The sequence below is a fragment of the Hemicordylus capensis genome, chromosome 2 (assembly GCF_027244095.1).
Source record: "Hemicordylus capensis ecotype Gifberg chromosome 2, rHemCap1.1.pri, whole genome shotgun sequence".
Taxonomy (NCBI): Eukaryota; Metazoa; Chordata; class Lepidosauria; order Squamata; family Cordylidae; genus Hemicordylus; species Hemicordylus capensis.
Genome location: NC_069658.1, coordinates 76,845,001 through 76,953,252, shown reverse-complemented (window position 1 = coordinate 76,953,252; position 108,252 = coordinate 76,845,001). Strand labels below are relative to the sequence as shown.

Genomic DNA, 108,252 nt, shown 5'->3' with positions numbered 1-108,252 from the left:
TTAGCCAGCTTTTTAAACCCTTTCTTCACTTCCCGCTGGACACCCCTCCTTTTATGCTTTCTTCGACTAGCAGCCTTACGGAGGGACGATGATTCCCTCCCTTTTCCCTCCCACCGAGGGGTAAAGAGTACAAGTACGAGCCCTAGAGCCGGAGGAAACGCTCTGACCCCGCCCCAGCGTTTCCTCCGCTTCTCCTTTCTTATCCGGCGGACATGCTGTTTTGGACCATTGCGTCCGCTGCTGCTGCTGCTGCTGCTGCTTCTTCTTCTTCTTCCGCAGGAGAACTAGAAGGTCGTCCGGCACGAAGATCTTCTCGGTCCAACTGGATATCATGAATCTTCTTAGCAGGCTGACCTGGTAAGTACCGCTTCTTGAGAAGAGGAGGGGGAAGAGGAGAAGCGACTTGATTCAACCCAGAAGTCAGTAGTACTCAGCCCCGCTACCCATCTGGCCTGCTGGGTGGAGCCAAGTCCCACCCAAGGAAATCCAAGAGAAGTCTCGGGGCGGCAGACCCTTCTCCCCAAACCTGCGCGTCAATAGCTTTTGATGATGGCAAATTCCACAGGATGCGCAAGTGTTTGCTATCGGGAAACCAAACAGGAGCCAGGCCAGCAGCTAGAGACTAACAGCTTGTGCCGCAAGACCCCCGATTGTTTATTGCATTTATATCTGCCTTTCGTCCAAGCAGGGTGACCTGTAAGAATTTCTCCCTTCTCCATTTTATCTTCGCAACAATCCTGTGAAGTTGCTTAGGTGCAAATGTAAGACCTAGGCCAAAGTCAGTTTGTGAGCTCACTGGCTGAGTAGGATTGTGAACCCAGTAGGTTCCCACAGCCCTAGTCCCATGGTCTACATCACTCTGGACCAAAACTGTATTAGTTTTTAAAGGACTATATGCCTCCTTTTTGCCATTTTCATTTCCCTCCCTAACCTATCATAAGTTAACAAGGACCTATTGAAGTTGTAAATGTAAAGTTGTGCCCTGTGATGTTTACTCTGGCAACCTCTTGCTCCCTAGGCAAGTTACCTCCCTGCTGTGCCATTACGTGGCTTGTAGGTAGTTGTGTGTCCTCAAGTCGGAGTTGACTCCTGGCGACCACAGAGCCTTGTGGTTTTCTTTGGTAGAATACAGGAGCGGTTTACCATTGCCATCTCCCATGCAGTATGAGATCTCCCTATATCGCTGCTGCCCGATATAGGTGCTTCGTTAGCAGGGATTCATTATACCAGCTAAAAGACTGTAATACAGTAATGCAAATTGACCAAAGCATTGCAAGATTGAAAAGGCAAACATTTTCTAATGTTAACATTTTCTAATTAACCCCCAGCTAACTGGGCAAAAAGGCCCCTTTTTAAAATGTGGTGATTCTCTTTATTTAGCATCCATCCCCAGCACAGTATCTCCAGTGACTGTTGGTGGTGTCTATCTTATGTTTCTTTTTTCTTTTTAGATTGTGAGCCCTTTGGGGGGCAGGGATCCATTTTTTAATTTATTATTTCTCTAGGTAAACCACTTGGGAAACCTTTGTTGAAAAGTGGTATATAAATGTTGTTGTTGTTCTTATAGTAGCCCTGCTTTCCACTTGCCAGGTGAGGAGGTAAAAGGCAATATCAATCTACAAAGAACATGAATGAGTTCCAGGCTGCAAAGGACAACTCTGGTTTCACCATTGCCTGACTCTAATGCAAGACTTTTCTTTTCTTTCTTTTTAACATGTGATTATATGTTTTTCTTACTAATTTGCATGGTTTTGTTTCAGTGTGACTGTAGTAGATTCATTCTTGTTCACTAGTCTGAGAGGTATATACATCCTAAAAATAGTGTTCTTAGTCACATAGATTTGTGATGTCTGATCTCCTTCCAATTTGTCACACATGACAAGAAACAGTAGATGTCAACCTCGGTAGCAGCAGGTAGCTTACTCTCACAGCTGTTATATTTGGAAGAAGGCATATAACCGTAGGATATATCGGGCACAAAAGCATGCATTTGGCATAGAAGTAACTTGTTTTGGTTTCTTCTCCATGTTCTTGCCTCAAATATCCAGCCTTAGGGAGAATTATGTGTAATTCAGAGGGCTGCATATTGTATATTTGAACCCAAATAAAAACAAACTATAATTTTGTTAGGCCAGTGTGGCTGGAACAATTTGTAGCTTCAGGTGGAGAGGGCTAGAGATGCTTCCTGAGGAAATGAATTCCAGAGCTTGGCGGCCAAGTCTGTGAAGGTTCTCTCCATGTTCCCACCCACTTCAGCTCCAATAGTGGTGGGACACAGAGCAGGGCTTTTCCTGAGGATCTTAGTGAGTTGCTTTACAGAATCAACAAGCACGTTTTGTTTAAACTGGGTAGGCAACTTGAAGCCCCCCCGCTCCCCAGTCCATGTCCCCCTTTCCTTTCCATTCCCTTCCCAGCTCTGGTGTGGATTTGTGGTGTTTAAAACCTGGTTAGATAAAACAGCAGCTCTGCAGCTCATCTGAACCAGAGCTATTGTTTAATGGTTTAACCAGGATATGAAACTAAGATTAACCAAATATCTGCTGTAATCAGGAACTTAACCCCCCAGTTCCCATTGACTCAAGGTTTTATTATCTGAGGTTTCCGTATTCGTGCCTATAGGCAAGAATGGAAGCCCCGTGAATAAGAAGGGCCACCCGTACTCTGGCATACAAGATCAGGGACAGCCCCTAGGATCAGGGAGTTGATCCGTCATAAATATGACACCTGCCCCTGTGGAGCTGAAGCATGCCATGCATCTGGACTGCAGGGATCAGAACTTGGGGAACTTCCCTCCCTTTCCAGTTTCTAAAATTGGAGCTTTCTGGGAATAAATGATGGTGTGATGATGGCGGCAGGCAGTGGCAGCTCCACTTTTCACCACTTGAAGCAAGGTGCAAAGTGCCACCCTGCCAGCACCACCGCTTGGGCTGGAGCCTGCTGACGCTGCCCCTCTTCTCCCCCTTGCCGGCCTTCCAGAGTGTGCTCCAGAGTGCCTTGCCCGCTGGTGTTTTGCCTGCCTGCTGCATCCAGTTTCTGCTAGTCCCTTTTCCGCTTCTGCTACTCCCTATCAGCACCGTTGTTCTGTCACGTGAGAAATTCTTCTCCCTCTCGCATAGCACTAGAACCAGGGGTTATCCCATGAAACTGGTTGCCAAGAAATTTAGGACTGATAAAAGGAAGGACCTTTTTCATACAATGCATAATAAAACAATGGAATTCTCTGCCACAGCATATGGGACAGCCAACAGCCTGGGTGGCTTTAAGAGGGGTTTAGCTAAATTCATGGAGTACAGGTCTATCAATGGCTACTACTTTGAAGGCTATAGGCCCCCTCCAGCCTCAGAGGCAAGATGCCTCTTCATACCAGTTGCAGGGGAGCAAGAGCAGGTCAGAGAGGGCATGCCCTCAGCTCTTGCCTGTGGGTTTCCCAGAGGCATCTGGTGGGCCACTGTTCGAAACAGAATGCTGGTCTAGATGGGCCTTGGGCCTGATCCAGCAGGGCTGTGCTTATGGGCCTGCTCCCTCATCTGCCCATTATTTGCTTTTCCCCAGCACCGCGCTTGAAGGCAGCGGACAGGTGTGGTGCTGGGTTCAGCAAGCAAGGGATGAGCAGGAGGGCCCCTCCCTGCTGCTGGAGCTGTAATGGCAGCAGTGCCATCAGCAGAGGGCCTGGCAGGTGAAGCCAAAGTGTGCCTGCCCTGAGATAAGGACATGAGCAAGAGAAAAAAAGAGGGGATGGGGCAGTGCCAGAGGCTGAGGCCAAGGCCAGCAGAGCATGTTTTGGGAGGGAAGGAAGGTGAGAGAAAGAAAGAAGAGGGGCATCATTGGTGGCCTCCAACTGGGGGGTGGGGCCAGCAAGGCTAAAGAGTTGGGAAGAGGGGTGGTACAGGGGTGGGGGCCCATGCTCACTGCCTGGTGGTGGCGGAGGCCTTTGCCTCATTTTGCTATGAGAGGTGCCCCTTGTGGAAGGGACTGCTTATTTCTGAGAGGCAGGGTTCATGCCTGCCTGTGCACTCTGACCTGTTAGCCCAGCCTCTGAATCCCAGTGGTGTGTGAGTGAACTAAACGCTGAAGGGGAAAACCCGGTTAAACTCTGATGGGGAATTCCAGTTTGCTTAGACTCAGATATGCACACCAAACAGGATCTAGAGTAGTGCTGCACCAGCATAATGCTGTTTGGCTAGTGTGAAGCTGTTGCTTAAGGATCTTGCGTGAGAAAGTCACCTCTGTCCCGGATTCATTCTTGCCCTAGCAGAAGACGCACTCCCCCAGGTACAATCAAGCTTCTGAACGCAGCCCTGATCTACATTTGCTGTGTAATCCTGGTTAGCTTGTCTGGTTCCTGATCCCTGGCTGTGATTCTTTCTCGCTCTTGGTTCACTCCGGCCCCTTGATTCCCAGTTGCCTGCCCGACTCTCCTATCCTGCCTCAGACTCTGCACCACTCCAGGAAGCTACACATGTCTCAGTGCTGACAGGGCACTAACTGATTATTGCATGACACATTGCATCTTGTCCTGGAAAAGATTTTCCACTAGTGGTTGTGCAGCATTGCAGGGTAGTGCAAAACACGCAGAGGCATGTAATTTCTCACATTTTGGAAGCACTACACTAACCTGGATCCTCCTGTTCTCTTTATTGGTGTACATGTTCTAGAGTTGGGCCTTGACACAGAAAAACAGTTCTGCGATTGACTAGTTCTGGGTCAACCTTGACTCAGATTGAAGTCTTTGATTAGAGTGGTGTGGTTTAAAAAGTCCTCTGTACACTGATAAAACACACATGGTGTGCCTGTGCCATAAGGTGGTGCTGTTCCCACAAATATAAAACAGCCGAATGCGGTAGCTGGGATTGAACTGGTTTTTAATCACTACTGCAGCATCTTCATTGGTTGCCACTTTGCTTCTAGGCCAGATTCAAAGTGCTGGTTTGGGCAGGTGTCTGCCAGCCCATATGAAGCAGCCAGAGTCCTTCACTCCTCCTTATAGGCCCCACTCTTGGCTCCACAACTGATACAGATCTGGTTGGCAATGACTAGGACAGGGCCTTCTCAATAGTGGCCCCTTGTCGTTAGAAACAGTCTTCTGAGGGAGCATTCCAATCACCCCCTGCCCCCGTTGATGAGATTTGTTTTTTAAAAGGAGTTTGAAAACTCTCCTGTGATGAATCTGGTGGTTTTTTTTTTAGTTTAACCAGTTTTAGTTTCTGTATTATTTCTCTTGGATTTTTGCTGCTGTTTGTTTTATCTGTGCTTGTTTTAGTTTTTCTTTTTGTTGTGGAAGTAAGATGCATCGAGAAACATTGTGCTGGAGGGGCGGAGTAGAAATGTTTTGTATAAATAAACCAGCTCTTTATTGGGAAATGTAGCATCTTCATTAGATATCTTCTTTACAAAAGCAAAGCTTGTGTCAAAGCACTGGTTTTACCATTGACTCAGCAGCATGATTTGCAAGGGTGTTTCTGCAAACACTCACCAGATTCTAAAGGGTTACAGTGGTGTTCCACATGTGCACTTGAGCTGGGGATCCCCAACCTTGCATCCACAAATATTGTTGGACTACAAATTCCATCATCCCCACTCACAATGGTCATTGTTACTGAGGATGATGGGAGTTGTATTCCAACAACACCTGGGTACCCAAGGTTGCCCTAGAGCATTTTCAACCCCTCTTTCCTTCAAAGGTCCTCTGTGCCCTTCCAACAACCACCGAGGCTGGAGGTCAGAGAACTTCCCAGAGTGATCTATGATCAGGGATGACTCCAAGGGGTAGCGAATGCTCCCCCTACCAAATATTTCCCACTCCCCCCATCCACCAGACTCCAACTTTGCAGCAGTGTCAGAAAATACAGGCATACTATATTAAATAGCTTGAATTTAATTATTTTAAAAGACCTCAATTGTTTAAATAATCCTCACACGCCTCTGCCCCAGAACAAGCAGCAGAAGCCAGTGCAGCCAGGTAGATGGGAGACTTTTCCAGCCTTCCCAGAGCCAGGCACACCCCTTAGCTTCCTTCCTGGCCAGGAACTGGGCTGGGTAAAACCTTGTACTCACGAGAGTGCAGGGTCATCAGATTTCAGCTGACCTAGCACTGACCATTCTCCCCATCCCAGCCTTTTCTGCCACATTGTCTTAGACCGGAAGAGAAAACTAGACTGGAAGGTTAGTATTTTCTAAGAGGAATCTGGCCCATTTTCTGAATAAGTTTGATGATGTCATGCAAGGTTCACTAATAAGGTAACTAAACTAACAATCCAGGGGCGTTGCAAGGTTGGAGTGGGCCCAGAGACGAGATTTTAAAATGCTCCCCCCCGCCCCCGCACTGAAGCTCAGCTCATGAAGTAAAGAAATCTTAAATAAGGCTGATGCAAGTCATTTAATGGTACTAGAGAAAGACATGCTGTTCTGGTAGCTCCAGGTCTTAACATTCACATCAGTTTCGGAGGATAAAAACAACTGAAGGAAGCCTGGGCGGGTGCGTGGCTGGGGAAGTAAGTCATGTGACTTACCTCTGGGGGGCCCCCCAAGGCAGTGGGCCCCCAAACAACTGTCTCCACTTGCCCTATTATAGTTACGCCCCTGTAACAATCTTCATCACCTTATCTCTGTAGTGTTTTAAGAGTCGCCTGGTTTGTGATACAACATGGCTTTTCACTTGTGCATGTGGCTCTTTGGATCCTGGCTTGGGTCTGGTGTATATTATCGTAATTTCAAAAATGAAGTGACATTCTAATGTTTTGTATTCAACACTGAGGGTACTTCTATAGGGTGCATATTTTGGGGAGCCAGTGTGTTCACACCTATCAGGTTTTCAGCCCATCCACACCACTGACACAGAGAGAAGGGCTCCTCAGCCTGGGCTACTGTACAGTCTGAAAGGACGACTTTTTGTTGCATTTTGGGAGGCTCCCTGATGGATTTGTGTGGCAGGAACTTGCAATGCAGCTGTACTAACCTTTTGCTCAAGGATTTGAAAATACTGCCTGACATATTGCACAAAGTTGTGTGTGTGTTGTAATGTTGCGAGTGCTCTTGCACAAGCACAAAAATTGCACAAACTGAGTTGTGCCATGGTATGACCACTGGAAATAATGGTTGTACCATCATGCAACTGTGTTTGCATAACTTTTAGGCTACTTTCATGTAGCCTAAAACACCCAGCATTCTCTGTGTGTGTCCGTGAATGTGTCCCCACCCACCCACCCCATCAACTTTGCAACACCTGGACCAATATGAACCAAATCGGGTAGAGTTGTAGGGACACATATGGACACCTCAGTGGCATAGTGTGGTGATGTCATCCACCCTGATCCAAGATGGAAGACACGTAAATGTTTGAAGTGCAACTGGGCTAATTTGTGGACCATCTAGCCCAGGGATTCTCAATGTTGGGTCCCCAGATGTTATTGGACTTCAACTCCCATAATCTCCAGCCCCAGTGGCCTTTGGTTGGGAATTAAGGGAATTGAAGTCCAATAACATCTGGGGACCCAACATTGAGAATCCCTGATCTAAGCATTTTGAACCAAATTCGGTACAGTTCTAGTCAATGACACATAGGGACACCTCAATGGTGTGGTTTGTAATTATGTCATCCACCCCGATCCAAATGGCAGATGTGTGGACATTTGAGGCATAAGAGGTCTAATTTTTGGACTGCCCAACTGATCTGAACCAAATTTAGTCCAGTTGTAGGGACAGTGAAAGGAAAGTAGGCAGATTAGTTCTTATTAGAACAACTTGCTGTGCTTGTGCAAGAGCACTCTTATGCAACAGCATGAATGCAGCATTACAAGGCACATGTACCTGTGCCCAGTATGTGTCACATGATGAGTATTTCAGTAATGTTTGCTGAAGAGAACATCCTCCACCTGAAATGAAGAATTAATGATTTGTTTTCTTTCACAGGTCTTGTGCTGGAGTATTTAGAAAAATCTAGACAAAGTCTCAAACAGAGATATTTCCAGGTCAGTGACATGACAGTTTCCAGTAGCAATTTGTGTAGAACACAGATTCTTCCATCATTTTGAGAAATTAGGAGATATGTCATCTATGCCCTTGTCATGGCCAGATCACTTCCTTCTGAGGTTTAGAGTTTCAGTGGCTATACCACTCTGCGAGATTCGGGGGCTTATAAAAATGGTCCACCCTGGGAGACTGATGGACTCCAATGGATTCCTGAGGGCTCTGGGGGATTTTCCAGCTGGTATGGCAGGCACATCTATTGACGCTCTAGTTGCTTTCTGGAATGGAGAGATGGCTCAGGTGGTTGACATGATTGCTCCCAAGTGCCCTCTCCTGCAAATTAGAATCCGTGCAGTGCTTTGGTATACACCTTAGCTGAGGGCAATGAAGCAAGCTGGGAGAAGGCTGGAACATAAGTGGAGGAAAACTTGGAATGAGTCTGAGTGAACACAAGTTAGAGCTCACTATTGAGCCTGTTCTGTGGAGTGATGAAACAGAAGAAACGCCCCCCCCCCCCCGTCTACCATTGCATCCTCCCAATGCTGTCCAGTGGGGGTTTTCTGGCAGGGGCAGGGCCTCTTGAAATCTGACCCCAAGCAAGATGTATTAGAACCCTCAGTGGCATGCTGTGATGTAGTTGCACAGAGTTCTGAGGGTAAAGTTGCTCATATTCACCATGAGTTGGATTCTGCAGTTGATCCTGTGTCATTGGGAGAGGTGTCCAGTATTGCTGAAGGAATTTCAAATATTGGTGCCTGAAGATGTGGACAGATGTGGACAGCAGGGGCGTAACAAGGCTGGAGTGGGCCCAGAGACAAAATTTTAAAATGGGCCCCTCGCTGATACAAACACACACGCTTCACAATATATAGTCATGTGACTTGCCTCTGGGGGGCTCCTCGAGGCGTGGGGGCCCCCAGGCAGCTGCCTCCCCTTGCCTAATAGTAGTTACGCCCCTGGTGGACAGGGTGTTCAGTCGAGTTCGGCCAACCACATGCATGTTTGATACTTGCCCTTCATGGCTGATTAATTCTAGAAGGGGGGGTGGATTTTTACCTGGCTCCAGCAGGTTCTGAATGCCCCACTGAGAGAGGGAATGGCCCCAACTCCACTGAAGGAAGCTATTATTAGAGCACTCCTAAAGAAACCCAGTCTGGACCCAGAGGATGTAAACAACTGTAGGCCTTTGGGCAAAGTGCTTGAGCATGTTGTTGCTGACCAGCTTCAGACACTCTTGGAGGAAATGGATTATCTTAATCCATTTCAGTCAGGCTTTAGGCCTGGCTTTGGAACAGAAACTGTTTTGGTTGCCCTGTGGGATGACCTGTGCAGAGAGAGACTCGGGAGAGTGCAACCCTGTTAATTATCTTGAATTTCTTAGCTGCTCTCGATACTATTGATCATGGTATCCTTTGGGATAGGCTGGCTGAATTGAGTGTGGGAGGCATTACTTGGAGGCGGTTCCTCTCCTACATCAAGGCCCATTTCCAAAAGGTGCTGCTGGGGGATTACTGCTCAACCCCTTGTCAGTTGTGCTTTGGGGTTCTGCAGTGTTCCATTCTTTCCCCTATGCTGTATAACACATAAATGAAATTGCTGGGAGAGGTCACCTGGAGATTTGGCCTGAGGTGTCATCAGTATGCGGATGGCACTCAGTTGTATCTCTCATTTTCATCAGATGCAGGTGAGGTGGTGATTGTCCTAAATCAGTGCCTGGATGCTGTAATAGACTGGATTAAAAAAAAAAAAAATCCTCCCCCTTTAAATTTATAATGAGATTATAGTATATAAACATGATTAAGGATAATAATAATACATGTGAATATAACTGGGGAGAAAAAGAAAAATCCTTTAAACATAGTGTAAACATCATAAGATACAACCAATACAGGAGAAAAAAGGGAAAAGAAAAATGAAGGGCGGGGATTAAAGTTCAACCAGATTGCTGAAAATTCCTCTTCTTTACCTTGCCAACAAAAAAAGACCAGTTCAAATGCTGACAGGGAACACATATCAGTAAGCTAAAGTTACAATTCAGGAGTGAAGTTGTCCTGCCACTGTTGTATTATAATCCTTTTGGCATATTGCTGGTCTACGGCCAGAATAAAGTTTTACTTACTTATTTCCTTTTGGCAACATCCCATGCATGAAGAATCCACAATTTTTGATATAGTGCTAGATTCTACATTCTGGGGATGTACCCCAACAAAATGTGAACATACTGAACAGGCAGTGATAACTTATGAACATCAAGCCAAAATGGTGCAATAACTGGACAGGACCAAACCATATGCATAAGTGTACGGTCATACAGATTGGACCTCCAACATCTAGCAGTCTGCAGCCATACCTTATTAAACATTCTCCGAGGTGTCCAATAAACATGGAACAAATGTTTCTGCTGTATTAACCATATTTTAAGATCTAAAGAGGCACCTTTCATTGCCTTCAAAGCAACTGTCCATTGATTTAATAAGACAGGGTATTCAAGGTCATTATTCCAAAGATCTCGGATATAATTGATATCAATCTTATCAGTATCTTTAAGATTCTGATAGAGCAAGGTTACAAGCTTAGGTGTGTCCAATAGATGTTCCAAGTCTAATAATAAAAATGGAGTTTCAGAAGCTGTGATCTCATGCAGACCAAATAGCTGTGATTTTTTAAAATTTATTTAACGTATTTGTATACCACCCAAAATGCAAGTCTCTGGGAGGCTTACGACAAAACAATAAAAACAAGTAAAAAGGTTAAAACATTACAACAATTTAAAACAACATTAAAACTATTAAAAACCATCAAACTATTAAAACAGTATCTAATTAAAAGCCTGGGTGAACAAATGTGTCTTGACTGCCTTTTTAAAAGTTGTAAGAGATCAGGAGGATCTTATTTAAGCAGGGAGAGCATTCCAAAGCCTCAGGGCAGCAATGAAGAAGGTCCATCCCCGAGTAACCACCAGACAAGTCAGTGGCAACTGCAGACAAATGTCTCCTGATGTTCTCAATGGGTGGTGTGGTTGATAGCAAAGAAGACGTTCTCTTAAATACCCAGGGCTCAACCTGTTTAGGGCTTTATAGGTTATAACCAAGATCTTGTATTTTGCCCAGAAACTTATCAGCAACCAGTGTAGATCTTTTAAGATAGGAGTGATATGGTGTCTCCAAGATGACCCAGAGACCAACCTGCTGCTGCATTCTGGAACAACTGCAGTTTCTGGACTACGTACAAAGGCAGCCCCACATAGAGCTCATTGCACTAGTCAAGTCTGGAGGTAACCAGCAGATGTATTACTGTTCTGAGGTCATTTATCTCAAGAAATGGGCGCAGCTGGCATATTAGTGATAGTAAATGCTTTAGCTGAATAAGCTGTCAGTTAGCATTTGAGGGTATATCAGACTCAGCTCTCAAAGTGTCAAAAGATTTAAAAACAGCTTCAGAAATTATTAATTCATCTAATGTAATAATGTTGTGGGAGGTCCAGTTAGCCCTATAAAAAGGTTTATGAGCAATCTTCAAACAGGGATTCACTCACAACATGAGCTTTTCATGCTGGAAAGGATCAAAACGATGTCTAGAACCCAAGATTCTCCATATATGCCTGCGGCATTAACTGCAAGTAATGATCCAGATCCATGAACAAATGATGAGCTGAGCAACTGCCAAGGTTTCAATGGTTAAGGTCAAATAACAACTCTCTGAAAATACGGACAATTAAATCCGCCTTCTTCAATGGGTAGTTGAGGTTTACCAAGTGAAAATCTAGGCGGGTGTTGTTGCCATAAGAAGTCAACTAATTTATAAACTTAAAATATGATAAAGGTATAAGAATTGGAAGACTTTCTAATATATATATGAGCCTCAGCATTAGATTCATCTTTACCATATTTATTTTACCCCAGATACTCAACAGAATTGTGGTCCACTGATCTAAGCCACTTTTTATTTGAACGAAAACTTTGAAAAAATTTAAATTTACTAATTGAGAGAGTTTCCTAGAGATTAATATACCTAAATAGATAAAAGACTCTGGACACTTCTTAAACCCCCCACCCTACACTCATCAAGAAAATCTGTAGAACCTAAGGGCATCAAATCTGATTTGCCTCAATTTATGGAATAATTGGATAAATTACCAAACTTTTTTGGAAGGAAATAAGATTAGGTATTGAGACCTCTGGTTTCTCAATAAAACAAAAAATGTTATCTGCATAAAAACTCAACTTGTGCTCAGTCCCATCTAGTGTTATACCCTTTATGTTATCTGAGTCTTGATAGAGGACATCCCTGGCGTGTGCCCCATTCTAACCTAATTGAAGGGGACTCGTGAATAAGGAGCTCTGTATAGCATAGTAACCCAAGTGAAAAAACTTGGGGGGGGGGGCGGGATCCAAATTTGATCAAAACATGTTTCAGGAATCCCAGATGGACCATGTCAAATGCCTTCTCTGCATCTAAATAAAGTATTGTGTCTGGGACTTGCTTTTCCAAAGACAGAGCTAATACATCATCAACAACAAATATGTATATACCACTTTTCAACAAAAGTTTCCAAAGCGGTTTACATAGATAAATGTAAAATGATAGATAAATAAGATGGATCCCTGTCCATGAAGGGCTCAAAATCTAAAAAGAAACGTAAGATAAACAACAGCAACAGTCATTGGTACTGTGCTGGGGCTCGATAGGGCCAATGAACAATCAGTCAACAGTCTAGTGTTATCTTATCCTTGGCAGCCAGATAAAAACCCCGTCTGGCTAAATAACAGTGAGAAGCATAATCTGCATCCTGCGTGCCAACATAGTTGTCAATATTTTAGCAACAACATTTAACAAGGAGATAAGGCTATAGCTAGTGCATAATCCAGAATCTTTACCGGGCTTAAGGAGAACAGTTATATAAGCTTAATTAAAAGGAGGGAAGTACTCATTTTTAAAAAGTCACTATAAATTTCCAATAACATTGGAGACAGGAAACGAATATATTTCTTGTAAAACTCTATGGAAAATCCATCTGGCTTTGAGGCCCTTCCAGAGTTCATAGATGTAATTGTGGCCATTGTCTCCTGTAGAGAAAGATTCATCTGATCTTCTGTTAAGTGTGGAAGATGCACCTTTTGTAGGAAGCTATCTATATCTGTATCAGTATTAGATATACTACTGTACAGCTTGGAATAAAACTTAAAAAAAAAACAAAAACCCACCCCAGATGATTTATGAATCTGTGTAGACTATGGTAACCTCTCACTTGGATTACTGCAATGCATTAAATGTGGGGCTACCTTTGAAAATGGTCAGGAAACTGCAGCTGGTACAAAATAGGGCTGCAAGTTTATTAACTGGGACTGGAGATTTTGATCATATTATGCCTGTGCTTCGTCAGCTGCCCTTGCTTCCAGTTGCCTCTCCAGTGGGGTTCACCTGGCTTCATCACTTTGGTTTTTTTTTGGATGCCAAGTAAAGACCTTTTTGTTCATTTGGGGACTTCTATTTTTTGTTTTTTAAAAAACAGATTTTTAAAAGTCTTAAAATTCTTTTGTATTGTATTTTGTATTTCCCCCCCTTTTTGATCTGTTGTGATTTAATGTGTAATGTGTTTTTATTTGATGCTTTATTGTTGTATTGTGAGCTGCCCCGAGAACAATGTTTTATGGGATGGCTAACAAATAAAGATGATGATGATAATGATTAATTATTTATTCCAGTCTAAATAATATGCACTGTCAAAAGATGCCATATTCTGAATTGTACTGTTTTTTAAATTTGTATCCCTTCCTCCCAAGATGTCTTTTAAACCATTTATATTCTTCCTAGCAAAATGCCCATCATGATGTCCAAAGAAGCAGTGGTAGAGGCAATGGTCAGTTCCTGTCAGTGTGGGCTGTGTCATCTAGTAGACAGTTTTTGCCTCCACTGCAACCATACTCTCACATGCAGGAGCTTTTTCTCTCTCATAGGAATAAATGACAGTATCCACTTGTATGGAAATTAAATAAATAAAAGGGCACACTTGGGCATACCATTCAGGTGGAAGCTAAACCTTTCTCCTGCTCCTGGTACCCATGGAACAAACAGGAGTTTCAAGTAATTCTATGGCAGGGCTGCTCAGCTTTGGGCCTCCAGCAGATGTTGGCCTACAACTCCCATAATCCCTGGCTATTGGCCACTGTGGCTGGGCATTATGGGAGCTGTAGTCCAAAAACAGCTGGGGGGCCTAAGTTGAGCAGACCTGTTTTATGGAATGTACTTGATAACTGAATTGGCTTCAAAATCTCCTTATGTCCTGCTCCACTTGAAAGGCATGTATTTACAAGAGTGTTTGGAAAGTGTACAGCAATTTGCTATATCTTGCTTGTGTAGCTATTTTGCGGTTATTATGTGAACATTCTTGGGTGTGGGCATGCCCCTTGCTAGTTACTTTTAGACCTAAGGCATTCATGATCAAATTATTCACCATATCTGACTTGTCATGTCTTATATTCATAGAAAGGCATATGAAGCTAAGTACACAGTGTGGAAATAGTCAAGAGCCTGGACACCATGTTGAGCTGAAACAGAAACTAAGTTTTATTTTCTCTTTCCAAACCTCCCTCTTCTCCCCACACAGTGCCACCTCGTAGCCCTGAACAATATACAACTATTACCACACACAGAGAGCTGCCTTATGCTGAGTCAGACCAGTGTTCAGCTACTTATTATTGCTTACTTTGATTGGGAGCAGCTTTTCAGGATTTGAGACAGGAGTCCTTTTCATCTGTAACTAGAGATGCCAGCTATTAAATCTGGGATCTTCAGCATATAAAGCGGATACTCTGCCTGTGAGCTACAGTGCCTCCCCTTGCTACCTTGCATTAAGTTAAACCATTGGTTGATCTATCCCAATAATGTCTTTTGTGATGGGCAGTGATTCTCCAAGGTCTTGGGAAGATGTATTTCCCAGGACCTGCTAACTGATGCTTTAATTGCAGATACCAGAGACTGAACTTGGAACCTTCTGTATTCAAAGCATGTGCCATGTCACTGAGCCATCACCCTTCCCCACTGGGAAGGTTTTTAAAAATCTATTTATTTATTTATTATATTTCTACACTGCCCCAAACTTCGGTTTACAGCAGCATAAATAAATTGAAACTGAAATTAATACCTTAAAACAATTTAAAACCACAGGTCTAGTTAAAAAGCTTGGGTGAATACATGTGCCTTTAAAGATGTTCTTAAAGTTGTCAGAGATGGGGAGGCTCTTACTTCATCAGGGAATGCATTCCAGAGTCTTGGGGTGGCAACAGAGAAGGCCTGTCCTTGTGTAGCCACCAGACGAGCTGATGGCAACTGCAGACAAACCTCTCTGGATGATCTCAGTGGGCGATGGGGCTCATAGTGAAGATGGTGTTCTTTTGAATACTCTAGGCCTAAGCTGTTTGGGGCCTTATAGGTTATAACCAGCACTTTGTATTTTGCCCAGAAACTTAGTGCTAGCTAGTGTAGTTATTTTAATATAGGAGTGATATGGTCTCTTTGAGATGATCCAGAGAGCATCTGGGGAGATATTTTACAGATTTGAATTCTTCATGCTGATGATGATGTGGAGGAAGCTGTTAGAGTCCAGGACTTCCTGCAAACAATCACTTAGGTATTTCTGAGCAGTTCCTTTGCTGATGCATTCATTGCACCTGTGCCACATAAAGTGAGGAATGCCTACTGCATAATAGAAAGTTTTTTGTTTCTTTTGAATTCAGGTGAATTTACAGTCTACAATATTGTTGATGTAGTATTTCCAGAATAGTATTTGTATGTAGTATTTCTGCTGCCAACTGTTTATTTACTGTGTATACAAATGAGAGAGGCTCTTAAAATCTTCTTCTTTTCTTGTTGCTTAGCTATAAATTATTTTCTAGCCTTGTCTTCCCAAGCCTTAAATAATGTCTGATCCCCCCCCCCGCCTGCTCTCCGTTGACTCACATGGGTTCAAAATTATTTTAAATGTTCTTTGTGTTAAAGTATGTAATATATTTAAAAATGCTTTTCATCTGTTTATAGACTGGAAGAAAGAGGATACTTCATTATCCTGGGTGTTCTATTGTAATGGGAAACAGTAGCTCCAAGAAAACATCTTCACGTTTTCCAAGAAACAGGATGAAAGACAACTCTGCATGTACACAACAGAGATACTTTAAGCAAAAGCCCAAGGTGTGTGAACTGCCACTGTACAAAGAAGCCAGTGGTCATACTGGTGCCCAAGAAGCTCACAGCAGCAATGAAGAAGCTGGGGAGATATTTTACAGATTTGTAATTCTTCATGCTGACGATGATGTAGAGGAAGCTGTTAGAGTCCAGGACTTGCTGCAAAATGAATTTTGTATTAAACCGGGTATAGTCTTTGCTGAAATGCCTAGTGGTAGGCATGTGTTAGAAAATTTACAGGAAGCTGTGAATGGCTCGGCATGGACAATTATCTTGCTGACAGAAAACTTCTTGAAGGAGCTTTGGTGTGAATTTCAGTTTCATGCTTCTTTGTTCAATGCACTGACCACACCACACAAATGCAACACAGTTATACCAATGAGGCCACGGAATAACCCACTGTCAAAGGAGAGAATTCCTTTCATTCTCCAGACAATTAATGCACTGCACGAAGAGAGCCCTGGATTTTCAGAACAAGTAAAGCAAACTTTCCAGGAGTCTAGATACAGACAACAGCAAGCAGTATGGAGGAATGAAAAAAAGAAGGAAGAGCCATGAGTGCTGTTGGACTGGTGAAGGTTTAAGAACAATTCAACTGACTTTGAAGGTGATTTATTTGATCAGTGGATTCATGGTCCATGTCCAAGCTAATAATGCCCTGGTATCCCCAAACTGGGGATATGCTTGGGTGGGAGTTTACTATTCATATGCATCATTTTCTTGATGTTTATATCCAGACTGTCCCACCTTTTCAGCCGCAGCAGAAAAGCCTCCTAGACAAATCTGAGCTCATGAATACCCTGAAGGAGGCTTTGGCTTAGTTGTAGAGCATATCCCCTGCATGCAGAAGGCCTCGGGTTCAATCCCAGTTATGAAAGGATCTTAGGTAGCAGTAGTCCTGAGATCTTGAAGTACCACTGAAGTGAGAGTAGTGGATGTACTGAACTAGATGGACAAATAGTTTGACTCCATATAGGGCAGCTGTGGTTGAAGAAACAGCTCTTTTTTTCAGAAAGTTGAAAGAGGGATCAGTGACCACAGTGAATACATTCAAATGACCTTTGACTGTTAAGGTTTTGCAAATTTTTCTGTTTCAACAACCTTAAATATACTGAGATCATGCACATGGCCACCAGCTGCCACTTGGGAGAGCTGTGGGGAAGGCAGGAGCTTGCCAGCCTTCCCTGGCAGATGAGTGGGGACCATCTTTCCCTTTGCCACATGCTCACATGAGTGGCGGTGTGGTGGAGGAAAATGCTGGGATCAGGAGGAGGGAGTCCTCCCACATCCCAAAGAACTGCACCAGCAGAGACAATGGCTGCTCTCATTAGAGCAGTTGAACTTGGCGTGCCCACTCCTTCCTTCCGGCTTGCTGCCCAAGATGGCTGCTGGCCTGGGGGAAGCCTTCTCCCTGGTGGCAGTTGCCTAGTCCATCACCCACAGTTCGTTCTACCTTGGTAAACAGCTGGAGCAGCCAAGAGCAGAGGACTCCCAGTGCTCCAGAGGACATGAGCTGATGGAGTAATCTCCAAAATGTCTTCATGTTAAGCTACAAGAGTAAAACTTATCTACACAACTGTTTTGAAGAAGTTCTTGAATCCACACCACTGAAGAAGGCTGAGAAGCAGCCGAAATGTGTCTGGAGCATGGTAAAGAATCATTGGACATATTTCTCAAAAGCAGTTGATATTTTTATATGGACTTTGGTATATTGTAAAGAAATACTGGATAAACCTCTCTGACACTGTGGATATTTTCATATGGATTTTCAAGATATATCCCTGGAGCTGTATTAAAGATGGCATACTGACTCTTAGTACACCATCTGGGAATTATAGAAGAGAAGAGATATTCTCTGGACTTTTAAGAGACTATGTTTACAGACCTTATTATAGCAGTGTATTTTTCCATGTGTATTTTTAAGGTGTGAGTAACTGGAAGGATTTTAGTATTGGGGATCTATATATTGGAAATCATGAAGGTTTATTATTTATTAAACAAATTTGATTAAAGTGGGATACCTCATGGTTTACGTTGTCTGTATAACAAGACTGGGATTTTTATTTGGGGTTATTTTATGTACCACAAAATGCAGATCTCAAAATTGATTCTTCCACTCTACCCTGAGTTTTCTGAATGGGGACATTTCCTCACCTTTGTTACTGAATGAGGGCAATCTTTGTCTCTTGCGCTCAACCATCAAGGTACAGTCTTAATCTCTTTTTCACAATAGGAAACTGCTCCCATCTTTAGTCATGCAAGTTAAGACCCGTTAAGATGGAGAAGGGACATTAAGTCTGGAGGGAAAACCTCAGCCCTAGATGACCAGAAAGCAGCATTGCATCAGAGATATGCTGGGACTTCTCACTGGATCCAAGAACTGTCTATCTTTGGAAGAGTGGGCGAGCCTTCTCCCTCTCTAATTACTATATAGGGGCCTAGCCATTTTGTACAATTGATGGAAAGCATCCTCAAGGATAAAGTGTCAACAAGTGTGTGTATCAAGGTGATCCTGATGACATAGTATACCTGGACTTGCAAAAAGCTTTTGACAAAGTTCCTCATCACACTCCTGAGGAAACTTCGTAGTCATGGGATAAGGAGACAAGTACATGTGTACATTGCTAACTGGTTGAAGGACAGGAAACAGAGGGTAGAGATAAATGGAGAGTTTTCACAATGGAGGGAAGTAAGAAGTGGGGTCCCCCAGGGATCTGTACTAGGACTGGTGCTCTTTCATTTATTGATAAATGATCTAGAAGTCAGGGTAAGCAGTGAGGTGGCCAGATTTGCAGACGATACCGAACTCTTTCAGGTAGTGAAATCCCAAACGGATTGTGAGGAGCTCCAAAAGGATCTCTCCAAACTGGGTGAGTGGGTGACAAAATGGCAAATGTGATTCAACATTGGGATGAAAAACCCCAACTTCAAGTATACATTGATAGGATCTGAGCTGTCGGTGACTAACCAGGAGAGGAATCTTGGGGTCGTGGTGGACAGCTCGTTGAAAGTGTTGACTCAATGTGTGGCAGCTGTGAAAAAGGCCAATTCCATGCTAGGGATCATTAGGAAAATAAAACTGCTAATATTATAATGCCCTTATACAAAACATTTTATACAAAACGGCCACACCTGGAGTACTGTGTTCAATTCTGGTCACCACATCTAAAAAAGTTGCTGTGAAAAAGGCTAATTCCATGCTAGGGATCATTAGGAAGGGGATTGAAAATAAAACTACTAATATTATAATTGTTAGAGGTTGTTGATTTTTACCCACAATAGGTAAAACAGCAATATTATAATTGTTAGAGGTTGTTGATTTTTACCCACAATAGGTAAAACAGCAGAGCACTAAGGAATGAGCACACACTCCAGTTACAGAGTAGGTAGCAGAGGATGGTTTGGATATTGCAGCTATTTAGAGAAAACACATGGAGATCCTTGTGTGACTAAACACTAAACATTTATTGGTTAAATACACTTAGTCAGGAAAGACCTATATCTAATCTAAAGGACTACATAGTGGATAGGTAAGGAGAGAGAGAGAGAGTTGTTTCCATCTGCTCTCTAGGAGGAAAGGAAGCATTGTGACTCAGCACAGGAAGTGCTGCAGAGTCAGTTCAGGGGTCATAGAGTAGGGACAGATAGGGAGACCCTTTTACTCACTGTCTCTACTCCCAATGCCCCTAGTGGTCACTAGGACAGTTGGTGCAAAAGGTCGATGCACTGGAAGTTCATCTCCAACAATAATGCCCTTATACAAAACTATGGTGTGGCCACACCTGGAGTACTGTGTACAATTCTGGTCACCACAACTAAAAAAGGACATTGTCGAACTGGAAAAGGTGCAGAAGAGGACAACCAAGATGATCAGGGGCCAAGAGCACCTTTCTTATGAGGCAAGGCTACATCACCTGGGGCTATTTAGTTTAGAAAAAAGATGACTGCGGGGAGACATGATAGAGGTCTATAAAATCATGCACGGTGTGGAGAAAGTGGATAGAGAGAAGTTCTTCTCCCTCTCACATAGCACTGGAACCAGGGGTCATCCCATGAAATTGATTTCCAGGAAATTTAGGACCAACAAACGGAAGGGGTTTGTTTTTTTTCACACAACGCATAATCAACTTGTGGAATTCTCTGCCCCAAGATGTGGTGACAGCCAACAACCTGGATGGCTTTAAGAGGGGTTTGGATAAATTCATGGAGGAGAGGTCTATCAATGGCTACTAGTTGGAGGGCTATAGGCCACCTCCAGCCTCAAAGGCAGGATGCCTCTGAGTACCAGTTCCAGGGGAGTAACAGCAGGAGAGGGCATGCCCTCAACTCCTGCCTGTGAGCTTCCAGTGGCATCTGATGGGCCACTGTGCGAAACAGGATGCTGGACTCCATATATAGATATGGGCTTAGGGCCTGATTCAGCAGGGCTGTTCTTATGTCACCAATTACCATTTTCCATCAGTTACTGATGTCCAGAAATGAAGATGCTAGAGATTAACTCTCTCTCAGCCAAGGATTCACCTAACTACTGAACCCATACGGTTTTCTGTATTTTCTTTGTCATTTCTGTGTATATTTTTCCCAAGCCAGACAGTTCTAAGGTACTGAAGCAGTGTCTGAACCTTGGCAGTAGTTCTAGATCAGTTGGTGGCAGCCTACCTCAAAGGAGTGGAGTGCTCCTAAACTGGGATCACAGCAATCTCTCTGAGAGTAGATCCCCAGTCCATTACATATGATAAGTTTCCCTTTGGTTGAGACTTATGACGCTCTTGGTAAGAAACTGCTAATTTAAAAATGTACAAGTCAAGAAGGTAGCTCTTCTTTCCTGTCTAGCTCTCCTGTCTGTCTGTCCTAGCAATTTGTCCCATTTCAGACACATCTAACGAACAAGCTAATAATAAGCTAATAATCCCTGATAAGGCCATGGCCTCCTCTCACAGTCCCCACCCTGTGAACATAAGGAGAGAGAGGTCTATCTCCTTATAGATCCTTACGATCCATCAGACCATTGGATCATCTAGTTTAGTAATGTCTACTCTGATTGGTAGCAGCTCTCCAAGATTTCAATGGGGGTCTTTCCCAACCCTATCTAGATATGCCAGGGATTACGCTTGGGGACCATTTGCATGCATGACATGCACTTTGCCACAAGCTACAGTATAAACTCTAATTTAGTGGGTTGTTTTTTTAAAAATCTCTTTGAAATCTTTAACTTAACACATAGACCACATGAATCCTCCTAAAAAATGCATTTTGAAATTTCAGCACCCATAAGACATGTTCTGTCCTCCAAATACTGCCATGACCACTTAAATGTTCTTAATTTCATTTGTTCTTACATTTATAAACTGCTTTATAGCTCAAAGCTTTTTGTTTCGTGGTATGGAATAAATACCTTGCTGTTTGCTGAAGAAGTATACAATAAGAATGGTAAAGCACTTGGATTTGAATGGGATGGAAGAGGTTAACGCTTATTTGGTGTGATGAGGGAAGAACAAAGGAGAATCTCTGCAAGAAGAGCATGAGGTCTCCTCTCACTTGCCACTCCACAGTTGCAGGCTCTTCCCACCTTGTGGCTCTTCCCATCTATCACTACAGAGAGGACATGATAGTCAAAATAGCTGTAGCTTTCATGACACTTCTGATATTTCAGCATCAGGAATATTTGCTAGGACTGTCAGTTGATTAAAGTGTGTTTTCTTGATTAATTTTAGATTATGAAGTATTACTCACTATTATTTTAAATTAAATTACATATCACCATGTGGATGTCTTTTTTTGAGGAATGGAAGGAAGATGCTATTTGAAACATACCATTTGGATTTGTGTGGCGTGCACATGTATGTGTTTGTAGAGCAACTGCAGCAGGTCTCAATCCAGATTGGGACCATAGTGGGGCAAAGGGTTAAATTTCCTTCCCCCATGCCATGATCTCAGTCCAGAGTAGGCTGCTAAGTACCGGAAGAAAAAAAGAGGGAGAACCAAAAGGGCCAAAAACATGTTTAAAATGCCATGCAGTGTGGCCTTCAAACTTTCAATTTAATAAAGAAAAGCTAGCACACTGTTAGTTGGAAAGACTCTCTCTATAATACTTTCTTTTCCACCCCCTACAGCAACAACATAAAGTGTGCCTCCAAGTCGGTGTCGACTCCTGGTGCCAACAGAGCCCTGTGGATTTCTTTGGCAGAATACAGGAGGGGTTTACCATTGCCTCCTCCCACGCAGTCTGAGATAATGTCTTTCAGCATCTTACTATTTTGCTGCTGCCCAATATAGTACCAGTGGGGATTCAAACTGGCAACCTTTTGTTTGTTATTCAAGCATTTCCCCACTGTGCCACTTAAGGTGGCTACTGCAATAACATAGCAGGAGCAAAATCACCTCAACAAACAAATAGGCCCTTAACGTATAGCTCCACCAGTTAAATTTGCCCTGCCAATTAACTGACAAAAGCTAGTTGACTAATGTAGTAATGCAGCCATTGTATTTATTTATATCTATGTAAACCACTTTGGGAACTTTTTGTTGAAAAGAGGTATATAAAATATTTGTTGTATTCATATTCGTAGTTGTTAGAGCTTATAGCTCTTGTATTTACATATAGGGGTGGAAGAACCCTGTTTCTACATCGAAGTCAGTTATGATAGTTATGATAGATCACACACCAAGAACTTGTGTAATACATTCTTGCTTGCTAATGTTCCAGTATGGATAAGGAGAAGTTAATTGCTCAGGGCACTCTAGGAGATAACTACAGATAGCAATAATAGGGTGGATACACTTGTGGATAATAATTCCCTCCACTATGATTGGTGAACACACCCACAGTTTGACTCTTGTTTGTTTCAGGCCATGCAGGAATATGTCCTCCATTTTGTTGTTAGACAGAAAAGAGGCAGAATGACCAACAATAAGTGCTGAGAAGTTCTTTTTTCTTGAATGCTGGCTGTCTAACCTCCCTAAAAGGGGGCAGGGTGGAATCTAGAGTGACTGAAGGAACAAAGACGGCAGTTGCAACATCACCTTTGCTTATTGTCAGATGTTAGTGCTTTGGAGGTTGAAAAGAGACAGGCACCATCTCTGGGTGAGGACCAGGCAATTCATGTTACTGTCATCATCACCACTGCCTATTTCTTACTTGGTTTGAATGGCAGGCACAGCTTGTGAGTCTTTGCTCAAATATAGTGGAAGTTGGAGCTTACTACATTGAAAAAAGGATGATCAGAGTGGATAGACAGATCCCTTGCCTAAAGTGGCCACAGTAGTTATTAGACATGGCAGGTCTGCCTCTGAACACAACATTATTTAACATCTAAAGCAAGTGCAAGCAGGGCTGCCAACAATCTCTTACATGAATGAGTCATCACTTGGTGTAGCAGCTGCTCCACAGACACAAGGAACTACCCATATTTCAAAACCTCATAGAAGAGACTTTATAAGTCCCCACTGGGCCCTCTTTGCAAAAGCCTGGTTCTAGCTCGGCTGTAGAAAGCCCTGAAACTGATAATTGAACCAGGCTGAAAATGATAATGCACAAGATCAGGGAAAGAGAACAGAGCAATTCCTGTTAAGTTAGGAGAGACAAACCTCTTTAGCAGGAAGGGCCTGCTTCTGGTTTGGAACCACCACTGCAAACTACTAAGATGTTGTAAGATCCGGCAGAAGTGGCATAAGCCATGTCGAATGTAAAAGTAGTTCAGGCAGTTTGGTGCACGTGAATAGAGGATGAATCCCTGGCAAAACATGAATAAATAAAGGCTGGAGACAGGCACTAGTTTTAAAGAGGAGAGGATTTCTTCATTTTGAGCTGCAAGAGTAAAACATGAGATATACACAACAGTTTTGAAGACATTTTTGAATCCATGCCACTGAAGAAGGCTGAGAAACAGCCGAAACACGTCTGGCGTCTGGTAAAGTGTCATTGGACATATTTCTAAGAAGCAGTTGATATTTTGATATGGATTGTAAACCACCCAGAGATGCAGTTTGGGGTGATAGAGAAATATGTTAAATAAAAAATAAAATATTATAAAGAACTATTGGATAAACCTCTCGGAAATTTTCATATGGATTTCCGAGCTATATCCATGGAAATGTATTAAGGGCAACATAATAGTCACTTTAAATGGCGCAGCAGGGAAATGCTTGACTAACCAACAGAATGTTGCCAGTTCGAATCCCAGCTGGTATATCGGGCAGCGCGATATAAGATGCTGAATGTTATTATCTCATACTGCGCGGGAGGAGGCAATGGTAAACCCCTCCTGTATTCTACCAGAGAAAACCACAGAGGTCTGTGGGCGCCAGGAGTCGAAATCGACTTGACAGCACACTTTACCTTTAATGACGTTTAGTGCATCATCTGGGAATCACAGAAGAGATATTCTCTGGACTTTTTTAGATACTGTTTTTATATACTTTTTAATATGGGATGCTGTTTTTCATGGCTATTTTTAAGGTGCAAGTAATTGGAAGGATTTTCGTATTGGGGATCTACAGGTGAAACTTGAAAAATTAGAATATTGTGCAAAAGTTCATTAATTTCAGTAATGCAAATTAAAAGGTGAAACTGATATATGAGATAGACGCATTACATGCAAAGCGAGATAAGTCAAGCCTTAATTTGTTATAATTGTGATGATCATGGCGTACAGCTCATGAGAACCCCAAATCAACAATACCAGAAAATTAGAATATTGTGAAAAGGTTCAACAGTCTAGGCTCCAGGTGTCCCACTCCAATCAGCTAATCAATCCATAACACCTGCAAAGGGTTCCTGAGCCTTTAAATGGTCTCTCAGTCTGGTTCATTAGGAATCACAATCATGGGAAAGACTGCTGATTTGACAGTTGTGCAGAAAACCATCATTGACACCCTCCATAAGGAGGGAAAGCCTCAAAAGGTAATTGCAAAAGAAGTTGGATGTTCCCAAAGTGCTGTATCAAAGCACATTATAGAAAGTTATGTGGAAGGGGAAAGTGTGGAAGAAAAAGGTGCACAAGCAGCAGGGATGACCGCAGCCTGGAGAGGATTGTCAGGAAAAGGCCATTCAAAAGTGTTGGGGACTTTCACAAGGAGTGGACTGAGGCTGGAGTTAGTGCATCAAGAGCCACCACACACAGACGGATCCTGGACATGGGCTTTCAAATGTCGTATTCCTCTTGTCAAGCCACTCCTGAACAACAAACAACGTCAGAAGCGTCTTACCTGGGCTCAAGAAAAAAAGAACTGGTCTGTTGCTCAGTGGTCCAAGGTCCTCTTTTCTGATGAGAGCAACTTTTGCATCTCATTTGGAAACCAAGGACCCAGAGTCTGGAGGAAGAATGGAGAGGCACACAATGCAAGATGCTTGAAGTCCAGTGTGAAGTTTCCACAGTCTGTGTTGATTTGGGGAGCCATGTCATCTGCTGGTGTTGGTCCACTGTGCTTCATTAAGTCCAGGGTCAACGCAGCTGTCTATCAGGAGATTTTGGAGCACTTCATGCTTCCTTCCGCAGATGAACTGTATGGGGATGCTGACTTCATTTTCCAGCAGGACTTGGCACCTGCCCATACTGCCAAAAGTACCAAAACCTGGTTCAATGACCATGGGATTACTGTGCTTGATTGGCCAGCAAACTTGCCTGACCTGAACCCCATAAAGAATCTATGGGGCATTGCCAAGAGAAGGATGAGAGACATGAGACCAAATAATGCAGAAGAGCTGAAGGCTGCTATTGAAGCATCCTGGTCTTCCATAACACCTCAGCAGTGCCACAGGCTGATAGCATCCATGCCACGCCGCATTGAGGCAGTAATTGCTGCAAAAGGGGCCCAAACCAAGTACTGAATACATATGCATGCTTATACTTTTCAGAGGTCCGATATTGTTCTATTTACAATCCTTGTTTTATTGGTTTCATGTATTATTCTAATTTTCTGGGATTGTGGATTTGGGGTTCTCATGAGCTGTACGCCATGATCATCACAATTATAACAAATTAAGGCTTGACTTATCTCGCTTTGCATGTAATGTGTCTATCTCATATATCAGTTTCACCTTTTAATTTGCATTACTGAAATTAATGAACTTTTGCACGATATTCTAATTTTTTGAGTTTCACCTGTATATATTGAAAATAATGAAGGGTTATTGTTTATTATGCATATTTGATTAAAGTGGGATACCACATGGTTTAAGTTGCCAAATAACAAGATTGAGATTTTCATTTGAGGTTCTTTTATGTACCACTTACTGTTTCTTTGAACACACAAAAGGTTTTAATTTACCTAAAATCTGCATTTTGTCAAACCATGTACAAGGCTGGTCTGGAACTTCTCATCATGTGGGAATTTAGGACAGTGAAACATTCTTATCTGGATGATCATCATATATATTTCAATCTTAGATCACATAATAAAATGTGTATATAGAGAAGCCCAGTGTAGATGCACTGGATATATAGTCCATCCCCCCTCCACCCCGTCCAATCAGGTTTTAATGAGTTTGTGCTTAAATAAGTCTCTAATGCAAATATAAGAACTATATTGAACAAAATGTGCACTCAATGTTCTTTTTGTGTTCTATCCTACGTTAGATAGCACAAAAATGGGGGGCATTCACACAACCTACCGGGTGGGCAGGGAGAAGGCTTCGCAAAACTATCCGCCTTTGCCAAACTTGCCTTCCCCCAGATGAGCATTCAGTCTCCCACATGATCCCTGCTGCTCTGTGCAGTGTGGAGCAGAGCGGATTGATCTGCGGCTGGGACACATTATCCCTGCATCCAGGTATCCCACAGTGCACTGGGGGATTCCACCAGGGGACAGGCACTCTAGGCACCTGTCTCTATGTGAGCACGAGCTACAAGTACACACACAATCCCAGGAGCTGGATTAAGGGAGTATTTGCACCCTTAATCTTGGCTAAGAGCCAGGCTTCAGCGCTGGGTTTTGCACCACCACAGCACCGCCGGTATCCACGCGGATCAGGGCAGTTCTCACAGGTAGCCAAGCCAGGCTTGGCTGCTCATGAGAACAGCCTCTGGCTTTTTATGTCATAGGTGAAAAGAGATGACTTCTGGAACTTTAGCTGTCCCTACAGTTTTGTGAATATAACCTTTTAAGAACCCACTAGGGTTTCTATTATGCATATGAACTCTCTAACTTACTTACATTTTGAAAGGAGGTAGTATTATATTAGTTTTCCAGCCAGTCCTTGGTGAAGATTTTTATTCGGTTTATGTTCAGGCTTTGTTTTTTTAAAACTTCAGCAGCCACTGTGACAGTATGTCTCTGTCGTGTGGTGAATTTATTGGTGGTGAACAAGTAAGGGGATTTCCTCATGTGAGGAAATGAGAGCTAGAGAAAAAGAGATGCAGCCAAAAGCTACAACTTTGTTATGCAGGGAGTATATTGTGTAAAAGACCTTTGCTGAACAAGTGGGTGCAGTTAACAGTAACAGACCCTGGCTGGCAGATGAACATCAGTACAAGTTGTTCTTGCTATGAATGCCCAACATACCACTAGAGTTGTCTGCTTGGCTAAATTCTGTTTTGCCCTGGTAGAAAAGAAAGGCTTTTATGACTCTAATGTGGCCAGCACAGTGAAAACAGCTCCCTATGCAAGCTATTTTCAAGACAAGCAGGATTTAACCTTTTAAAAATATCAGACAGAAACTGCACATTGCATTGGTACAGAACCAAGACTATAAATAGGTGATATGTTGTACAGTTCATGGCATGACTTTCTAAGCAGTGGGAAAGAACCACCAATAAAGTCTAGGAACATGAAAGAGTAGGCCTGCAGCCTGCAAATATCAAGTGCTAAAACAGTTTTATGGAACGGTTTCAGAGCATACGAATTGTAAATGAAGGATGTTTCAACACATTGCTGTGTATGAGATTTCATGATGTGCATTTAATATTGTGTGTTCTTTTCGTAGCAGGGAGAAGTTCAACAGGTGATCCTTAGTGCATCCTTTTCACATAGTGCTATGCAATTAGGTTATGTTCATGTGCACCTAAGTGTCCAACTTGTTTTGAGTCCTATACTGTTCTTACTTGTTAGGAGTTAGAATGAGGAGGGACTCTGCCTCTCAATGTTTTCTTTACCTAGCACCATAGGCTCACTTGTTCTCAGAGTCCCTCTGTTCATCACCTGGAGGCTTTACACACAGGGCTTCTGCCCCGAATCACCTTTGGGAGAGAATGTGTGCGTTCGCATACCAGCCAAGCATACCCCGAAGTCCCGTTGAGATCCTTGGACCCACTCCACACACACGTCATAAGAACAGCCCTGCTGGATCAGGCCCATGGCCCATCTAGTCCAGAATCCTGTTTCATACAGATGCCACTGGGAGCCTACAGGCAGGAGTTGAGGGCATGCCCTCTCTCCTGTTGTTACTCCCCTGCAACTGGTACTCAGAGGCATCCTGCCTCTGAGGCTGGAGGTGGCCTATAGCCCTCCAACTAGTAGCTGATGATAGACCTCTCCTCCATGAAGTTATCCAAACCCCTCTTAAAGCCATCCAGGTTGTTGGCTGTCATCACATCTTGTTGCAGAGAAGTCCACAAGTAGATTATGTGATGTGTGAAAAAGTAATTCAGTTTGTTGGTCCTAACTTTCTGGGCAATCAATTTCATGGGATGACCCCTGGTTCTAGTGTTATGTGAGAGGGCTTTGTCTTGCGAATTCTAGTTTATCTCGAGGTATTTCCAGATTTTTAAAATGCTGGTTTTAAGCTACTTTTTATGAAGACACCAGAGCAAACAGGGAGAGGTGCAGACGTAGAATCATTAGCATGATAAGAGGCATGCTCTCTTCAGAAATGCAGATCTATCTCTGTAGGGAGCTTTCTCCCTCCTATTGGCTAGAAGGAAAACACTGATGTCTGCATGTGGACTTGTTTCAAAAGAAAATCGAGAGCAGAGGGGAGGGGCTACTTCCCTCAATGCTGCGAGTGTAGTTCGAAGTGACTTCACTCAACTCAGACTGGTGTTCTACATGATCCTCATTGTTGTGGCTGTATGTCTCCATATAAGGAATGTGTGAACAGAACTGAATTAAATATGCCCTCCTAAATAATTCACTCATGTAATTCTACTGGCCTTTGTTTATATAAGTGCAACCTAATTTTCTCTGAGAATCCCCTTTGTGAAAGGATTATATGATGATTTGTTTAAAGGAAAGAGTTGTGCACTATATACCCACCCCCTCTATCTTTCACATTTTGAAATATATGTTTGGGAGTAACCATTGAGCAACCACAACATGGAGGTAAAATTGTGTTCTTACCCACTTTGTGTGGCTTCAGAACAGCAGATGACATGTGGATTAATGAGATCATTTCAACTCTTCAGAATTCCCCTGTGAAGATATTAATATACCTGCCCCATTTGTATCTTCATAGGGATAACTATTACGAATAATTTTTTTTAAAAAAAATTAAACAAAAAACAGCAACTGTGAAATATCTAAGGACAAAGATATTTCTGCAAGTCACCCTGTACTTGTGTTTTTGGGGAACTAATTCTATTTATCTGTTGAAAACTAATATAATGTAAAATAGCATTTTGATCAAACAATGTGTGTGCATCCCTACCCATTATTCTTGCCCCATTTCTGTTGTCAAGTAGAATAGCTTAACGTTACAGAACCAAATGAGTCATATGTTATAAACAAATAGGAATGCTTGCACTTTTCCTAAGAGCAAATATCAGGGCTCAACTACCTAAGGAAGCTTTGGCTGACATCCTGACTAAATTTATTAGAGGATGTCTTATTGAAATTTAGTAGTCTTTTAGAATAACTCCTGAGTAGTATTACTGCGCAATGTAGTCAGGAGGCGAGCCACAGTTTGTGGGCCATTTTCTTGCCAGTATTTCTGGCACAGTTCAGCTTATTATGTGTCATGATGGCAATTGCATGGTGCAAGTGGGTGGTTGTTTTGTGAAGATTTGAACAATCGCCTCCGTAGTCAGCAAATGTATGACAGGAATAAGGGTGGATAGGGAGTGAAGTTTGTTCTGCAAAAATACAAAGCAAACATCACCATCCAGTCACCAGCTTTCTTCATATTTACAGAGTGCTGGGTTGGAATGGGATCAATTTGCTAGGACATCAGGGGCAAGGTCCTGCCATGGGTCTCCCACTGCCCCCCTAACCCAGCTTACCTGAACAGAGGAGCTCTTACCCCTGGACTTTGGGGCCAAAGTCCAGGACCTCCACACTCTCTGGGCCCCCGCAAATCCTCTTTAGTCTGTCCTGAGTGGTGTGGTTGCCATGCTGTGCTGCTGGCCCATGCTGTGCCGGGTGGCTGAGTGTGATTGTGACCTGTGCCAGGTGCTTTAGAGACAGAGAGGGAAGAAATATGTGGGATGGGAATATGTTACATTGTGTGTTGCAATGTTTCTGCTATTGCATATTTGCATAAATATCTGATTTATACTCTTACTTTCTTGTGAGTTCAGTTGCTGTTTGTGCCCTCAAGAATGCACGTGTTTAAAATACTGCGTGTCACGGTGTGTGTGTGTGTGTATAGGATGATACTTCCAGTGGATGCGGGGGGTGGGGTCCGAAGGCTTTTAGGTTCAGGCTCCAAAATTACCTAGGTGTACCTCTGTACCTGAATGGCAAGGAAGCAGCAGCAGTGGGCAGATAGTGGTGATAGTGGGCTGGTTGCTCCCTCTCACCTTTGCCCTTGGCCAAGGGTGTGTGTGTGTATTTCAGGGCACCAGGCAGCAGTTCTTCCCCCTCCACACTTTTGCAGGATGAGGGAAGGAGAATTTGGGGCATTTTTCTCCATTCACAGCTCCTGGTGACAGCCATGACTAAGGGTTTCTTTCATGAAGTAGCCCACAAATATCTTAGTGGCCTGTAAGGTTTTCTTTTTCAGCCTAGAAAGCAGCTGCAGTTTTTTTAATGTATGGGTCACTGGTAGACAGGAGCTCAGCAGGTCTTACTTCCTCCTCAGTCTTAGTGATGGAATTGTGTAGTGGCCTGTGATTCCCCTACTTTCACAATGGAGGAGATAGCAGCAGGGGCTCAACTGCTGCAGCATTGAAAGCTAGACCTTCTGACATGGTTCTTCCCTACAATAATAGAAACACCCCTCAGAGTGGGAGCTGAAGAGAGAGAAACATGTGAGGGCCCACAAGGTCAATTACAGCAGGGGTAGAACAACCTTGGCTCTCCAACTGTTGTTGAACTACAACTTCCATCACCCCCAGCCACAAGGTTGCCTAGAGTAATCCCTTATGGCCTGATCTCTGACCCATGTAAGCTATGGCCATGTACCCACTATGGTATGCAGAGGTGACCTTTATGGTAGGAAAATAGTCCTTTCTCCCCAGTTCCTCCCAATTTGTCCTTTTAGCTGCAGATTACCTGAAATAGTTCCTTCATTCAGTTAAATGCTTTCTCTTTACCCCTACTCTGTCTTAATTTAGCATTTAGCCGAGCTGAACATATTTTAATTTCTTTAATCTGTCCACATACATTAACACAACAAGACCCTTAATCATGTTAATTGCTCTTCCTGGAATTGCCTCCAATTAGTCTTCATCTCTCAAATACTAAAGGTTCACAAAATGAATTCTGCATTCTAGCTAGTGTTTCTAACTAGACATGGAAGAGTACATCCTAAAACTGGTGATGCTTCAAATGCACAGAGACTCTTTCTCTTCTCCCACTTGATGTGGGCATTGCTAGTCCTAGCATGGAAGAAGCAAGGGCTAGGGGACTAGGGAAGGGACAGGGAAGGAGACTCAATGAGGACCTTCCAGACAGTGATACATTCAAGCTTGAACACAAATTATGATAAATAAAATGAGGACTCCGCCCAACATAATAAGGCATCAAGTAATATTCTTAGAGCTCTCTGCTGGCAATCTGTGGCAATCCATGAGTAAATGGTGCCTTTTCAAACTCCTTTAATTCTAACTTGGGGAAAAATACTGTTTATTCACAGATTGCCTGCAGATGGTGCCAAGAATATTACACAATGTCCTTATATGTCATGGATTTTTCAAATTATATATTATCATAACTTGCACTGCTGTTGGAATATATCACCATCTGGAAGAGCCCAATGGCTGAATCTTGGCTTTTTGCCTTAGGACCCAAAGCTAATTGTTTCAAGAACATGTCTGGAACAATAGCTGGACAGAACCTTTTTAAAAAGCCACTTGAACAGCCACTTCTGGAGGGAGTGCTCAGAAGTGTGAAAGTGGCAGGCAAGTAGTGGGTACTTAGCCCCTTCCAATTGCCCCTCCTGACCATTTTTCTCATGTGGTTTAACACATATATTTCTGGAATAGTGGCAACTGGAAAGGTCATGTTTTATCATTTCTCGTATGTTTCTGGAGTAGTGGCAACTGGAAAGGTCATGTTTTATCATTTCTCTTGGAGTCCTTTCCTGATTAAAGGTACAGGAACAGTCTCTGAATAAGAACCTCGCAATCTATTTGAAAAACTAAAGATGCCCCTACTATTTCCCTAGGATAAGGTACAAGACTGGTTTGCTTCCTGCAGAGAGCAGCTATCATAAAAGGGGCACAGGTCAGATTTAATCTTAAAAGCCCTTTTCATACTTGGGATGCTCCTCTGTGCCCTAAGCAAACAGCATCAACTATATTTATGGCACATACTGGAAACAAAGATATAAAATCAACAGCCTCTTTTGGTTTTGATTTAAAAAACCCCAATAACCAAGAAATCTTGGCTTGTTATAGTATTGCCTGGTGTCTTCTCCTTGATGTAAGCTTAAACCCCAATGGTGGAGCTACTTGCATGATTCCAGTTTATGAGTTTGCTAATCAATTCAAGTCTGCAGTGCTATTCACTACAGGAGAATTAAAAAACAAAACAAAACCCCACTACCATTGGGGATTTACAATGTTTTATAGTTTGTCTATGCTACAGCATATTTGTATACTGTTGAGGCTGAGAGAAGCACTTGGAGGTCCATTGGCCACAAGACAGTAACAATTTAGGAAAGAAAGAAAATGTGCATCTATCTACTCCTTTGTTGCCTAGTCACAATTGATCAGGGCCATAACTACCAGTGTTCACCTGTATTCTGTGAACAGGATCTGCCAGGTCTCCAGGGGCTGATGGGGCCCCACCATCCACACACAGCCCCCACTGGCTACCTCCACCTGCCCAACCATTTGTTGCTGCTGCCACCGCCAATGAAATGCCTGCCATGGCCACACCACTTGCTGTTACTACTGAAGACCACCCACACCCAGCCACCACAGGCTCTGAAAAATGCTGTTGTTGCCAGCCGCCTACCTCGAAAATGCCACTGTCACCAGTCATGTCACGGTATGCTGATGTCACTAGTGACATGCGGTGTAGTGACATCATCATACTGGTATTTAGGAGGGTGGCAGGCAGTAATAACAGCATTTTTCAGGGCCCATGGAAGCCAGGCAATTGGGTGGTTTTTATTGGCAGCAACAACAACAACAACAGGATATGATGGGGCTGCAGCAGGCATTTGGTTGGCAGTGGCAGAAGAGTGAACCAAGCCAAGCCAGAGTGGGGTTGTGGCAGCAAGGGCCTGAAAGCCAGAACATGGGCTCCCACCATGCTACGCCACTGCAATTAAGCCCTGTATTTCCACAGCAATATCTGGTCCTAGTGGATGGCAAAAGACTTAAAGACCACTTGGGCATTTTTGCTGTCACATCTCTGCAATGGTGAGAACTGAACACTTTTTTCAAATGGAATGCTGGGATTCTTAGGATTCCAAGAGTTTACAGGCTGTTAAAAATAATACCTTATGTTTTGTACATGCCCACAGGCCATTACCCTCAAGAAAGTATATCAGTAGGTGTGTTAACATTTTTCTTCTCATATGTTCTCAGTTTTGCTATTTACCAGGATTAATTACCCTTTTAATTTGTTCTTAATTAAGGAGAGGTGCACATTTCCAATATAACACAGCTCAATCATACTACTAGAGGCTGTACGCTTGCACATCCAAATAAGAAACAATTTTTTAAATCCTGTCAACCAGGGGGAAAACAGGTTCAGATATGAAGAGTACAGCAAGCTATTTTCTGATTGCTTTAAATATTTGCTTTTAACCAATTCATTATATTCAAACTAATAACCAATTATTTCCAACAGGAAGAGAACTGGTCTTGTGGTAGCAAGCATGACTTGTCCTCTTAGCTAAGCAGGGTCTACCCTGGTTGCATATGAATGGGAGACTAGAAGTCTGAGCACTGTAAGATATTCTCCTTAGGGGATGGAGCCGCTTCAGGAAGGCCTGAGAGAGATTCCTGCCTGCAACCCTGAGAGAGAAGCTGCTGCTAGTCTGTGTAAATAGACCTATAGTCTGACTCAATAAATTAAATTTGTTCTTGCATCCATTGAATTATTTTCTTTGCCTTCGGTCTTCTTGTACCACGCTCTCCTGTGACATAGGCCTAGAGTATAAGGATGTTTTCTCTTGAACAAAATCAGCACAGACCTACAGATCAGTCTTAAGTGCATTTACTTCTAAGTCCCTACTTTCTAGTAAGGCTGCAATCCAGTGCCAATTTACTTGAGAATAAGTCCCATTGAACTCACTGGGACTTATTGTAAAAGAAACATGCAAAGGATTGAGCGGCAGGTGTACTTTGAATTGCAGCGTTGACTTGCATATTCAGGATATTGTTGTACTTAAAGCTGGGAAATAATTTTATCTGTAGTCATCTTGGCTAGTGATCCCATTTTGGTGGTTTCATTTGGTCTTGTCGTGAGTAGCACAGCTTGAGTGTTTAAACCATCTGGGTTTATTAAAATTATTATTTGCCCTGCAGGCTCTTCTAGCACAGGACATGTTGGTCACTGCTGTGCTCTGCATCTGGCACTGACACTACAATCCAGAAACTTTATAACATTACTTTTATAGTGACAATAATACTTTTGTTGTAGGAAGTGTTTAATGATGTACAATTCTTACAGTTCTGATAAATCGGTTAATTTGAGCCATAGTGACTTGTCCAAGGATACTGACAGCCCAGTTTTATGCAGCTAAATGCCTCAAGCCTATTGATTTCAATGGGCTTAGGCATTTATTTATTATAAATGTATTTCCTACATTTCTATTTTCAAGAAAACACTTTAAGTAGCTAACAACATATAGATATACATCTATTTATTTTTAAAAACTTAATAATTAGCCTAATTCTGCATAGGATTGGAATGTCAATGAACTTCCATGTTTAAATTCAGCATATTGCTTATTATACTGCACATTCTATGGTATCACACATCTTTTTATTAATTATTATTTTACATTTTATATCCCGCTCTTCCTCCAAGGAGCCCAGGGTGGTGTACTACATACTTAGCATGGAGAATTTGACTTGATCTTCTTCAGGTATCCTTTAGCACCTATAATTCTATGATCAGTGAGCTTGCATGTTGAGGGGTGGGTTCATAATTCATAGGCAGCTGTAGCGCAGAAAGTGCCAGTTGGCCACCCTCCTGCACCCTGAGCGGGAAGCCACCCTAAGAGGAATACAGCAGGTATCCCTTCTCTGGGCTAATTATTATCCCTTTACAAAGTTTTTGGCCCGTTACGACAAGCAGCAGAGTCTGCTGCCTATCATGATAGACCAAAAATCCACAAGCAATGACACCAGAGACAACGAGAGCCTCTGAAATTTCGGTAGGACTTTCAGAGTTGCCCTCTTTAGCGTTGCTGCCAATTCTTTCTTTTCAAGAATTCTGGCACGTTGAGCCAAGTGCCGAGCAAATAAAAATCCATTAAAAGGTAGGTGGGTGGTGGTGAGTTAAACATGGCCTTCAATCGAAAGAGGACCAGCTATTTAAAACGGGCTTCTGAGTATGTCCGGAGCGTTTCCCTCTGAAGAGTGCTATTGCCTGAAAAAGAGACGTAAAAGGACACCTCCTCTAGCAAGTAGGGCAAGAACCACGAAAAGACCAAACCTAGTTTCCTTTTTCGGCTGCGCCTAGCCTTCTGTTCTGGCAGCTGGCCGAGAGGATGAACTCCAGTTCCCCTTCGCCTCTCCATCACGACACACACGCCAGACTACTAGACCCACCTCCCCTTCTTTCCTCTGCGTGCCACACGCTGGGGAAGCTGAGCCAGGCCAGGCACCGCCCCAGGCCAGGCAAGCGAGCAGCGACATCGAGCCGGACTCCTCACAGGCCACGCTGACTCGGCGCCCGTCCTCCTCCATTATGTGCTAATTTGGCCCGGTGTTGCGCTGCTCGGCTTCCCCCAGCCCGGAATAGCTCAGCAGCGCCTCACACCGCCCCCGCCTCAGCAGCTCAGCGCCCGCCTTCGTGTCTGCGCTCTCAGTCTAGCTTGTTCCCTCCCGCTCCTCCCTCCCTCCCCGCACCGGCTCCCTGTGTCCCGCCTCCTCCCTGCTGCGCCTTCGGAAGCGATCGGGGCGGACGAGCGGTACTTTCCCCCATTTGGGCCTGATGTGAAGCGAGGAGGGAGAGCGAGGCAAGGTAGCAGGTTAGGTTGTGCGGGGGTTCTGTGTTTGTTCGTTGGCTCGCGCAGGGGGAGGGGGAAGAGACAGCTCGCTGCTGTCGGGAGCGCCTGTCATGGAGGAGCTGCGTTGGGAACCGGGCGCGGCGGTGGCGGCTTCGCGGTGAGGGGCGGCGCAGTGGCTGCTCGGGAGAAAAAGAAGCCGGCAGGGTCCCCCGTCGGCGCCTCGGGAAGGTAGTCGGTCTGTCCACTCGGGAGATCTCCCGGCCGCGTCGCCGAGTCCTTCTCTCTTTCGGGCGTAGCCAAGGGGAGCGAAACGGCCGCAGCGGCCGCGGAAGGCGGTGTTGGGAGCCAGCTGGTGGTGGGACGGGGGAGGGGAGCGGAGGGGAGGCTGCACGGCAAGGACGGAGCCGGACTGAGGGGAGGAGGCGGCGGCGGCATCTCGATTCGGGCGGTGGGGGTGGGCACCCACACTTCCTCGGGACCCCGGTTCCCTCAGTCCTCCTCGGCCACCCCAAGCGGGGCTGTGTGTTTTTGGCCACAGGAGGCTTCCCAGGGGAGAAGTCGGGACAAAGAGGGCGGAGAAGCGAAGGGCGTTCTGCCTGGCTTGCTGCCCATAGCCAAGACCGCGGGAGGAAGGAGGTCGTGTGGCTGCGGCTTAAGCTCCTTGGGTGTATGTTCCGGGGGTGGGAGCGTGGCGTGTTCAGTTTGGAGGAGATGCAAAGGCAGGAACGAGGAAAGGAAGCCCTTGAGACACCCACCCGGCTGAGGGCGCGCTTCATGCTTCCTCCTGTGAGTGCCTTCCGCGGCAGTGATATTTCGAGCATAGAGTCAGGTCCAGTCATTACCCCGAAGCGTCACTGCTTTTGTAGTCACCAAGCCATGACAATCCACTGTCAGTTAGGTTGTCCTAAAGGACTGAACCCGGATGGACTCCATTGACATATTTGGTTAATCGGGTTCAGGCAATCGAGCTTGTCCAAAAGTAATCTTGGAATCTTTTGCTCCTTGGATCCTGGGAGACAACCAAGTTTCACTTGGCGACTTCGGGAGCCAACATTTGTTGGGAAGAGGTTTGGATCCAGCTAGGGTTGCCAACATCCCACTGCCCGAATAAGGGACAAGGCAGGGAGTATGCAGGAGTCATTGGGATCTGGAGCCTCTTATGAGTTTTTACCACTTTCAACTTAAACTACAGTATAAGTTTTAACTTCAGTTGCGTCTCTTCTGTTTATTGATATAACCATGGTTAGTCAATCTGGGGGCGATGTAATTTTGTTTTTCTAGGGAGAGAAGCATTGTTAGCCAGTAAAAATAGGTTCCACGCACAAGCACTATCTGGCATGATTTTCATAATCCTAATACCTGAATAATGCTAAGTTAGCAAGTCATTTATGGTTATTAATGTTTTTGTTAACGTCTCTTATTGGGTACACTGTTGGCAACCCTAAGCAGCCCACCAGAACCTAGTACTAATACTAATAGTACTCTGTTAGGAAGCAAGAAGGGAAAGGAGTTGGAGCTTATTAATTATTTCATAATTAGTGAAAATAATTGGTTTGATCTGAGCCATAGGTTCTTCCTATTACTGAAAATAAGGGACAAATGGTGTCTTGTAAGGAACATACAATTTTGGGCTGAAATAAGGGACGTCCCTGCCCAAACAACCAACAATTGTTTGTTGGTAACTCTAGATCCAGCTGTATTTTCTTTTGCCAAGTTTTATGTCGCAAAGAGCACTAAATTGTGTAAACAAAGACATTGATATTGGTTTTTGTGTGTTTTCACATATAAATACAGACTCATCCATTTTCTGGTTTCCTCCCCTTTTACAGATTCCTGACTCTGTTTGCTGAGAAAGAAAAAGTGTTAAATCTTCATGCTGCACACAGAGATAACACAGATCTTCCAGGGAGTGTATGCAGCAGGAACTGTCTTTAACTCTGTGATTCCCAGTTATTCCATTCTTTGTGATTTTGAAGAACAAGACTGATTAAGAGAGGAAGAGACTAAATGGATCTTAAGACAGCAGTATTTAATGCAGCTCGTGATGGCAAGCTGCGGCTCCTCACCAAGTTACTGGCAAACAAAACTAAAGAAGAGGTAGCCTTGCTAATGTCGGAAAAAACAAATGGTGCCACACCCCTTCTAATGGCAGCCCGCTATGGTCACCTTGACATGGTGGAATATCTTCTGGAACACTGCAGCGCTTCTATAGAAGTTGGTGGCTCTGTTAATTTTGATGGTGAGACTATTGAGGGTGCACCCCCATTATGGGCAGCATCAGCTGCTGGCCATCTGAAGGTGGTCCAGTCTTTATTAAATCATGGAGCATCTGTCAACAATACAACTTTGACAAACTCAACACCTCTTAGAGCTGCCTGTTTTGATGGCCATTTGGAAATTGTAAAGTACCTTGTGGAGCACAAAGCTGACTTGGAAGTATCAAACCGTCATGGGCATACATGCCTTATGATATCTTGTTACAAAGGGCACAAAGAAATTGCTCAATATTTGCTTGAGAAGGGGGCTGATGTAAATAGAAAAAGTGTCAAAGGTGAGTTCAGTATTGGTTTTCAACAGAATGACTTTTAAAGAGCTTGATTTGGAATGTTCACCTAGTTTGACAGCTTAAAGAGTCAAAGTCCAATATGAGTAAGCATAACAGAGTCTTTGTTATCTGTAAATTTTTCAAGTGAGTTCTTTAGGCATTTCTTTATGCTTGCTATTTAACAATTTTTTAACTTATAAAAATCATTTTTTAAAAAGTCTTTGACTTACATCCAAACTAGGGATTTCACACTGGGTATACTTCTGTGCATATGGGGTGTATGTACAATTTTTACTAATGCTCCTCCTTCCCTTTGTAGCTGCCAGCACCTCCTAAAAATTATCCCTGAGAGTTTTGCAACCCTCAGGGACATATTTTCAGGAGGCAGGACAGTAAGCTGCAGAGATAAGGGGGATTGCCAAAAATTGTTCTTCCCCTGCATGCACTCTTAGTTTGGATTTAGCCATTGACCCATAGATGTATGCTCTGGTAGTGTTTGTAGCTAGCTGTGAATACATGGTTTTATGTGATGAGATATACTGTACTTAACATTTTGTAAAAGTAGCATTGTGTAGAAACTGGAATATTTCTGGTCATTGAGGGGAAGAATTTCATCATAGTAATTATTAAGGCAGTAAATATAACAAATTGAAATGAAGTTGGCTTGGATTTTTTACTGTATTTTTTTACAATAATGAGCATACTACTCAATTGAACTAAAATGATCTGTCTGCTATCTGCAGTAAAGAAATATTCAGCACTAGTCCTTTCTGATCAGATTGTAAAAGAGGGCACAGTGGCACTGTTACCATGACGGATGCTTCTTTATTCTTGTGTTGTTGACACTATTGTTCAGCAGTGTTCTGTGGCTTATACTATGATTGTCCTCCTGTTTTTGTTGTGGGCATGTGATTGCTCTTTAACTGCATCTTCTTTGCATTTCTTACTTTATTAGTTTTACATGTTTGTTGCTTCAGACAGCCACTAATACTATTCTTCCCTGCTTCTCCTTGAAGTCTGCCTCTGATTCAGATGCATATGAACCCCCACCTAAGCCTGAAAAACACTGAGCATAATTACTGAGATTTAGTAAACAGGTGGACTTTATCCATTATCTACAGGCGTTCTGTTCCAGCAGATTTCCATGGGTAATGAAACTGCATATAACGAGGCATTGGGGCAGTGGGAATTGGTGGGGGTGGGTGGGTTAGGGTCTTGCATGGGAAAAATCTGAAAAATGGTGAAAATAATGGAAAGAAAGTGTCATACTGTGCTCCGCAGGCCTCCAGCAATTGCCCTTCCCCTCCGCAACAATCAGTTCGGCCAACTTTCTGCGAAAAGTTGCAGGGGGGGGGCATCTTTTTCTTCTTCTTCTCCCCAACAGAAGAGCCACAAAATGGCTCCTTTAAACAAAATGGTGGCTGGAAATGACCTCAGAGGTCACTTCTGGACACCTAAAAACTGCAGGTACACAGGTATTAATCTTTCTGTACCTGCGTATGCAGAAGTTGGGTGCCTATTTACTGACTGCGGATACATGGAACCGTGAATAGCGAGGACCACCTTTATACTTTTTTATTGAAATCAGTTTTAAGGTGCGTAGCTTTCGCTGGATTATACCTGTTGTAAGATACTGTGATAAGGTATTGTTTGATGATGTAGGTTGAATTTTATATCAAAAGAATAAGTCTGAGTGAGAGCACCTTTGTGTCATGTGGAAACTAAGAAATTGAGCAGTGAATTAGGGAAACTGTGGTTTGACTCTTGCTTCACTTGGTGGCCTCTCAGGTCCCCATATGCAACATGGGGAAGGGGATAACTATACTAATCTACTACTGTATGCAGAATTGTATTATACAAGATAATGTATGTGAAGCCCTTTGAGTACTCTAAAGCAGGATTTCTTAACTCTGGGCCCCCAGATGTTGTTGGACTACAACTCCCATCATCCTCAGCCACAAAGGCCATGTCTGGGGATGATGGGAGCTGTAGTCCAACAACATCTGACAGCCCAAGGTTAAGAAACCCTGCTCTAAAGTACTATACTGTATATGTGCTAAGCATTAGTATTATTGACTAGCTTGTTCTGCCTCTTGGTCTGTAAACTTTTAGTTTTGTCTGTCTGATTGACTCATAATTTAAACACAAATTCTGCCCTTTCAGCAGTGTGAAAGGAATGCTATCTTTATAACCAGAAGAAGCATACTGCTGTCACTGATACTTGACAATGGAACCTAACCATCTTCTGTTGTGTTTTATTGGCTATTTAGCATTCTTTTATTATTAGGAATGTGCACCAAATTGCTTCGGTGCCATCCCAAGGGTGGTGAGGGGTTCCCTTAAGAGGAGGCAGACAGGTCCTACCTGCCCATCCTCCAAATCTCTGCTGTCCCACCACTGTTCAAATGTAAATACCTGTGTGAAAGCGGAAGCTTGTGCTGCTTTCCCCTTTAAAGTGCCACGCCGCAGTGGTGGGATGCTTCCCCGGCATCCCATCTGCAGGGGCCAGCATGCGCCAGTGCCATGCGAGGGATGCCGGGGAAGCATCCCATCGCCACGGCGTGGCATTTAAAGAGGAAAGCGGCAAGCTGCCACTTTCACACGGGTATTTGGGTTTGAACAGTGGGGTGGCAGAGGTTTGGAGGATGGGCAAGTAGGATCTGCCCGCCTCCTCTTAAGGGAACCCCTCGCAGAAACGTTTTGCACCAGGTCGCTGAAGCATTTCGGTGTCTCTCTAAAGAGGCGCTGAAACGCTTCGGGCTTATCCCTGTTTTGTATATTAACTGAAGTGCCTTGATAGTCGAAGCCATACAAGTGGAGACTCATAGCAATTGTGAATAGTTTCCACTTTCTGGACATTGATGACTTATGGGTGGGGAGGACTTTGGGCATGGTTCACCCTTGATTGGAATCTCTTGGTTTATAGGTATTAATAAAAGTAACTTAATTGACCATTGCCGGCTCATCCATTTTTCTTTCCATTACCATTTTTTAAATTGGCTTATATAAGATGGAATCATTTCCCCCCTGAAAATTTTCATTGTATTGAAATTATTAATAGAAAAAACTCATAGGATCATAGAGTGGATAGCACTAGGAAGAACTACAGTTCTGAGAGGACCCCTTGTGCTGGAAGTGTGAGGAACTGCTTGTTGATGGTCACACTGGGCGTAGTGGATGGCTGCCACCACACAATACCAGGTGGTGCCCTACAGGTTTATCAGGATCAGATGCTCTGATGCAAAGCTATGCCAGATGTTGTAGGCCTTATTCATATTGTAGGTGCTCCCACCCTCTGGTCCTTTTGGTTGCCCTTTCTACCTTTCCAGTTCTGCAGTATCATTTTTGAAATTTGGCAACCAGAACTGTGCATAGTATTCCACCATAGATATGTATGGCATTATAATAGCAGTTTTATTCCCAATTCCTTTTGTAATGGTCCCTAGCATAGAATGTGGCTTTTCATTGAACTGTCCACCTCGGCCACGAAATCTCTTTGCTAGTCAGTCACTGACAACCCAGATCCCATCAGTATATTTTGCTGGTATGACTTCTGCTGGGTATATTACAGGGTGCTGTAATATTTCTGTCAGCTTTAAGAAGCTCTCTGGTTTTGAACATCTGAAGCAGGTTCAGATTTAGATAAAATTCTCCTTCATCATGTCTTTTTCTGCATCAGAGAATAGCAGTAACCTGAAGACTTCAGGGCAATCTATGTAACCTTCCTGGAAACTCTCAATATCATTGTTTAATTCTGGATAAGCCTTCTCCCCCCCACCCCCCACGAAATTTTCAGATAAGTGCTTGCTTCCTGTACAATTCCTTCTAGCTGTGTGATAGTAAGAGCAACAGCACTTTTTGTTAGGAGTTTCTGTGTCTGGCTCTTGTCCCCAGTGTGCTGGCAGGTGTATAGAGAGAAGATTATGCTGGCAAGCATATAGAACAGCACGTTTATGTAGTACAGTATGTTGCTAGTGGGCTCGAGCCTGCCCTTTAAAAAATCCTTGACAGGCTTGTTGTGTAGTGGCAGTACCTGTATTATAACTGTTCGAGCTATTCCACTGTACACTGCTCTGCAACGACATATATGTCTTAGTAATTTGGTAAGTTGCTTTCTAGAGTGTGTGTGAGGGAGCACGCTCCAGGATATTATAGATTCAGATGGAAGAACACTATGAATCCCCTCTTGTTAATTACATTGTGTATATATAAACCTGCCATCATGATGGTTCAATATTAGGAACTATTATTAACTCTCCAGAATCTGTTCATGGAGATATATTCGCTGAGAAAAATTAATCTTAAGCTTAAACAAGCTCTATTTAGGATTTGGAAAATGTACTGTTTCCCCAGAGGATAATTTTAGGAAGAAAGAGAACAAGTCTGAAGTTACTTTGCATTCTGTACATTAAGATGACTAGTTTTCAATGCAAAGATGAGAAAGTTGAGAGAAATAAAGTGAACGTAATTATTCTGAATGAAGTCCTCCTGTGTTCAATATGCTTTATTTCCAGATAAGTATGTAGCTTTAAGTAACAGCTCTGGTATTGTAGGCATGAAAGTGTAGTCTGGCAATAAGGTTCTAAGTGAAATCTTTACATAACAAACAAGAAACTAGCATGGTTCAGTCAGGACATGATTACCCACATAGTTATGGTTTTTAACAAATTTCCTTTAATTCACTGTCTTTCAGTAACCACCATATTCAGTGGTATAACTTCAACAGTAAAAAGGATAAGATCTATAGCCACTTCAAAAATGTAGGTATAGGAGGTTCATTATACTCTTTTACTGTCAAAATACCATGCTAATTTAAACATTCATTGGGTTTTCATGCTTACAAGATGATCGTGTGGGTAAAATATAAAGTTTTTGTTTGTTTAAAAGCTTTATAAATCTGGAGTTCATAGTCAATTTCCAGTGCTGCTGGTCAACTTTAACAAGCAGACAAATAAGGGTAGTTTAAATGGCATTAAGCAACCTCTCAGTATTAGGAAGGCTATTGCACAGTATCCTTTTTAAAATCCTCCTTTGCAAACAACTATAAATAGTAGCAAGACTAGTTTTTTTGGTTTTTTAAAACAGAAGTATAAAAACAAATAAATGCTTCCAAGAAGGATAAGACTCTTGTATTTTGGAATTGTAAATTGAGTGAATTCATCTCCTGTTAGGCATTCTGGTGAGCAGGCCTTGAACTGTGAATCCATGACATAGAGCAGTGAGTAGATAAGGCCTGTTCCTGTCAGTTGGTGAACTACCTGAGAGAAACAGAGGTTGCAGTTCTTAAGTGAAAATTTTGGCATACGTATCAATGTTAAAATACCTCCGCAAAGTAAGGACTTGATCTCATCATAGCATTGTTGTCTGTTACATAATTATGAAACATTTTTGTATATACTGGGTATTGTGTTATTGCTTTAGTGAGCCCCATGCATGTGAATTCAGTGTCAGTGGGACAAATATTGGTAATGCTCTGTATTCCTTTTTTGGTCATATAATTATTGTAAACCACCCAGAGGCGTAAGTTTTGGGTAGTATACAAATGTGTCAAATAAATAAATAAAATTTCAGATTTCTCTATATATTGCTTAAACTACCTAATGACGCAGCGAGGAAGTAACTTGCCTAGGGAGCAAGAGGTTCCTGGTTCAAATCCCTGCTGGTAGGTTTCCCAGACATGGGGAAATACCTATATCGGGCAGCAGTCATATAGGAAGATGCTGAAAGGCATCATCTCATACTGCTTGGGAGAAAACCACATGGCTCTGTGGTCACCAGGAGTCAACACTGACTCGATGGCACAACTTTATCTTTACCTATGTCTGCCCTCCCTGCTCCCCAAGCTTTACTATATTATTGGCTGTCTTCCTGGCTGTCTTGCTGCCTGTTCACACCGGTTCCCTTTTCTCAGAGCCCTTATGCACATTTTTTGCTGGAACATAGGAACCTAGTTGGTTGCCATATACTGAGTCAGACCATTGGTCTATCTAGTTCAGTATTGTCTACACAGACTGGCAGTGGCTTCTCCAAGATTTCGGGCAGGAATCTCTCTCAGCCCTATCTTGGAGAAGCCAGAGAGGGAACCTAGAACCTTCTGCTCTTCCCAGAGTGGCTCCATCCCCTGAGGGAAATATCTTGCAGTGTTCACACATCGTCTCCCATTCATATGCAACCAGGGCAGACCCTGCTTAGCTATGGGGACAAGTCATGCTTGCTACCATTTTCACTTACTTTGCAGAAGCTGTTCTCTTTGCAAATATTCTTTTGTTGAAAAATATCAGTTGTTTGAACAATCTCTGATATCAAATTTTCAGGCAACATTCCCTTTTCCTGCTATATACAGTACTTGTGATCTTATTGCAGAATGATCCAGAAAGTGGTGACATCCACAAGGCTATGTACTAAGAAATGTACCCAGTTATAATAGCAAGAGAGCAGAGAAACACTAGAGTAACATGATTCAGTCTTTGTAATAATTTGCTGCTTGAGGGGGTATCCTTAAGTGGATCTGTTTGCAAGTAAGTATTCAAACTATGTCAAATGGATTTTCCACCCATGAGTGAATGAACTCTTGAGTCTTGCTATTTCAAGTAGAAAACTGGTGCACCTACCCTCAAAGAGGATATACTTGCAATTAAACCTCCTTGACAGTTTCATAGTGGTATATTTAAACATATAAGCACCTACATCTGCCAGTGCCACATTATGAGCAAATGTATTTGTGGGTAAAATTCCCAGTCTACTATTTGAAATGGCACACTGTGGCACCTACCCATGAACAGATCTGCTTGCAAGAAAATATCCTTGTGCATCATGTCAAGTAGTAGGCTATAGATAACTTCTTCACCAGAGTGTCTACTTGCAAGTAAATGCCTGGTTGCTTCTTGACACCACAGAGAAAGGAGTTTACTTGCAGGTGGTATTGGTAATTTATTTTGCCAAGTGTTGACCAGTGTTCCCTCTAAAAGGGTTTTCCAGATGTTCACTACAACTCCCAGTATCCCCAGCTGCAGTGGCCTTTGGTTGGGAATTATGGGATTTGTAGTCAACAACAATTGAGAATTCCTGTTAGAGGGAACACTGTTGTTGACTGCATATTATTATTTATTTAGTATCATTTATTCGATTTCTATACTGCCCTTCCAAAAATGGCTCAGAGCAGTTTTCACAGAGAAATAATAAATAAATATGATGGATCCCTGTCCCCAAAGGGCTCACAGTCTAAAAGAAACATAAGACAGACACCAGCAATAGTCACTGGAAACACGGTAGATACTGCATACCCACAAGCAGCACTGTGGGTCTGTGATTTCATCACATAGGACAACCTGTAGCCTCCCCACTGTTTATGTGAAACTTATTGGCATAGGATGTACTGATTGTACATTTTACTTACTTACTACTCACAGGCGGAACAGGGGGGCAGGCAGGGCACGTGCCCTAGGCACCACTGAGGTGGGGGGCGCCACGCCAGTTCCTGCCACCCCCACCCCATTGCCCACCTGCCCAGACCCAGGGCTCCTCAGCCACTTGCCTCCAGCTCCGGCCTAGGATCGGAGCAGCCTGCAAACTGCAGAGCTCTTCTTTCCCCGCCTCTCAGCTGATCGGCGGGTGGGTGGGGCTTCCAGAGAGGCCTCCGAGTAGGCCTCCCTGAAGCCTGAACTCGAGTAGGCCCCAAGCAAGGAAGGAAGGAAGGAGAAAGCAGGCAGAGTTCTCTGCAGCAGCAGATCCTCTGCCCAGACCATCCAGCACAGCTTTTGCCAGGTAGGCTGTGAATTCCTTTTTGTGGTCCCCCCCCCCACCAGGAATCTGCTTGCCATAGGGCTTTGATATGGGGGGTGGGGCGAGACTGAGAAGTTTCTGAATATTTAATTTAAAACAGACTGGAAAATGTGCTGGCTTTAAAAACAAAAACTATCTAAAAAGGCCTGTAAGTGGCTTGTTTCATGTCAGAAAATTACAAAAACTTCTGGAACAAGTATATTTTATTTATTTTCATTCATTCATTCATTCAATCATTCATAAATGCACTTATGTTCAAGTTGTTTTGCAACCCAGAAGGTCTGAGTGAGAACTGTGAAGCATGTGTTGTGATTTTATTTTTATTTTTATTTTTATTTTTCTTGTGTGTGAACTGCTCCCCAATAACTTGCAGGGACTTCAGGGTAAATCTGGCCAACATGTGAATGCAGCACCTCCATTCCAGAGGAGATGTGTGTTAAAGGGCTTTAAAAGCCTCGTGTGAAAAACCTCCTGGAATCAAACTTCACTGGATTTGTTCAGAATTCTGAGAAAACAAACATAGGCTCACCCTGCATGGCTGAAAGTCTCCTTTGCTAATCTGCAGCGAGGGGGCCATTTTAATAATTAGCATTGCTAGTGTGTTCTAGGCATTAAAAGTAGCACAGATATATAGTACTCAATGTATATCACTATATACTGTGAAGTGTGCATGTGTGTATTCCGTGAAATGTATTTCCAGGCAGCATACTTATTTTGAAATATCAGACTTAAATCCTTGGGGGCCTGGGGTGTGTGGAGGCCCTGGACTTTGAGGGGCTGGGAGCCCATTTTAAAATCTCATCTTGGCCCATTCCAACCTTGCTATGCCCCTGGTGGTCACTACACATGGGTTTCTGCACAACACCTGCACAGAAGAAACTTCCATGTAGAAAATGTGTCTCTTGTAAATTGACTCTGAATTTTCCATCCATGACTGGGATATCTGAGAGTTAGAGTCAATAATAAAAGAACAGCACACTGCTTGTGACAGGAAGGGGCAAATTGCAATGATTTCTTAGTCTGGCAGGGGCTGGTTTTGGCCCTGGCAGAACTTGGCTGTCTGCTCCTGTTGCAAATTCCTCTGTCTAGTGTGGCAAACTAATGTATCCTCCTCCCTCATGGTGTCAAAGTAAGCACTAGTGTGATGAATGCACATATACCCCATCATAAGCCAACAGTCATCATAAGACAAAGGCTGGCAGGAATCATTCACTGGTTTATAGACACACACACACACACACACACACACACACACACACCCCACCACCTTCTTCTTCCCCTATTTTGCTAGTGGCTATTTGGGCAGGTGATCCTCTAGGACAAAGTCATGTTTTTTAAAGAATGAGATGAGACAGAGAAAATGACACTTGGAATCCTTGCATAACTCCTGACTGTTGTTCTAAGTCTTTTACAGAGATGGCTCATGTTTTCAGGTTTTGATCAACAACCATGTCTAGATGGTACAGTGTTCCTTTTAACAGGGATTTCCAGATATTGTTGACTACAAGTCCCATCATTCCTGCTCGGACAGGGGCACAATTTCAGTGCTTGCCCTAGGCGCTATTTTCCCTAGTTACGCCTCTGTTACTACTGCTTTCTAGCATGACACTGTCATGCTGGAGAGGATGGCTATTAGCATTGTGAGAAACAGGGTTTGGATATCCCTACATTCTTGAATGTAGCATTCTTGGAATGTCCTGGTTGCTGGTTGACAGAAGAAAGTTATTCTTGAACAGAATAGGAAAATGAGACAATTGCTTAAAGCATACTACAGTGTTTGGCCTAGCTCTCACTGTAATCTAATCTAAACCCCCTAATTTGCCTACCTTCTGAAGGAGAAAAGAACAGTATTACACACCCTTGTTCTTAAAATAGTCATCAACAATACAGATAAAAAGCATGTCTTTCTAGATCACCCTTACAGAACTACCTAACTTGTATTTGAGGTTGGCAAATAGCAAATATGAACTCATGTAATCAAGGTTGATTGTTTTCTTTAAATGCAAATATGAAGGCTATCTGAATGACTAAGAAGGGGTGTTATCCTTTTGACATTTAATGACATGGATTAAATTGCCACCTTTGTTAAGCATTTGTCCACTTGCATAAATGCATTTGTCCACTTGTATAAATTTATCATCCTCGTTATTTCAGCAACTAGCTTACTAGCTAATTTGTCATCTGTACAGGCATTTCTCCTGAAATAGGTGTTGCTCATAAAAGTTACAATTGCATAGATGTTCATTGTTTTATTATTTCTCCACAGGAAATACAGCCTTGCATGACTGTGCAGAATCCGGTAGCTTGGAAATCATGAAGATGCTTCTCAAATATTGTGCAAAGATGGAAAAAGATGGCTATGGTATGACTCCACTTCTCTCAGCTAGCGTTACAGGTCACACCAACATTGTTGACTTCTTGACCCAACATGTTGAGACAAGCAAAGCAGAACGCATCAATGCATTGGAACTTCTAGGAGCCACATTTGTGGACAAGAAGAGAGATTTACTTGGTGCTTTGAAATACTGGAAAAGAGCTATGGATATGAGGTACAGCGATAGGACTAATATCCTCAGCAAACCTGTGCCTCAAACGTTAATAATGGCTTATGATTATGCCAAGGAGGTGAACAGTGCTGAAGAGCTGGAGAACCTTATTGCAGACCCTGATGAGATGAGAATGCAAGCATTGTTAATTAGAGAACGTATTCTTGGCCCTTCACACCCGGATACATCCTACTATATTCGGTACAGAGGAGCTGTCTATGCAGACTCTGGAAATTTCAAACGATGCATCAACCTGTGGAAGTACGCTTTGGACATGCAACAGAGCAATTTGGACCCACTGAGCCCTATGACTGCCAGCAGTTTACTATCATTTGCTGAACTCTTTTCCTTCATGCTGCAGGACAGGGCAAAAGGCCTGCTGGGCACAACAGTTACATTTGATGATCTTATGGGCATACTGTGCAAAAGTGTCCTCGAAATAGAGCGTGCCATCAAACAAACTCAGTGTCCACCTGACCAAATACAGCTCAACAAAGCCCTTTCCATCATTTTGCATTTAATTTGCTTGTTGGAGAAGGTTCCTTGTAGTCCTGAACAAGATCATTTTAAGAAACAGACGATATATCAATTTCTTAAGTTACATCCTAGAGGAAAGAATAATTTTAGCCCACTCCACCTTGCTGTTGACAAGAATACCACATGTGTGGGGCGCTACCCAGTTTGTAAATTTCCCTCTTTGCAAGTCACTGCTATACTCGTGGAATGTGGTGCTGACGTAAATGCTAGAGACTCGGATGACAACAGCCCTTTACACATATCTGCACTGAATAACCATCCTGACATTATGAGTCTCCTTATCAAGTCAGGTTCACATTTTGATGCCACAAACTTGCATAAACAAACTGCTATTGACTTGCTGGATGAGAAGGAGATGGCAAAGAACTTGATTCAGCCCATCAACCATACTACGTTGCAATGTCTTGCTGCCCGTGTAATTGTGAATCATTGCATAGGTTACCAAGGGCACATCCCAGAAAAACTTGAAAACTTTGTTTTGCTCCATAGATGATAGTCTGATATAAACCCTCGGTACTATGGGAGCATGAGTTAGTGACTAACTGTTGCTTTCTCAAGCACTGTTGTGATATGCCAGCGATACACCATCATTCATTCAGCTTGGTCCATCCTGCTCATTGGCTAAGGCATTATTAGAATTGGATCTGCAGAGTTGGTTACCCAGTATTTAAAACAAACATATCATATAATATATTTTGTGGGTTATTTAGAAATGTAATGCTATATTTGGACTCACTAAAATTGTCTGCCAAAGGCTTGTCTACTCTGGTTTAGTTTGCCTGTTGGTTGTTTGGGATTGAGTTGAATAATTTTCGTGGTGTCTTATTCTTAATGGTGCGTGGATTTTATATAGTTGGGAAGTCATCTTTTTGTTCTTGCTTGAGCATTTCTACTTTCCCCCTTCTCTCTAATGGGTTCATTGCTGAACTGTACAAGTTGTATGGACTTGTTAACATTTGCAATTACCATAAGTGCTTTTATCCTTTCTATGCACTGGCTTGAACATGACTGTTTGTGTGTTGCCATATTTCTATGCAGCAGTTGGCCATTTTCAGCTCTGACACTGTTTTTGTCAGTTGGTTAGAGCTCTCTTTGAGAATACAACCTTTACAGCATGACAGTTCTTGAAGATATCAGTCAGCTGTCCAAACACTCATTTAACCCTTCACCCCTAGCTATTTCTGCAATTGCTTTCTGTTTTCCCCCCCAGAGCTGCGTGCTGAATTTGGGAGTAATGTGTTCTCGTTGGCAAGCCCACTTGAAGTCTGAAAGTCATTTTAATATGTCTTGCTGCAAGGGGAGGAGGGTATGGATTGTCTCTTCTCTTCTGCACTAGTGTCTTGCTTGAGCTGATTGTGTGACTAGGTGTAGAGAGTTTCTTCAAATTTAACCTGAAACTTAATCATACAATTCAATGAGATCTAGATCAAACATAGTCTGAAATTACAACTCAAGATTCTTAGTTACAAAAGAAACTAAAGCATGTTGGCATGATGCTTGTCAGTCCAGATCTAGCCATCAACTAGAATAATTAATTAAATGGTTGTAATCAGTAGCCCTCTGCAGGGGCTTCAGAAGTTCAATAGTAGTATCTCCTCCTCTTCATTTTAAAATAACTCTTACAGATAATTTGCATGCATTTTATTCTCTAAAACCTTTCAGCCATATTTATGGAAACATCAGAGGCTGTGTTGAGTACATAGCCTCCACTGAAGCTATCTATTTTTATAATACTTGCACAACAGCTTAGCTATTGCAGCAGAAAGGGCTTTTTAGACTTGATAAGGAAACCATAAGCAAAGACTACAAATGAGATTAAGATTCAGGTAACTAATATAATTCAGCACTTTATTGTTGATTCATAATGAACTTATGGCATATTAGACCTGCAAATGTCTTAAAATAAAATGATTCTCAAGAAAAAAGCTCATTTTTCCTAGTGTGGAATACAGCATATATGCCAGTCTAACATAATGGGTGTTTTGTATTACCATTGATAATATCTTAATTAATGATCATACCTAATGCCTTCTCAGTTCAAAACTGCAACACAAAGATTACTGTGAGTTTGTGGCAGTTGACAGTACAGAATAATTTCAGAAACAAATCAAGGCGCTTTTTTTTTTTTAAGATGGTACTGTTTTCAATTGATTATTTGAGTTTGGTGTGTGCATTTCTCACAATTCACATAAATTAGTAGCATTTGACTTGTTTTATTGTCATCACATTGTCTTAGTGTGTGTTTGACATAAATTGAAGTGGCTTCATGATGACAAACTTTTGAAACAATCAACCAAATGCTAAGTGTGCTGCTGTTTGTCTGTTGAATACTTTCAGACCTGGCAAGAAATATATAAAAAGTTTTCTTTTTTTGTTCATGGGCACATTTCGGTCACTTTTACGAAAACCAAAGTGTATAAATTTTTTCAGAAGCATACTACAGAACATTTATTTTAGCTAGCTAATTATACAGTGATTAAAACACATTCCTGTTTATGGATTAAAAACCAACAGTTTGAAGAAAATGGCTGACTTTTCATACTCTTCTCCATTACTTTCCTGTTCCTCACGTAAACTTAGAGTTATTCGGATAGACGGGCAAAGCATAACCTCCTTTATGCTAAAAATAGGGCATGAGAGGAACAGAGATTGTAGAACGTTATGTGCTCTCCGTTTTTTGTATTTTAACTTGTAACTAAAATACTACTCTGACAATAGGAAGCCTTTGCAGATAGGGATCCAAGTTTTGGTTCCTTTGAGTGCATATACTTTGAAAATATATCTTCTGCTGAAAAGCTAAGACTTGGTCTTTACAAAAACCTTTAAGCAACAGTTAACAAAGCTGAAGACTCTTTATGTATTGAATTTCCATACTTTCCCCACAGCAGTGCCCAAAGTAGTTTATCAGCACTTTGTTAAAATACATTTAAAGATTTTTTTAAAAAGAAAAACAGACCAACTTAAAAGAGAGCCATAGATTGTCTCACTGGCTGCTGCTCCTCATCACAGGCGGTTGGTAGTTTTATGGCTTGTGTGAGGAGGGAAGGGCTGTTTTCAACTTGAAAAGCAGTAGCAGGTGGAGATGGCGACAGTTACTTTTACATTTACTTTCTTACCTACCATGGTATCTTCCTTTTGCCCTGCAATACTTCCACCTTGAATATTTTTTGGAAGTGATATTGTTGGATTACAAGCTTGTCACATGTTCAGATACAGGATTCATCAAGGCAAAATTTGATTCTCTTAGGGTTCCTTGCTTTCACATGAATTTACTAAATATTTAAACAAATGCAGCCCTAATTCCATCAGTGTGTAATAAACTAGAGGCTGCTAGGCTGCCACCTCTTTGTGTATGTGAAACACTGGATTCCAGCAGACATTATCCACTACTTAGAAGAGAATTCTGATTATTGCTATTCCTATAGTCCTGGAAATCCTTATCTACTGTAGTGCATTCATGAAGAATTGCTGTGGCATGATTTGCTGGATTATGCATGGTGCCAGTGCTAAAGAAATGATGATCCTTCAGAATATTGTGATGCTTTCCACTTTTCTGTTGATCCATAGTTTTCCATAAAGATATACTATTTCTTCTGCTTCAGCTGCTATTGTGTCTTGAGAATTTGAATATTTTTCAGGTATACTATATCTGTATTTGGAAATGCAGAAATGTGTGGATATCAACACTGATTCATTCTGACTCGTGACTTAATTCCTCTTATTCATCATTTTAATATTTCCTATTTGTTTATGAACGCTTGCTATTTTTGGTGCTAGCACCACAGTGTCTTTGTTTACATTAGCCTGATTGCCAGCAAGTGCTCTAAATAAGTGTCCCCTTCTAACGTTACACTGAGCAAATAAAAAAGGAAAGAGGACCATAAATTCAGATCATTTAATATTAGTTAAACATACTGTACAGTGGAATAGTGTATTTAGTTTATTGTTTGATAATGAGGAACCTGGGAATTACATGTTCTGGACATTAAGGTTTTGAAGTAGCAACCATCAGTGCCAACCCTATTAATCCAAACAGTGTGGTATCTAATACTGAATCTAGCATTTGAATCCTGAGCAAATTAATTCTCATTTTAAGAAACAGCCCTCATAACTCTAGACAAAAAAGTTCAAGAGATCAAGAGTTCTGATTTTCATAGCAAAGCAGCACCTCCTAAAGGGTTATTTCTTTGCTGCACTTCCCTTATCCAATGCCTAACCTATCCCTTCTCATTCTGCACAGAATTCCACTTTCTGCAGCCCTTCCTTCCCCTAAACACATTGTCCAGGTATGCAAATTATTTGAAGCATGCACATGTGTTGCATTTACATTACTGATTTCAAAGACAGAAACTTTAGGTTGTAGAATTTGAAAGGTTTTGTTTAGAATGCTAGAGCGCCTGATAGTGCTCTCTCTGCTACTTCATATTTCAGAATGTAGAACTGGAACCAACAGATTTATTCAATAGTGAAGCTGGAAAAGTGTTACAAATTCCTAAAAGCTAGCAACTGTTTGTTTGGAACTTGTTTAGGTACATTGGCCAAGTCCAAGCCTGAATTGCTACTTTAAATTACTAACATCAACTTCTTAGGATCTTTGGGATTTGGTGATCTTTGGGATTTTTTTTATCCCTAGATGGTTACTGCTAGTATATTCCTATTTAGGGTATATATACATAGAGAGAGAGGCTTCCAAGAATGTTCAGCATAACTGAGGCACACTTCAAAGTGAATACAGTTTGAATAACAGGGAGACTGAGTAACCTTCTGAAGGCCCCAAGGGGCCTCTCTTAGTAGAGCTAAAAAATAAAGCCTGATCCTGATGGTATGTCTGTGTGGGTCTTGCTTTAGAGCTCTAATCCTTCCATGCTACATAGCACCCATGCACTGTCAATGCTGACCTGTTGTAGTCCGTGTGGTAAGTTGAAACAGTGTGCAAGAGTGTAGCTGGGCCATTCCACATGGAAGAAGGGCCCTCTGGATACTACTCCCTGGCTTTGTGCTGAAGAAACTGAACCCAAACTACACGAAGTTCTATTGCGGGCTGGGCAGGCCTTGCTGGTCTTGAATGTAGTTGGAGGTTTAGCCCGTCAAATGGAACTGATCTTACTCTATGCTTTGATATGAAATATGCTGTTAATCCTGGCTTCCCACTAAATACATAATCCTGGCCCCATGAAGCAGATGTGGGAGTGAAGTCTGTCTTTACTGCTCATTCAGTTACTGGTGTGAAATTCAAACTCAAAAATGTTTTTCCTTGAACTTTCAGCAGAACGCACTTTCTCTCTTCCTACACAATCCTAACATTTGATCTTTGCCATTTTATTCCTGGTATGTTACCTGTCACTTTTGTGACATGCCACAAACTTGCACATGCCACATCACCTTAGTTCATCACACCAAAGAACACAGCATTTGAACCTTGCCAAAGTGCAGGAGCACTTTCATCATATGGTGTCTTCTTAATTTTTCCTTCTTTGCTTTGCTAAATTGTGTCTCAGTCACAGGAATGTGCTTATTAAGGAAGTGTTGTATTATGCCTTTCCCCTTTCTAGGAGGTTCAACCTTGATACAAAAACAATGGTCCACATGTTGCACAGCATTTCATAGGCTTTTCTGATCAGCCCCACACTGCTGCAGTCATTTAAGGAGGCACTGTTCTAGCACAAGTGTGCAAATAAGTTGTGGACCTGCACTTTGGAAGCAATGTGGGCCAATTGGAAACACCTAAGTAATAGTACTGTGCAACATGTGGACCAACGTACAATCTTGTTCTTATCAGCTCATCGTTATTAACTTTGCACAATTCTTTAGATGTGTGTTTTGTAGAATTGACTTGTTTTGACGCAATTGCTTTTTTATATGATGAGACACTCTCGGTGAGGGCTGTGTCCAACAACACTAAAATAATCCAAATTCTGCACCAAGCACACCCAGATTTTGCAGCATGAATAAAATATGTATAATTTTGCATCCGATATCAGTTGGTAACAAATTATATAAATGGCTGATATTTCACATTTCAAAACTGTCTCCAAATAAGGGCTATCAGCTTGTATTTTTAAAAGAAAGCTGAGATTGTTCAGATGCTGAACTTCACACAGGATAACACATTTTGTGCTTAATGTTGTCCTAGATGTATGGAATTCACAGATGCATGTGTGTTTTTGTAGGAACTTGGGTTTATGGTGATACTTGGTGTGGCATTGGGTTATGAAGGATCTTGTAATGCACCAAATATGTTTAAAAAGCGATGGTGTGGCACACAATAAACCAGCATTGACAGTACTACAGAGCTTCTGTGATCCTGTCTACAGTACAGTCTCTCAGGGATTAAGTTGTGCCTGCAGTATTCTAATGTAGACATAATGTAGGGGCACATCTTCAGTATGGCACTTAGTTTTTCAAGGATGCTTTTCTGTTCCACAAAGCGGGGAATGTAATTAAAACTAATCCTTGTGCTTTTTTGTTCTTGTCTTGATTGGTTGGATATACATCAGCTGATACTAAGGCATTTTCTGGGGAGAAGGAGAAGGAATAGGTTCAAACCAATGTGAAGATGATTTCTAGTAATAGATTTTCTAAAGTTCAGAAGCTGGATTAATAGGCACTGTACTTGTACTCTGCCTAGCTTTCAAAAGTGGTTGACATTTTCTGTGTTCACACACAAGCCCTGCTGCTGCTGATTATTATTTATTATTTATTCAATTTTCATGTTGTTCCACATTTCCTGAGCAGTAGGAAGTCCCAGGACAGGTTTACATGATCATTTTTTTTCTTAGTGGAAAGAGTACTGGAGGTGTACGGGTGATGGTGTTGGTATATCCCCTATAGTTGAGCTAATAGGAAGCAAGCAGGCATATAGGTAGGCAGTGCTAGTTCTTAAAGCAACGTTAGTCTCCCACAGGCAATAGCATGCTTTGGAGATCCCAAACGTTGCTTCATATGAGCTTTCCAAAATTGTTTTTCTGCCTAAATGGAAAACTACCATCACCACCACCACCACCACCACCACCTCCTCCTCCTCCTCCTCTTCCCTTAAAGGTAAAGTGTGCTGTCGAAGTGGTGTTGACTCCTGGCGACCACAGAGCCCTGTGGTTGTCTGGTAGAATACAGGAGGGGTTTACCATTGCCATCTCATGTGCAGTATGAGAGGATGCCTTTCAGCATCTTCCTATATTGCTGCTGTCCAATATGTCTCCCATAGTCTGGGAAACATACCAGCGGGGATTCCAACCCGCAACCTCTGGCTTACTAGTCAAGACATTTCCTCCCAGTGCCATTAGTCCAAACCTGTTTCAGATCCTTAGGCATGCAGGAATGTCATTAATTACCACCCACTGGTAATTGCCAAACCAAGCTAAAGATAAATTTGAATAACAGCATGACCCAAAACAACATGACAGGGTGTGGTGACAGTGGGAGGAACACATCAGAAACTTATGGTGCCTTAGCTTGTGGTGAAGCAGTCATTGCAATCTCCCAGTATGTGCGTGATTTTGATATTCCTTTGGCATGCCAGTTCAAACACTTGTCCATCTTAAACTCTGTGTTGCTATATTACTGATAGTTTAATTCCTTTTAAACAGGTTGGTATTTCAGCTGCTAAAGTTTTTGTTTGTTTATGCACAAACAGTTCTCATCTGTATCTCCCATGGAGGTGTGGAGGTTTTTTGTTTTTTGTTTTTTAAATTGAACAAAAGCAAGACTTGAACACCTTTTAAGGCATATTCAAGGGCCTTCCTCAAGCTATCCTGCTGAGATTTCAATAAATAAAAAAAGAAAAATGCATACAGTTATAGGTTTTTGTGATCTAATAAGTGGTGCCCCTGATTTCTGCAATGATTGTATAATAAAATGCAGACATATGACCCAAACAAGGAAGTGTTGAGGAAACTATGCTGCCAGGCTGAGAGTAACAGCCACTACTTGTGTACTCCTCTTGCACTGGCTGGAGAAGCCTAGAAGAGACCACGAAAAGCTGTGGTAGAAGCTTCATGGGGAAGCAAAGACAAAACTGGCTGTGATGTGTCAACTCCAAGTTTAGTAGCTAATTAAGATTCCATTAACCTACATCTATCCTCCCAAGAGGTACACTCTTACAAAATAGCACCTGGGAAATCTAAAGTTCTTTGTTATTTGGTATCTCGAAGACCATTGCATGGAGGGTACTGGCTCCTCCGTTTTGATATTTCTTTTTAGTAAGACCAATTGTTATACAGCATTTTTTCCAAGTTTGTTTTCTTTTGGATATAGGAATGTTCCTAGGTTGATGTACTCTTGTAAAGTATGTCAACCTATATTTGTAAGTGCCTTACACATCTGGAGAAATCTCATTCCATTGACAATGGCTGAGTTGTGATGGGTTTAAAGGATTTTTGAATAAATATATCCTTGGAGTTTTACTAGAGCAAGCTGGCAAACATTAGTAAAACCATTGACCAATGCATTGTTCACCTCCTAAGATAGTCTGTGGTACTTAAACCTTAAGAGTGCTTCTACAAGGATTAGAAATGATGGTGCTCTTGCATAGCTTCCAATGGCTACAGTTGGAGCTGTGTGCAGGGGAACATTGGGCTAATTGTGCCCATACTGTACATCTTATTTGGTCACTGACATGTCTAGTTTTTTTTTAAGAACAGGCAGATACTTACACACAATTTTGTGTTTTTAAATTCAGACTTGTTCCAAAGACTTAGGGTGGATAACAGAGTTAGAGATGCACCTATTTCTCTTGAGCCTCTGTCTTGATAGATGCAAAATGGATCAATTTTAGAGGTATATAAGATGGAGTTTGAGGAACTTAACTCTAACAAAAATATTCATACAGCAACTACTGTAGTTCTGTGTATGGAGAGGGGGCAGCCCCAAATGTTTCAGTTGCACATGTAGACAATCGTGTCTTTGCTTTCCTCCTCCTCCATCCTCCCACAGGACAGTTGATATCACATGGACACTGAGGGTACTGGGAGTTGGGGCGAGTCCCAGGCTTCATAGCTACAGGTATAAAGACGAAGCCTTTGCCTGCCTCTCCTAGACAATGTATACTGTGCATCTTTTACCACAGTGTTGGGAATGTATTTAAAATGATCTATCTGGCAACTGAATCCTGAACACCTATTATCCTTACATTATGTACTGTATCAAAATAGCTAGTTGTCTACTTCATTATTCAAATTAATATGAAGGGTTCCTCATCCTCTTGTTTCCTGATTAATCTGATTGCCCATATCTAATGTGTTCCTCTCCAACTTCTCTTGGTTCTTTAAAATTCCTTTGGCTGTATCTTCATGTTGATTTCAGATTTATTTCTCTCATCTCTAATCTCATGATGTGTGACCTTGACATATGGGTGTTATATAGGACTGGATTGTTTGTTACTAAGTGTGCTGAAAAGTGTAGCTCGTAACTGAATTAGTCTTTGCTATGCTTGTAGTAATCTAAAAGATCATCTCTGTGGAAAGTGGGTCTACTCCTGTTGAAAGCTCAGTATGTAGTGTAGACATATATTGTACTTAAATCCTACTTTTCCTTTAGAACAGGGCTGCACAACTTCAGCCCTCCTCCAGCTGTTGTTGGACTACACCTTCCATCATCCCCAGCAACAGTGGCCAATAGTCAGGAATTATGGGAGTTGTAGTCCAACATCATCTGGAGATCTGAAGTTGTATTGCTCTGCTTTAGAAAGTTGAGCAATGTCCTATCAAGGCACTGACCAGACTGAAATAAACTTAATTGTAATAATGTAATAGCATTATGGGACAATAGACCAGCTTCTGGGCCAGCTTATGTAGTGGCTGATCCCCTTAGGACAGAGGTTCCCAACTTTGGGACCCTAGATATTGTGAACTGCAATTTCCATGTTATCCAGCCAGTGACCAAAGGCTGCCCCTCTGCAGTGGGCAGGGTGGGTGGGCTGAGCTTGGGAAAGGTTGACCTGAAAAGCAGCCTGAACAATGACAGTAAGCAAGCTTTTTTTGTTCTGCAAGCTTTTGAATTATCCAGAACATCCCATCAGGCTGGATGTTAAGCAAAGCAAAAAAAGAGATGGCTGGATGGGGTGGTGTTGAAATGGCCCTGAAAGTCTGTGGCTTCATGTTCACCCCACTAGATTGTAAACCTCTCAGACACAAATTTTGGGCAGTATAGAAATATGTTAAATAGATAAGTAGATAGATAGATGCTAGCAGCAATCTTGGGTTCCACGGAGAACTTCTGGAATGAAGAAGCTACAATAACGGTTATCCCAGCCTGAGATTGTGTGTATCACTTAGATCATCATGAGTTTGCTGCTTTCCCAGTACTCCATCTTAAGAGTGTTATAAGCTGCAGATTTTAAGTCTACCTTTTCCCTTTGCTTACCATCCAAACTGAATTGAGAGTTCTGGAGAACTTGAAAGCTTGCTTAAGATGTTATTTCTTTTTCATTTGGTCCTCCTTATAAAGTTTTATTTGATCATGGTTTATGGATTCTCCCCACCCCCATGAACCAACACACCTACCTATGAATCCCTCCCGACTAGATTTTCCTAGAAGCCTAGCCAGACTTTAAAGATGGGCTGGTAAAAAGGAATATCTTGCTCTGGGTTGGATGAGGTTGTTCCACGATGCTTTTGGAATCCCAGAAGTGATGGGATATTCATTTTATAGGACAAAGGCACAACAGTCAGTCGCTACTATTTGTCTCTACATACTTTATTTTGTGAGTTAGTTTGGAAATTCTGCTTCTCAAGCTTGTCCCAAGTCTGGATTGCTTGCTATCCACAGGGAAAAAGCATGATTAGTTAGCAGGAATCCATCTTAGGTTGCCCGCAAAGGAATTCCAGTGACTCTCCGACTCTGCATCTCTCTAGATGGTTGCCTTCCTTAGACCCTTCCAAGAAAAAGTAGCTCTCCCTTCTCAGCCAGAGCCCTTCTGTTTTTGGCCTTATATAATTCAGCAAAGCACACAGGTCGCCTTTTAGACTGGGCCCTGCTCTCAAATCCAAATAAGGATCTCTCACTTGTGAGGTTTCCTGTATGAATCTCTTGGCCAGCTGCTGCTTGTTGCTTAAGGTCTTTCCCCCCTCTTGGCCATAGTGTTCTCATTTGCTGTAGTCTGTTTTGTTCTGTTATTTTTGATATGTCCCCTCTGTTCTGAGTATTGTCTGAATCTTCTGATGGGGCTGGGTTCCTGATTCCTCACACATTCAAATCTCTTTGTTTTCTTCAAGAGCACTCCTGGGCCCTTGGACAGCCACACACATTGCTGTTATTGGTGCTGCTTTCCTGCCCGGTTCTATTTATACTCATAACTAGCGCTGGGTTTGTTTTTGTTTTTTGTTTTAGTGGAACTTTCTATTTCAATATGAATAGGGCAAAATTCTTCCATCTAACATGGAAAGTAGCAAAATCTAAGATGAACCCATGTGCACAGATGAAGTCAGTGCTTGGCATCTGGAAAAAAATGTCTTATTTGTAACATTTGTAATCCATAATTGAGCACTTTATTCATGATGACTAGGCCATCTGGACATTCATTGAAATGTGATTTAAGCAACCATAACGTAGTATGAGTCACAGACAATTGCATGCTTATTATACAACTTCCTAGTTAATGTAAAGCAATTACTAACTAGAGGGATAATATGGTGCCTATCATTTTAGGACAAATATGTCAGACAGACACTTACATGACAGGTGCCTGCAAAACCCAGATCCTTCGAGCAAAGAATGCACCCTAAATAATCAAGTGACCACATTTGTTTTGATTATCGGTTGCCTAGTTACCTGCATTGTGGCTCCATTGCGAGAATGTACAATTGTGGACATAGTTCAGGTGTAGTTGCACTTCTGTGTCAAATGAAAGGTCTTGTCCTTGTATTTAGCATTGTGAAGGAGTCATGGATGTGCTGTATGATGATGGGGTCCCAAATATCAGCTACCCAAACAGCTCCATTTGCTATTGATGTTGTCAAGGCAATAGCTTTAATGCCAATCATTTATTTCTTTGATGTAAGATTTACACTGTAATCTGCTTGCATTTCCTCTGGAATAATCAATCCTTCCTGTGCCACCTTAAAGTAAATGGTGCTTTGGCCCTGGCAATCTATTGTATTTGGAACCATCCTGGGCCACCATTTCTGGTGTGATTGTTTCCTCCCATACAAAACCAACCTAGTCCTTGATTTTTAGGAGGAGGGCATTTCCCTCCTGCCACTTGTGGTGCCACCACTAAGCTGAAGCAAAATCACTCCTGTTTGTTTGTTGTCACAGATGGTTTACTTTTCCATTTTTATTCAACTATGCATATAGCATTCTTCAAACAATTGAAAACATAACAACAAAGAGAAGAGCAATCTGAAGCAACCCTAGGAGGAAAATAGGAGAGAGTTCAAGGTCAACATGTTTGAGAAACAGTGGAGGATACAAACAGGACTGTCTCATATAATGCAGATGAGATCATTAGCACTAGGAGTGGCTTGCCATAATTAAATAGCTTGCCATAATTAAATAGCTCACTGGCATTTGACATGCAAGTTGCTAGCTTGTTCTTTATTCTTACCGTTATCAGGAATCACGCTGAACATTGTGAAACAGAAAAATTGTACACAAGCATATTTATATATGATATAGAACTCTAAAAATGGTAATTTCTGTGTGCTGGACAGCAAGGTCCCACCTCTCTTTTTCGGTGATGCCTCCTAAAGAATTTCAGCAAAGGTGGCTTGGTTGGGGTGGGGCATCCCTCCAGACACATAGTTTGCCATCCATCTGCCCCCTCAGTTCTGTTTCAGAAATCTAATATGTATGACATAGATTGCCCACCCATAAGTGCACTTTACCACTTCTGTGACACCAATCATTTTTTCTGGTGCCTCCACTGACTTTCAGAGGGTGAAATGACAAATTTATTTTATTTATTTATTTAATTTATTGAATCATGAATCATGAGGTCCACTCTGTACTTGGTCCATTAACAAGCAGAATCAGAAAATGGCTTTTATCTGAACTGCTGACTTAAACAGCAGCCATGTTGGGTCTCATAGCTGAATTCAAAAGTAATGCAAAACCAGAGTTACATGGGGCAGAGGTTGAAACTCAATTACATCAGAATGCGTGGAACCATGGTTTTGCTGTGAAAGTGACTTGCAATTTGCCTCACCAAACTCCATTTTGACCCTTTGGTTTGTAGTAAGGTTTGCCACCAAGCCCAGAGGTTTGGCTACAGAAGCGTTACGTCCAGATGTAGATGGTGCCATAACACTGGAGTTATGTAGTTTTTGAAACCGCAATCATAGAGATGGTGGTGCAGACCCACCCATAATCACGCCCGCTCCATGCCTGTGGTGCTTCTCACTGGCTGCCTCTCTGAGCACCAGCCCCACCTCTCCTGTCTTTGATCCAGCAATACTGTTGTGCCTGGCAATAGGGATGCTGCCACGTTCCATCCCAAGCTTGTCATCCTGTCACATGCCAAAGTCACACAGCGCCATTCCCAATTCCCACTCTGACCCTTGCTTCCCCCTCCTGACAAGCAGGAGGGAAAGTGTATGGGATGACAGGAAGGACACTAAGTGCTTTGCTTCCTGAGAATAAAGCAACAATGATGTATGTTCACAAGCACAAACATTCCATGTTCAATGTGTGTGCAGATCTGTATGCAGGCACAGATATTCAGATGTTATGTTGAACAGAAGTACAGCAGTACAGTTCCTGTCCGTACTATGTATTTGAGAGGCCTGTACCCAGGCTCACTTTAAAAATGAACACATGTATTCAAATCGGGCACTCTTCAAAGTGCTGACTTCTTTGTTTAGCAGGGGAGAGCAATGGCCTTTATTCAGCATCTGTCCAGTGGCTGTTGCTGCTGTCTACACTGTGTTTATTTTTAGAAAGTGAGCCCTTTGGACCCAGGGAACCATATTTTCTCTTGTGAACCACTTTGAAAACTCTTTTTTGTTGTTTAAAAAGTGGTATATAAATATTTTAATATATAATATATATTATTATTTCTAAATATAGATAATACAGCCATTCATGCAAATACATGCACATGTATACAGACATCTGAATGCATGCTGAGATTAATGTCTGAACAGGACTATACTGACAATCACATATCTTCTGGGTCACACACAAAAATCACCAGGGATTCAACAAGAGAAATTAGTGTCACCAAATACTAGCTTAATTTTCTGTTTGGTTTAAATACCAACATTATTCTGGGATTTTTTCCCCTTGGGATAATCAAAACATTGATGCAGACAACAAACTGGTAAAACCAGTCCCTTATTTTAAGCTATGTTGCACTTTGCCAATTTAATTAGCTTGTGAACTGAGTTCTGCATATGTGGCTTTCTTGTCCAACCATGTATTGATTGGTAACTATAATACTTGTTTATATAAAACACCATAACATGAGTCAAACGGAGAAGACAAGTTTAGATTAAACTGGGAGTTAACAGTGGGAAGATAGTCAGTGAGAGTATGTGATTGTTTCTCAGAGAGAAACTCCTCTTATTTAAAGGAATTCTAAACCTAATGGCACAGCGGGAAATGACTTGCCTAGCAAGCATGAGGTTGCCGGTTCTAATCCCTGCTGGTACCTATATTGGGCAGCAGTGATATAGGGCGATGCTGAAAGGCATAATCTCATACTGCGCAGGAGGAGGCAATGGTGAACCCTTCCTGTATTCTACCAAAGATGACCACAGGGCTCTGTGGTCGCCAGGGGACAACACCGACTCGATGGCACACTTTACCTTTGAAAGCAGATGTAGAGGAAAAATACAATCTACATAGAGAATAAGAAGAAAGCCACATCCATATCAGAAAATGTTTTCTAGGCCCTGCTCTGTTGAGAGTCTTTTGGGGTAGGGGTTGCATGTTTATGCTTGTTCTGGTTTCAGGGTTGTAGCAGGAGCCAGAAATTTATTAATGCTGAATCTCTTCAGGTTGCCGGCAGCCTGCACCTGCAGCCTGCTAGAGCTATTAATCTGCCCAGGTCTCTTTCTATTTCCCTATTATACTTCATCCTTGTAGCTTCTGCAGTGTGATGGTTCTAAAACAAATGAATATACATTTGCACATTGAATATACATCCGTTGTGCTTTTAAGAAACAAAGAGACAAGCATAATACAGGCAAGTGGTGAGAAAGATTTGAGAGTGTTTTGTATTTTATTTTATTTTTTGTTAGCTTCTGCAGACCTCGGAAGAATCTGAACTGGATGAAAACCAAAGGAAATCCCACAAATTGAAAGTATGAGTTTGCACTAATTAATTTTCACACACTGTGTCCCAGAAAATGCCAGGTATACCTTATATATCCAACACCTCACCCTGTATCGAGGGATTTGAGCTTCTATATCTGGCTCTATATGCTATATATTCTTAGTGTGAAGGTTTGAATCTCAGAAAATAAGCAGTATACCAGTAAAAGGAGCTAGCTGTCAAATAAAAGGGAAACCGATCCATTACAAATTCTATATGGTCTGTCAGAAAATCATTAAAAGGGGTAGCCGTAGAGAATGCCACAGTGGTTCAAGACATTGTCCTAGACATTTTGTATTTCAGTCAATAATTCAGTGTTGTGAGCTAGGAAAAGAAAGCCTCTGCTGTTGAAAATAAGGTTTTCTTTTCAGGTGTTTCTTAGGATAGCAGGTATTGTCTGTTTTGTGTCCACAGTTTCCCTAATAGCTGTGGAGAAGAAGAATGCCCACTTCCTAAGAGCAGATTAATTCTTGCAATTTCCCAGAGTCCTGATCTGAAATGACACTTCTGGGAGGGCCACAATATCAATGGAGCTGCTGTGGAGGATGGGGGATGCCACTTCCCCAATGGCCTGCTAGCAAACCCGGTTGCCACACATAACACTTGTGGCACACACATATTTCACCTGGTTTGGCAGCAGAGGAAAAGGCAATTCTCAGGGGCGCCCCTTCCTTGAGGCAGAGTGAGGTGGTTGTCTCAGGAACAAGCACGTAGAGAGGCATGGTTGACGGCAAGCACTGGTGCCTCACCACCAAAGACACCACCTCAAGGGTTTCCATGTCACTTGCTGCCACTGTCCTTCCTCCTCCTTGCACTGCTTCTGGTGTGCTGCCTCTTTCGTCTCTTCCCCCTTCTCAAGAAAAGTTAGGAAATTCCTTGCCACTGCTTCCTGGCTCACTGGCATAGTCTGAGTGCATGTCACTGCCTCGGCCTGAGCATGGCCTGAGAATGCTGAGCATTTGCCCACAGATTGGCTGTGTCATATTGTTCTTTGCCTCAAGCAGCAAAATGTCTTGGATCCTCCTAGCAATTCTCCAGGGGAGGAGGAACTAGATTTGTCTTGTAGTTGCCTATTCCTCTCCTGGAAGAACTACCTTTTATGCTACTGGTCTGCTACTGTAACTAATCCTGATGTGATTCCTCCCCATTTGTACTTGTTTCTTTCTCGTGCTCTCACATTCTTTTGCAGAAGCAAGGAAGCATGGAAGATGCTGGATTTTGGTACGGACAGGCTTCTCATGTAACTCTGTCTTGAAGAACAGAAGTGCATTGCAAACCCCAGTACTGTCTGTGCCATCTCTTTAAAGCTGGTTTTCTAAGGTGCTAAATTCTAGGATGCTTTTCTTGGCTCTTCCAATAGTAAACCAACTGACAGCAAACTAGCACGGGGTAAGTATGTGCTGTAATAGCTGAGGCACGTCTGGTTGTGGTTGTAAGAGCAGAGTGGCGTAAGGTACTAGTGTGACTTCATCCAAAGACTTGAAAAGACAAGGTTGACATTTGTCTCGCTCAAATGCACTTGTCTTTTCCTTCGAACAAGAGAGTGCTTTTCTTAAGTCGTGCTCTCCTTAGTACATGTGGAGAAGGATTGATATCATCCTTTCATTCTTGTCTGTGGGAGGAGTGTTGCTAAGAAACTGAGTTCCTTCAGTGTTTCAGAGAAAATAGCTTAGCATTTTCGGCAAGAAAATAAGGGGAAATGCATATGCTGAAAGCCACTGGCTGCTCCCCCCGCGATAGGTAGTGAGTGTTTCAGGCTTTGGAAATAAAAAAAACCAAGGAAGCTTTAGGGAAACAGTGAAATAAATGGAAATTGGCAACATTTTTCACCTGTGCCAGTTTGGACTTCTCCAAACAAGCACTGTGAAGTTTTCTCCAGAGGTGCCTTTTTGATTCACCCCTTGTCTTTGATTAATCCCTTGTTGTCTCAATGCTCCACCACCTCCCACTTCATCAAACATTGTTTTTCAGCTCCCCTGTCTTCAAAATCCTCTATCTTAGTCTATTAAGCATCCTTTTAGCTGTGTTGCCTCTGAATACCCCTGCTAACTGGGCAAAGAGGCACCTTTTAAACTTGGTGATTCTCTTTATTTAGCAGGGGGAGAGTAACTGGCCCTATCCACCCCCAGCACAGTACCTGCAGTGACTGTTGCTGGTGTCTGTCTTATGTTTCTTTTTAGATTGTGAGCCCTTTGGGGACAGAGAGCCATCTTATTTATTTATTATTTCTCTATGTAAATTGCTTTGGAAACTTTTGTTGAAAAGCAGTATATAAATACTGGTTGTTGTTGAATTACCTGTCCCTTAGTTTCCCTTTGTGCCTGGACCTCATTCCAGTCCTTAACCTGCCCCATGTGAGGTTCGATTGTATCCAAACTAACCATTTCCTCTTCCCTCAAAGGAGCTAGCTTGCAGATTGTGTAGTCGCCTGAGCAACTGAACACACCTTCCCATCGTACAATCTCAGCCAACCAGTGTCACTAATGCAACAGAACACCGCCACAAGTATAACAGTATAGGTCCTTGTTTGATCCAGTTATACAGTCATCCATTGCCAACTGTGAGGGTTCTGTTCCAGGAAACCCTTGCGGGTGGCGAATTTGCAGTTGGGAAGCAATATGGAATAATAGAAAACGGGGTTAGGGGAATCATGGTCGCCAAACAACTGAAAAATATAGTAAAAAATAGAAACAACCACCCCCTGACCCCCAGAAATGATGCCCAGGTCCCCTGAAATTCTCCCCCCCAAACCCCAAATTTCCAAAAAGTCTCACCAAACCGTGGATCATGGTTGGCAAGGGCAATCATAATTTTCCAGTTGCAGATATTCAAATCTGCAATTGGGAAAACCACGATTGGCGAGGTACGATTGTACTGGATTGAGTTAGGTGTTCAAAGTAATACTTTTATTTACATTAATGTTTACAGAAAGCCTTAAACTGAGCAATAACTTTTTAAATTTTTGTTAAATCTTTGTACAATATACAGCTGTTCATTGTTCAAGTATTTCATAAGCAGACTTTGTAACTTACCATCCATCATAGCAACAGGTATTTGACGTAAGTTAATAAAGGCCAGTATATTATATGTTATATAAAATCATTGTCTTGATAACCCTGGATCAATTTAGTGCAGAAAAGTCCCTTTATCTGAGGCCTTTTCTGAAGTACCAGATTTTGTAACTGTGGCCTTGATGTTGAGCTGCATGTAAAAAGAACCAACAAACATCTTCAGATGAATCCGTTTGTTACAGTCAATTCACAAACCTTTTGCATTTGGGAGTTGATACTGAATAGGTCAGGCATTAAATCAGCTTGTGTTTTATGTTTTTAAATCCCTAATTAAGCTACAGCTAAGATGTATCTAGAAAACCCATCAAATACAGGAAACAACATTCTCAATACTTGCTGCTGCTTATGAATGCTTATAAGACATCTTGGTGGTTTCTGGGGAGTTAAAAGAAATCCAATAAATAAAACCAGTCCGAGGAAATATATTCACTAAACTCCTACCCCAGTCATTGCAAGTAAATTAGACCTTCCTTGTTATAATTAGCAATAGCAATAGCAATAGCACTTACATTTATATACCGCTCTATAGCCGAAGCTCTCTAAGCGGTTTACAATTATTTAGCATATTGCCCCCAACATTCTGGGTACTCATTTTACCGACCTTGGAAGGATGGAAGGCTGAGTCAACCTTGAGCCCCTGGTCAGGATCGAACTTGTAACCTTCTGGTTACAGGGCGGCAGTTTTACCACTGCGCCACCTGGGGCTCTCTCATAATTAATTAAGATGAGACATGAACATTGCCATCTGACTTGTCTATAACATCAAGATCCCTGAACTGATGCTCATCAGCTCATTTCCTTGGAGTACACTGTATTTCCCACAGAGAAAATTATTGAACAGGAATCAACACTGGGAGGCTTTACACACATGGCTTCTGCCCCGAATCTCCTTCAGAAGAGAGTGTGTATGTTCACACACCAGCCAAACTTACCTCAAAGTCCCTTCAAGCTTTTTGGACCCACTCCACACACAAACTGGACTTTATTATGTGAATTCTAGCTTATCTCGACATATGTCTGGGTTTTTTAGATGCTGGTTTTAAGCTACTTTTTCTGAAAATGCCGGAGCAAATGGGAGAGGCACTGATGTACATTCATTAGCATGATGAGGCATATTCTCTTCAGAAATGCAGATCTATCTCTGCACAAATGCAGATCTATCTCTCCCCACCCCCCATTGGCTAGAAGGAAAGCACAGAGCATGCCATGTGGACTTGTTTCAAAACAAAACCAAAAGCGGGGGGAGGGCTGCTTCCCTCAATGCCACGAGTATGATTCAAAGTGGCTTCGCTCAATATTTACCCCAAAGCCTGAAGCCAAGTGCAAATAACTTCCTGTAGTCAATGGCTGGGATAGAGACTACTTAGGTTTATGCAAAAGGCTTGCTTCAGCTCAGTGCTATTCTTGACTGTTTTTCTCTCAATTGCTATATGACAAATCTCAGACTGCTTTTCAAAGTCTCCTCCAAAGAAACTTGTTATGTGGAATAAGGGGCTGCTCTTTGAGAAAAGCAAATCTAAAACGCACCTCCTAAAATAACTTACAGAACTTAAAATAACTTACAGAACTTGTTGCACAGCTCCTTGGATTCTGTCCAATGCCAGTAGCCGATAGTACTACTTATAGAAATCTATTGGGTTTTTTTTAAATCGGAAATGTCAGATATGAGTTGGTGAAATAATTTTTTGATTGTAGAAATAAACACTGGACAGCATCCAGACTAGTTGATCATGACTAGGCACCAAAATCAGTGGGACAAATTATGCATGACTAATATAAGTGTCATGTAAGTTCAAAGATTTCATCAGTCATGATTAACTTAGTCTGGATGCTGCCCCTTGGGTATTACTGCCCCATGAAATTTCTCCACTTACTGATGATTCAAGAGTTCATAATGGCATACAGGTACATGCCAGAGGGCACAATCTACCAGGAGTTCCAATATATAAGATTCTTTCTAATATATATGACTAGTATTTTTAAGCCCGTTATAATAACGGGCGCTAGGTTTTTTTCTTCCCCTTTTTTCCTTCTTCCTTTCTCTTGCCCCCCCTTTTGTTTCTGTTTTCTTTCTGTTTCTGTTCCTTTATTTTCTTTCCTTCCTTTTCTCGCTCTCCTCCCCCCCTCTTTTAAAATTCTTCTCTATGTCTTTTCCTCTTTTCTTTCTATAATGGGCTTGGCTGGTTGTTGTTTTTTAATTCCTTCTTCCTCTCTCTTGTCCTCACCCTGAAATAATATCAATGCTTAGAGGAAGAAAATCCTGCCTAATTTGAAGGTGAAGTTGAGGTTTAGAGTATGCATCAGTATTACAGGGGTGAGAGTCCTTGGCAAGAGTATTTTGATTAGCAAATAAGTAAATACAATTCAAACAGCTCAAAAATCAGAACCAAGGTTAAACTTAAGACTTTCAAACTTTACATAGAGTGGAACTTTATAGGTGAAACACATATCCTTAACTCTTCCCCAAGGACCCCGTTTCTCCTTCTTTATTGCATTTATAATTGCACAGCTTTGTAAAATATGTGATTTCTGGATGAAGGATTTTCTCCCAGGATGCTTTAAACACTTAATGATTTACATTTTCTGCATCAACTGTGCTTGTATTGCTTTCATGTAAAGCATCAAAAATGTGCTATGGCTCTATTCCAGGAAGAGATGCTCATGACTGAGAGGGCAAGCAGCGGGAATTGCAGGGATGGACCTACCTTACCCCCAGACAATCATCACTATTCCTGTTGGTGTGCCACCATGCGCCCATGATTCCTCCTCTCCCCCCCCCCATGATTAAGGGCCAATTCGGCCCATGTAAATGCCGCCACGGCCACCGCCCGCCCTTCCAGCTGCCCGAGTCCCCCTCACCCGGTTAGGAAGTCCACATTTTGAGAAGAAGAGAGGAGCTCGCAAGCAGAGCTCCTCTCTCTGCAAAGCCTCTTGCCGAACTGGCGCTTTGGGTGCAAAGGACGCCTATTGCGTCCTTTGCATCCATAGCGCCAGTTCGGGCAGAGCCTTTGCACAGAGAGGAGCTCTGCTTGCGAGCTCCTCTCTTTCTCAAAATATGGACTTCCTAACCGGGTGAGGGGGACTCGGGCAGCTGGGAGGGCGGGCGGCAGCAATTGTTTGGGCTCGCCATCGCCACTTCTGGACTCTGGCCTCCTGGGCGGGCGGAGAGTGCCGCCCCCGCTGCCCAGAGTGCCACCCGCCCCCGTCGTCTTTCCCTTCGTGCGGCATGGCCGGTCCTCTTGCCGCCGCCTCTACCCTCCTCCCGGCTTTCCTGTTCGCGTTGCGGCTGGGCTGGTCCCGCTGCCGCCGCCCAGAGTGCTGGCCGCCAATCCGCCTCTACCCTCCCCGCGGCATGGCCGGTCCTCTTGCCACCGCCTCTACCCTCCCCCCGGCTTTCCCGTTCGCGTTGCGGCCGCCAACATGGCTGCCTGGTGTCGGCGGTCCTGTCTCCCTTGGGCTGTTCTGGGCCTGCGCTTTGCGCAGGCCCAGAACAGCCCGGGGAGGCAGGGACGCAGATCCCCAACGTTCCAAGGCCACGGCCACTCACTTAGCCTTTTATTATATAGGATTCCTAATATGTAAGATTCATGTTCATGATCTCTTGCTTTAACTGGTTATTTTGCATGTTTTATTGATGCATATTTTTAATAGGTTGATATGAATTTTATTGTGAAAGAGTCTATGGATTAAGCAGTGTATATACAATGTGGAAATTTGTCAGTATGGAACAATTTACATAGGGAAGTTGTGCATTAAAATGAAATATGCTGATCTTGTTTGCACCATGTTAATTTCAATGGGGCTTATGCGAGATACATTCCTAATGGATGTTGCCAGTTCTGTGAGTCTGTGGTTAGTGCTAACTGAGACAGGTTGTTGAGAAAGTATATTGCTGGTGCTTGAGGAGCTCCACTGGTCCCGGGTTTGTATGTGAGCACAAGCTGCATTGCTGATGTTTATCTTTAAAATCTGACATGGTTTGGGTGCCGAGTATTTGAAGGAATGCTGGCTCCCACGTCAACCTGCCTGTGCAGTTAAGTCCTCTACAGAATCCTTCCTTCAGTTGCCTCTGCTGTCTCAGGTGAGACAGGGATGGGGTTGAAGCTCAGTGGTAAAGCATCTGCTCAGCATACCAAAGGTCCCAGGATCAATCCCTGGCATCTCTAGACAGGGCTGAGAGAGACTCCTGCTGAAATCTTGGAGAGCTGCTGCCAATCAGTGTAGGCAATACTAAGCTAGATGGACCAATGGTCTGACTCAGTATAAGGCAGCTTTGTAAGTTCTTGTGACTTTGTGGGGGGGATTACTAGGCAGAAAACTTTCTTGGTTGTGGCATACCATCTTTGGAATATGCACTCCAGAGAGGTTCACCTGGTGCTTCCTTATATCTTTTTAGTGCCAGGCGAATACATTTTTGTCTTCCAGGCTTTTAAAATGGTTTTTTAAATGTGTTTGTGCTGCTGGTTTTATTGTTTTAAGATTGCTTTTATTTTGATTTGTTTTATTATAGTTCTTGAAAACAACCTTGGAAATATATGTATTGAAAAGTGGGCATAAAAGGTTAAATTTTATTAAGACTCAATCAGTCAATCAGTCAATTTTTGCTGCCTAATTCAAGCATGTTTATATAGAACTCCTACTGTACTAGCCGACCCCCATACAGAGCATCTGTGTGCTCTTTGGGGCTGGCTACCATTCCTCCCACCTGCCCCAGTCTCCGGCGGGGCCCAGGCTGCTGGGCTGAGTGCCGCTGTGACGTCCGAGGTGTCACTGCTGCGGCTGGGCCCACCGCCACCTTGCCTCACCTCCGCGGCCCGCCGCCACCTCGCTTCTGCAGCTGTGGCCGGTGGTTGCGCTGCTGCTTCACCTCCACAGTTACCCAGTCAGCCAATTCTCCTGGGTGTGTCTCAGCCAATTAGGTGCCTCCCCCACCCAGCCAATCAGCTGGGTGCCAGGACGCACATTCCAAGGCACACCCAGGAGAATTACTATAATAGATTCAGTATGGCTGACTTATTTTTCCAACTTTAGGTCACAATGTTGTACAGAGCTGATGTGTTTCTGCCCTCTCAATTCAGTTGGCTTAAATGTTCCTAAACTCTGAATTAGTTTGGCCTCAATCTTTCTTATTTGAATACATCATCTGTATTCAAATAATTAGGACCTGCATAATATTTGGATAGATTTCCTAGCTAGCAAAAACACACAAAAGTCAGTCTACACAAAAGTTATCTACACACAAAAGTCAGTCTTGAGGCATTAGACACAAAGCCAGCCTGACTAAATTTGTTGGAGAAAGCAATAGTAACAGCTTTTATTTAAAGTCCTATTTAAAATTAGAAAAATAGGGATAACCAACATCCTTTTAATTGCAGTGGGATTTTGTTCATTGTGTGTGTGTGTGTGTGTGTGCGCGCGCGCACAACAGAATATCATCCTAAATTATTTTTTGAAAGGTTTTGTAGATTGTGGATGATGCAAATCATTTAAAGGTACTAGAGAAAGACATATTGTTCTGGTAGCTCCAGGTCTTAACACTCACATCAGTTTCAGAGGATGAATACAACTGAAGGAAGCCCGGGAGAGTGCGCGGCTGGGGGAGTCAGTCATGTGACTTGCCTCTGGGGGGGCCCTAAGGCAGTGGGCCCCCAGACAACTGTCTCCCCTTGCCCTATTATCATCTCTCTCTCTCCCTATCTATTCTTCCCTTTCTCAAATGTACGTCACCAATAAATCAATTTAGTTTTGATTCTACAGTGATTTCCATGCGTGTTACATAAATAGCTGCAACAACTAAACTCTGCTCTCTGTATCTGGAATGGTAGCTTCCTTGGACTTTGCTATATAATCACAAACCCCCACAGGGTCATGGGCCCAGCAGCCCAAGAGTCTGTAGCAGTGTTTTTCCTTTAAAGTTCAGCTGAGTGAGTTGGAAAGCATGGATCCAAAGGTGGGCAGCGCTGCCTTCTCCAAGCTGAATGGAAGGAATTATGATAAATGGGTTATGAAAATGGAAGCCCTTCTGATGGCAAAAGGACTTAATGGAGTTTTCACAGAACCACGACCAATGGATGGGGTGGCTGCCCAGAAGGAATGGGATTCACAGAATGATAGAGCATATGGCTTGATTCTTCTGAATGTAAGTAATGACTTACTAATGCTTTTCAAAGAGACTAAATTTGCCTCAGAGGTGTGGGAAAAGCTTAAGTGGCAGTGTGGCAGAGTCTCCCCCAATACTGCTGCTTAATTCAAAGGATTTGCAAAATGCAGCTGGAAGAGGGAGGACATCTTTCAGCCCATATAAATGGAATGTAGGAGATTCACAGATTATTTAAAAAATATGGATCTACTTTGGATGATCAAGTGTTAATTAGTTTGATTCTGAGATCTTTGCCACAGAGTTATGATGGTGTGAAACTGGCATTAGAGGTTTCAAATAACAAACTTGAATTGGAAACTGTAATTGCATGCTTGCAAGATTTCAGCCTTTAAAAAAGAGAAATAGATTCCCCAAAGCATGGAGACAATACTGCAGCCTTCCACAGCAAACAGAACCATTGTCTTGGTTGTAACAAAGGAGGACATTAGCATGTTAATTGTCTGGAGTCCAAGGGTGAGAAAGGTAGAAAGAACTCTAGAAGAGGGAAACCTGGAGCTTTCCCAGACAGCAGGCTTTGCCATGGGTTTACTGCAAGGCTTTTATGCGTGTTTGAAGCTGCCCCCAAAAACCTGACCCCCAAAGTGGATTTTTTTACCCCGGATATAAATTGGGCTACACTCTAACGTGAAGTGAAAACCCCGAATTGTGTGTGGTGTGCTCCCCGATAGCTCATAGAGACTTTGGGGTAAATCTGGCCAAAATGTGAACGCACCCCCTCCATTCCGGAGGAGATACGGACTAAAAACCGGGTGTGGAAAACTTCCTGGTTACCGTGACTACAGTGATGTCACACACTCTATGAATACCACAGAAAGAGGATAAGCTTTTCTGACAGACAGAAGCAGATAGCATGCTGGCTTTGAGGAACAGGACACAGACAGAGGCAAAGAGCCAAGACGTACAATGTAGCAAACAAGGATAAAATAAATGATTTTATGATTGATTCTGGAGATACTCGAAATATTCTGAATTCCTCTGAACTGTTTATTGATTTAGATAAAAATTACAAAGTTCCTGTTTTGCTTGCTAATGGGAACAAAATTTATTCGATGGGGAGAGGAACAGATAAACTGCATTGCAGGCAGTCTGATGGACAGATTGAAAGGATTTTTATCCAGGATGCTCTCTTAGTCCCTAATATGAACAGTAACTTGATCTCTGTGGGACAAAGAGTCAATAAAGGTTGCAAAGTGACTTTTGACAACAAAGTTTGCTACACTACCAAAGATTTATTTATTTATTCATTCATTCAATTTCTATACCACCCTTCCAAAAATGGCTCAGGGCGGTTTACACAGAGAAATAACAAATAAATAAGATAAATAAAATAGATCCCTGTCCCCAAAGGGTTCACAATCTAAAAAGAAACATAAGCTAGACACCAGCAACAGTTACTGGAGTTACTGTGCTAGGGGTGGATAGGGCCAGTTACTCTCCCCCTGCTAAATAAAGAGAATCGTCATGTTAAAAGGTGCCTCTTTGCCAAGTTAGTGGGGACTAACAGTGTCTTTTTATTCTCCAACAGAAATTGGGGATTGTGGGCTGGCAAATTGTGAGGATCCTTTCTTATAAAATGGCTTTCCCCAGTTTTGAGCCCACTATATGGCCATCCATCCATCCGTCTATAATATTTAGATCTTTCTATCTAAAGCTGCTTGGGCCTGACTTACTTACTGACATGAAACTCCCAGTCCAATGTCCAAAACCCCCCCAACACTACCTAGTTTTTGCAGATATGTTCCAGACCTCAGTGCATGGTCAATGAAAAACGTGGACAATGAAACCTCATAGAAATAGGAAAGCCTAGAGTCACACACACAGAGAGAAGAGGTTGATATTTGAAGAATACTTGCACGCTTTATCCAGGATGCTCTCTTAGTCCCTATTATGAGTACGCTGGCACATACTATGCTGGTGGTGAATAGGGCCAGTTACTCTCCCCATCCTAAATAAAGAGAATCACCATGTTAAAAGGTGCCTCTTTGCCAAATTAGCAGGATTTAATGATGATGGTTTAATTATGACAGCGGATGGTTTAATTATGACAGCCTATATGTGTGAAGACGGTTTTTTTCAATTGGACTGTGTAACTGAACAGGCAAGCCTTGCAGCCTCATGAAAACACAAAATTGTTCTACCATCCTATATAATAAAATGGTTGGGTATCTGTGTCCGTGTCCCTGGTGGACGTTCTGCGCATGCGTGAACTGCAGGGGGCGCCTGATTGGCTGGAACATTGGCGGCGCCGGCCATGGCCAGAGGAGGCGGTGGGCCCGGCCGGGAGGAGGCGGCGGGCCCGGGGGAAGCTGGAGCCCTGGGGAAGCGGGCCCTGCAGAGGGGCCAGAAGAGGCGAGGAGGCGGCGGGGGAAGCCGGGTGAGGCGGAGGCAGAGCCGCCGCCTCGGCCAGAGGACGTGGTGCGGGCAGTGGCGGAGCCGTGGCCTCGGCCAGAGGAGACAGTGGGCCCAGCCGGGAGGCGGCGGCGGGGGAGGCTGGAGAAGACAGCGGGCCCAGGGGAAGCCGGAGCCCTGGGGAAGCGGGCCCTGCAGAGGGGCTGGACAAGACGAGGAGGCAGCAGGGGAAGCCTCGGCAAGAGGACGCGGTGCGGGCGAGGCGGCAGTGGAGCCACGGCCTCGGCCAGAGGAGGTGGTGGGCCTGGCCGGGAGGAGGTGGCGGAGGAGGCCAGAGAAAACGGTGGGCCCAGGGGAAGCCGGAGCCCTGGGGAAGCGGGCCCAGCTGAGGGCCGAGGCGGAGAGCCGGGCAGGGCACTAGTGGGCGGGGGCGGCCAGCAGGCAGGGGCAGCAGGCGGGCGGGCGGCAAAGCAGTGACGGGCCAATGCTTCTAGCGCCCATTAATTTTAACGGGCTTAATGACTAGTATGTCATAAAAGACTAGCACATAGGCAAATAAGTGTGATAAATGAGCTTGACAAAAACTAAGGATTTTGACTAATTCAGGATTTTAAACTAGAATCATGCAAAGAAGCCACAATTAAATGTCAATATTACATACTTAATAAAGGGGTGAGACCCAGTTTTTCTGGACAGGCAGAGAGGGAGGCACAACATCCTCTGGAACTTATACCTTCTGATGTCTGTGGTCCATTTGAAAAGAGTATGGGTGGCAATTGTGGCATACATTTATTGATGATTTTTCAAGATTTACTTATGCCTATTCTCTGAGAGAGAAAAGTCAAGTAATTTAAAGAGTATGTTGCACTGGTCAATAACAAATTTAGAAGAAAGCCTCAGAGCAGTGGAGGCTGGTGGCCAATGTTCCCTCTAACAGGGATTCCCAGATGATGTTGACTACAATTCCCTTGCAAAAGTCATTGTAGCTGGGGATTCTGGGAGTTGTAGTCAACAACATCTGGGAATCCCTGTTAGAGGGAACACTGCTTGTGACTCCTGGTATTGGGTAGGCACCAGGCAGGGCAGGTGGAAGGTGAAGCCTGGTGCAGGGGTGGAGCCAAAGTGGGCAGCACCAACATTGGTGGGTAGAGCAGCAAGTGGGGCATTGCTAATACCCTTCCTCCTTAAAAAAAGAAAAGCACACACTCCTTAAAAAAGAAAAGCACACACCATATTTCTGCTGGCCATGAAAGGCATGCACTTAGTTGTAATTTGGGCATGTTTTCCCATAATTTGGCTGGTTCAATCAATTGTAAGAGTTCAGCTGGTTTTAAATAGAGCTTGAGTTATTAATGGAAATAATCTGGAACAGAGACCTCAGTAGAGTTTTCTGTCTGTTGACCATTTTATGCCTTCTAGATTTCTCTTCACAGCTGATTTCTGAAATAGATGATGGGTTTCAGACTTAAATATCAAATAAAACTACTAGAATTGATTTTTGTGTCCTAAACTATTGAGGATCGTGAGAATATCCCCCCTCCAACACACAGATAGTCTCTCTCTGATCACCTCATCACTTTTGCTTCCACATGTACTGTAGGGGAAGAATTTGTTTATTTATCATATTTTATACTGCCTGATATGTAAATCTCTAGGCGGTGTACACATTTTAATATTAAAAATCACAAGTTAAAACACAATAAAAACAATATAAAACAAATTATTAAAATTATTAAAATTCAAATTAAAAGCTGCAAGAACAGGAAAGTCTTGAGGGTCTTCCCAAAAAGAAACAGAGAAGGAGATGCTCTTACTTCAGCAGGGAGCATATTCCAAAGCCCTGGGGCAGCCACAGAGAAAGTCTGGTCTTGAGTCACCATCAGACGAGCTGGTGGCAACTAAAACTGGACCTCTCCAGAAGATTGTAAAAGACGGGAGGGTTCATGACAAAGGAGAATGGCAGTTCAGTCCCATCCGGGAACAAACAACAACTGACTCACCACAACCACTGGAGAAATATGTAATTCCAATGAAGAGATTCAGTTTTTTGGTTTTATTTCTTTTACTTTCAGATAAGTAACTAGTCACAGTGCCAGACTGAGATGCTCCTCCAAGCTATGCTAATCAAAATGGCAATTTCCTCTCTGTTTGCCTTGCTCAATCAGAATAGAAGATCCACTCTGGTTCTCACTCTGGCTTCTCTGATTGGCCGCCATAACTGTCAATCAAAATGGAGCCTTCTCATTGGTGGGTGGATCATTCAGATCTTCACCCACCTTCTGAAAACAGAACCAATCCTTTCCTTTGACTGCTGCCTTATTGATATGTTAATTATGATCCACACATGCTCAGCATTTCAATACAGCCTAGTACCATCACCCACTTTATTAAAACATTGCAGCTTGGAGAGGCAAGCTGCAGGGAAGGGCAGAAAGGAAAGCAAAACCCAAGCAGTTAGTTAACATGGTGGTGGTCTCCATGTGTGTTACTTAAATAACTGCAACAACTAAACTCTGCACTCTGTAACTGGAGTGGTAGTTTCCTTGGACTTTGCTAAAATAACCACAAATCCCAACATCCTTCATACACACAAGGAAACCTTGAGTAGATTTAACTAAAGGTTTATTCAGCAACAATTAAATTTTCTCCTTTTCTTCCCTTTTCCTCTTGACTCCTCCCTCACACTCTGCACAGGATCCTCCTTGGGACAAATGTACGAACAAACAAACTGCAAAAGATTACTGAATAGAATACAACAGATTTCCTTGAGTGAATTTAGGATGACAGCCATAAAAACATCCTATCAACTTGGGACAAAGTTAAGTGTGCTGGTGTTCTCTTGTCAACATTCATGCAGAATATCATCATTTGGATATGGAATGGTTAAAATAGTTTAACGCATGCAGCTAGCAAATTATAAATTTTTCACGGATGCCCGTTCAGAGATAAACACTTCCCCTTAGCAAAAAGAGAGGATTGTATCAGGGCACAATAATTTCCACACAAAACAATGTGCCCCATTCAGATCACAATTAATGTTCAATTGTTTGTTTATAGAGGACTTCTTTGTTCAATTGAACAAGACCAGGGGAATGTTATTTAGAACAATTAATATTAAGCATATCCATTTTGTTAGAAACCAGTTCTTTAACAGAAATCAGGAGAATTTGGTTTTGTTGATAACACTGGTTTCTGAAACATAAAGGCATGATACTAATGTCTTGTATTAACAACATTTTACACATAGCGTGGGTAGTGGAGGGCAGGTTTTACAGATGATTTGAAGTAGCATGTTTGACACACCACTGAGCGGGGGAGTGGGGTTGGGGGTTGGGCTGGTAGCTTTGAGCTACTGTTACCGGGACCAGTGGCTGATGATAGACATAATCTGCAAAACAAGACAAAGACTGGCACAACTAGATTGGCACAAAAATGCCAATTGGCACAAAAAGTGCACAAAAATGATCTGGAAGAGTTGCCTAGTCTTCCATCCTCCTCCCTGAGCAACAATTCCCATGCTCTCCTGGGAGGAAGTCAGTAAAAGCAGCTTTACTATATTGTGCAATCTGTGTTCTAATTTAGTCTCGAGAAATGGTGAAGTAGTGGCTAAGAGTGCTGGGAAGTCCCCAGTGCGCTGATGTTGCTATGCAAATTAATGCTCCTGTGCTACTATTACTAAATTTCTCCCTTGCCATTAACATGAAAGGTGGCCTTCAGCAAACCACCACCTCTTAATCTGCCACTTTGACGTTTTTCACACCCGGCTTTTAGTTCTCATCTCCTCTGGAATGGAGGCGTTTGTTCACATATCGGCCAAATTTACCCCAAAGTCCCTGCAAGCTATCAAGGAGCACTTCACAAACAATTTTGGGTTTTTAAAATTGTGTGTTAGAGTATAGCCCAATTTATATCCAGGGTTAAAAAATCCACTTTTTGCGTCAGGTTTTTTTTTGGTAACTTTGAACTTATAGTAAAGCCTCACAGAAAACCTGTGGTAAAGCCTTCTGTCTGGGAAAGCTCATGGAGATGATGGTGACCATGACGTACTTTACAAGGTTTTTGTTAGGAGTTCTGAGGTAATGTGTGCAAAGTGCTTTGACCACTCTAAAGTACTCTATAGAATGAAAGCTTCCCTCTGAGGGCAAAAAGCAATTTCAGGGACTTTTATACACAGCAGGATTTACTGTGAGTTTACTGGGAGGCTCTACTGCAAACTCGAGGTTGTCCCCTCCCCACAAACGATACACATGATGGATTTTTTTTACCCCGGATATAAATCGGGCTACACTTCAACACGCAGTGAAAAACCTGAATTATGTGTGAACTGCTCCCCGATAACTCGCAAGGACTTTGAGGTAAATCTAGCCAATATGTGCACCCCCTCCATTCTAGAGGAGGGCTTTAAAGGGCTTTAAAAGCCCCATGTGGAAAACTTCCAGGATGGTGATGTTCATCAGGACTATAGCATGGAATGGGAAGCTAAATACCTTCCCTTCCTCATGGTCCTGCTTCCCTCACACTTCTGCTTGCTGTTTTACATTTAATCAGCAGTCACAGGTGTGGCGGTTGAGGGGGGGGGGGGAGCAGGACCGCCGCTAAAATCAATTGGCTGAAATGTGTTTCCCACCTCACCTCAACAAACAGGGCACTTTCAGATGCAAAGCAGAAGCTGGGTTGAATTAGCGCTTTCTGTGTTTGTTTTTCTGTCTGAATCTGCCTCCCTAGTTCAACTGTGGTTCAATCTGGCCAGACAAACCAAGCCTTGGAACCAAAGTTTGTACTGGGTTTGTTTGCCTTAACTGTAGTTGTATTTACTGTCATGTTGCATCCAATCTGATCCTAGTAGTTTATTATTGGCTTGTTGCAGCTGTTGAGAAACAGCCGTGGTTTGGGTGAATGGTGGAGGGAAGGGCCAAAGCAATCACTGGAAGGGAAAATCAGAGGCAACATTAGGCTTGGACTTGGGCTGCAGGTCCATGGCCTTACTGCCTCTCTTTCCTTTAGAGCCCCAGTACACCTGCCCCCCCCCACGGCAAGCCTTCATGTGGGGCCATTGCGCTAGGGATGTACCCCAAACGTTTTGGAGGCCATTATAAAGGCCTCCAAAATGTTTCGGCTCTGGAGGCCATTTTGGCGCCAGTGGGGGTAGTTCTTTGAGGGTGGGGGAGGGTGCACTCACCCCTTCTGCTGCATTCCCCCCGCCGGTGCTCCATTATTTTTAAGCCCCTCAGGGCGGCAGCGTTCCTCCCTGCCGCCCCGTTCCCCCTATCGGCCAGAAGTGGCTGAAAGTAGCAAGCACGTGCTCACGAAGGGCACACGTGTGCTTGCTACTTCTGGCTGATGGAGGAAACCGAGTGGCAGGGAGGAACGCTGCCACCCCAAGGGGCTTAAAAATAATGGAGCGCCAGTGGGGGAAATGCAGGGGGAAGGGTAAGTGCACCGTCCCTCGCCCTTAAAGAACTACTCCCACCGGTGCCGAAGAAAATTTGGGCACCTCCCTACATTGCGCTTCCCCTCACCATGTTTTGGTTTTAATGCCAATTCCAACTGCTGCATGGCCGAGGGGATGGCTGCAGGGGCGGTGAGCCAGTAGTCAGCAGCGTAGGGAGGCTGATGGCAGCCACGTCTGACATCAGAGGCAGGGGCCCCACTAGCCATGCCTCCTCGTCTGACTTCAGACACGGGATGTGGTCTCCCTCCCAAATGGGGCCGCTCGGCCCCATTTGGAAGGGAGATCGGCCCGCACTGTGTTGGGCAGGGTGGACTGGAGCAACTCTCCCTGCCTTAAAGACAGAGTTGCTCCGGCCATGCTGCCAATGCAGCACGGGCTCATCTCTCTCCTAAACAGGGCCACACGGCCCCACTTGGGAGGAAGATCGATTGGCCCCCGTGTTAGCAGCGCAACCAGAGTCACTCTGGCCACGCTACCAATGTAGCATAGGCCAATTTCAGCTCCAAACGGGGCTGTGCAGCCCTGTTTGGGACCGAAATAATGCCCCTGTGTCTAACGTCAGACCTGGGGGGCATGTCTAGGGCTGTGCTTGCGGCCCCTGATTGGTGGCGGCCTTGGTTCTTTGAACCCATTCTCCCAATGGTGGCTCTGCCCCTGCCAGTAGTCCTTCTACCCCCCCCCCCCGGAGGCAGCGCAGAGGCGGCTACCAAAGCAACCACATGGCCTGCCGTTTGGCCCGGTGTCTTTTCCCAACTGTGAGGCATGCCTGTGCAGTTAAGAGATCGTCGCACAGGTGCACCTTGTAGTTGGGAAGAGACGCTGGGCCAAACGGCAGGCCATGGCATTGCTTTGGTAGCCACGGCCGCACCGCCCGCTGTCGGGGGGAGTAGAACTACTGGCTCACTCCCCACCCGCAGCCATCCCTTTGGCTGTGTGGTGGCTGGAACTGACATTAAAAACAAAACACAGAGGTTTGCAGCAGAGGGAGGCAAGCTGCAAACAGTGCGAGGTGTGGCGCGGCATGGAGTGGTGGCTCTTTCCATCTCTCCTTTCTTTTAAAACAATCTCTCTCTCTCTCTCTCTCTCTCTCTCTCTCTCTCTCTCTCTCTCTCTCTGCAAGCCTTCCCCATTCGTTCTCTCTATCTTGAGCCAAGCCTGCCCCACCCTTTCCCTCTTTCTTTCCCCATCTCCCTTCTCTCCTTCCTTCTCATAAAAGCCTGTGTGGTGAAGGATCAAAGTGTAATCTTATCAAAAATTAAGAGAAAAACTTCTCTAATTTTTCTCCTTACAAGTGCTCCATGTTAAGTGTGATGATTTAGCAGAGGTGGAGAGGAAGAACAATGCATTTTATTGTTATGTATTTTGTACAGATTGTATTGTATTTATTTTAGTAGAATGAATTTTAATTCAATTTATTTTATTTTATTTTAAATTAATCTTGGCCTGCCAGATCGTCAAATTTTTTTATTAAATTCATTTTAATTAATTTCACTTTAATTTGATTTAATTAATTGATTGATATTAAGTGTTACTTTAATAATCAGTGCCCTAAAAATTGACCTTGGCCCCCATGAGCCAAGTTACATTCGCTTTGTAGTGAATAAGAAACCACTGAAGCTATTGTACAAGAATGAAGTTATTTTCTTTTGTTTGGAACTTTAAAACTGTTCAACTGTGTCTATTTACTTCTCCCCATGTTACCACAATACCAAAGTTAGTGTTAGAAACCTAAATTAGGATTTAATTTGGTGGTGGCAGCATAATAAATAAAAGGTTTAAAACAAACCACAAGGGTCACACACACATTGTTTGTTTTAACATCTATATATTTAAAAACTAATCTCTCAGCCGCAAACTCAGATCCCTGACAGCCTCACTCACTGACAGCATCAGGCTGGCCTAAATTGAGAGGCTTGACTGGCCATTGGAAAGCTTCCCTCTGCTGGGACAGGCTGCCTGCTACAGCTTCCCCTACCCGACTATCAGCTGTTTGGGAGGGGGCAGGGACTCCAGCGGCCTCTCTGCCAGCCTCCCTGAAGCTCTCCAGCTGGACTGGCAAGCTGCCTGCAGAGAAGAAAGGAGGCAGAGTGGCCAGTGCTGGCTGCTCACCAGAGCACTGTGGACACCCCCTGCCCTGCAGCCACCTATTGGTATGCTGAGCCTGTGCCTATGTCCTCCTCAGAGCCAGCAATGGGAAGTATGGGATTTCTCTTTTGTGGTTATTACCTTCTTTATATATTTCTGAAATGGCTTGCCATAGGACCTTGATACCGGGGACAGATGTCAGGCTGGGTAGGAGGGCTCTGTATATTTAATTTGAAGCAGATTGGTCAATTCGATTGATTTTCAATTTTTTTTAAATTTTAAAACATTTTAAAAGTCCTATAAGTGGCTTGTTTCATGGCAGAAAACTACAAAAACTTCTGGAACTGAAGCCCCCCCGCCCCCCCGAGCATCATTCCACACCTATGTGGAGGAATCTGCCCTTTGTCTTCATAAGAATAAAGTGCTCCCCTTCTTACCCCACCCTTTAGATCTCCTGGAATGGCTTGGCACGGGACTTTGATATTGAGCACAGATGTAGGTCATGGTGGGAGGGCTCTGTATATTTAATTTGAAATGGATCGGTCAATGATTTTAAATAATGTCTCTCTACTGCAGTAAAGCTGCCAGAAAGAGCTTATCTATGCATAGAGTACCTCACACCTAGTGAAAATAGAGCTAACTGTTAACATCTGAATACACTAACTATATATAATTTAAATAAATGCACTATGCTTAAGTTGGTTTGCAGTCCAAAAGGTCTGAGTGAACTGTGAAGCAAGGGGCATGTGTTGTGGTTTTAATGTTTTTCCTTACAAATGTGCTATATGTCCGAGCTGGTTTGTGATCCAGGTATGTGTTCGAACTGTAGAGCAAGGGGCATGTGCTGTGTCCCAGTTGGTTTGTTAATGGTCAAGAATCCATTGGAGGGTGAGCTGTCTTTTATTTTTATTTTTATTTTACAAATGCACTCTGGCCCAGACCTGTGGATTCGTGATGAATGATCAGGAAGGTATGTGGATTCTTTTGGGGGATTGTGCAGTCTCCCCCCACCCTCTGCCAAATGCAATTTGCCCACACCTGTGGGTTTCTGATGAATAATCAAGAAGGTGTAGGGACGTGCATGAAACGGATCTTGCATTCCATTTTGAGCTTGTAATGTAACGCAAGATTTGCAGAACATTCTATCGGCACAACCAGTCCGGCCTATTGTTCCGATGGCACGACCCCATTCCATTGGACCATTCCAGGTGCCATTTTGGACTCCAAAATGACACTCTTCTGGCCTCTGTGCATGTGCAGTGGCCAGAAGAGTACCATTTTGGAGTCCAAATTGGCACTCTGAATGTTATGAGTGTTCCAAACCTTTCATTTTGGAACAGGCTCTTCATTTGAAGGGTGTTCTGTTCTGAGCTTGGAACACTTGGAACAGCCTGTGTGATGAAATCACTACACAATGTCTAACAGACTGTCCCCCTTCACCAATTCCCTAATCTTATCTGACACAGGAGATGGGGCACTTTGCATCTCACCATCCAGAGGGGAGGAAATTGGAATACTCTTTGAACTACGGACAGGTGTGACACCCACAGTTGCCTGAGCCCAGCTCACAACCTCCCTCATGGCTTTAAAGCTAGAGGACAAAGCCTGGCCAGTGTTCACCCTTTTCCACCTGCAAATGGGTGTTCCAGGGAAGAAGCTGTAAGATTAATGCTCTCTCAGCTAAGGACCTGCCTACTGATAGACTAAGGTAAAACTCAGTACTAGTCAGTTAGTTAATGCTTTTGTATTTTCTTTTGAATTCCTGAGTGCCTTTCTTTACTTACAGTGTCAACCTGTTTCCCCCCAATTCCTTATTCTGTGTGCAACCCTTGTTTCTTAATAAATTCCATATACTTACAAGTGGTTTCAGTCTGATTTAACAGGTTCTGGAAGGCTACTTGCAAAAAATCTTTCCCATGTGCCTTGTAAGGTCATTCGCTACAGTTGAGTTGTTTTCAGAATAATATGTTGCTGTCTAGAGCTGGGTTGTGTGTAGTCTGGCTGTACAGTGCCTGCAAGTCCCAAGCCAGACAATTCTAGGTTGTTGGAGCCGTGTCTAAGCCAGTTCAGACCTCCCAGATGGAGAAGATGAACTCTCAAACTAAGCACATTCCCATAAATTATCACTATGCTTGAGACATGCAAGAAAAAGGGATAGTCCAGTTGGAGTACTGCCCAACAGAAGAGATGGTGGCAGATGGATTAACTAAGCCATTACCCAGAAACAGATTCCAGATGCTTCGTGAGAAGATGAGAGTTGTGAGCCAGTGCGACAGGTGATGAGAAGAGTTGTTGGAGATGAAGTTCCAGTGGGAGGTCTGGATACAACTTTGGTTATTCTCAAACCCTATGTCCAATAGTAGCTGGTGTATCCACATCACTTCCTTGCACACTTCAGCTGCGGGCATCCTTTCCATATCTTGCCATGTGGTGGGTTCTCGAATCTCTTGTCCTTTGGTCATGAGTGAAAGTCTTTTGAGTTGAACCCCTTTGTTGGGCCTCTGTGAGTTCCTTAGTTCCAGCTTGGCTGTACAGCCCCTTCTGAATCTGTAGCCCCTTCTGAACCTGCTTCTGGTTCTGGGACAGATTCTTTGGGTTCACTGTCTGGCTCTAGCTTCATGAGGGTCCACACATGGTTTTTCTTTCACCTGGAACTCTGGTACAAGTTCTGGTACATCACCTCTAGTTGGCCCTAGTTTCTCATCAACATACACCACATCTCAAATTCTGACTTCTCTACTTGCAGGATCAAGATTCTGTATGCCTTTTGGGCAGGCGCATATCCAACCAACACTCCCAGTTCACATCTGTAATTGAGTTTGGTTCTCTTGGCCTTTGGGACATATGCATAAGCCTTTGATCCAAACACTCTGACATGCTTTAGAGAGGGTTTACGTCCATTTATTTATTTATTCATTCGATTTTTCAATTTATATACCGCCCTTCCAAAATGGAGTCCATGACATAGTTCAAATGGTGTCTTCTCTATTGGTTTGGTTGGCAATCTGTTTTGCAAGTAATTTGCAGTCATCACTGCTTCTCCCCAGAATTTATTTGCCATCCTGTAACATACATCTGGTCATCTTTAGTAGAGAGCAATTTTTCCTCTCTGCCACACCATTGAGTTCAGGTGTGTATGTGGGAGTAGGTTCATGTGAAATTCCATGTTCCTTTAGGGATCTTTTTGTGTCATTTGACATATATTCGCCTCCACTGTCTCACCTTAGTCTCTGAGGCGTTCTTCCAAATTTGTTATTGACCAGTACAATATATTCTTTCAACCTTTCAGACACTTGACTTTTCTCTCTCAGAGGATATACATAAGTAAATCTTGAAAAATCATCAATAGATGTGACTATATAGTGATTGCCACCCATACTATTTTCAAGCGGACCAGAGACATCAGAATGTATTAGCTCCAAAGGATGCTCTGACTCCATCTGTGTCTGTCCAGAAAAGCTGGATCTCACCCCTTTATTAAGTAAGCAACACTGACATCTTATGGCAGCTTCTTTGCATGACTCCACTTTAAAGTCCCTAATTAGTCCATTTCCCCCAAGCTCATTTATCACATTTATTTGCCTGTGTGCTAGTCTTTTATGCCTTATGGTAGAAAAATTCTTGTCTTTGCATGAAGCTGCAAGCCTTGCCTGTTCAATTACACAGTCCAATGGAAAAAGACCATATTTATGCATATAGGCTGTCATAATTAAATCATCTTTGGTGATGTAGAAAACTTTGTCCTCAAAAGTCACTTTGCAACCTTTATTGACTTCATGTCCTACAAGATCAAGTTACTTTCCATATCAGGGACTAAGAGAGCACTCTGAATCAAAATTTTCTCAATCTGTCCATCAAACTGCCAGCAACTGAACACAGTTCAGTTGTTGCTCTCCCCGTTGAAAAAATTGTGTCCCCATCACCAACAAGCATAGGAACTTTGTAATTTTTGTCTAAATCAATAAACAGTTCAGGGGAATTCAGGGTATTTTGGGTAGCGCCTGAATCAGTAATAAAAACATTTTTTTTTTCATTCCTGGTTGCTACATTGTAAGTTCTGCTTCTTTGACTGTCTCTCTTAGTCTCCTGTTCTTTAAATCCAGCATGCTGTTTGCTTTTCTGTCGGTGGGAAATGCTTTCTATTGTGTCCACAGTGTGACAATAGAAATGCTTTCTATTGTGTCCACAGTGTGAAGTGCCTCGCAGTGGTTTGCGGGGAGAGCAGGCTCAAACATGTAGCTCTGGTTGGCTGGATTGGCCACCCGCACAACTACCGGCTCCGTCACTTGTAAGAGGCTGCCAGTCAGGGATCTACTCATGTGTTGCCGCATGCCACAGCAGCACATGAGCATAGAAATGAGGTCAATGGAGCGGGGGAGGGGGATTTAGGCAGGCTAGCTGCCTTCCAACCACCGGGCTCGTCCGTGGCTCGTCCGTGGGCCTGGTGGTTCTAATGATCACTGGATAATGGGAATAGCCTCTGTGAGTCATCTTTGTAGCTATGGTGACCAAGTTTGCCTCCTCTAGGATTCTTTCTGTTGCAGTGGAAGCAAAGCCTTTGTTTCCCAAAAAAGGCTGTAGTAATGTCCTCATGCTTTTAAAAATCTGTTTCTTTCTGTTTAACATTGAAATCTTGCAAGCATGCAATTACAGTTTCCAATTCAAACTTACTATTTGAAACTTCCAGTGCCATTTTTACATGATCATAACTTTGTGGCAAAGATCTCAGAATCAAGCGAATTAGCACTTGATCATCCAAAGTAGATCTATATTATTTAAGTAATTTGTGAGTCTTTCACATTGCATTTATATGGGTTGAAATATTCTCTCCTTCTTCCAGCCGCATTTTGCAAATCCTTCGAACTAAAAGGAGAACAGCGTTGACTCTGCCATACAGTTTTCTGAGCTTCTTCAACACCTCTGAGGCAATTTTAGTTTCCTTGAAATACGTTAGCAAGTCATCACTCACGTTTAGGAGAATCAAGCCGTATGCTCTGTTGTTCTGTGAATTCCACTCCTTCTGGGCAGCCATGCCATCTGTTGGCTTTGTTTTCTGTGAAGGTTGGCTTTGGTTCTGTTGAAGGTTCCATTGATTCTTTTTGCCTTCAGTAGGGCTTCCATTTTCATGACCCATTGTTCATAATTCCTCCCATTTAACTTAGAGAAGGTAGCGTTGCTCAACTCTTGATCCATGCTGTCTTTCTAACTCACTCAGCTGCACTTTAAAAGGAAAAATGCTGCTGGGCCCGTAACCCTGTTGGGGTTTGTGATTATTTAACAAAGCACCAAGGAAGTTACCAAGGGTTTGTGATTATTTAACAAAGCACCAAGGAAGTTACAGAGTGAAGAGTTTAGTTGTTACAGCTACTTAAGTAACACACATGGAGATCACTGTAGAGTCTAGACTAAATTGATTTATTGGTGGAGTACATCTGGGTTAGGAAAGACCTATCCCATCTATCAGCTACATCATGAATAGGTAGGGGGAGAGAGAGATGTTTTCATCTTCTCTCTAGGAGGAAAGGAAGAGGACTGACTCACTACAGGAAGTACCTGAGGAGTCAAAGCAGCGGTCATAGAGTAGAGAAAGGAAGGGACAGGTAAAGGAGACCCTCACTGGTTACCTCTACTCTCAGTGTTGCTAGTGGTAATTAGGATAGTTGGTGAAAAAGGCCAATGCAAAAAGTAATTTTTTTTTACCCTGGATATAAATCGGGCTACACTCTAACACGCAGTGAGAAACTCGAATTGTACGTGAAGTGCTCCCTGATAGCTTGTAGGGACTTCGGGGTAAATCTGGCCAAAATATGAACGCACCCCCTCCATTCTGAAAGAGATGCAGGCCAAAAGCTGGGTGTAGAAAACATCCTGGTCAGTATTTTCTCCGCTGACTGGTAAGAGTCTTTACAAGCCCTACCTGGAGATGCCATGGAGTGAACCTGGGACCTTCTTCATGCAAAGCAGAAGCTTTACCATTGAGCTACAGTTCTATCCCTTTTGGAAGATTATAGAAAACTGCAGCTTATTGGGAGCATTTTGCACACAGGCAGGTTTTGAGGACCAAAGAGTGATTGAGATAAAATACATACTGTGGATCAGGGATCCAATCCTAACAGTATCCTAGTAATGCTGCTGATCCAAACACAGCAGATATAATATGGATGTAATGACCACCTTAAGTGGCGCAGTGTGGAAATGCTTGGCTAACACGCAGGCAGTTGCTGGTTCGAATCCCCACTGGTACTATATCGGGCAGCAGCGATATAGGAAGATGCTGAAAGGCATCAGCTCATACTGTGCGGTTGGAGGCAATGGTAAGCCCCTCCTGTATTCTACCAAAGAAAACCACAAGACTCTGTGGGTGCCAGGAGTAGGAATCGACTTGATGACACACTTTACCTGTAATAGCAGCAGTAGTAATAGTAAAGAGTAATAACTAAGAAGGTGGCATGCTGAGCAGGGACAAGTCTATAGACAAAGTAGATACTCCCCCTCTGCCCCATGAGCATCCTCACACTGCCTAGAAAACACGCTACAAAACCGAGTATCTTTATGTGGCAGTTTAGCAAAGCTGAAGTGCCTTCCCTTTATGTTGAGAGAATAGGTTGAGGGTGATGATGTTAGCAATGGCAGTGAATTCCTTGTCGGTAACTCTTTAGGGAAGCCCTACTGGTACTGTTTGTAGGAGAAATCTGCTACTTTCATACTAACAGGGCCTCACTTTAAATTACTGATGAATATAAAGTTGCGTGGGTGCCAAAAATAATTAATATGAATGACAAGCTGACAACCTAAGTATTTCTTGCAAACAGAAGCAATTAAGCAGTTGAAGACATTGTGGTTATGGAAAAGACAATTCACCAGGAGTGCATGTTGGGAAAAATAATCAATCTCTCTCTCTCTCACACACACACACACACACTCTCTCTCTCTCTCTCTCTCTCTCTCTTAGGTTTTGGTGTTTTTTAAACTAAAAAGTGAAACAGAATGAAGGCTGAATAGCAATGGGGAGATGTATATCTCTATAGACAGGGGACCATGTAGGGAATATGTACCACAGAACAATTGATTGTGAATCCCTCACACAAACCTCCATGAATGTTTAGATACATGCTTCCCCTCGGTGGCGGAGCCTGACCGCCGGTGGCCTGTGTGTGGTGGTGGCCCCACTGACCCCGCCCCTCGCATCTGACATCAGATGCAGGGCTAGCCACACCCCTGCGTCTGGAGTCAGATGTGGGGGGGGGGAGCGTGGTCTGGCTCCCAAACGGAGCCTTGGGGCTCCGTATGGGAGTTGGAGCTTAACTCCCGAAGAGGCTGCGCAGCCCCTTCGGAAGCAAAACTAAGGCTGGCACTCCTTTCGCAGCTCAGCCAGGAGTGGCTCTTCCCTGCTTTAGCAGGGAAGGTCCGCTCCTGGCTGTACTGCAATTAGTTTAGCTCCCAATGGGGCCATGTGGCCCCTGTTTGGGAGCTAAACCTGCACCCCTGCATCTGATGTTAGACGCGGGGTGTGTGTCAGGGCCGCAAGGTGAAGCCCCTGATTGGGCGCAGCCCGGGTTCTTTGAACCTATTGGCCCAATGGTGGCTCCGCCCCTGCTTCCCCTTCGCAAATTTCTGCTGTTCACCATAGCAAATGCTAGTGTACAGATGACAGAGTGCAAACTGGCCCTGTGTTTGACAAACAAAGTTGTAGCCAGCCATTGTTTTGTAAGCCTTCTGCCTTCTATCCAAGAGTAGTAGAGCCTTAAAATAAAAAGAATTAAAAAATGAATTAAGACACACAACCATTTTATGCCCATAAAATTAATTATGTTGGTGGTAGGAATTATAGGCAGAGGAATGGGAGAAGAGCTGGCCTTGTGGTATCAATCATGAATTGACCCTCTTGCTAAGTAGGGTCTGCCCTGATTTGCGTTTGAATGGGAGACAGCATGTGAGCATTGTAAGATATTCCCCTTAGGGGATGGGGCTGCTCTGGGATGAATATCTGCATGTTTGTATGAAGAAGGTCCCACATTCACTTCCTGGAACTTCCAGGAAGGACTGAGAGAGACTCCTGCCAGCAACCTTGGAGAAGCCGCTGCCAGTCTGTGTAGTCAATACGGAGTTAGGGGGACCAATGGCCTGACTCTGTATATGGCAGCTTCCTATGTTCCTATGAATGAATGTAGAGCATTGGGTGCTCACATTCTTTGGGACACTAAATTTACATCATGTTATTGTTATAAAATATTGGCTGCCTTTAAAGCCTTTGACAGAGAGGCAGATAGAAATAAATAAATAAATAATGGTTTTACTGCTGGAGGGTGGACACTGGGGATTTGTGCTACAGGAAATGTTGTCTTGGGAAGGCTCAAAAGACATGTTTTGCTCTCATGCTTAGTTCCTAAATTATTATATTTGGAATTGTGTGGGGCAATGTCTCCTCTTCCTATGCCATATGCTACAGGCATGCTTTTCCCTGTAGTATATGGTCAGCTTGCTTATTTAAGCCATTCTAAGTGTAGTTTACTGCACTTATTCTTTGTTATACAAGCACAAGTAGCATTCCATCCTTTAAGTTCATCCTCCTGTTTATTTGTGATACACGCTAAACTAAATGGTTCAAACTGAAGAGCTAAATGAGAAATCATCATCCTCAGTGGAGAGAGAGTGGGTTGTAATGATCTTCAGCTTCACACACAAACCAAATTATTCTAGAAAAGAAGCCTTTAGCAAAAGCAGAAATGGAAGCAAGGCCTCTTGCTTGTTGTCTCAAAATATAATAATTAAAGCACATATAAAAGCAAAGGCTGAGTGAGATTCAGTAGCAGGTATCTTACTGGTCACATCCAAAAAGAGCTTGGACAAGAAACTGTCTGTTCTTATTACTCACAATAGGCCCAAAGCTTTGTCAAACCTCTTAGAATGCAAAGTGTTTTGTTTTTTTAAAAACAGTGGCTTAGCTTCTAGTTCAAGGACATGCATTCATTTTTTTAAAAAGCCTTAAAAACCGTAAGCTTAAATGGTGTAAAGCCATGTGCTAGCCAAATCTTTTGTAGTGCCTGTTTGCATAGCTGATTGATTGATTGATTAAGTCAAGTCAGTGTCGACTCTTAGAGACCACATAGATTCTCTCCAGGATGATCTTCAACTTGGCCTTTAAGGTCTCTCATTGGTGCATTTGTTGCTGTTGTAATCGAGTCCATCCACCATGCTGCTGTTCATCCTCTTCTTCTTTTTCCTTCAACTTTCCCCAGCATTATGGACTTCTCAAGGGAGCTGGGTCTTTGCAAAATGTGTCCGAAGAATGGTAGTTTGAGCCTGGTCATTTGTGCCTTTGTTGCGGTCCAGGCCTGATTTATATACTAAATATGCTCATTAGCTAGCATACAAAATTAGGCCTGTCTCATAGTGTCACCAAGTGACCAAGTTCTTTTATATAGTGACCATGTAGGATCTGGGCGCAAGGAAGAAAGGAGATCAAACCAATCCTAAATGATTCAATGGGCTTTATTGAGTATAAAAGAATAACATCAATCTAGCTGAGCAGAAAGCAAAACATTCTATCAATATTACTAACAGTATTTCAAACCTAACCAGCAACAATATTCACCCAATGTTCCTAACTAACATATGTGTGTGTATTAAATCTTCCTAGAGCCTAATACAATTCAGATACAGATGGAAAAAGCGGGGGGGGGGGGGGGAGGTAAGGAAGGCTGAGGGCTGGCATGGTTTGGGGAGATCAGGAATTAGTAGAGGGATGAGGGGAAAGGAGACGAAGGGGAAAGGATGGAGGGATCCAAGGCTTGTAGAGGCAGCATATTACTAGGATCAGAGGCTTGAGAGCGGTGGATCTTTCAGCTGAAGGAGCGAGGCTTCTGGCTGGAGACAGGAGCTTTTAGAGCGATCATCAAGCATGCAGTTTGCTCAGAACACGGCTGAGTCAGAGCACCATGGCTGGGGAAGTCTTGACTTCTCACTGTGCAGTGGAAGTCACAGACAGTTCCTGTCCATGGACAGAGTTCCTGCCTCTAGCCCCATGGCTTGGGCAGCAAACTCTTGGATTACTCATGAGCAAGTCTTGCTTGTAGGCAGAAGATTGCGTGTAGGCACAAGACTGCCTGTAGGCAAAAGACTGCTAACTCTCTGTCCAGTAGCCTCATTCTTTATAGTTATATCTTCCTTTGATCTCCCATCATCTTTCCTGGGTCCCAAAAGGTGACAACTTGCTGCTACCTTCTGGATAATGTAAATCTGCATCTCTGAGCTGCAAATGGGCATCTTCTCTTGTCCCAGATTTTGCTAGCCTGATCCCAAAAGGTGTTAAAGTGTTAGTAAAGTAAGAATTAAAGTCTATAGGTGTTTTCTTTGTATGCATCTAACTATGTTGAATTTCTATAGAGAGCAATTGAGTCAATCATTGACAAGGATTAACATGGACTTCTTGCAACAGGAGAGGGGAGATCAGCCTCTGGCCTCTTCCACAGACATTATTTGATAGCGAGTCACATTTTAGCATTTGGATTGTTCGGGCCTGGCTTTTGTGCTTCCTTGAGTACCCATTTCACAATACAATGCTAGATCGCCTCTTCCTTCACAGACCAGTTGAGATCTGGGGTGTCAATTCACCCTGAGCCCAGGCATTAATTGAACTCTTAATATAAAATGAAATTAGACACAGGCCTGAATTCCACATACTCCTGGGTTGGTACCTCTGAGTCTAATATGTTGTGGTGCCCATAACACCTTGAGTGAAAATTGCATAGCAGGCAATTCAGATTAAAACCACAAGCATGCTCGGAAGCCAGCCTACCCACAGTGGTGCACTTAGAACTGGACCTCAGGGCCCAGGTGCAGTCCTCTGCCATGGGGGGGCCTTCAAACGTTTCCCAGGGGCCTCCGCCACAGCCTGCCTGGCCCAGCCTCACACCTGAAATGGCAGTGGGCTGGCTGCCTCTGTTTGCCTGTCCTCCCTGCCCAGCAGGTAGGGTCCCCCCCCTCCAAATGTCCACAGTAGTGTGCGTGGGGCCTCTCTAAGTGCCAGCATTGTCATTTGTGTGTGCCGCCGGCACTTGTGTTGCTGGGGAGTGGGGGGGCGGGCAGACAGGGGGCTTCCAGTGGAGTCCTTCACTTCCAACAAAGATTTCCTTGTGTTTAGGATGGAAGCAGCTATAAAACAGGCTGTTTTGCACTGCCCCCACCCTGCCCACCCTCAGAGTTTCTTTCTTGCATGTGTTCCTTTGAGCTGTGCTTAAGTTCTCCCTCTTCCCCCTTCCCCCTTTGCTGGGGCTAGTTCCTTCCTGCTCCCAGGCTCCAGTTATCAAGGAGTGTGTCAGGAAAATATGCTAGAGAAATATTTTATTCAGAATTCCATTAACACTCCCCACCAAAAAAAAAATGTTATGTGCTGTGGGAAGTATATGTCAGTGGGAAGTATCTTCTTCAGAATTTTGTCTTTTAACAACAAAAACATTTCCAGCTTTCCCTGACTAGGTTCTGGTGTAAAAAATAAAAATAAAAAAATAGTGCATTCAGTAAGTGCCAGGACTCTCAATGCAAAATATGGTATGTGCAGGTCAGTGGGAAGTATCTTCTTCAGTTTTTTATTTTATTTTTTAAACGCAGTATTTTGTTCAGTCACATTTATTACAAAACTGCAAGAGAAAAGCAAAGCAGCTCCAACTTCTTGCCTGCTTTTCTGAATGGTGAGTCGCCTTTCCCACCCAGCTCCCAAGTTGAATAAAAAAAGCAAAAAAACCTCAAGGTCTCCCCACCCCCATTGTTTTTGGCCTTTAAAAAAAATAATAAATTATATATATATATATATATATATATATATATATATATATATATATATAGTAAATTCAGTTGCTTAAATACTAGATCCTTAAGAGACAGAGGGGGGAGTGGGTAAAGAAATAAGTGGGATGGGATGGGGATATGTTAAGTTGCATGTTGAAATGTTTCTGCTAATGCATAGTTACATAGATATACTTGTTTTATATTACATCCTTGTGAGTTCAATTGCTGTTTGTGCCCTCAAGAACCCACTTGTTAAAAATACTGCATGCATCACAGGGTGTGTGTGTGTGTGTGTGTGTGTGTGTGTAGAATTATGCTTAACTTGTGGTGGGGGGTGGGTCTGATGATGTTTAATTTGCGGGTGGGAGAGAGGTCGGGGGGCTCAAAAGGCCTTTAGGTCCAGGCTTCAAAATTACCTAGGTTCACCATTGCCTGCCCATAACACTTGTGGAGAAGCTGTCACTTTTGCAAAAGACTCTCGAACCCTGTGAAATGAGAGGCAGCCACTGAATGTTGTATGCAGGCCTCCTATACTGAGTCTCCCTCCCATTACTGCTGCATTTTTGTGCACCATTCCTCAGAAGTCTGTTCTGCTCATTATTCTCTTTCAGAGTGAACATTCTTTTCTGCATTGATTTTTAAAGGCTTCTTCCATTATGATGCTGTAAAGCTCTGCAGACAATCAAGCAGCTTTAGTATTTCTTGGCCAACATCCCAAGCTCATGTTCATTAATCGGGGCTGGAAAAATCCCAGGTGCCTGGTTGCTCAGGTGACTGAATATTTGATGCTGACTTCTAGCAATTTGAAAAGTTTAATCAGCCCACTATGTAGAGCTGGCATTTGGAAACTGGAGAGGTGTTTCTACCCATGAATTAATCAAGGGAACAAATTAGAAATGGGTGGTTGTACAGCAAAGTTTATATCTGGCTGCACCTTCCAAATGTCCAAATAGTGTAAATCTATATCCTACATTCATCTCTGTATACATTTAAATATTATTAAGTATAAATTAACTATACTGCTCAGGGTGGCTCACAAAATTAAAACAGATAAAATATAAAAACAATATAAAATTAATAGAAATGAAGTAAAACAAGATCCTGATTAAAACCACATTTAATTAGAAAGTTAAAACCCACCAGATATGAACTGCAGATAAGCATTAAAAAGCAGATCAGCAGAGGATTGTTGTTTTAAATCTGAGGGAGGGAGCATGGCAAAGGTCTTCTAGAGCAGGGATTCTCAACGTGTGGGTCCCCAGATGTAATTGGACTTCAACTCCCATAATTCCCAACCAAAGGCCACTGGGGCTGGGGATTATGGGAGTTGAAGTCCGATAACATCTGGGGACCCACACATTGAGAAACCCTGTTCTAGAGCCATTCCAAAGTCAAGGGGCCACAACCCCAAAGACCCTGTGTTTAGTCCCCACCAACTGTATCTCTTTTAGTGGTGGGGTCATGAGGAGGGGTCCTGGCAGGTTCATATGGGCAGATGCAGTCTGATAGATATCCCATCCTTAAGCTGTGGAGGCCTTTAAAGGACAAAACTAGAACTTTGAATCTCGCCCAGAAGCAAACTAGCAACCAGTGAAACTGCAACAGGATGGATATGTATATAAATATATAGTGTGTGTGTGTGTGTGTGTGTGTGTGTGTGTGTGTGTGTGTATACACACACACACACCATTTTTATAGGCAGGTGTGTTCCTCATGTCCCATCTTGAGGAGCACATGGCTTGAATCCTTCCAACACATAACTAACAAACCTGGATCAGGTGACAGACGGATCTCACTCTTGTTCTAGGCAGATTAAAGGCAAATAGAGAGGCCAAGTGGGATGCTTCAAGATGCCCAAGGTCGAGACCAAAGGAAAGGGAAGCAAAAATAGTGCAAAATTTCAGAATTGCTGCACTGGTCCCCAGCATCATTAGTCAGTGCAGGTGGAGGGGAACTTGGCTGCACACTGCACTCACTCAATGATATTGAAGGTGAGAGAGAAGCCCATGCTTTGATCCACTGGTGAAGTGATGTATACAAAATCTTGAAGTGGCAGGGAGGTTGTCAAGACAAGCTCTAGAAGTTGGCACCACTAGGTAGATATGGCAGCAGGAACTCTGCGTCTGGATCTCTGTGGTTTAAAACTTATAAGAACATAAGAATTGGATCAGGTCCAAGGCCATCTAATCTAGCATTCTGTTTCACACAGTGGCCAACCAGATGCTTCTGGGAAGCCCACAGGAATAGCTGAGGGCATGCCATCTCTCCTACTGCTACTCCCCTGCAACTGGTATTTAGAGGCATCTTGCCTCTGAGGCTGGAAGTGGCCTATAGCCCTCAGACTAGTAGCCATTGATAGACCTGTCCTCTTTGAATTTATCTAAACCCCTCTTAAAGTCATCCAGGCTGTTGGCTGTCACCACATCTTGTAGCAGAGAATTCTATAGGGTGATTTATACATTGTGCGAAAAAGTATTTCCATTTGTGGGTCCTAAATTTCTTGGCAATCAGTTTCATGGGATGACCCGTTTCTAGTGTTATGTGAGAGGGAGAAAATTTTCTCTCTATCAACTTTCTCCACACAATGCATGATTTTATAGGCCTCTATCATGTCTCCCCTCAGTCATCTTTTTTCCGAATTAAAAAGCCCCAGGTGTTGTAGCTTTGCTCGTAAGGAAGGTGCCCTAGCTCCCTGATCATTTTGGTTGCCCTCTTCCACACCTTTTCCAGTTCTACAATGTCCTTCTTCAGATATGGTGACCAGAACTACACACAGTACTCCAATGGTTTTGTATAAGGGGATTATAATATTAGCAGTTTTATTTTCAATCCCCTTCCTAATGATTCCAAGCATGGAATTGGCCTTTTTCACAGCTGCTGCACATTGAGTCTACACTTTCTACCCTAATCCCAAGATTCCTCCCCTGGTCAGTCACTTACAGCTCAGACCCCATCAGTGTATATGTGAAGTTGGGTTTTTTTGCCCCAATATACATAACTTTACACTTATTATTGAGCTGCATTTGCCATTTTGTTGCCCATTCCCTCAGTTTGGAGAGACTCTTTTGGAGAGATCCCAGTTTGGAGAGATCACTTTTGGATTTCTTTTGGATTTCACTACCCTAAATAGTTTGGTGTCATCTGCAAATCTGGCCACCTAAAAGCAGCAACATGGAAACCTAAATCTAACTAGGGCTGTGGTTCTGGTAAAGAAGGGGGTCACCGCTTTCCTGTTCCATCAATTTGTTGATGAAAATGATCCCCCATAAACTGTCATATCCCCTATGGAGTGAGGGGGACAAACAGATACTTATATGGTATGTGTATTTTTGCCCCACAGGCCGAATAACAGTTTCAGTGTTTAGCTTTTGCCCAGCCACCTAATGGCGCAGTGGGGAAATGACTTGATTAGCAAGCCAGAGGTTGCTGGTTCGGATCCCCGCTGGTATGTTTCCCAGACTATGGGTAACACCTATATTGGGCAGCAGCAATATAGGAAGATGCTGAAAGGCATCCTCTCATACTGCATGGGAGATGGCAGTGGTAAACCCCTCCTACCAAAGAAAACCACAGGGCTTTGTGGTCGCCAGAAGTCGACACCGACTCGATGGCACACTTTACCTTTACCTCAGGAAAAATGGTGCAGGAAAAAGAGTTAACTTATCTGCATAAACTCCACATTCCTGATCCAATTTGGAGGCCCACAGATGCTATTAAACCGTGTTGTTGTTGTTTTTAATGCAAGAGAGCTGTGGATCTCCATGGGTCAATCTTTGGTCCTGAGCCCAGGCGTGGCTTGTTTTTTGCTGCCCATAGGCGACCAGGGATTTGCCAACCCAGCAAGGGTTCCCCTTTACAAGTAAAGGGCTTTGGGGGTGGGTTGGTTAAATCTACTTTAAAAACATTTTCAGCTCATTTCGGGCCTCACATGTGTGTGCTCAGAGGCCCTGAATGGGCCAGAAATGACCTGATTTGTCATTTGGGATGCAGGTGGGCCTGTGGGCAGAGCTCTCACCACCATCCCGCCACATGCACATACAAAAATGGCCCGATGACCTGTCATGATTTGGGAGGCAGGCAGGCCCACTAGGAGCTCTCACTGCCTTTGCACAGCAGCAGTTTAAAAAGTTTTCCAAGTAGATTTAATTTTTCCCTGTCCTCCAAGTGCAAGTGGCAGATTAATGCATAGGCAAATTTGCCACTCCTCAAAATTTGCCGCCATAGGCAAGTGCCTACTTTGCCTATGCGTTAATCCGCCACTGCCTGAACCTCCCCTTCCAACTGCCTCTTGCTTAGGCTCATCATTGGATTATCTGAGAACTCTCAATCAAAGCATGCAGAAGTCTAACTGAAAATCTCTGAGGGCTATATTGTTTATCATCACACACAAAGTGTTTGATGTCTTCTGCCAGTGTCATTGCCTCTGGTCACCTGCATAATGAATCTGGAGTTCTGGTTTTTGGTAAAATGCTGCTATTGCTATTTTCATTGGGGCCTTTGGCTTTTTCTTTTTGCGTGACATCAATCAAAAGATAATGAGGAATTGACAAAACCAATTGTCCCAGTCAGTGTTCTGATATAATTTACTTAGCAGTCTGTGGGAATCAATCTACCCAGTTCTTTTTAAAGTGTCAGCTTTCACGCCTGGAGCTGGTTTGTCCAAGAAGTATTCACAAGTTGTTTTCTCACAGACATTTTATGTGAGGAGCCTAAATGTGTGCTGAATGGCTGCAAATAAGAACTGGAATGAATAGGTGTGAGGTAAAGGCAAAACATTAGTCTTTGTTTTACACCCACTTTTAATATTTGCTCTTTGAACACAACTTTGCTCTCCTGTGTGTTCAAAATTTAATTCATATACTCCCACCTTTGCTGTCTTATTCAGTTGCTTTTAATAGGAACCAACTGCAGGCCCAAGCACAGGAAAAAGGCTGCATGTGTCAACTCTGGAAGGTAAGCTTCCCACTTGCCTCCTTCCAGGATACTGAACCTTACAAGCAAACAGCAACCCCACCTATGTATAGAGGTTGCTTCCTCCTCCTTAGCAGTCAATTTATCTTCTGTTTCAACTGCTACCAAGCTCATTCTCAACTCATGATAAGTCCTATGCAGGTAGGGCGATTGTGAGAACCGCCGGGATTGCTCCCAATCTGAGTTCTCCTCAACTGGGTTTTTCTACTTTAGCCCAGGTTTTGTACTAAGCTAAAAGTCAGAGAGGAGGGTGTGCGCGCATCCTCCTCCCAGACCTGAGTTCGAATCCCCATTCAACCGTTAAACTCACTGGTTGATTCTGGGCCAGTCATGTCTCTCTCAGCCTAACCTAACTCACAGGGTTGTTGTGAGGATAAAAAATAGCATGTACACTGCTCTGAGCTCCTTGGAGGAAGAGCGGGATATAAGTGTAAAAATAAATAATTAAATAAAATAAGGTCATTCACACGGCCACTTTCATGAAGCCAGCAGCCTGGTTTTCCATATAGCCGGGCAGAAGGAGCACCTGGCAGGACTGGAGGGAAATCCCCCCCATGCACCTCGATCCTCATGCGTGCGATGTGGGATGCTGCAGCCTGCTTTCCCTCCACCCCCTCACCACTCCAGGATAACTCAGGTGCCGGTTGTGTGGATGTGCAACATGAGCGATCCAGGAGTTGCAAGGACCATGTGGGGGAAAGCAGGTTATGTCCTGCTACCTCCCCCCCAGGCCCCCCCACCCTACCAAAAATGTGTTGGGGGTTGCTTACCCCCAGTAGGTAAAACCGCGGAGCACTAAGGAATGAGTACACACCCCAGTTACAGAGTGGGTAGCAGAGGATGGTTTAGTTGTTGCCGCTATTTAGAGAAAGCACATGGAGATCCTTGTAGAACTAATTACTAAGTATTTATTGGTTAAGTATATAATGAATAGGAAAGGAGGGAGAGAGATATATTTCCATCTTCTCTCTAGGAGGAAAGGAAGGATTGTGGCTCAGCACAGGATGTGCAGAAGAGTCAGATCAGGGGTCATAGAGTAGAGACAGGTAGAACAGTTAGGGAGACCCTTACTCACTATCTCTACTCCCAATGCCCCTAGTGGTTATTAGGATAGTTGGTGCAAAAGGTCGATGCACTGGAACTCCATCTCCAACAAAATGGCTCTCTGAACAACCTTACACTCCCCCCCCCGCCACTTCCCCAAGCCAAAAAAACCTCACCAGCCTTGGGGAGAGTAAGCAGTAGAGCAGGGCTGCACAACTTTGGCCCTTCAGCTCTTGTTGGACTACAGTTTCCACCATCTTTGTCTGTTGGCTACCACTGTGGCAGGGGAGGATAGGAACAGTTGTCCAAGAACAGCTGGAGGGCCAAGGCTGTGTGTCCTGCAGAACAGCATATGGTGGAGGGTGGGGGCACCATCAGGTCACATGTTGATTGCAGTGGCAGCACCAGGGGGGAAACGGAGGGCAGCACAAAAGGATCCAAGTGCATTTCTGGGTGGATAAGCTGTGTTAGATTTCAGGAACAAAAGTGTGTGTGGGGAGGTGGGGGGTAGCTGAGGGGAAACTACTTTTCTGAGCAGGTACACTGGCAACCATGTTCCTTATTTAGCCCCCTGCTAACTGAGCAAAATCAGCAGTGGTGCTGCAGTGAGGAAGCAGCTTGCCTAGGGCATAAGAGGCTGTTAGTTTGAATCCCCACCGGTGTGCTTCCCAGACTGTGCCTAATAAATATATATATTTGTAGTCACTTATATCGGGCAGCAGCGACATAGGAAGGTGCTGGAGGCAGACTTTAATGACTTTAGTGACAACGGCAAATGCATCATCTCATACTGTGCGGGAGGAAGGTGATGGAAAACCAAGAACACCACATGGCTCTGTGGTCACCAGGAGTTGACACCGAAACGACAGCACAATCTTTCCTTTTTCTAACTGAGCAAAGAGGCACCTTTTAAAAATGATGATTCTCTTTATTGAGCAGAGGAAGAGCAACTGGCCCTATCCATCCCCAGCACAACATCCCTCCAGTGGTGGTTGATGGGATTTACCTTATGTTTCTTTTTTTAGATTGTGAGCCCTTTGGGAACAGGGAGTCATTTTATCTATCCCTCTATCTCTATCGCTATCTCTTCACTTTGGAAACTATGGTTGAAAAGCGGTATATAAATATTTGTCGTATTCATTGAATTTCTTTTATGTTCCCTCTTCTTTGGAACACGCCCCCCCATTCGTTTAGTCCCCTCCTTAGCGGCTTTTAAGGCCCTTCTTAAGACCTACCTTTTTTGCCAGGCTTTTGCCCTTTAATTTTTTTTAAAAATATTGCTATTGTTATTGTTCACCGCCTAGAGTCTTTGAAGGAGGCGTATACAAGAAATTTTTGATAAACAAATTTTCTTGTAATGTCTAGTTCCATCAGTTTGGCACACTGGCTGACATCCTGACTAACAAAGCGCATGTTTTAGTACGGTCTGTGGGGATGCACCAGGAGCCTTCACACAACTCGCAGTCCTCTTGGCAGAGGCACTCTTACCACTGGACTTCTGGGCCAATGTCTAGGGCCTCCACAGCCCCTGGGGGCCTCCAAATCCTCTTTAGTCTGCCCCAGGTGATGAGGTCTCCTGACCGAGCATGATAATGCATGATAATTGAAGGGGGGGCCTCCAAAGGCCTTTAGGTCCAGGCTCCAAAATTACCTAGGTGCACCTCTGCTTCCTGGACACACTCTTGTGGAGGGGGGCTATTACTTCTGCACATTGCCTGCACTCCAGAAGTGCTCTGCAAGAGCAGAAGCACATTGCTGACCCTCCAGCAGCTCTTGGAAGTAGCCCCTTGCACAACAATTTGAGTGCAACATACAGTAAAACCATGGTTTAGCTTGCAGAGTTCAGACTTGCTCAGCAGGGAATGTGTAAAGGGATATACCCAGTGAAGCCTGCTTGTCATCTTCCAAGTAGAGAAGCTGGAGAGAGTGGGAAACTGCCCTAAACATGGTTTGCTTGATATAGATGTAATGCTTTATCATGTTTAATGGAGACTAGTTTAGTAATTCTGCTTCGAACTATGGGTTTATACTCTGGTTTTCAGCCTATCCTCAACTATGGTTTAAGTTAGGGATATGCATGGAACCAGCAGGGGCAGGTTCAATGGCCGGGGGATATCCGCCTTTAAGGGTGGGGAAGGATGCACTTACCCCCGCCCCACCCAGCCACATTTCCCCCACCAGCACACAATTTCAAAAAAAGGCCGTCAGGGTGGCAGCAAACCTCCCTGCCTCCCCATTTCCCTGTTTACCGAATATACCCAGAAGTACTAGACGTGCCTATGCGGGTGTGTCTAGTACTTCCGGGTATATTCGGTAAATAGGGAAACAGTGAAGCAGGGAGGTATGCTGCCGCCCCGATGGCCTTTTTGGAAATTGTGTGCCGGTGGGGGAAACGTGGCTGGGTGGGGCGGGGGTAAGTGCATCCTTCCCCGCCCTTAAAGGCGGATATCCGCACCCCCCCACCCCGCTGCCGTCGAACCTTTGAGCCAGCCAGGGTTCAAAGTATTCAGGCAGAATGCTTAATTACTTTTAAAGGAAAATAAACCATTATTGTTATAGATGCATCGGACCAAAGATATCTTACAGACACATCCGTCAAGATGCATTTAATTTGAATCCTAAAACAAGCAAGCAGAATCTTGTCTGGGATACTACTTGGAACTAGGTGGGCTGGGTGCAGAGTATCTGTGCCTCTAGTTCTCCCCCGCAAGAGCTGCTATGCATGAGATTAGCAACAGGTACGCCTAAGAGAAATAAAGATTAGATAGATAGATCTGTTGACGTGTGGAATGCTTAATTTCTACCCTTCATCTATGCAAACCAGCATGGGCCACTGCTTGGATATTTTTGTTTTGACCATTTTGTAGAGTGAGGACATGATCTTCAGGTGAATCAGGAGGATATTTAGGATCTAGCTTTTGTTATACCCCAGACATTAAAGGTGTTTTACAAATGGTGGATTTCCTACACAGAAAGTATGTGCACTCTTCTGACCATGATGAAATGTAATAAAAATGGATGTGTCTGTTTTGTTGCAGACGTGATATGAGAACTATGGTCAGTTGAGGCTTCCTGCTGCAAGTACAGATGGCAAAATGAACATAAGAAACAGTGGCGGCTCAATGTGTCTGGACAGCTAAGGCACAGTGCAAAGTGCCTCCTCGGGCCAGAGCCCACAATGACTGCCCCTCTTTCTTCCTCTTCCCCCTTGGCTTCCCCTCCTGGGCCACACACTGTCTGCCTGCCTGCAGCTACTACCACCATCGCTGCTGCTCTTCCTGCCTCATCTTCTCCTGGAACAGGAAATAGAGGAGATAAATGCTGTACTGGGAGTTATTCACACATGGCTTCATGCTGCGGGGTAAATGTTGGGCGAAGCCACTTCGAATTACACTTGCAGCATTGAGGGAAGCAGCCCCTCCCCTCTGCTCTTAGGGGTTTTTTTTGGGTGCAGGTTCACATGGCATGCCTCCGTGTTTTCCTTCTAGCCAATCAGGGGAGGGGAAAAAGAGATTTCTAAAGCCTATAACTGCATTCCTAAAGAGGGTTTCCCTCTTATCATGTTAATGATTCTACATCAGTGCCTCTCCCTATTTGCTCTGGCATTTTCAGAAAAAGTTGCTTAAAACCAGAATTTTCGAAACCTGGAAATACATCGAGATCAGCTAGAACTTTGAAGACAAAGCCCGATTTGTGTGTGGGGTGCTTCCAAGGATCTCAAATGGACTTTGGGGTAAGTTTGGCTGGTATGTGAATGCACACACTCTCTTCCAGAGGACATTCAGGGTAACAGGCCTGTCTGTAAAGCCTCCTGGGGAGACAGCAATACTGAGCAGGTGAGCAAGCTGGTCACTGCTGGAACATCAGTAGCAATGGAAAGATGGCGAGAGGGATCATGGGCACGGAAAATCAGATACTGCTGCAGGAGAGACAATAGAGATAGCAGTGGGGTGCACAGTCCAGGCTGCACCCCAGCAGGGGGAGATGAGGTGAAGAGAAGGAAGGAGAGGTGGCAGCAGCAGACTCAAATGGGAGCTGGCAAAGTGGGCCAAGGGTGCCTCGGGAGGAGAGGGGAAAGGGCAGGGAAGAGGAGTGGTGACAACAGAGAGGAGGAGGAACAATGGTGGTAGCAGGCGGGTGGGGTGGCACCTACATTGAGGGGTCGAATGTCCATACTCGCTGTCCTGTGGTGCGCACACCATCTGTTGCCCCCGTTTGCCTCAGAGTGAACCATTCTTGATAAGAAAAGCCCTGCTGGATCTGTTTTGTTTTGTTTTGTTTTAAAACTATCTACTTGATTCCTACTGTGGCCAGCCAGATGTTTCCATAAGCTCATAAGCAGAGCTTGAAGGTAATAGTTATCTCTTGCTGTTACTCCCCAGCAAGTATTCATTCAATCATGTTTTGCCTCTGAACATGGAGGTTCAAAATAGCCGTAACAGCTAACAGCCATTGGCACTGCAGACCTATCTCTATGAATGTATCTAATCCCTTTTAAGCTAGTGGCGAGCAACACACCCTGTGCCAATGAATTCCATAATCGAGGATGTATTGTGTGAAGAAGTATGCTGGAAGTGTCTCTGTTCATGAGGGTTATAGTCAATTTCTCACACAGAATATAATACCTCTTGTTTTTTCTAGGGTTTTGATCCTTCTAGCATTAACTATATTGTTTTTAATTTGTTTTTGCTCTTTACTGTTTTAGTGGTTTGTTTTAATTGTAAACCGCCCTGAGCCATTGTGGAAGGGCGGTATATCAATCAATCAATCAATCAATCAAATAAATTCATACACATACATGAGGATTCAACATAAACACTCCCCATAATTAAAATTCTATAGGGAGAAAAATCTGTGAGTTGTTACATGAAATTCTGCAGTGTCTAATTTTCCACCGTCATAACTTCATTAATTTCTCAAGTGTGCTCTGGATTAATATTGCATTTGTGATCATCTGAGAGTCAAACACACTGTTTACTTGAGCTCTAATCCACCTCCAGTCTTCATAGCATCTGGCTGGTAACTGAAGAATGTAGTAACTGAAGAATGTGTTTGCTGGTTCCCATATGTTATGAGGAGGCATTTCAAGTATTAATTAAGCAGTATAAACAGTGGCATTACTGAAATGTTTACATGCCCACATTATGGGCAAAGTGATATTCTGCGCTAATTTTGTTGGCCTCAGTGCAACTATTCTGGGATGGTTTAGATGAAGTCGTTCAAAACTGTGGAAAGGTCGGAGGAATTAAATGGCTACCAATGGTTATCAGAGCTTTGATGTATGTTGCATATTAGTAAAGCACAGGACACAGAAAAACGACACTTTAATTTCCATTCACGGAGAGAGAGGGTGGGTGGAGTAAGATAAAAAGCAGGCTTGTGCTAGGAAGAGAAACAGTCAGGGTAGTGAAACAAACAAAAATCACTGCGATTATTTACTCTGTGGCTTATCAAACCCTCTGCGCTTGCTCTGCATACTTCTGGTGCATGACAAGTGACATAGTGAATGAAATAGGCAATCCCTTTGAATTTTAATTCCAAACTTTATGCATGGGATGATTTGGAAATAAGCAGTTAAAAAGACTGCAGCCCATGCATCACGCATTTTGTCATCTGCAAACCCTGCATGACCTCTGACCTAGTTATCTGATGATTATGTCTGCTCTTCCTACCTTTTAAATATCAAGAGCAACTAAAGTACTCATGCCAAAGACTGACTGATTGTTTGTTCCTCTGGGAGCAGGATAGCAAGCCTGCATCTTTGACACCCCTTGATTCCTATATCCAGATTCACCTGATCATTAGAAAACTGTGACAGATCTGTTTTTGTTGAGAATGACTTGTGCTAATATAGATCCTTATGGTTTGGTGTGTGTGTGTGTGTGTGTGTGTGTGTGTGTGTGTGTGCTCGCACTAGCCCTTTGTTTGGTTTTGTATTCCTTTTGTGGAATTCAACTCTGATGCCACATATTGTTTACTGAAGCATTCACCAACAGAGCAAACAGCAGAGAACTGAAAATTATTTTATTGCTGGAAATCCTGTCTTTTAGCTCTCCTGACAATTTGATACAATTTGTC

The 108,252-nt window shown here is 43.2% G+C and overlaps 2 protein-coding genes across 8 annotated transcripts; both read left to right on the top strand.

Annotated features, from left to right (window-relative positions):
- Positions 1-238: 238 nt before the first annotated feature.
- Positions 239-18,164, top strand: TICAM2 (TIR domain containing adaptor molecule 2). 2 transcript variants are annotated; one of them, XM_053290713.1, is made up of 3 exons: positions 239-357; positions 7,909-7,967; positions 16,003-18,164. In XM_053290713.1, exon 3 carries the CDS (start codon positions 16,048-16,050, stop codon positions 16,702-16,704), a length of 657 nt encoding a protein of 218 aa, XP_053146688.1. In that variant the 5' UTR covers positions 239-357; positions 7,909-7,967; positions 16,003-16,047; the 3' UTR covers positions 16,705-18,164. The 2 variants fall into 2 exon arrangements, with proteins under 2 accessions (XP_053146688.1, XP_053146690.1); XM_053290715.1 differs by lacking the exon at positions 7,909-7,967.
- An 18,105-nt stretch (positions 18,165-36,269) lies between these two features.
- Positions 36,270-56,290, top strand: FEM1C (fem-1 homolog C). Of its 6 annotated transcripts, none has more exons than XM_053290708.1 (3): positions 36,270-36,609; positions 38,425-39,146; positions 49,189-56,290. In XM_053290708.1, the coding sequence occupies exons 2-3, from the start codon at positions 38,603-38,605 to the stop codon at positions 50,496-50,498; spliced, it is 1,854 nt and encodes a 617-aa protein (XP_053146683.1). In that variant the 5' UTR covers positions 36,270-36,609; positions 38,425-38,602; the 3' UTR covers positions 50,499-56,290. The 6 variants fall into 6 exon arrangements, with proteins under 6 accessions (XP_053146683.1, XP_053146682.1, XP_053146685.1 ...); XM_053290707.1 differs by having other exon boundaries at positions 36,270-36,616; XM_053290710.1 differs by lacking the exon at positions 36,270-36,609 and adding an exon at positions 36,623-36,752.
- The last annotated feature ends 51,962 nt before the right edge of the window (positions 56,291-108,252 follow it).

Coding starts and splice junctions, on each gene's coding strand:
- TICAM2 (XM_053290715.1), top strand. CDS start 16,048: ATGGGAAACAGTAGCTCCAAGAAAACATCTTCACGTTTTCCAAGAAAC.
- FEM1C (XM_053290708.1), top strand. CDS start 38,603: ATGGATCTTAAGACAGCAGTATTTAATGCAGCTCGTGATGGCAAGCTG. Junction 39,147..49,188: donor AAATAGAAAAAGTGTCAAAG/GTGAGTTCAGTA, acceptor ATTTCTCCACAG/GAAATACAGCCTTGCATGAC.